Source organism: Mesoplodon bidens (assembly GCF_964165515.1).
Source record: "Mesoplodon bidens genome assembly, chromosome: 5".
Classification (NCBI taxonomy): Eukaryota; Metazoa; Chordata; class Mammalia; order Artiodactyla; family Ziphiidae; genus Mesoplodon; species Mesoplodon bidens.
Genome location: NC_138161.1, coordinates 144,634,458 through 144,778,636, shown reverse-complemented (window position 1 = coordinate 144,778,636; position 144,179 = coordinate 144,634,458). Strand labels below are relative to the sequence as shown.

General features: G+C 41.4%; 2 protein-coding genes across 20 annotated transcripts; one reads left to right on the top strand and one right to left on the bottom strand.

Annotated features, from left to right (window-relative positions):
* Nucleotides 1-54,891: 54,891 nt before the first annotated feature.
* Nucleotides 54,892-61,169, bottom strand: ANAPC13 (anaphase promoting complex subunit 13). Of its 5 annotated transcripts, none has more exons than XM_081234632.1 (3): nucleotides 61,086-61,169; nucleotides 59,645-59,770; nucleotides 54,892-55,917 (listed from the first exon to the last, which is right to left on the bottom strand). In XM_081234632.1, exons 2-3 carry the CDS (start codon nucleotides 59,741-59,743, stop codon nucleotides 55,792-55,794), a joined length of 225 nt encoding a protein of 74 aa, XP_081090758.1. In that variant the 5' UTR covers nucleotides 59,744-59,770; nucleotides 61,086-61,169; the 3' UTR covers nucleotides 54,892-55,791. The 5 variants fall into 5 exon arrangements, with proteins under 5 accessions (XP_081090758.1, XP_081090759.1, XP_081090756.1 ...); XM_081234633.1 differs by lacking the exon at nucleotides 61,086-61,169 and adding an exon at nucleotides 60,822-60,887; XM_081234630.1 differs by lacking the exon at nucleotides 61,086-61,169 and adding an exon at nucleotides 60,679-60,795.
* Nucleotides 61,104-137,200, top strand: CEP63 (centrosomal protein 63). 15 transcript variants are annotated; one of them, XM_081234622.1, is made up of 16 exons: nucleotides 61,737-62,359; nucleotides 64,011-64,048; nucleotides 69,665-69,733; nucleotides 70,687-70,864; nucleotides 87,815-87,910; nucleotides 88,760-88,882; nucleotides 94,507-94,620; nucleotides 122,111-122,344; nucleotides 122,622-122,761; nucleotides 123,563-123,700; nucleotides 126,549-126,663; nucleotides 127,769-127,966; nucleotides 129,651-129,737; nucleotides 133,636-133,841; nucleotides 134,610-134,889; nucleotides 136,683-137,200. In XM_081234622.1, exons 2-16 carry the CDS (start codon nucleotides 64,020-64,022, stop codon nucleotides 136,839-136,841), a joined length of 2,166 nt encoding a protein of 721 aa, XP_081090748.1. In that variant the 5' UTR covers nucleotides 61,737-62,359; nucleotides 64,011-64,019; the 3' UTR covers nucleotides 136,842-137,200. The 15 variants fall into 15 exon arrangements, with proteins under 15 accessions (XP_081090750.1, XP_081090746.1, XP_081090749.1 ...); XM_081234624.1 differs by lacking the exons at nucleotides 61,737-62,359; nucleotides 64,011-64,048 and adding an exon at nucleotides 61,104-61,178; XM_081234620.1 differs by lacking the exons at nucleotides 61,737-62,359; nucleotides 64,011-64,048 and adding an exon at nucleotides 61,110-61,178 and having other exon boundaries at nucleotides 69,647-69,733.
* Nucleotides 137,201-144,179: the final 6,979 nt, after the last annotated feature.

Sequence of the window (144,179 nt, the reverse complement as noted above, 5' to 3'; positions counted from 1 at the left end):
CTGAGAGGTTCCTAGGGGGGAGGGTGGATGATTAGAATCTTTGGGGGACACGGCAGTAGTTGTAACAGTAGAAAAGCTGAGTAGTTTGAAAAGGTGAGTTCACAACGGCCATAGCTTTGTTTCTGTTTGTTTGGTTGGTTTGGTCTGGTTTTGGTCGGGATATGCCGAAGTATTTGAAACTTCTAGTAACTTAAAGGAAGATGTGAGCTATGAAACACATGTGGCTGAAGAGAAGACTGCTGGGGCAACAGGCTGGCAGGTGGGACGGGAACGGGCCGCATTTGCAGTTGCAGAAAAGAGAGACTCTTCTTTCAAGCCTGGGTCCCAAGAGGCCCGGACAATTGGGGTAAACTCGGAGGATCAGACTTGCAGACAAAACCTGCATCTGCATTTGAAACAGGATCGCAGGGGCTCTTCAGGAAGGCTTCCGGCGGGCTCTGCAGCTGACGGGCTCCTGCGGTTCCGATAATATCCCAGAAAGCCCAGTCAGAGGGCTCCGGCTCAGATGGCGGACCCTGGGTGTCCGGGTGCAGGAGGGGCCCCCAAAGAAGCCCTGTGCCCAGAGCTGGAGTGGGAGGGTGCCGGCGAATGTCCCCGGGTTTGGCTATTTGGCTCAAGGTCACCTCCAAACGGGATTGGAATAAACCCTCCTTGTTTGCCTCTCGCCCGGGCTAAGCCCCGGGTCCCCTTGGGTGTCTTCCAGGACGCCAGGCGCGGCGGCTTACAATTGCGCTCAGACGACAGATGGCGCGCGGGGCGGGGCGGGGCGGGGCGGGCGCCGGCAGGTGCGCGGGGCAAGGGGCGGGGGAGGGGGACGCGCCACCGCTGCGCCGGCCGCCCCGCTGAGCTCTCAGCGGACTGCAGCCCGCCGGCTGCAGGCGCCCCCAGCCCAGCCCCGACGACCGTAACCGAATTCTCGGAGCACCCCGACCCCGGGCTCGGCCACGCGCCAGCCGGGCTCGTGCATCCCCGTGCGCCCGGAGCTCCCGGTTGGCCGGCGTAAGGGCCAGCGCCGCGTGTGCGCTGGGGTACACGTGCACGCATGGACACACACACACACACACACACACACACACACACACACACACACACACACACACACACACACACACACACACACACACGCTCACGCGGGGCTCTGGGCCAGTGAGTGCTTGCAGAGGTCCCAGGTGTGGCGATGCCAGTGCCGAGAGCACAATGGCTTTCTTCCCTGGCACGCACGCCGACCTCGGAGAGAAGCGGCGATTGGCTTGAGTGCCGCCGAGCTCAGTATCACAAGCCACGTAGCTGGTAGATCGGACAGGGCAGCGACACAGAGGCCCCGAATCGGAGCTGGGAGGCCCGCAGGCTGGCCCTGGCTCTGCCTCGCGGAGGGGCCAAGCCGTGGGTTCGCAGAGCCCCTCCTCGTGCGTTCGCCTCTCCCCTCTCCGCTACGGCCCGCAGGCCCTGGCAATCTCTGTTACACGCCCCTCCCCTCTCTGTGCTTTGTGCTCCTTCCTGAAAAAAAGGAACCTGAACCCGCCAAGGCAGGTAACCCACAGCAGCCCTTTCTGTCCATCTCCTCAGGCGCGAAGCTTTCCTGAGGTCGGGGAGGCACTTTGTGAGCTAAGCGGAGTGTTAGGTCCTGGGCGGGGGGGGGGGGTCTCCCGAATCCTCAGGAGACACTGAGCAGTTGGGCAAGTCCATCGCAGATGGAGGCAGGACCCAGCGCAGGATGAGCCAGGACCCCTTGTTGTTGAGGAGCTCACAGCAGCCTGGTGATGTGGGTCTGTGAAAGTTTAAGGGGTGCGTGTGTGAGAGAGAGAGACTTTGAGAGGGGTGTGGTGTGTCCCAGCAGGGCCTCTTAAAGGTGCCACCATGACCTCCCTCCCTCACTCCCCTATGCCTGTGGACAAGTATTAATGAACATTACACAACAAAAGAAACAAAAGAAACACCCGAGGCACTTACTTTGGAAGGAATTCCTCCCTGTAGTAGTCATATTGGGCTTTGAGGTCCTCAGTAGCCCAGACCCCTCTATGGAGGGGGTCCCCAGTGAGAGAGGAAGTCCCTTGTGATGGTTACAGCTCCTGTCTGCCTTTTCTCTAATAGCCCCAGGGTTCTGTGTCCTTGCAGCTATTATACCTAAAACATTATAATGTCTGCCTCCTTGCTTTCTTGAACTATCTGTGTCTGTCCTGTCTATGTATATGTTATACATAATGATACATGTGTATTGCACATACACAGTGTGATATATATCTGTGTATGTATGGCTTATCTAACCATGGAGAAGTTATTTTACTAGTTTAGCTCTGATTGTGAGCTTTCATTTTTTTTTTTCCCTTTAAAGCAACACAAAACACCTTGTTAGAAGAACACTCTGGTAATTCTGCTATGTAGAATTCTGCTGTGAAAGGAAAATTCAACATTTTTCTGGTGTAGTATTTCCCAGGCTTTGTTGTTCGCACACCACCTTTGTGATTTCTGTCATAGCATGTATTGCCCATAATATTATATACTTAAGAGGTTTCTGTAAATCCTTTTGCTTTTTAAACTAAATTCATTTTAAAAGGATATTTTAGAGGTGATTCTGGGGACATGGTAACTTGAATGTGATTCCCTTTCCATCCATTTCCAAATGAATTTATCTCTCTCTCTCAAGCTAAACAGTTGTAGGTACCAGTGGAAAGAATGAGGGATAGATGTTCTCCCCAATCAGTTCGTCAAATACTGGGGAGCCTTGAAATGTCCAAGAAAAGGTGGAGCCTGGCGAGAGCTTGCACCCCAGAGATCTGTGCATGTCCAGAGGAAGGCTGACATTGGGTCAGATGAAGACACCTGGACCCCTCATCCTAGCAACTAAGAAGTTGTTGAACCAGTGGGCTTAGTTCCCTTGTTCCTGAGTCTGGAGATGCCAAGGAACCCAGACCAGGAAAGCATCTTCCAGGTACCCCCACAGGAGATGGGCAGTATGCCTGCATCTGTGCTGCCTTGATTAGGACAGAGCTCTTTGCCCTGTTTTCCACCAATAGAATGCCCATCCCTTAGGCTGCTAATTACTGTCTATTCTCATTATTCTAGGATTCTGTATTTGCAAATTCACATACTTGCTAAACTTTCTTTGTAACCCCAAAATCAATTTTGCAAAGTACAATACGTATAGGAAATGCAAAACGTACAGCTACTGTGGAAGATAGTTTGGCAGTTTCTTACAAAACTATACATACTCTTATCATACGATCTAGCAATTGCCCTCCTTGGAATTTACCCAAATGAGTCGAAAGCTTATTTTCACATAAAAACCTGCACATGGGTGTTCATAGCAGCTTTACTCATAATTGCCAAAATTTGGAAGCAACTAAGTAGACGAATTTCCTTGAGTAGACAAATGGATAAAATAAACTGTGGTTCATCCATACAATGGCATATTATTCAGCACTAAAAAGAAATTAACCATCAAGCCATGAAAAGACATGGAAGTACCTTAAAGCATATTACTAACTGAAAGAAGCCAATAGGGAAGGGATCATACTGTATGATTCCAGCTATGTGACATTCTGGAAAAGGCAAACAATGGAGACAGTAAAAAGATCAGTCATTCTGAGGGGATCGTGGGGAGGGAGGGAAGGATAAATAGGTGGAGCACAGAGGAGTTTTAGAGAGGTGAAACTATTCTACACGATACTGTAATGAGGGATATATGTCATTTTACGTTTGTCAAAACCCATAGAATACACACCAAGAGTGAACCCTAATGTAAACTATAGACTTCTGTGACAATGATGTGTCAACGTAGGTGCATCAGTTGTAGCAGTCATAGCAAACGCAGCACTCCGGTACCAGATGTTGACAGTAGGGAGGCTGTGGGTCGGGGCCCTGGGGTGGGGGGTATGGAAGCTCTCTGTACTTTCCACTCAGACTTGCTGTGAACCTAAAATGGCTCTAAAAAATAACTATCCATCTATCTTGGATTAAAAAGATCAAAGTTATATAATAAACTGTCTAAAAAGCAATGGAGAACTGAAAAATAAAGAAACTGAGTATTCATCTTACAAACGAGAAAAGCAAATAAACCAGAAAAAGTCAGATACTAGATTCTAGTTTAAAAAATAAAAGAAAGGAATCAAGAAAAGGGAATCTAAAAAGATAAAAACTGAAATTAATGACATAGAAACAACAACAAATATGTCAAAGGAAAAATAAACCTCAGAATGTGTTTTTTGAAAAGATGCATGAAATAGATAAACTCTTCACGCACTTGATCTTAATCCTTAGTCCAAAGGGAGAGAAAGGGCAAAAACAAACATGATTAAGAATGAGAAAGGAGACATAATTACAGATGAGATTAAAAATAATTATAAAGAATACTACATGCAAGTCTTTTAACAACAAATTTGAAAACTTACAGAAAATGGCTGTTTCTCTGGAAACATAAATTTCCAAAATTGGCCCTATAGAAGAAGTAGAAAATATGAAAAGGCCAATTACCATACATGATGGGAAATGTGATAAAAGACTTACTACTGAAAAACACTCTAGTAGCAGATAGGTTGATGGTTGAGTTTTTTCTTACCTTTAAGGAAAACCAGGCCATAGAAAAAGTTGGAATGTTTCTAATTCATTTAATAAAGTAAGTTGTATTAGTCAGGTTCTGCTGCAATAATGCTGCATAACAATTTAAAAAAAAATCTCAGTGGCTTCGAACACAGGCTAAGGTCTGTGGGTCAGCTATGGGTTGGCTGGGCTTGGTTAGGCTTGGCTTCAGGCTACAGTCTGGGTTTAGTTCTGGTCCATATGTTTTCTGATTCTGGGACGAATGATTCCCAGGGAAACGTTTTTCTCAAGGAGGAGGATAGCATGGGAAGGAGGCAAGTCAAACCAGGGATGAATGTGACATATGCTGTGTTTGCTCACATTTCACTGGTCAAAGCCACTCACATGGCTAACGGCAATGGGGTGACCATGTCTAATCCTTCCTCACTGAAGCCTTGGCAAAGGTGGTGGGGAAGGTGGAAGGGGAGAACTGTGTACAGATAGTACTATTTACTTGCCAGTATAAGTTGAATACCAAACTTTACTATTTTATTTTATTTTATTTTGGCCACGCAGTGTGGCACGTGACATCTTAGTTCCAAGATGAGGGATCCAACCCACGGCCCCTGCAGTGGAAGCGTGGTGTCTTAACCACTGGACCTCCAGGGAAGTCCCCAAACTTTACTTTTTAATATAAATGCAAAAACTCTAAATAAAATATTAGCAAATAATAGAAATATCTCTACCTTGACCTGAGTGGTGGGTATGTAATTATTTGAGCTATTCACTTAGGATTTGTGCTCTTTCTTGTAAGTGTGATATTCTTCAATAAAAAGCCTGAGTGTATACTAGAAAATTAAACACAAGACCAGACAACTGACAGACCTATGAGCAAAGAATAAATGGTTTGTTATTGAAGGTCACTGAATTTTTTAAACAGCTTCCTAAAAGGTAAGCTTCATGAGATCGGAGATTTTGTGTTTTATTTGTTGCCATGGATCTAAACAATGCCCTTGACATGGTAAGCTATCCATAAGTATTTGCTACAGATAACCAAAATATCAAAAGAATAATGTATTTTGACCAAGTAGATTTTTTTTCTAGGAATAAATATCAGGAACTCCATTCAACATAATTTATTATATCAGCAGGTTAAAGGGGAAAAATTGTAGGCTCATATTAATAGATACTGCAAAGGTCTGGTAAAATTCAACAACTGTTCTAAAAAATTTTCATAATAAACTTGAAATAGAAAGAAACTGCTTAAATATTTCAACAGACTATTCACCAAAATCCAATAGGAAATGCTATTCTAAGTAGTGAAACACTGAGATAATTTCAATTAAAGTAAGAAACTTGACAGGGGTACCTACTATCATCATTGCTATCCAACATTGCTTTGGAGGCTCTAACAAATGCAATAATACAAGAATATGAAATAATTGCTATAAACAATTAGAAAAGGAGAACTAAAACTATCTTTTTTTCTTTCTGTTTATGTTATAGTTCACCCAGAAAATCCAAAGACTAGGAAAAAACCTGCTGGAATTAATAGGATAATTTGGAAAGTGTTTTAGTAGGTGATACATATGTCAGAATAGCCTTTCTTTATTTTAGCAATAAACACATAGATATAGAAGTAGAAAAAAAATTTCAGTACAAGGGTGGCAAAAGATATATGGTGACTAGAATAAATTTTGCATGACAAGCACAAGGTCTATTTATAGGAAAATCTGAAATCTTATTTAAAGACATTCTTAGTTGAGAAGGCAATATTATAAACTATCAATCCTTCCAAAATTAATATATAAATTAAAAACTTTAAATTTCCATAGTAATTTTTGAATTGGATAAAATTATTGTAATGATTATGAAGAACAGTATAATGCCTGAGAATTGGCCAAAAGGTTAATATCTATAATATGATAACAGCTCTTACAAATTGATAAGTAAAAGATGACCTAATTTTTTTAAACAAGGGCAAAGTTTATGAAAAGGAAGTTTAGAATGTCCAAGAAGCAAAAGAGAATATACTCAAAATACCAGCCATCAAGGGACTGCAAATTAAACTAAAAATGAAATAATACTTTTCGTTTATTTGACAAGAAAAATTTTAAAGGTACAGCATTGATTGCTGGAGGAGATTCAGGAAAGAGGTACTATCATACAGCCCTGGTGGAAATGTGAGTTTGGGGGAATATAACACGTATTAAAATAAAAATATAGCTCCTCTTTGACCAGCAACCTCACTCCTGAGCGTCTTCCCCTTAGTTATTAAACCATGGATGTATAAAGATACATATACAAGGATGTTTATAGCAGCATTGTTTACGAAGGGCAAGAATCAGAATCAGTGTGAATGTTCATCAGGGGGCTAATGGTTGAAAGAATTGGGACACATCCATGCCATAGAATATACATGGTACATACAGCTTCTAAAAGAATGGATTAGGGCTATAGCAGCGGACTTGGAGGAATTTCCAAGAGGTAGTTTCTTTTTTTTTTTTTTTTTTGCGGTACGCGGGCCTCTCACTGTTGTGGCCTCCCCCATTGCGGAGCACAGGCTCCGGACGCGCAGGCTCAGCGGCCATGGCTCACGGGCCCAGCCGCTCTGTGGCATGTGGGATCCTCCCGGACCGGGGCACGAACCCGTGTGCCCTGCATCGGCAGGCGGACTCTCAACCACTGCGCCACCAGGGAAGCCCCTAAGAAGTAGTTTTAAATAAGTAAAGCGAAATGCAGGACAGCATATACAACATGATTACATTTTTGTGGAGCAAACAGTGCCAAAGTCCTTTTATGAATGAAATTTAAAAAAAAAAAAAGAAAAGAAAACTAGCATGATTTTTCAAATAAAAAAGTAAAACGGGAAAGAAAGATAAACGCTTTTGTCCCTGGTAATAGTCAGACGTGTTTATCTACACCTAGCTTATTTCTGCTGAGTATCTGGATAGATAACAAAGCAGTGTAAGTCAGAGTTGTCATTTGCAGGGTATATGCTTGAATTGATCATCTTTAATTCAATAAGATTTGCTAATGACTTAGATTTTCCTTGGTCCATTCTAATATTTAGAAAGGTTAATCCCAACAGGTTTACTTAAAGCACACTCCCTATCCCAACCCCTGCTTTCCTCCCTACAATGTAAAATGCGAAGCCCTTTTTAATGGAGAAAAAAAAAAACTGAAAAGGAATCTATATTTTCACCATAAGTAGAAAACTAGATACAGTTAAAATAAATAGAAGGTAGCATAAAAAATTAAAATAGTAAAATCAAAATGAAGTTATATAACTCCAGCTGCTACTGCCAGCAGATGGCTTGGACCCAAGGCTCAAGCTCAACCTGTAATAAAGGAAGATTAAAGTCATTAGAGAGGTGTTAAAGGCCCACCAGCACCAAACTGAGACTTTCTATGCTCCGGTATTAAAGAACCGAAAGATAACTGCAAAGAATTCTTTCAGTGCCTGCTTAAGTCTCATCTGATGTCCTGCTCTTGTGCCACCTAAATTCCCTCGTGTCACAGCTCCAGCACTTGGGCAAATGCTGATTTAGTCTAATCTTCATTTCTCCAACTGGAAAATCAACCCCAGGAAAGATGGGTGTTTCATGCAAGGTCAAACACCTGGACGGTAGCATGTCCTTCTGCCTACCAGGCTGGCTCTTCCTTAAGAAGCAAAAAAAGAGATGACATTCAGTTCTATTCTGTGCTGGTTGTGGAAAATAACTCCTTACTCTTTTCCTTTCAGTCACTTAGAAAAATAATCTTATTGCCATGAAAATGAAAACAGACGTTCAAAGGGTAGCATGGACTATGTAAAGGTTCTCAGAAGAGAAAAATGTTCATCAAGAAACCATTTAAAGTGCTTTGTCTTGTTTCTCAGGGCGGAGAAGGAATTTAAGAATAGAACTCACGGAAGCAAGGGTTCCAAACGGAAGACAGCGGGCGGGTAATTACAATGTGATGGATAATTACGGCTTTCCAGGAAGCGCCTAAATTACAGGGCAAGTGTCAGGTCCATGCTGCTTCCTCCTGAGAAGAATAATACAGGCCAGAAAAATCAAGTGTGGCTGGTAGGCATTTGAAACCTGGGCACACCTGGTCCAAGGCAAGACAGTTTTGTGTCAGGGGCTCACTCCTGCCGCCCCTTGTCTGGGGGGTTGAAACAGCGCTGTCACTGACGCCCCCCTCCCTTCCCTGACCAATCTCCATAGTAGGGTGGGGCCCTTCACCAGTCTCCTCCCGGCCTTCTCCTTAGCTCCAAGAGAGATGAACTGGTGAGAAAGTCAACACTGATGAGGTCATGGAGAACAGGCGGCCATGAAATAGCAGATTCTCGTTCCCCTCTCCTCTGTACAATGGCAACCTTTCATCCCCTTGGAAAAGTCCACCACGGGCCCCGGTGAAGAAATGGTCTTCCCCAGGACTTCTGTTTACTCAGCTCTTGCCTGGGAGGCCAAGCCTGGCTGACACAAATGCCATCTTTTTAAGCCATACTGACCTTAAATTGGCAGGGTGGAAAAATAAGAGTTTGTGTGAGGGGATCCCACAGGGAAGGTCCATGGAATTTTCCTGCAGCCATTTTGACTGCAACTGCAGCAGCTGTTAAACACATATTTGTTTTGATGCGGGGCTGTTTTGACTCAGCCTAAAACCCAACCATTAATCTTTAGGCTTAAAAAAAATAGGCCAAGTACAGAGACGTCCCTATCCAGCTCTTGAGCCTCACCCCTTGGGTGGGGTGAGTCAGGAATGGAATAAGAGTTATAAGAGTCTGTTTTACACATTGATTAATGATTTTAAGAAAGTGTTTTACACTTTTACATAACCTATCAAAGTGTCAAGAAAGTAGCATCAGAATGTCCACATCAAAACATCTTGCTTCTCATCCAGCCCCACTCTTGCCCTTCCACAGGGCACCCCCTTTCTCATATAGCCTCCTCTGTTGGTTTTTTGCCCCTGCTCCAGCATAAACTCCTCAGGGGCAGGCACCACTTCTTCTGAATAGCAAACAGTAACAGCTGCTTAGTGCATGCTTATTTGACTAACAGAATAAAATATACTTACACTCATCTGGGACTTTACCCACATCTCCAGAAGAAAAGATAATAAGTGAAGATCTCTAGACCAGTGGTTTGTTCAAACTCTTTGATCACTATCTATAACAAAAAATTTTTAAAGCATTCTATACTACAATCCAGTGTAGTATAACCTCTCTCTCTCTCACACACACTCACACTTGATACAAAAGTTTGGTAAAATAAAACTTACATTTACTATGTGCAGTGCACTTTGCTATTTTCTATTCTATGCTATTTTGTTCTCCTTGATTTCATTTTCAAAAATGCTTGAACATTCTGCATTCAGTTGATTTATCCAATAGATGTTGACCCACAATATGAAAACACCACTCTTGACTTTTGCTGGACCCATTCCTGACAGCTCTCAGCAGGGCATCCGCCTCGTGGATCATTGCTCAGGGCTCACTCACCTCCCTGAAGGTACATAAGCAGGAGCTGCACTGTGTGCTTCTGAGCTTGGGCCCATGATGGCTCCCATCCTCACTGGCCAGGTAGCTGGCACTCAGTTGACTTTATGGGATAGGTGGATAGGCTGAGTGTTTTGTGCCAATGTAGAGCTCAGGCCTGGTATGCCAGTCAGGGTGCAGCTGGGAAAAGGGAAACCACACAGGTATGTCAACAGAGGGGAATTTATATAGGAAATTGCTAACACAGTTGTTGAAAGGCTGGCAAAGCAAAAAGGCATCATGAGGTAACTCAGAGGTAAAGTCAAGCAGTTAAGTGGCTCCTAATCTGGCTGATTTGCTGCACATCCATAGATTTGCCTGGTAAAGGGACAATGAGATTTAGACAAGTGGATTTAAGACAGTTTATTTCTCACAGCACAACAGGTCTCATGAGCTTCCTGTTTGCATCCATTTCTCTTGTCCTGTATTCCACATTCTGTCCAGTGCAGTGGAGTGATAAAGAGAGAGTGATAGAAAAAGAGCAAGGGGAGAGCTCCCTGCAGGGACATAGAGAGGGCCTGAGAGAGGGCAGGAGGCCACGCTCGGCCACCCAGGGCCCCGTCTGTGGCCTCTTCCTTCCTGCTACAATCCCTACCTGCCCTCACCTCAGGGCTCATCCTCGCCCTCTCTGTGCTCCCACTTCTCAGTCCCTGATTTTTTTTTAAACCACTCTATTGAGGTATGATTGACATGGAAAAGGCTGTACATATTTCATGTATACACCTTGATGAGCGGAAAGTGCACACCCATGAAACCATCACCACCATCAGGCAATAGACATACCCATCATCTCCCCAAATTTCCTCCTGACTCCTTTATTATTATTTCTATTGTTATTATTATTGTTATTGTTATGTGTGTGGTAAGAACACTTAGCATATACTGCATTGTATACTTACAAAATACAAAATTCTAAGTATACAATGCAGTATTGTTAGCTATGGGCACTATGCTGTCTAGTAGATCTCCAGAACTTATTGATCTTGCATACTTGAAACTTTATACCCTTTGACCATCACCTCCCCATTACTCCCTCTCCCACAACCCCTGGCAACTACCATTTTACTCTCTGCTTCTATACATTTGACTATTTAGATCCTACCTATAAGTGAGATCATACAGTATTTATCTTTCTGTATTCAGCTTATTTCACTTAACTTGATGACTTCAAGGTCCATTGTATTAGTCAGGGTTCTCCAGAGAAACAGAACCAACAGGAAATATATAGATACATATAAGAGGACATTTATTATGGGAATTGGCTCATGTAGTTATGGAGGCTGAGAAGTCCCACAATCTGCCATATGCAAGGTAGAGAACTAGGAAAGCTGGTGGCATAATTCAGTCCAAGTCTGAAAGGCTGAGAACCCAGGGGCCACTGGTGTAAGTTCTGGAGTCCAAAGGCCCAAGAACCAGGAGCTCTGATGTGCGAGGGCAGGAAAAGCTGAATGATGTCTCAGCTCAAGAAGAGAGAGCATATTAGCCCTTCCTTCACCTTTTTGTTCCAATTGGACCTTCAATGGATTGGATGCTGCCTGCCCACATCGCTGAGAGTGGATCTCTTTACTCAGTCTACTCAATCAAATGCTGATTCCTTCTGGAAACACCCTCACAGATACATCCAGAAATAATGTTTTACTAGATATCTGGACCTCCCTTAGCCTAGTCAAGTTGACACACAAAATTAACCATCACACCCACCTAGGTTGTTGTGAATGGCAGGGTTTCCTTCATTTTTAAGACTAAATAATATTTCACTGTATGGATATCCCACATTTTCTCTATCCATTCATCTGTCAGTTGATATTTAGGTTGTTTCCATATCTTGGCTATTGGGAATCTCAGCCTACCCACCATGATGTTCCCAGGACCTGGACTTTGGCCACTACCTGTGGACAATGGAGGAAGAGAGAATTTGGTACCCAAGACCTCTGGATAAGGTCCAAGAGTCACAAAGGAGACACTGTTTAGCACCTCAGAGCTAGAAGCGATTTTAATCACCACCTAATTGAAGCCTTCATTTCACAGAGAAGAAGGCTGGGCTCAGGGGCTCAGGGACACCCACAGGTCTTCAGGTTCCTCTGGCATGATCTTGCCCACCACAGCAGAGCTCTCCCCCACAATCTGGGCTGGCCAGGCCTCTAGCACCAGGCCCTGTCTAGGGTAATTTTACCACTGGATGTCATCTGTCCTTGTTTCTTTCAGTGTGTCCTTGTACTGTGTTCTCCCCCCTTGAGCAAAAGGATGGGAACAAGTCCTGGGTTCAAATCTGGACTCTGACAGTTACTTGCTGAGCACCCTTGTGCATCATTTCACTTCTCTGAGACCAAACCTCCTCTCTCTGAGAATGAGGATCTATTTTTTTAAAGGTGTGGTACAGACTAGATGAAATAATGTTTACGCATAAGGCAGCTATGGCATCATGGAAAGACATCAGAAGAATTGGCTTCAGTTTCCTGACTTGCTAGTTGTCTGAACTTGGGCAAAGTTGTAGCTTCCCTGACCTCAGCATACTGATCTGTAAAATGGGATAATAATCCCTCTCAAAAACTGTTGTTATGATGATGATTTTATTCATCCATTCATTGAACAAATATTTATTAAACTATAAACTACTATGTGCCAGGCTCCATTCTAGATGTTAGGAAAGCAGCAGTAAATAAGACCTACAGAATCTGTCATCATGGAATTTATATTCTATTGGGAGAGACAGTTAATAAGCAAATGAATCGATGCACATACAATCTAATATTCTGAAGTGAAAAGGACTATGAAAAATGAGAGAGAGAGAGAGGGAAAAGAGAGAAAGAGAGAAGGAGAGAGAGAGAAGAGAGATTGATTGTAGGAAGGCACTTGGTCAATTACGGAGCACCATATAATTGCCTGGCATTTAGTAGGTGCTCAACAAATGCTAATTTCCTTCTTGTCTACATTTCTTATTTCCACCTTCCTCAGGCAATTCCATGCCCACTGTTATTCTCAGGATGCCCATAACGTGACTTGGAGCATCCTCACCATTTCCATCCACCATCCACCCAGTCATGATGTGTTTCTTCCCACACCCCATCTCTTGCAGCCCCTGGGCCTGGCACTGGGCATTCAGCGATAGCAGGGCATCAACGACAGTAGGAAGTTTTGTGCAAGGCAGTGGAAAGGCAAGGAAACAGAGGCACATGATATAGCCGGGAGCATTCGCCTTGGTGCTGCACAGCTGCTTATGCGCTGGGGCCTTGCCCTTTTAGGACTGGGAGCTCAGCCTGGCCAGAACTTTCAATTTAGTAATGAAGAGATTTTCTGAAAATATCACACTGATTATCAAGGATCAAGCCTCTCTCTCCCAAACTTATTCGTATTAATGAAGCTTAACATCATTGATTTATCTTATTCACCAAAGAGTATAAAAAGCAATTCCAAAATATAGAGCAAAAACAAGAAAAAAATTTAAAAAAATTTTTTTAATGAAAAAAGGCAAGGAAAGGAAATTTAAGAAGTCCATCATACTTTTTTTTTCATTTGTAAATACATACTCTGTCCCCTTGTACTCTCTCCCTTAGTTATGAATGACTCCAGGTGTGAGGTGCTTGTCAATTCTGCTGAGAATTCAAGGTCAGGAATGCCCTTGATTAGTTCTGTTTGGGGTGTCAGAGGGACAGCTTACCTCTTTTGGGAGAGGAAAAATCTAAAACAGCCTTCCTTCCATTGCAAAGCCTCCCTTTCGCTCTTTTCTTTCTTCTAGGGCCCCCATCTCAAGCTCCCTCTCTGGAACAGGCACCTACAATTCAGCTCTGAGCAAGCCTGGATACTGATCCTGGAGGGCATGCAGGGGTGAGGACACAGAGGCCCCCTCTCAGGGAGAAGTTACTTTTAGTTCCAGCTCAACCTTTCACCATCCAGGCCTGTTTCCCCACGTGTAAAATGAGCGGGCAGGCATAGATCAGTTATCCACGTACAGCAGTCCCATGAGATGCTCTGGGGAAAACGACACTTTGGACAGTAAGCTGTGAGCCACTCCCTCCTCCAGGAGCACCTGAGAAGGCCTGCAGGTGAAAGGTCAGCTGCTGCACTGCACCCAGCCCAGCCGCCCAACCTGGTGGGAAACAGAGCCCTTTCCTTCCAGGTGCCTGCAGGCAGCTTTCTGGGAAGAGCCCGCTGTGGGTTTCTGGAGGCCTTTCCTAGTCAGGGCACAGGGCTGTGAGGCTCTGGGCACCCTCTATGACGTATGGCCTGTGGTCACATCCCGCCTCCCTGGAGCTGCTCCAGCTGCAGTGGGGCCTGATGCTCTGCAGGCTGGTGGTTAAGGGGGCAGGACCCAGCCAGGTGCACAGCCGCAGCCGTGAGCAAGCGGGGCTTCGCCGCCTGCAGCCCCAGACAGCCTGCCCCATCCTGCCCCTCCTCACACCCTCCCCCACCCCCCTCCAGCTTTTCAGAGATTCCGTGGGGCAAGAGAGACTCATGCTGAAGCTCGGAATATACTGTGGAGGGGCAGGTCGGCCTTGCCTGGCGGGGACTCCTGTCAGAGTCACCAGCAGGGACATTGCTCAGCTTCTAGAAGTGGAAGAGGGGCAGAACCATCAGAGCAGCCGAGTTAGTCTGATTCCAGAAAGAGGAGACAAATGAACCATCCTTGGTGAGGGAAAGGAAGTGCACAAAGCCGCCGGTTACTGAGACCGTGGTGGCAAAGGTCAGTGAGAGGGAGATGGTGACCTCAGCCTCTGTGAGGTCGGCCGGGAGCCCAGCTGGCACAGCTGCAGGAGGTCTGGCTTGAGTGTAGACTGAGTCATCCCGGGACGGCGGAGTGCAGGATAGTCACCCCGTGAGTGATGAGCACCTTGAGGGAGGTCAACGTCACAGACGTGTCTGGAAGGTGAGTCAGGGACCCACAGAACAGAGGTCTCGGCCATCCGGGGAATGGCTTCCTCTACTGCCTTTTTCTCCTGTGTTTTCTCCCCTGAGTGACCTCAAAGGAATGAGAGCTTCACAAATGACATTTCTACAGCAAAATGAGCCAGTGTGCATCAGCGCTCCAAAGGGTGGAAACTGTGGGGATTCAGAGGCTGATAACTCTTCTCTTCTTCCCTCCCTCCCTGCCTCCCTCCTTACTTCCATCATGTCTATATTCATCTTTCACATATTTACTAAACAACTACTGCGTGCAGGCAGTGTGGCTGGGGACAGAGAGATGAGTGAGACACGGATGGTCCCTGCTCCCACACGCTCTGTGGTCTACGGCAGGAGAAGGACACTAAACAACCACAAATAATCAAGTACAATTTGAACCTAGTCCTGGGGGCTCTGAATGCCTCTAAGTGGACTTGGCAGGACCTGGAAGGCCAGGGAGGGCTTCCTCAAGGGCAGTACACTTAGGATGAGACTGACAGGGCGGAAAGTTCACAGGGAAGAGTGTTCCAAGCAGAGGAGACAGAGGAAGTGGAGGCTTTGAGAAACAGTGTGGTCAGTGTGGCCTGAGAGAGGGGAGTGACGGGGAGGGACAGGAGTCAGGCCAGGCAGGGCCTTGGGGGGCTTCGCTGAGGATGCCGGGATTTATCTTAAGAGCAATTCTCAGGCAGGGGAAGGTGGAGGACAGGGTCTCTGGTGGCGCTGCAGTTGTGAATCCTGTTGGTGGAGTGTTCTGATCCCCCGCCATCAGTCACACCTGTGTAAGGGTGCGAGCCCACGGTCAGGGAGAGAGAGGCTCCGGACCAGATGTTCTGCCCCAGGAGGCTGGCTTCCAGGTGTCATCCTGCCCAGACCCACAGTGGGTGACTGGGCAGATGCTTCAGTCCCCCTTGCTGTAAAATGAGTTGAGTAAGACTTGGATCAGCATGTCGAATTTCTAAGGGGAAACGATTGCAGTGGCTGGAGGGGAGCCCTGTGTTCTTCTAATGGACAGTCTAGGCCTAGATAGAGGCTGCTGATTGCCCCACTCCAAGCCAGCAAACCCTGGGGTCACGGGACAGCAGTCTCTTCATCGTGAGGTGGTACCTTACTCTAGGAATTGGAGAAATCCCAAGGAAGAACCAAGTAGTTCACAGATACTTTGATATAGTAGAAGGAGTCCAGGCTTTGGAGCCAGAAAGACTTGGACTTGCATTCTGGATCTGCCACTAGCTGTGTGGCCTTGAGCAGTTCACTTAACCTCTCTGAGCCGCATGTCCTCATCTGTGACTCAGGAACAGTTGCAACAAGCTACCCTTATCCAGTTGTTTCAAGGATTACAGATGGTGTTTGTAAGTAGTGGAGGTAGGGAAATGTTCACGCCATCTGAGAGAGGTGGCTTTTCACCTGTGTTCTGAGAAAGGAGAAACTTCCTCTGCCATCAGGGCCCTGTGACAGTCCTTTATCCATCAACCATCACTGCCAGGAAGTCCTGCCCTACATCTCTCTGCGCGGCAGCTGGAGCCCATCTTCCTTGATCTGTCCCAAGTCAACACTGGCAGCGTCTGGGCACCATCACCAGTGAGAGGTGCCTGGACCCCTGGCCACTTACAGGACTCCTCCCCTAGTTCCCACCTCAGAGCTTACAGATGCAGGGAACACTGGTCCCGCTGAAACAGCAGGAAGGCTGACTGGATTAAACCCTGTCAACGCAGGCACAGACACCCCCTCCCCATCACTGTCTTTGAGCCACACACCAACACCTATCACTGCAGCACTAAACCTTCCCAGGACCAAAGCAGGAGAGGCCCACCCTGAAGTGAGCAGGGGGCCAGGATGAGGATACAGGGTTCTGGGGCTGCAAACACACACATACATACACAAACAAGGCCACACATGGGAACACATAATTATGTAACACACACAAGGAGAGACGTGTCAGGGGACCCAAAACCTAGAGACCCCCAGACACTTCAGTCCATGAAAATGTTATTTAACTTTTCTAGACCTCAGGTCTCCTGTCTGTGACCAGGGAGGATAATAAGAGGGTAACGTGGTTAAGGCTACACAGAAGGTACGTGGAACACTGCAGGGCCCAGAGCGGACACTCGGTTTTCGTTAGCTGTGATTCATTACAGTTGGAAACCTTCATAGGACGCAGACAGACGTGGGAACACCAGTACACCAGGCCCTCAGGATCAGATCACGGGCACACATACCCCAGGTCTGGCCACAGATGCAGGTGCAGGGGCCCATCTGAGAGAAGCCTGCTGGTGGCCAGTGTGGTAGGGCCCACAAGGTTTGGTCTTGGCCCAATTAGGTCTGGTCTGTTTCAGCCAGACTGCAGAAAAAAAAAAAAAAAAAAAAGAACGAAAAAAGAAATTGCCTGGCAAATTCTAATGAGCAGAATTTTGAGGAGTGTGGAAGGAGACCAGGGAGAGAAGGAGGGTGTGAGGGGAGTAGCGGGGCTGGACCTGAGAATCGGAGCTTCTCTCCACAGTTCAGATAGTCTGCTTTGAGCTGTGTAATGGCTGGGCCTGCAGAGTCGCCCCCTCCCCAGCCCCTGCCTCTTCAGTGGAAGGTGTATTTGCTAGCAGCACCTGACAGAACAGGTGTTTGGAGATGACACAAGACAGGGGGCTGTGTCCCCTTCTGAGTTACTGCAGCGCTGGCCACACTTAGAGGCAATGCCTAAGAGGTGATGGATTCAGTGGGAGCAGGAAATTAGAGGCTGCTGACCAGGACAAAGGGAAGGGGCCTGAGGCCACTCGAAGACAGGGATTGGAGCCATTTCTATGGCTGGACGGCCATCTGGGTGGCCAACTTCTGAATTATAAACAGAGCTGAAATATGAGCACATCTGTCCAGCTCTCGCTAAAACGATATCCCCACCTGCTAAGGGAGGCTAGAGGGAGGGTGTGGGAATTGTGTGGGTTTCGTAAGAGGAAGCTCTGTGACAGGTGAGTGTGGAACCGAGGAGACGCTACATTGCGGTTGACCTGCAAACAGTGCACGTTTGATGGTGAGGGGCTCCTCCAGGAACTTTTTCTCCATTCACTAAGAGATTTCTCCTGCTCCCACACTGCGTAGATTTAAGAGGAGTTTGTGAGTGGCCCTTGGATAATTAGTCCCTATCGTCTTTCTTTCAAGGATGAAGCCTTCCCCCACCCCCAAAATCTGTTATTAACACACACCGGCTCTGGATGTCACCGGGGATTAAAGGAGGGGGTGAGGCGCTTTTGAAGAAAGGTGGCCATCTGGAAGGTGCAGGTGCCAGGGCTGAGCTGGAAGGTGGCAGATGGTGTGGTTTTCTGAAGACGAATTAGGGAACACGGAAGATGACGGACAGGCAGGTGTTGTGAAAGGGTTTTGCCCAGGTGAAACAAAGAGTTTTTTCTATTTAAATTTGGGATGAGCACAAAGATTTCATCACTATTTATTAACTGCCTTTCAAACTTTGCCCACAAGCACAGGAGGAATCTCTTTATGGCAAACTAACTTGGGAAATAACTCAAGCAATAAAAAGAAGAGAAAGGAGAAGACAGGCAGTCCCAGCATCCCTTACCCGCAATTCCAACAGGTTAAGACAGCTCTGAAAACTGCAAGTTTTAAAAAAACTCATTTGGCAGCACGACCTGACCTGAACTGACCTGTAGCTCTTCGTCGTCTTCATCCCACATAGTGCAAATGTTTGGTGCAGAAATACTGATGCATTTGACTATTGAGTCCTGCCCCAGGCCCCACCGGGGTTTTACATAATACAAGTAATATGCACTATAGTAACTTTCCAAAATCCCAAAAGTTCTGGATTCTGAAACACATTTGGCCCCTGGGGTTTGTGGACGGGCCCCGCCCACATCCAGGGACAGCTGAGAATGAATGCTGGGTGGGCTGCCTGGTGGTGGGTCTCAGTGTGGGATGCTCAGGTGAAAGAGAGTGAGAGAGGCTCCAAGGAAAGGCTGCAGCTCTTTGTATGGATACATTTGGGGAGGGGGTGGGGTACATTTGGGGAGGGGTGGGGTACACTTGGGAAGGGGATGGAGGTACCCTTGGGGAGAGGGGATCAGGGGTACACTTGGGTTAGGAGGACCAGGGATATGGCACATGCCCAGGCTGGTTCTACTGACTCCAGGTTGTGAAATAAAGAAAAAGAAGAAGCCCTTAGGAAGCCATCCTCCTGGATGAAATGATAATTCACTTTGACATAGTGCTAACGATTAAAATATTTTTGATGGCAGTTTTCTTTTTAACAGACTCATTTGGTTAAGTCCACCTGCCAAGCCATTCCCAGTCCTTTTACAACACATTTCAGAAGTCTGGGGTGTGATTTTGCTGTCCCCGACTTGTCTTTTTGTCTCCATCAGGTGGGTCCCAGTTCTTGGCCCCTCAGTGTCCCTTCCTTGGCAGTGAGGAGGAATGCGGAGGTGGATCGGGGCCAGGGGATCATAAATAGATTTCACCTTCCCCGTTCTTCTCACTGAGGCCTCCTAAGTTTTCCCAAACAGCTGCAGCAGCTGCAGCCGCGGCCACAGAAGTGTTGGTATCACCCAGGACACAGCATCAGGTAAGAGGGGTCCTGCTGGCTGGGAGCTCCAGAGCAGCTGATGAGAAAGGCTCAACAAGTAAACAAATAAACACCCAGAGAGCTCTCATAATAAAGGAGGAAACTTACCAACTTCCTGGACAATTTTTAAAAAATAGAGTGTAATTCAAGAAGAAATATCCTGTGTGGTGTTTCTGCAGAGAACCTTGAGTGACCTGCATCTGTAACAGTGGTTTTGCCATTGACGCAAATGTAAATTTTTAATGATTTTTTTGTTGATGTGACCAACAATGGAAGACCTCAAAAGAGGCTCCAGACCAGTGATTCTTTGGGGGCCACCTCGAGCATTCAGCACAAGCACTCCTGTTACAAAGGATGTGGTGCAGGCTGTGCTAGGTCCCCTGCACAGGGCTCAGGAAGAGATGCTCTCGGGCAGAGCTTATTAGGCAGGAGAGGCTAAGGCCCTTGGTGGGAACCCAGAGTCCTCTTCACAAATTAAAGGACTTTCAAAAGAAGGAGGAATCAGGGAACCAAGACCAAGGGGAGGAGTCTCTATAGTCACCTTCTGTCTGACTCCGTCGAAAGAATGCTTCCCAAATGATGGAATGGGCTGTAGGGGGAGGTAAGGAGCTTCTCATCGCTGGAGGTGTTGAAGCAGAGGCTGGCACCTCATTGACAGATGGGCTGCAGAGGGGATTCATGTATCAGGTGGGGGATTAAAATAGACAAGTTATTCTAGCAGGAAAGACAGTGGAGAGAGGGTTTCTGAATCCATGGGTGGAGGGGGTTAGAGTTTACAGTTGTCTTTGGAGCCACTGACCTGCCGCTCCCCAAATCTCACATCGTGAGTTGCTGAAGCCGGTGGGCAGGTATCGTGTCCTTTAAGCTGTTGGGGAGGAGAGGTTGAGGACCTCTGGACTGATGCTCTCACCTGAGGTGCTTGGAGAAACAAATACCTGGGTAACTAATGGACAATACTGCGTAAGAGCTTCCTAGGAGTATTTCAGCCCAGGAAGGGAAGCTGAGCTCGCGTTTGACCAAAAGCAGACTTCCCAGGGGTTGGCTTCTTCCCCAGGTAAGCAGGACCCCCGAAACCCCACTGCATTCACTGGCCTGGCTAGGGGCTGCTTCTGGTCTGTAGGCGATTGAACATAAAAGACTGTGGTGTCGGCAAGTATTTAAAACCAGGAGAAATGTGGATCTATCTAATTTATGTCTCTCTCCCACTGCCTATCCCCAGGCCAAGCGCTATCCAACAGAATTCTCCGCGATGTGAAAATATCCTCTGATCCAATATGACAGCCACTAGCCACAGGTGGCTCCTGAGCACTCGCAATGTGGCTAGTGACAATGAGGAACTGAAATTTTTAGTTTCATTTAATTTTCATTGACGTAATTGAAATAGCCACATGCTGCTTAAGTCTACTATATCAGATGGCACAGTACTAGACTATTTTGTTCGTGGGTTCTGCGTCCATGGATTCAACTAAGTTCAGATCGAAAATATTCAGAAAAAAAAATTCCAGAAAGTTTCAAAAAGCAAAACTTGAATTTACAACTATTTACATAGCATTTACATTGTATTATGAATTAAGATGATTTAAAGTATATGGGAGGATGCACATAGGTTACAAGCAAATAGTATGCCATTTTATATAAGGGACTTGAGCATCCTTGGATTTTGGTATCCCAGGGGGTCCTGGAAAAAATCCCCCATGGATACTGAGGGACAACTGTATTTATTCTTTGAGAGCAGACATTGTTTTTTAAAAAATCTTTGTGGGACTTTCCTGGTGGTCCAGTGGCTAAGACTCCTGGCTTCTACTGCAGGGGGTGCGGGTTTGATCCCTGGTCGGGGAACTAAGATCCCGCATGCTGCGCAGCAAGGCCAAAAATAAAGAAAAACTTTTTGTCTCCAACTCCTTGGATAATGCCAGTAAGTAGATATGCGATAAACAGATAATAAATGAAAATGAGGACTTTCTGGGAGGTTTCTGGAGAGAACATGGCTGAAATCTGAAGGCTAAAGGATTGCTTTTAGTAGATTAATGTAGAAAGCAAGTCACTGGAGATTGTTGGCTGGTTTGCCTGCAGTTTTGTTCTCAGTGGTTTTGGTAATTTCTGCCATTTGCATTTTGACAAATGTACACAACCATGTCACCACCACCAAAATCAAATATAGAGCATTTCACCCCTACTAAAAGTCCTCTTGTACCCAGTGTCGGTTTCATGGGTGTGCAACCTGTGCCCTCACACAGGGTCGAGGAGTCAGGCTCAGAAGGGCCCCTCGCTTGGTTTGTCTAGCCTTCCTGGTGGAGGGGACTAGTGCCTGTGTTCTGGTGGATGCGGCTGGATCTTGTCTTTCTGGTGGGCAGAACTGCATCCAGTGGTGTGTTTGGGGTGTCTGTGACCTTATTATGATTTTAGGCAGCCTCTCTGTTAATGGATGGGGTTGTGTTCCTGTCTTGCTAGTTGTTTGGCATAGGGTGTCAAGCACTGTAGCTTGCTGGTCATTGAGTGGAGCTGGGTTTTAGCATTGAGATCTCTTGGAGATCTTTTGCCATCTGATATTACATGGAGACAGGAGGTCTCTGATGGACAAATGTCCTGAACTCGTCTCTCCCACCTCAGAGGCACAGGCCTGACACCCAGATGGAGCACCAAGACACTGTCAGCCACACAGTCAGAAGAAAAGGGAGAAAATAAATAAATAAATAAATAAAATAAAGTTATTAAAATAAAAAATGATTATTAAAAATAAAAAAATTAAAAAGTAATAAAAAAAAGAAAGAAGAGAGCAACCAAATCAAAAAACAAATCCACCAATGATAACAAGCACTAAAAACTATACTAAAAAGAAAAACAAAAACAAAATGGACAGACAGAGCCCTAGGACAAATGGTAAAAGCAAAGGTAAACAGACAAAATCACACAAAGAAGCATACACATACACACTCTCAAAAAGAGAAAAGGACACACACATTCTCAAAAAGAGAAAAAGGAAAAAAAATCTATATATTAAAAAAAAAAAAGGAGGAAAAGATCAACCAAATCAATAAACAAACCTACCAATGATAATAAACTCTAAATACTAAACTAAGAGAAACTTAAATCCAGGAGCAAATTTGATGCAGAAAGCAAACCCCAAGTCTACAGTTGCTCCCAAAGTCCACCACTTCAGTTTTGGGATGATTTGTTGTCTATTCAGGTATTCCACAGATGCAGGGTACATCAAGTTGATTGTGGAGATTTAATCCGTTGCTCCTGAGGCTGCTGGGAGGAATTTCCCTTTCTCTTCTTTGTTCGCACAGCTCCTGGGGTTCAGCTTTGGATTTGGCCCCGCCTCTGTGTGTAGGTTGCCTGAGGGCATCTCTTCCCCGCCCAGACAGGATGGGGTTAAAGTAGCAGCTGATTAGGGGGCTCTGGCTCACTCAGGCCAGGAGGAGGGCGGGGTACAGAATGCTGGCAGGCCTGTGGATGCAGAGGCATGATGTTGCAACAGCCTGAGGCTCTCTGTGCGTTCTCCCGGGGAAGTTGTCCCTGGATCACGGGAACCTGGCAGTGGCAGGCTGCACAGGCTCCCGGGAGGGGAGGTGTGGATAGTGACCTGCGCTCGCACACGGGCTTCTTGGTGGCGGCAGCAGCAGCGTTAGCGTTTCACTCCTGTCTCTGGTGTCTGTGCTGACAGCCGCGGCTCGCACCTGTCTCTCGAGCTCATTTAGATGGTGCTCTGAATTCCCTCTCCTCGTGCACCCCAGGTACGTGGGGAGTTTCTTGCCTTTTGGGAAGTCTGAGGTCTTCTGCCAGGCTTCAGTAGGTGTCTTGTAGGAGTTGTTCCACATGTAGACGTATTTTTGATGTATTTGTGGGGAAGAAGGTGATCTCCACGTCTTACTCCTCCACCATCTTGAAGGTCCCCTGCCACACTGTCTTGATAGTTATAGTACTTAGTAAGTCTTGAAATCAGGTAGGTAAGAACTCCAAATTTGTTGTTTATAAAAATATTCTTAACTATTCTAGATCCTTTGTACTACTTTATAAATTTTATTTTATTTATTTATTTATTTATTATTTTTTTTGTGGTACGCGGGCCCCTCACCGCTGTGGCTTCTCCCGCCGCGGAGCACAGGCTCTGGATGCGCAGGCTCAGCGGCCATGGCTCACGGGCCCAGCCGCTCCGCGGCATGTGGGATCTTCCCGGACCGGGGCACGAACCCACGTCCCCTGCACTAGCAGGCGGACTCCCAACCATTGCGCCACCAGGGAAGCCCAGGGAAACCCTCCTTTATAAATTTTAGATTCAACTCATGAACATCACATTGAATCTACAGATCAATTTGGGGGGATTTGATTTCTTAATGATACTGAGTCTTCCAATTCATGTACTCTGTCTCCATTTATTTAGTTCATCTTTAACTTCCTTTAGTGATGTTTTGTAGTTTTGAGTACATGTCTGCACATTTTTTGTTAAATTTATTCTTAAATATATCATGCTTTTTCAATGGTATTATAAATGGAATTATAAAATTTCTGTTCGAATTGTTCATTGCTACTATATAGAAATACTTCTGTTTGATTTTTGTATATTGACTTTGTATTCTGAGATCTAGAACTTATTACTTCTAGTAGCATTTTGTAGGCTCATTAGATTTTCTATGTATCCAATTGTGTTATCTGAAAATACAATTTTACTTTTTAAAGGTTTATTAATTTGTATTGTGGTAAAATATATATAACATAAAATTTATCATTTTAACCATTTTAAAATGTAAAGTTCTGTGACATTAAGTATATTCACAATGTTGTGCAACAATTACCACCATCCATCTCCAGAACTTTTTCATCTTCCTCAGCTGAAACTCTGTACACAGTAAACAGTGTAGTTTTACTTCTTACTTTCCAATCTGAATGCCCTTTATTTCCTGTGCTTGTCTCTTACACTGACTAAGACCTCCTGTACAGTGTTGGATAGAAATGATGATAGCAGACATTCTTTCCTTCTCCCTGATCTCAGGGAGAAAGCATTCCTTCTTTTACTATTAGGTATGAAGTTACCTGTAGGTTTTTCATTGATGCTGTTTATAGGTTGAGGAAATTCCCCTCTGTTTCTGATTGGTTGAGAGTTTTTACCATGAATAGATGTGGAATTATGTCAAATGTCTTTTCTTTTTTTTTCTTGAGACAATCATGTTGTTTTTCTCTTTTATTCTGTCAATATGGTGGATTATGTTGATTGATTTTCAAATGTTGTCAACTTTGCATTCCTAGGATAAACCCTACTTGATCATAATACTTTACCCCTTTTAAATATTGCTAAACTTTCTGTGCTAATATCTTGTTAGATATTTTTGTGTTTGTATTCATGAGGGATATTGGTCTATAGTTTTCTTTTCTTGTAATATCTTTGCTTGATTTTAGTAACAAGGTAATGCTGCCATCATAAGCCAAGTTGGGAAATGTTCCTTCCTCTCTTTTATAAAGAATTTATGTAGTACTAGGATTAGTTCTTTCTGAAATGTTCAAAAGGATCCATCAATGATACCATCTAGGACTGCAGTTTTCCTATGGAAAGAAATTTATTCACAAATTCAATTTCTTTAGTAAGCATATGATTATTCAGACTTTTTATTCCTCCTTTTCCAGTTTTGTTAAATTGTATTTTTCAAATGATTTGTTCATTTAAGTTGTCAAATTTATTGGTATAGAGTTGTTCCTAATATTCCCTTTCATCCTTTTAATGTCTATAGCATCTGTAATGATGTGCCCTCTTTCATTCCTGATATTAGCAATTTGTGTCTTCTCTGTTTTCTTCTTGTCAATCTACCTGTATATCAATTTTACTGATCTTTAAAAAAAAAACTAGAGGTTAAAAATTGATATTCTTATCATTTGTCCATTTTCATTGATTTTCACTCTCTCTACTTTGGGTTTAATTTGATCTTCATTTTTTAGCTTCTTAAAGTGGAAGCTTATATACTTGATTTTAGACCTTTTCAAATATAAACATATAAAGCTATTAATTTTTATCCAAGTACTGCTCTAGCTATATTGTTCTAATTTTGATATGTTGTGTATTCATTTTCATCCACTTCAAAATATTTTCATGATTTCTTCTTTGACCCATAGTCTATTAGGATGCTTGTTTTTTAATTTCCAAATATTTGGGGAATTTTTCCCCTAGATATATTTGTTAACAACTTCTAATTTAATTCTGAGTGGGCAGAGAACATATACTTCAATATTTTTATATTTATTGAGACTTGTTTTATGGCCCAGAATATGATCTATACTGGTGAATGTTCCATGTGTACTTAAAAAGAATGTATGTTCTGCTGTTTTTCGTGGAGTGTTCTATGAATGTTATGAAATCAAGTTGGCTAATTACTCTTCAAATCTCCTATATACTAGCCAGTTTTTCTGTCTACTTGTTCTATAAATTAATAGAGAAATGTTGAAATATCTAACTGTAATTATGGATAAAGTCTATTTCTCTTTTCAGTTCTGTTAGTTTTTGCTTCATGTGGTGTGAAGTTTTACTTTTGGGTACATAAATGTCTAGGATTGTTATGTCCTCTTGGGGAATTGACACTTTTATCATTATGAAATGTCCATCTTTACCTTTGATAATATTCTTTGAACTAAAGCCTACTTAATTAATATTAATATAGCATTGTTAGCTTTCTTATAGTTAGTATTTGCATTTTATATCCTTTTCTACAAAAGATATTTTTACCTTTAACTTTCACGAGTCTTTATGATTAAAGTAGGATTCTGATAGACAGCATATAGTTGGGGCTGTTTTCTTTTTTCTTAATCCAGTTGGTATTTCACTTCATCTCTACTTTTACTTTTTAGCTATATGTCTTGTTTTATTTTTTAATGGTTGCAATAAGATTTACAACGTATATCTTTAACTTACCACAGTCTACATTTAAATAATATTATATCACTTCAGGTATAATATAGAAATTTACAACAATATATTTAAGCCCCTAATCCTTTGTCCTATTGTTATCATACATATTACTTCTGTTATAAATGCTACAATATATTGTTATTATTTTTTTCTTCGAACAGCAAGTTATCTCCTAAATAAATTTTTAAATGGGGAAAAGGTATTTTATATTTACCCACTTATTTACTATTTCTGACACTTTTCATTCCTTTGTGTAGGTACACAAAGATTCCATCAGAGTCATTTTTCTTCAGCCTGAAAAAGTTCTATTTATATTTATAAAAATTTTCTATTTATATTTATAAAAATATTATTTTGTAAAGTAGGTCTGTTGACAATGAATTATCTCAACTTTTGTTTGTCTGAAAATATCTTTATTTCGCTTTTAGTTTTGCAGCATATTTTCACTTCTTATAGAATTCTGGATTGATTTGTTTTTTTCTTTCAGCATTTTAAAAATGCCATTTCATTGTCTTCTGGCTTGCATTTTTTTCTGATGATAAATTTATGGGAATTCTTATTTTGTTTTCTTTATGTTGTATGTCTTTTTTTTTTCTCTGTCTGCCTTTAAGATTTTCTCCTTATCCTTGGTTTTAGCAACATGCCTTCATGTTGTTTTATTTGTGTATGCCCTTCTTGGAGGTTAGTAGAGCTAATTAGATCTGTGATTCAAAAAAAAATTACCAAATTTGGAAATATTTCAGACATCATTTCTATATGAACACATATGTTCAACCATTTGAGTTGTTTTCATGGTTCACAGGTTCTATTAATTTTTTCAGTTTTTTTTTTTCCTCTCCATGTGTCAGTTTGAGAATTTCTATTGTTCCATCTTCAAATTCACTTGCATTTTCTTCTGCAGTATTTTATCTGATGGTAATTCCATTCACTAAACTTTTCATTTCAGATATTGTATTTTTTATCCCCAGAATTTTTATTTGTTCTTTCTTAACCCTTCTATTTCTTTCCTCATTATGCCTATTTATGTTAACATATATATAATAGCTGTTTTAATATAATTGTTTGCTTATTCCAAAATCTCTGTCATTTCTAGGTATGCTTCTGTTGCTCATTCTTTTCCTAGTTATGGGTCACATTTTCCTGCATCTTTGTATGTCTAGTAAATTTTTGTTGGGTGCTAAGCATTGTCACAGTAGCCTTTTTGAGTGGATTTTTTTTTGTTTTTTTGTTTTTCTCTTTAAAGAATATTGAATTTTGTTTCAGCATACACTTGGGGAATTTAGGATCAATTCAATTTTTTGAAGGTTTGCTTTTAAATTTGTTAAGGCAGGTCTAGAGTAGCCTTTACTTTAGGTCTATTTTAGCTCTACTATTAAGATATAACCCTCTAGCATCTCTACTAAGTGCCCTTGGTGTCCAGTGAACTCTCTTCGTTGGCTGGATCTATACTATCTCATATCCCTGAGTAAGCTCTGGGATTGTTCATCACAGACTCCCGGTACTTCTTTGCATAGCCTCTTGGAGTTTCACCCTAAACATTCACAGCTTGGTTTTCAGCAATAGACTCAAGGAGACCACTATGTAGATCCAGGAACTCCTTCTTCCTATAGTTCTTTCCTCTCTAGTACTCAGCCCCATAAATTCCAGCCATTTCTGCCTCTCTGAACTCTGATCTCTGTCTGCTTAACTTGACAAGACTGTAATGCTATTCTGCACCACTGTCTGGAAAAGTGGCTCCTGACAGAAAGCCAGGGCAATTGTAGGGCTCACTGTGTTTCCTAACTCTCCTCGACCAGTGTCCTGCACTGCCTGTTGTCCTGTACTTGGAAACAGCAGTTTCTTACATTTTGTCCAATTTTATCATGTTTTTAATAGTGGGAGGACAAGCCTGGTACCAGTTACTCTACCATGCCTAGAAAGGAAAGATGGATTTTTAAAAAGATCACATTCATAGCAGTGGTGATTCTAAACATTTTTTATAGAGCCACATACCGAGGGACTTTGGGAACTGGAAAGGACTTAGGAGAATCTGAGGTATGGAGATTTGACAATTGTAGCAGGGGCCCAGGATGCCAGGAAAAGGATCTCAGCAGAAAATCTGACAGTTTAATCTAGAACAGTTGTAATTCCTGGTGTGCAGGCTGAGAACAGGATAGGAAAAGGATTTGAGTATTTTCTATCTAAACATTATTTGCTTCTTCTTGAAGCAGAGAACCCAATATAAGATGGACCAGGGACTTTTCTTCTAAGAACTGCGTCTCAACCCTGGGTACATGTTAGAATAATCAAGGGAGTTTTTACAAATCCTGATGCTCAGAAGTACTGAAAAAAAACTGTCAGTCTCTAGGTGGGTCCAGGCATCTGTATTTTTTAAAGCTATTTAGGTAATTCCATTGTGTTGCCAAGGTTGAGGCAACTGACCTAAGAAGCTCCACAGTCAGCATGAGGGCTGTAGTTCTTTCTCCTTGGGGAGCTGTATCAAATGCTCTCTCGGTATCAGATGTGTATCCCACCTACTTAACACTCTCTTCCTTTACTTTCCTGAGCATCTTCTCACCTTGCTGTTGTTCTGCTCAGAAAGAGGCACAGGTGATGGGACAGTGGGGAAGGCCAGGCAGGATGCGTTGCAGTGGGAAGGAGGAGTGTGGATCCGGGAACGGTGAGGGAGGTGGGGGCAGAGAGCAGAGAATGCAGAGACAGAGGGGGTCCCCACTACCCCTTCTCCTTCTCCTGCTCTCACACTTTCTTCTTATGCTCCAGGCCAATATGAGTTTGGAGCTGGGCAGCTTGGTTGGCGACTGCCCAAGGACTTCTGCCCACAGTTCCTGGCCACAATTCTCCTTTCGGGGTGGTGAAAGGGCCCTGGAAGTCCCTTCCTATTTACCGAAGAAGTGTGGGCTTGTTTCTTGGGAACAGAATCCACAGACTTTCTGTGATGAGAAGCACCCGGGGCCAGAGCCCCTGCCCTACAGCTGACTCCAGAGTGATCTGGCCCAGTTGCTTCCCCTCCGTGCCCCTCCATTTCCCCACATGTAAAATTAGGGGACCACGTTGCATGGCTTTCCTGGTCTTCCATCTCTGACAGTTTGGACACGTGAAGGAGGCCTTCTGTTCCATTGGGAAGGCTCCAGAACTAGACTCCAGAACTTCTCCTGAGATGTGTGGTGTCTGGTGGGTGTTGTCTCTGATCTCCCCTCCTGAGTGTGCCTAGCTCTGAGAAATAGGTTGGAAATGGAAATCTTCGGCAGCTGAGAAGCTGTCAGGTGGATCATTTGATGTGTAACAAAGAATGCAGTGGAACTGGATTGTAGCATGACCTTTTCTTTCTTTTTTTTTAAAACTGAGAAAAATGACTACTTTGAAAGGGTCATGCTGGGGACAGACTAAATGTCTATTTTAATTTTTTTATTATTATTTTAAAAAATATTTATTTATTTACTTTATTTATTTGACTGAGCCAGGTCTTAGTTGTGGCAAGATCTTCAGTCTTCGTTGTGGCATGTGGGATTTTTAGTGGCAGCATGCGGAGACTTTAGTTGCAGCATGTGGGATCTAGTTCCCTGACAGGGGATTGAACCTGAGGCCCCTGCATTGGGAGTGTGAAGTTTTAGCCTCTGGGCCACCAGGGAAGTCCCTGAGTGTCTATTTTTAAAGGAACCATGCAGTACTACCACATGGTCTGGGGAGGGAGAGACCTGCTCTCTCAGGGCTGAGCGAGTGCCATGGAGTTGCCTGGGGATTAGGTGGGGTGAGGGGGAGAGCCATATGGCAGGTGCCACAAGCGGTCCTCAGAGGGTGTCTGGGAACTAGGAGAAGCCAGCCAGACAGACAAGGGACTCAGCAGAAGGAGTGGAGGAGGGATTTCCATTCATGGGTGAGGGGCCAGTGGGAGAGTTAGGTCTCTAGGCCAGGCCCCTCAGCAAGGCTCTGGTGGGGCTCAGCCCAGCCACCCACAGAGACATGCCTTCACGTGGCCATTAGGCAGACGGGCAGCAGTGCTGGGGCAGAGGATGGGTGAGGAGGCTGTCTGGAGGCATGTCTCCAGAGCCCACCAGGGAGCAGATTTCAGAGAGCCCGGATTCCCTGACTGGGAGGACGAGGGCTGAGGGAGAACAAGAAGTGGTCCTTCCTTCACAAGCCGGGGTGTGAGGGATGCTCCTTACAGCAGCACGCAGAGATACCACACAGAACAAGGCAGAGAGCTGATCACGAGAGCAGAACGTGTAAGACCCAGTGCCTTTGGGTGTGTTTATAGAACTGCTGCTGTGATGATCACCATTGCTAACGATCCGTCATGGGAATATTTTCATGAACTGTGGCCCAATTTTATGGATCCTTTTGTTGACTTCTTCTGGGTAACAGGGATACCACAGTCCAGGCCTGACCCTCAGATTTGAGGGGCCCAGGCCAAGAGTGCAAAGGGAGGCTTATGTACTGAAACATTACAGATTCAGCTGACAACCAAATTTAATAGCAATGGGAATGATGTACTAAAATTGCAAAAGGTTCCTTAGCCACCATATATACACAACTGCTGTGAATGCAGCACTAATTGAGAACATCTAGAAGCACACAGTGGAAGAGGAAGAGAACAGGAAAGTAGATGCTCAGTACAACTGGGAAATTATATTCTGTTATGTAAGAATCTATTGCATTCATACTTTCTGAGAGGAAGGATCAGGCAGGTTAATCTGTCTTTCTTGATCTGAGCACCCCGTCTCCACCTAGGCACACTGCACCTCTCTGAGGCCGCCCCCTCACAGCAATCAGACAGTCACTTTGTTTTGAGGATTCAGGACAAAAGCTCTGGGGATAGGTTTTCCCGGGTTCTCAGGGGTGCTCATCACAAGGGTGGAAGTTTGGATTTTGTGTTTGTAACATGTGGGGTGCTCAAAAGTACGGGGCCCCTCTCGCTGGGTTAGCATTGTTTTATTTCATTTTATTTTCTCTTTGGACCTTAGCTACAGAGATGTTAGTTCAGTGTAGTCCTCATTTCACGATACAATATAATCCTGGGTGTGTCCAGGGGCCTCTTAACATTGGATGTAATACTCAGGATGAGTTTTTCAAAGAACTATTAAATTAGGCTAAATGTACTGCTAAGATGTTCTATTCTATTTTGAGAACTATGACTTAAAATTAGTTTAAGATAGATTCAGATTAATTCTTGAATTTTTTTTTTTTTTTTTTTTTTTTTTTTTTGCGGTACGCGGGCCTCTCCCCGCTGCGGCCTCTCCCGTTGCGGAGCACAGGCTCCGGATGCGCAGGCTCAGCGGCCATGGCTCACGGGCCCAGCTGCTCCGCGGCATATGGGATCCTCCCGGACCGGGGCACGAACCCGTATCCCCTGCATCGGCAGGCGGACTCTCAACCACTGCGCCACCAGGGAGGCCCCTAATTCTTGAATTTTTGATCAAAACAATTTTCAGGTGTTTTCTTTGTTATCAGTTACTAAGCTCCTGAGGATCAGAAGGAGTGACACCATTGGGTGTAGATGGGCGTTTATAGAGGCGGGTGTCTAGATTTGCCCCAAGGAGAATATAGGGAACCAAGGAAGAGGAACTAAACTTGCGGGCTGGGCTGCCTGCCTGTGAGGATCGTGTCATCACTGGCCTGTCCACGTGGCCCCTCCTGGCGGTCAGCCACTTCCTGTCGCCCTGGTCAGCACTGGCTGGACTTCCCACCACTGAGTCCCCCCAGTTGTCATTCAGCCGTCACAGCTGGCACCTCTTGAGCCTTGGCAAAGTTTCTGGTGTCTCCTCAAACCCCAGGGGCCCGCCTGCACCCTCTGTGCCCACCGCCCGCATCTCATCCCTACTGTCTTCCCCAGAGGCCAAAGGCTCTGCTTATGGAAAGCCTCCCTTGGTGTCCATCACGGCAGTGGAGACTGGAACCGTGAGTGAGGCCACCAGCATGGCTGACCCTGTGGGCAGCCACTGGAGTGAGCCACGCAGCTCTCCCTTCAAGAGGGAACCTGTCCAGAGGAGCTAATAGGCTCCGGCTGCACCGCCCCCAGGATCCGTTGCCGTGTTACAGCCGAGGCCACACTCTTCTGGGCAGCAACAGGCAATGACCACGTACATGACGGTCTCTCTCCAGTGCAGGGCTCCTCTCATGGGCAACCCTTGTTCCGGAGCTCCCAGTGGGGGCTGGCTGAGATTTTCTGGGGCTTGTACTGCTCTGAGGCTCTTGCTGCTTATTTCTCCCTCCTTCCTTCTGTCTTTCATGGGGTCAGAACGGCACTGTGGTCTGAAGGCTCTCCCTGCCTCCCCGTCTTCTTCTCAGTCATCTCCAGGAAATCCCTTGCCCTCCTAACTCCATCTTGGTGTCTGCTTCCTGGAGAACCTGAACTGATTTAACATGTGAGGAAGTCTGTGTGAGAAATACCACATGTGGCTTTTCAGCTGTCAGCAGAGAGGGCAAAAATGGTTTGAGGGCGGGGCGGGTCAGCAGTGGCCTGCCCAGAGCCACTTGCCCCTGAGAGCATGGCTTGAGCAGGAAGTAAAATGGGGAAAGCTTTGCACCTTTGGTTTCTGTGCCTCCCGAGATCTCCCCTTTTCTGGGCAGAGTATAGGGACCCTGGGATCCAGGGCTGCTGCTCACCTTCTGCCTCTGGCTATTGTTGGCCCCCATCCCACCCCCAACTCCTTGCAGGGTTTTTTAACAGGTGGAGTGTGAAAGGGAAGAAACTGGCCTCATGACCCTCTTTTCATTTGGCAAACTTACCTACATATAAAGTCATATCTGTATTAATTCCTGGTGCAAATAGCTCTTAAATGTCCGTCTTCACCTCTACAATGTCATCTCTATGTGCAAAGGGGCCCTGTCTATACTGTTCAGAGCTGATTCCTTGGAACCAAAAATGGTGTCTGAAACATAACAGCAACTCAGTAATGTTGGCTGATGAATAAATGAGTGAGTGAATGCAGGATGGACCATATTCTTATACTTCCAGCAGCTATAAAAGTGAGTGAAGAAATAAAAGCCTTCCCAATAGTTCAGTATTCTAGCCAAAAAATACACCCCTCCCATGGCTACCTTTCTAATGGACATGGTCCCTGTGTTGGGTCTGGTTACCCTCTTGTGCCATCACTGAGCAATCCTTCCCTCCTCAATATCTGTCCCTGCCCTAGAGATGCCATTCCTGTATTTAAGATGTTGTTTTAAAAAAATCCCTTGTAGGAAGCCTCTTCCCCCACCCTCTGTACCCAGACTTCCCTGAGAAGCTAAAGCCAGCTCCACATTGACCAGCGTGTTTAGAGTGCCTGGAGATTACTCCTAACTCAGGAAAGCCTGTGAGATGACATTCCAAAGAGTACTCCTCCCATCTTCTTTCTTTCATTTAAATAATTACAGGTCTCTTCCTCCCCAGGTCCTGAAAGAAGTTTCCCACGGGGCAAAGTCCTTGGAAGGTGATCCAAGCCTGGCTTTGTTGATGTGCATATGCATACTTAAAAAACCATCCTCTGTCAATCATCTCAGGCACTGGGCATGCTAGCGAGCAATTATTTGTATATACCAAGAGGAAAAACGATAGTCACACGTGAGAGTTGAATTGAGTTCGAGGCTCTGGGCTTTCACAGTGGAGGAGGGAGGTCTCTGTCTATGCTTCTCTTCACAGAGGACCAGAGGAGAGCTAATGGGTTGAAAAGGCAGTAAGCATCCCATGGGCTGGGTGTTGCTGAGCCGTGGCTCCCTTAACAAATAAGGTCAGCTTGCTCTTGCGTGTACGTTAGATGTGCTCACAGAGAGAGCTGGACTCTGGGTAAAGTCTTGTGTTCCCTTCCTCCTTGGTCACCTCAGGACACTAAACCAATTAAAGGGCAAGTTGCCATACCAGGGACGAGTCCTTTCAACACAAGAGTCTTTATAGCTGAGTCTCAGTCACTCACTTGCTCTGTTTTCCAGAAAACATTATGTTACATAGGAGGAAATTTCTCCAAGAGCAAGGTGGGAAAGAGTAGCTTCAATCAATCATTTATTCATTCAACAAACGTTTGTGACATGTGTACCATGTGCCAGGAATTGTTCTAAGAGCTGAGGATGTGGTAGTGAACAAAGCAGACAGGGTTCCTGCTCTCACAGAGCTTGTGCTTTCATGGAGAGGAAAGACTAAAACAGGCAGAAAATAAATGAGCAAGACAATTTCCAATAGTAATGAGTTCTTGGGAGACAATAAAATGGATAATGTGACAGAGAGAATGGGCGCTCTTCGGGCACATGTTGAGGACAAAGTTGCTAATTTGGGTTGGTGGTCAGGAAAGAACTCACCAAGGAGGTGCCATTTGAGCTAATACCTGAACAACCCCAAGAAGCCAGCTATACAAAGACTTAGAAGTAGGGCTTTCTGGGTAAATGGAAGAGCGAGGGCCAAGGCTCTAAGATGGGAACGAGCCAGATGTATTTGAGGAATCGAAAGAAAGTCCAAGTGATTCAAGTGCAATGAGCTTGGGGGAGAAGAAAAGGTCAGAGATGTAGATCATGTGGTGAAAATTGCCAACCTCCCACACTAAGGAAAACGTTAACTATTCTATGCCCATCTTGATCTCTAGGCCCCTAACACTAGGTGCCAGTGGGGCAGGGAGCTGACTTTGGTCACTTCCATAGTCACACATATATGCAGGTGTATGTAGAATCCTTTGTTCCCACCAGGCTTCTGGCTGGTCTCTTCCATACTTTACTCTCATCTTGGCCAAGTCAATAGAAGTGACTTTGCAGACAAGCATTCCAAACCAACTACAGAATTCCCATTTAAAGAACTGGTGTTCTACGAGAGGGAAGGGGTTAGCCCTCTATGCTTTCCAGTGAGGCCTCTGACTTCCACGTTAACTCTCTTATTATGCAGCATCAGGCTATAGACCAAAGCTGATTCAAAGAGTTAATGCCAAAGCTTCTCAGTGATCAAGCCAGGACCTTGCAGAGTTTTGTAGTACCTTCATTCATTTTCCCTAGTGATTGTATCTTCTCCTACTTTCTGTTGACTGCTAGGGTCAGAGAGTCATTTGAGATTCATGTTTCCCACCCAGTGAAGGGATCTCAGTGCCCACATCCTTGTCAGGAAGCCATCCATCCTTGACTGGATTGTTCCTCTGATAAGGAGGTCACCTCCATCTGAAGGAGTTGGTCCCTTTGTTGCACAACTTTAATTATTAGAAAACTCATCTATCTGCTGAATGGACACAGTAACATCCATCGACATGGTATTTGAAGACTTATTGTGTAGTATTAGAATCTTCTCTTCTCCGGATTACATCACCAGTTCCTCAGCTGCTCTCCTTGGTGAAATTTCCAGATCCTTCCAAGCACTCAGATACACTTGTATCAGTTAGGATACAAGTTTGTTACCCTTTTGATAACAAATGACTGAAAATCCAAATCAAATAGATTTAAGACCCAAAGAGAAATTATTGGCTCAACTAACGGAAAAGTCCAGGAAATGCTCCAGGACTGTCATGGTCCAGGGGCTGGTTTCTCCCTGTCTAGCTGACTGGCTCAGCCTTCCTTTGTGTTTGGTTCATTCTAGCACCCCATGTGATGGCCTTCGGAGCTCCAGGCTCCAGAGTTTACAAGTGATGCTCTGACTGGCTGGTCCTGATCACAGTCTGGCAGGTAGAGAAGGGGTAGGAGTCCACGGCACTAGGAACAGGTCCACTGACCACGGAGGAGAGGCGGTTCCCCAGAAGGGAAGTGATGTACAGCTACCTGGTAAAAAGAGTGAATAGATGCTTTGGGGGCAAAACAATAGCACCCCGACTAAACCACAGATTTAAAAGTAACCAGGAGGGGATATGGGGGTACATATATGCATATGGCTGATTCACTCTGGCGTACAACAGAAACTAACACAGTATTGTGAAGCAATTATACCCCAATAAAGAGCTATTTAAAAAAAAAGTAACCAATATGTTCCATTTCATCTGCTTGGGGTACAATTGAGGTCATATCTCTCTTTGCAGTATTCCAATTAAACATCTCGTGCCCCCAATCTCAACTCATGTTTTCTCTCTTCCTGGAGTCTACCCTGCCAGGATAAACTGAGAAGTGTCCAAGTTGTTAACTTGTGTTTGTTTCATCCTGCCTCACGGTGGAGAAGAACTCAGACCTATCCCAGAAGCCAGGAATCAGGCATCAACAGCTGATGCCTCTGATGTCCCTGGAGACCTCTGCTGCCGTTGGGGCCCTCACCACAGAAGGATGTCACACCACTGGTCACAGGTGAAAATCAGTGGCCAGTTGGGACTGAGTCTCCTATTCAGGTGCAGCCTCTGGCAGAGGCGGAGGGTCTGCAGGTGGGGATGGAGGCTGACTTCCTTTTCCTTCCCCTTCCCACACCCTCATGCTGAGGCTCATACTTTGGTGTCCTCAACAAAGTATGGCCTGAACTCTAGGCATGTACATAAACAATTCTTTAATGGTTGAGGGCTTTTGAGGATGGAGAAGAATGACTACTCCTGCACTTTGTTTAATGGTTCATTCATCAATCTTCCAAATTTATCAAATGATTAACATTCCATTAATTTTAAATGTTCCATATTTCTCTACATACTCACACAGCACGTACACAATTATAAATCAAAACTCATTGACTTACAAGTTAAATTTTCCCACTGATGGAAAATTATTTAATTTTCTAAACATTTATCATATTCTAAATCATATTCTAAAATTACAAATTCATTATATTAGACTTTCTTAAATACTTTAAGAAATAATAACACTCCAAATATCACAGTCATTATAAAACTGATTATTAGATTTCTATTAAAATCATTTACAAAAGTGCTAGTACCTAGATTTAATTATTATTATTTGTTCTTATCCTAATTCTTACTTTTATTCTAATATCACATTGAAGTTCTCTTCCTAGGGTTTACAAAGGTTTTAAAGGTTTTATTTTAAAATAGAAACCATCTATGTTTCTAGCTTTCTCATTGTAAATAGACTGCTTGTACCAAAGGACGCTTCTAGCAAATTCAGCTTCAAACTTGGTAAAGTCCAATTTACTTCACAATGTTAATATAGCTTATATCTGGGGAGTGGCAGTGGGAGGAAAAAGGAGAAACTTTAAATTTTACTGTATATACTTGTGAGTCATTGGAATTTTTAATCAAGCATTTACAATTTGTAATAATAAATGCAATTCTAAGCGCTCTGAATAATAAAAACTAAACAACCCATGGTAAACACTGTTAATACTTTTTGTGGTTTCTCCTAGTCTTTTATTTCTCTGAGTCATCTATTCCATTTTGCACAATTAGAATCAGAATCCATATTTGTTACTTTTCATCCTACTTTTAATTTTAACTTAACATCATGTCACAAGCACGTTCTCACCTTAAATATTCTTGGGAAACAAAGGGATTGTAACAGCTGCGTGATACTCTATCATGAGGACGCGCCATAATTCACTGAGTCATCCTCCTATTGTTGGCAAAGAATTGCTTCAAATCTGGGACGTACAGGAAAGAGCATCCCATTTTTCTTATTTTCCAGATGAGAACACTGCATTCCCTGAAGCCAGTAACTTGTCCTAGCACGGCCAGCTGGCCAGAGGCTCTGCTGGGACTTGGCACTCCCAGGCCCAGCCCTCTGCCCTGGCTGTCACCACACGCTGCCTCCTGGGCCTCTGCAAGGCACCTTCTGGAACCTAATGGTAGGGCACGGCCTACATTCTTTCTAAATTACATTTTCTCATTTGGGGCCCGTTATTCCTGCCTGTCAAGCTCATTTTTTATCTTCTGTCATATAACCATTAGGTAATGAGGGACACCATAGCCAACATTGGAAATTATGGCTTTTCCCTCTATTGAGATGTGCTTCCTGAATCACCTCTGTGCCAATGAAGGGGCACTATGGTCATCACTTTTATCAGATAATTCCAATAGTCACCAGCAATTATGGGGAAGGGTGCTAATGAGCATACCTCTGTCCATGTTTCTCAGGGATCTCCTGGGTTCTCACCTTCTGTGATCAACACACCAGCAGATGCCTGGGCTCTGCCTAAGGGCTGATGCTCACAAGGTGGAAGAGAAGTAATAATTGGGCAGGAAGAGAGGGGAGGAGGGAACTAACTAATATCCGTGGCCGACTCCTTGTCCAGCTCTGGGCACCAGGATGCGGATGCCACAAGCATCACACGAGGGGGACCGTGGAGGACGGGACTGGTGTGCCTGGGGGGAAGCAGGTGGACCAGGGTAGCTCCCTTTTACTCAGTCTCATCTTGAGGCTGTATCATTCAGTTCTACATGGAGGAGCTCGGCAGGGTACAGGAGATGCTCTAGGAGGGCTGAGCCTTATTCCGCTTCTTCCTTCACATGGTATGAAACACATTTTATCCAAGCTTTACAAACAAGTCTCTGACATCAGCGTCTGTCATCACTAGAACCACTTTTTGAGTCACCTAATGTTGTATTTTTCCAGGATTCCATGTTCCCTCCCACCTAATTTCTTGGAGATACAGCCCCTTTAAAAATCTGTCTTTGGAAATGTTGCGGCTTGGGCTTATCCTGCATTAATATTTTTTGTGTGTATTGCTTTTCAGAAAATGCTTAATTCATATGAATGTGATTGGCAGGCGCCACAGAATGTGATGGTTTCTATTTATGGTTGATGTTAATCCCTTGACCTTATGGTAGTTTAAATTTCTGGTACAAATTCCTTTTCCACGATGTTATAGCTCCTTCCTGGACTGCTGTAATTGTGTCATTTATCAATGTGAAAAATGGACTTTGAAATGTAATAGTCCAGAGCTAATATGGGGAGCAGCAAGGGAATTTGGTATGCTTAGAGAAGAGCTGTTTCCATGGAAACTAATTCCTTTGAGCAAGGTCCCTGGGTCCCCTGGCTGCAGGGTGATTTGTGTGTCCAGGTGATACAACCTGGATTCCAGGCTTAGCTCTGACATGAATCACCAAGTGAGGTAGGCAAGTCCCTTAACCTCTCTGGGACTTCATGTGCTTATTTGTGACTTGAAGAAGGCAGACAAGTTCAGTGTTTACTAGGCTTTGGAGTATTAGTGACTGGTAATATATCTTTTAAAAGTTTTTATTTTGGAATCATTTTAGGTTCATAGAGAATTTGCAATACTAATACAGAGAGTTCCCACACCTTTCACCCAGCTTCCCCTAATGTTAATGCATTACTAACTACGGCATATTTAAGAAATTAACATAGGTACAATATTATGGACTAATCTACAGACTTTATTTGGATTTTCCTAGTTTTTTCACTAATATCTTTTTCTGGTCCAGGATCTGATCCAGGATTCCACTTTGCATTTGGTTTTCATGTCTCCTTAGTCTCCTCTGATCTGAGATCATTTCTCAGTCTTTGTTTATCACACCTCGTCAGTTTTAATGAGTACCGGCCAGCTAGACTGTAGGACGTCCCAACCAGTCATGCTTTTAGAAAGCAAAACAAAATTGGAGGACCAGTTTAGAGCTGGAAAACTTAGACAAGAGAGGTGTATGAGTGAGGTCTCTAGTTGCAAGTGACAGAAAACCAACCTTGAACTGTCCTGTCAAACAAGGGATTTATTGACTCAGGTAGCTAAAAGGCCAAAGGCATATGTGGCTTCAGAATGGCATTCGTATCCAGTTCTGCTCTCTCTGCTTGATTCTTCTCTTCTCTGAACACTCAGATCATTCTCAGATATGCGCCCACCACAGAGTTACAAGACAGCTGCCAGCAGCCCACGTGGCTATATCCATCCAGTGTGTGCATGCGTGATGCTCACCTCTGTTCCACTTTCCCAGCTAGGCTCTCACTGGCTCTGATTCTGCCATCAGCCCATCCTCGAACCAGAGGGAAAAGATAAATGGTTTTCTGCTTCAGGTGTGAGGGTGTGTTGCCCAGAGTTGTGGCCACCATCCTGTGACCAGAGCAGAGCAAGCTGACAGCTGAGGAGGACTCAAGAGCCTTAACAATGGACAGGAACCTGGGTTCTGGATGATGTCATTTAGCTGTGGAATTAACCAACCTTGGATCTGGGTGGGCTATATGAAATAATAAATCCCCTTGATTTAGCTTCTGTTAGTTGAGTCTCATATTACTTCCAGCCAAAAGCATACTAAATAACAGACAGATATTGCAGGTTTCCTTGTTGGATATAGGATATTACCTTGATACAGGCTTGCTTGTTGGCATGCATTTGACAGCACAATACAAACTGGAGTTCAATATATTCTGGTTCATAGTATTTTTTGGGGTTTTGTTCGTTTGTTTGTTTGTTTGTTTTTTGCAGTACACGGTCCTCTCACTGTCGTGGCCTCTCCCGTTGCGGAGCACAGGCCCCGGACGCGCAGGCTCAGCGGCCATGGCTCAGGGGCCCAGCCGCTCCGCAGCATGTGGGATCCTCCTGGACCAGGGCATGAACCCATGTCCCCTGCATCGGCAGGCAGACCCTCAACCACTGTGCCACCAGGGAAGCCCCTTCATAGTTTTTTTTATCAGAGTTATTGTTGAAAAATCCAGCTTCACATAGGCATTTTGGCAAAAACAGAAGTGATGCTCTTCAATTTTACATAACATAGAACATCTAAGTAGTAGCTCTAATGTTTCTGGTGGTTTCTTCCCATGAAGGCTGGAAGTAAGCCACTGGGGACAGGCCAGGGAGGGGACAGGAAAGGGTCCGCAGGGTGTTCCTCACTCAGAACACGCCCAATACTTAGGCTTCTGCTCATCCAATGGGTACAATCTGGAGTCGGTCAGAAAGGGACACCTTGCCTGGAGAACAGTTTCTCATGACAAATAATTGGGCACCCTGGGCTGAGATGACCTCGTCTAAGGCCCTTTCAAATCAGTCAGGCTAGTACTGCGTGCTGTAATGGTGTGGAGGCCACCATACCAACAGCAGTGGAGACCTTTCAGTGTAATTATCAGCGAGATAATGAAAAGCTGAGTGATAAAGTTTTTTTTAAATAAGATTTTTATAAAAGGACAAAAGTTTTTTTATAAAAGGATAAAAACTGATTTTTAAAATCCTATTTAAACCCCCTTCTTAGAATCACTGGGATTAAAACACAACAACAGGAACAGTGTAATTATCACTGAGAAAACAAACACAGCCCATGGTTTCCCATTACGGAGCCATCATTTCAGGAGCTAAAGGGATGACGATTTGGAAATGCACTGACTCCTCCCATCTGTATGTGATATACACTCTTTTTTTTTGCGGTACGCGAGCCTCTCACTGTTGTGGCCTCTCCCGTTGCGGAGCACAGGCTCCGGACGCGCAGGCTCAGTGGCCATGGCTCACGGGCCCAGCCGCTCCGCGGCATGTGGGATCCTCCCGGACCGGGGCACGAACCCGTGTCCCCTGCATCGGCAGGCAGACTCTCAACCACTGTGCCACCAGGGAGGCCCTACACTCACTTTTGTAATGATGTATATAAATAGTTTTTGCTTGTCCTCTAAGCGTTTAAAAATTAAAACAGTTTCTACTCCTTCCCTCCGTCCAACACACACTTTCTCACGAGCAGACACATACTTACGTGAATACACTCAGACCTCTTGTGGATCCACATATTTTGGGCATGTACATGAAACCACTTATGGGGGTTTAATCCATGAATCATAAACAGAAGATTCTCATTAAGAATGGGCAGTGGCTTCTTTAAGCTTGCATAGTACTTACGGTATTATGTACTCTCAACACTTTATGGGAGTCTCAGAGATTCACAGCAGACTCTGCATTGTAATATTAACTCAGATACGGTATGAAGCCCAAGAGGCAATAATCTGATACAGTAGCAACCCTTTATTCAGGGCCTGGCATGGAGTACGTTGTTAAAAATATTTGTTGAGAAAATGAATGACCCCCCCCCCATTTTCACAGCTAAATAAGGGAAATAGGGGTGTCAGGATAAAAAGTTATAAGGCAGAGCTTTAGGGAAAAACCAGTGATTTCAGGATAAATAGCAACTATTCCTGGATTACTCACTGAAACTATTTTTAAATATCTATATAAATTTCAACATGGCTGTGGACAGTTGGGCAGATTCGTCAGTTTCCTGTGAATTTCATCTTTAGTGTAAAACTGGCTCTGTTTCTTGAGCCCATGTTTTGGGGGTAGCTGCTGCTCTCTGCAGCCCACACAAAGGCATCAGGGCTTGGCCCTCAAACTGCTGAGAGGCCAACACTTTGCTTCTTGGTCTCAAATTAGTTTAACTGAAACCCTCTCTTTATGTGGGTCAGGGCTTCCTTTTTCCTTAAAAACTTTTTTCCCCCATTTTGAAAACAAACAAAAAAACACCCTCCTATTTCCAGAAATTCCTTGCAATTCTTTATTTCCTGTTGGCTTCTTCAGGGGCATTTTTTGCTAATGAAGTTTCAAGATGATTTCTTGAAACTGTTATAAAGTTATGTAACTTTGCTGATTTAAAACTATCTTCTTTGCTAGATTCTTAACTGTTGAGTCTCTCTCTCTTTTCAGAATGGAGACTCGTTCTTAACTATTGATGGTCACGATGGTGAAACTAGGGAGGATTTTACGCCATATTGATCTCAGTTGCGAAGAATATGAAGTTAAGCATTTTTTCCCCTTTTCTATAACTGTCCTCTACTCTGTAACAGTTGTATTACCTACTATTTTAACCCTGCTGATTCATACTATTTCACCAAAACCCATTTTTGGACTCCAGGGTCAACCATGGGCTTGTTTCTGGGTTCCTGGGACATGCTGTCCAGAAGACAACCTTGTACCAGGAGCCAGGACATGAGGCCCAGTTCCCGATTCTGCCTTGGTTTCCCTGTCTGCAAAGCACAGAGCCCGCAGTGAGTGTCTTTATGGTTCCTTCAGTCTTAGGCATGCTTCTGTCTAGGTATTCTGCCAGGCATTCTCTTTCTAAAGGCCTCAGAGAAGAAAATTCTAGAGTCCATGGGTTCTTTTTTTTTTTTTTTAATTGAAGTATAGTTGATTTACAGTGTTTCTGGTGTACAGCAAAGTGATTCAGATATATATATATAATACATATATATATAATATATGTATTATATATGTATATATATCATATATATTATGTACATTATATATCTGATATATAATATATATAATATATATGATATATATCTATATATTCTTTTTCAGATTCTTTCCATTGTAGGTTATTACAAGATATTGAATATAGTTCCCTGTGCTATACAGTAGGACCTTGTTGTTTTATCTATTTCATGGGTTCTTTAATTTTTTCTGCCTGTTAGCTCTAAAAATTTCTTCCTTCCATCCTATAGATCTTTTCCCATTCATTCAAGATCCGCATCTTCAGCCACAGGGATAGTTGGCATTTGCGTGCTGATGGATGTAGAACAGTTGACTTTTCTTCATAAATGTTGACTACCGTAATTATTCATTTGTTTCAGAATAACGATTGCAGGAGGGATGGCCTGATGCAAGGAGCATGGGCTGGGTGGGGAAGACCACCCTCCGACCCTGGCTCTCTGAATCTCCTTCCCCCCTGTGTAAAGTGGGGACCTGGCCACCCTGGCCGCAGGGCCATTGTGAGGCTGAATTTAGACAATGCGGAGGGGGCCGTCCTCAGGCTCTGCGATTTGGGGGCCGCCCGTCTCCCGCCGAGGCAAGGATCGGCTGTGCACCGCCACCCCTCAGGAGCGGCTTTAGACCCGGTGCAGTGCTTGGTGGAATGCAGGGGGCTATAAATAATAAAAAGAATAAGGTGAAGACAGAGACTCCGAGAGAATCTGGCTCCCTGTGATTCCGCTGGGGCGCCGGGCAGGGAGCGTTTATTCCGAGCACCGCAGCTCCCTCCTGTGTTTCCCCCCCAACCCCGGGTAAAAAACAAACAGAAAAACTTTCCCGAACTTTCCCATTCCTCCGTGGCCTGGCTGCGAACGCTGAAATTCCAACCCGTGTTTGTTGTCACCCGCGAGCCCGTTTCCATGGTTACCCAGATTCCAGGCGCTGGCCCGGGGCCCACCACAACGCATCCCCCAAGTCTCCTTGACAGAGGAGAGCCGGAGCGACGCAGGGCCCTCGCCTTCTCCCCGCAGCCCTGCCGCACCCCCGCTCGTGTGTGCTGTGCGAGTTATAGGTGGTTCTGCTCCGCATCAGCTTTGGGGGGTGAGCACGATATAACAATTTCCTCCACTTCTCTTTTCCTCTTTGAAGCTGAGGAATTACTTTCTTATACCAAACATTACACCCTTGGCAAACACTCCAGATGGTTCTCCTTAACATTCCAATCCCTTTTCTTGCGATTCCTTCCCCCCCATTCTTCTCACCCTGCTATCTCAAAAATAAACACCAGGTGGGAGACTGCTGAAGGGCCCTGTGGCCGTGAAGGAGCCCCCAGGCCCTCTTCTCACCAATGGCCACCTCTGTCCTTCACGGGGCTGGCTGGCATAAACACACACCGGGGGCGGGGCATGTTTCATGTTAAGGGTGCCCTTGGCTTTGGTCTCTGTAGGAAGAGGGGCAGAGAGACAGCTAGGTCCCTGCTCCCCACTAGGCCCTGGCCCAGACTGGCAGAGGGACTGGGGAGGGGGCTGCTGACCACCCCAGTGAGCGTTCACTGAGGCCTCTGCAGCCTACTCAAGACACAGGAGTGAGACACACTTGCTTTAAGGAGCCAGAGGGAAGGATTGCCAATGCTTTTTGGCCATAATTGCAGCCGAGCAAGCCACAGGCTTTGCTCCCACATCTGGAAAAATTTGCTTGCGCAGGAAAAGTGTGTATGTGTCCAAGGATGTGTATTTGATGTGTTTTTATTTCCAACTTTATGAGAAAAATTTTAAAATAGTTGAAAAAATAATACAAAGAATACCCATATCCCTCCACCTAGATCCAACAAGTATTATTACATTTTGTCATATTTGCTTTCTCTCTCTCTCTCTCTCTCCCTCTCTCTCTCTCGCTGCATCTTTCTAGATAGATGGAGAGATGATAGATAGATCAATCTCTATGTCAAATGTCTACGCATTTGGAAGTTGGAATCTTGCCCCTGTAGTGTTCTATAACATTTTATGTATTATAATTATGTACTATAGGAGTACATTCTTATTGTAAAATATTCATATGTTCAAATAATACAGAAGATTAGAGAGTAGAAGCAAAAGCCCTGCACTGGCCCCTCCTCAGCCTGCCTCCTCACCCTTCAGGGTAGTTTGGTTTGTGTCCTTCTTGACCTTTGTCTGATTTTTTGCAGACATATGCATGTTTAAATAGAAACATATACTTTTGTTATATGTATTTTTAAACATAAATGAGATCATACTATACATGCTCTTCTGCAATGTGTTCTTCACTTGAAAATATGTCTGAGATCTTTCTATGTTAGTACTTGGAGCTTTGCCTCATTCTTGAACTACTGTGGAGTAGTTCCAAAAGATGGTTGTACAGTAATTTTCTTAACTATTCCCTCTTGATGGACATTTCAGTTATTGTTATTTTTTCATTTCTCACAATGATGCAATTAATATCCTTAGAAGATATTTCCTTCAGGACATGTAGTAGTATTTCTCTTTGACAGCCGCTTAGAGGTAGAATCCTGGGTTGGATGGAATGCATATTTTACATTTGGATAAATACTGCCAAACTGCTTTTCAAAGTGGCTCCTCCAACATACACAGCCACTGAGAGAGCCCACTTCCCCTCATCCTCACGAACGTTCAATTTTATCAGTCTTTTTTAAGTGTTCACATTCTGATGAATGAGCAATGATTCCATTGTTGGCTTAATTTGCATTTCTTTGATTATTTGTAAGGTTTATCATTGTATCAGAGTTCAACTACAGATGACAGAAACCACTCTACATAGTTTATATAGAAAGATAGGTAGGTAGAAAGAGGGTAGCGGAACTACTTGGATTAAAATAGGGGATTGGGTGTTTACAATTTTGTCAGATTAGGTGGAACAGCAGGTTCTAGGTTGGGCTCCTAGGACTGGTTCCCAGATCTCTAGCTCAGAACAGACCCAGCAAAGCAGTCTCCCCTTCTGCCATGACCAGGAAAGTGGGGATTGGAAAGCTGTGCCCCACCTACTGACTTGGCAATCTGGGAACCAGGAAGCCTCAGCCACACCTGGTCTCCAGGACCACACTGCTTCAGCTGCATAGTGAATACCTTGCACCCTGTCCATAACACCCATGAAGCTGGAGACTGCATCTAGACACAGATCTCTACTATGTTGATGAAGGAAAAAAACAACAAACCTAACCAAACCAAATATGAGAAATAAGGATCCCCCTTAACTCTGTGTACCAGCAGAGTCAGTAGACCTCCTGAGGGTACAGCTGCCCAGGGGAACCCAGGTCATAGGCAGAAGCTCAGCTCTAAAGGAGCCTGAGAATGCCTAACGCCTGTAGGCATTAGCTTTTCAGCCTCCAGTGTGTGGCAAGGCAAGCTACAAAGTGGTAGGCACAGAGCTGCATGAATCAATTTGAAGAGTCTGTCATGATCATATTTTCATGTTTTGTACCTTCTTATTTTTTTCTGTGAATTGCCTGATTAGACCTATTGCCTATTTTTCTATTTGGGTTACTTTTTCTTTATAATTTATAGAAGCTTTATGGGTTATCTGGAAAATAATCTTTGTTATATATATTAAGACCAACTTCTATTCTTTCAACATTGTATTTTTTGCCATGTAGAAATCTTAAATTTATCTAGTTTTATACTTTCTGGTTCCTAGGTTTTGTAGATTTAAGAAGGCCTCTCCCATCTCAAGGTTCCTAAAGTATTCAACTACATTTTCCCCTAACAACGTCTTTAAAATTTTTTTAGTTTAATTCTTTAAATCATCTTGAGTATGTGGTGTGAGGTAGGGATCTAACTGAGGTTTTATTTTCCCACATGGAAAGCCAGTTGTCCCAGCATAATTTGTTGAATGAATTTACTTTACTTTATTATACTTTAAATTTGCAGAAGTTTAAAAAATATAGAATGACTGCTTAGCCTTTGCTGATGCAGAACCAGGGTAAAGTTTTAAGAAAATTAACTTGTTATCACTTCACATTTTGGTTCTCTTTGAAATAGGGGTTTGGCATTTCTTAAAGCAGAGGTATGACAAGATCATTCCCCTAATCAACGACCTTGATTGAGCCTCCTTTTCTCCAATACCTAGGTTTAATCTCTGTGGACTAGCCCTCTGCCTGCTCAACACCCACCATGGGCCTTTCCAGTTTTATTTCCCTCCTCCTTTGCCTGGAAGAGAGGTCACAACATTTGATGTGGCTGACAAAAGGAGAGAACATGTGCATATATCTATGTCAGCACATTCTTTATGACATTGTAATAATAGTTCATGATGCTTCTCTCACCAACTGGTATTTCTCAATGTGGTCACCATCAATATTTTAGAATCATTCTTTGCTGCAGTATATTTAACAGCTCTACCACTAAATGCAGCAGTAGCCTTTGACACCTCCCTTCCCCACCACCCCGGTCACTGTAACACCCAAATTTCTCACGTTTCCAAACATACCACCTCTGCCTCTTAGTTGGAAGGAAGTGAGAGAGGGAAGGAAAATCTGGGATTGAATCAGGAGTGACAGGATATCATCACTAAGGGACTTTCCCAATTCCCCTTTTCATCTCTAGATGTCCAAACCCAGCCTGTCTTTCAAAGGCTACCTTTTCTACAAAGCTTTTCTAAATTCCCTCAGCTCTAGACCTATTCCTCTTCTGCCTTCCTTCTTTCATGGCATTATCTTTATATCACCATCCATCCATCCATCCATCCATCCATCCATCCCTGTGTCCATCTATCCAGAAAGTATTTACTGAGCACTTATAGTACTCCAAGCACACTGACCACTTTCTTCTTAGATTATGACTCTTTGCCTAAGTGTCTTATCTGATCTGTTGTAATCTCAGGTAAAATTCCACATCTGATCTACTTTTGCATCTCCCAGAGTGCTTCACACAGAGCTGGCGTTCCTGCTGAACGTCAGTAGAATGAGTTACTGAATGCTGACACGAGTTTTAACGTACGTTCCAAATCTTTATTCAAAGGCAGTGGAAATACTTTTTTAAAAAGCAATGCCATTCTGATTTTCACAATATCTACATTATAATTTTCAAAAGTTACCTATAACCCCAAAACTATCTTTTTCCAGAAGAAGATAGAGTAGGATGTGACAATTTCCTTCTTGGCCGGTCTAATCTTGTTCCAAGAGGCAACCACTGCCAATAATTTGCTGTTTTTCCTTCCAGACTTATAAAAACATGTTTATGTACATTCACATACAGATATACCTACATGTACATTTATTATGTTTAAATTAGCACATATGTTAAGAGCTATATGAAACATGAATTTTAGAATAAATTGTGAATTTATGAAGTAAATAAATTAAGATGTCTAATGTAAGTGTATACAGTTCTTAATAACTACAAAAGAGTTTTGAATTTATTGTACTCATTTTATTCCCTAACCCTGTGACGTAGGCTCAGAGAGGTTGACAGGCAGGCTCCTGGTCACACAGCTGGTAAGTAATAGAGGTAGAACTTGAACCCAGATGTTTTGCCTTCTTATTCATTGCTGGTTCTATTATATAAAATAATCCCCGAGGATTTGGGGGGAATAATTATCTACATAATGAAATGAATTATTCTTTGCTTGACTTCTGAGTATTAGTGTAGAATTTTTTTTTGGAAACACTTATTTTATTATATTGAAAACAAAAAAGCTAGTATTTATCAGGTGCTTCCCATGTGCCAGAAACTGTTCTAAGCACTTTACTTGCATTGTCTCATTTAGTCCTCCAGTAAGCCATCATGTAAGCAGTATTGTCAACCCAATTTCCAACATGGAAACTCAGGTTCAGAAAGGTAAATAACTTATTTGAGGATGGGCACCAGATGTGCTACGCTGGCTTTTTTTTTTTTTTTTTCTACACTGGGTTTTCAACCTAGGTCTTCCTGCCTCCAAAGTCTGTACTTTTAGCCACTATAATTTGCAGCAGCTTATATATGCTTTACTTATATATAATTTCATATAAGTAACTACTATGTAAAATAAAACAAGATGCAAATGTGATGTGAGTTCTACTTTAAAGGAATTTGCAACATGAAAGAAGAAAGATAAGTCTAATGTATAGAGGAAGATATTTAGATAAATGCTTGAATAAGAGAAAGGGAGAAAAATAGCAAGAAAGAGAAATAGGAACATACACAGAGAAAGACTGATTCCTTGATTGATTTTAGAGAAAGACTGAAACCTGGTGAAAGAGGCAGGAAGCAGTCAGCGGGAGGAGGGGGGACCAGAGCCACAGCCCTTCCACTCCTGTCTGAGTCCAGTCCATCGGGAACCCTCCAGCCCGGCCTGGGGCTCATTTTTCTTGTACTCCCGAAGCCTCTGCTGCCTGTACTCCCTGGCTCAGAGCTTGCAGTTGTCAGCACTGAATCTCTTAGAGGGCAGCCCTGGCTGAGCAGGAGTATCTCCCAGCGTCTGCATAGCCCTGGGAGTTGAGAGCCTGAGCTGGGAGGAGAGCATCTGGGAAGGCGAAAGCCAGGAAGATGGGCCTGAAGAGAAGGGCCTCACCAGGCAGGCCTGTTCCCATCTGTCTGGGCTGAGCTGGGGTAGGCTGCGGAGGGTCTTACTGGATGACAGATGTAAGGGTGTCCCCGCTGGCAGAGAGGCAGGGATGATGCCACCTCACTCTTCCTCAAGAAGACCTCACAGCTGGACTGCCTGTCAGTTAGAGTGAGTACCAATCTGTGGGCACGGTGGTGGGGGCAGCGGGTAGTGCTTGAGACTGAGCTGCATGGGCAGAGGTGTCAGGAGAATGGAGGCAGGACCACGGCAAGGGCGGAGGGAAACCCCTTTGACCTTGGGTGGTGGCGCGACGATAAAGGGGAGCTGAGTCACTAGGGGAGGCATGGAATCACTGGGATGGGCTTATGCATCAACCTCCCTCACTTCCTCTCCAGTCATTTGGCTGTTTTCACATTCTCCACCCTTTGCCAACTCCTCACCTCCCCCATCAAATCCGGTTTGTGTGCACTGTGTGTGTATGTGTCTTTGGCTGTATTCATGCACTGTGGGCTGTAGGTAAGAACATTAGCTAAAGACAGAGAAAATTGTGACTGACGATTTTGACCGATAAAAGCAGCTTTTTCATATGGCTCAACACAGAAGGGTAAACTAAATAAAAACCTAGGTAGAACCCGTCATGAAGGAATGTGTTGACGGTGGCTCCCAGCTCTGTAGATGTGCTTCTCCTCTTACTTGGTCAGAGGCTATGTTGAGCCAGCTGCATTGCTGTACCCAGGGTGACAGAGTGCACATCCTTATAGTAGTTGGCCAAGCTCCAGATGAAACTTGGGCAAGAACACGCCTCGGATTGGGTGATCATCTCTCTGCAGGTTCTCTTAGCCATCCACAGAAATCTGTCTTGCCGCACTTCTAGCATTTCTATACATACCCCTCACCCCAAGGTCAGCTATCAGGCAGCAAAAATGACAGAGGAGCTCAGGAAACCATTTCAGCAACTGCACGTGTAGGATTTGCTGAGGAGCCAGAATACATCTCAGGACTCCGCAGCAAGCCTGGAGGTCCGCACCAGCTTTTCTCTTGCTTTTCCTGGACCTGCCTGCTTTTCTGTCACCCCAAAGGCCGATACTCATGGTGTCTTGAATTCTCACTACCAAGGTGGAACCCCTACAGATGGCTGCCAAGGACCAGGTATGGAATTTACAGAGCCCAGTACAAAATGAAAATGTGGGCCACTTGTTCACAAATGATGACTGGCTTCAACAGAGCCACAGCAGGGCCTTCTGCGTGCAGGGCCTGTATGTCTGCACAGGTTGTGTGCCCACGAAGCCAGTCCTGGTTGGCTCAGGTGCAGAGGCCAAGGCCAGGAAGGTCACAGACGTGAAGTCCCCTCAAGAGATGGTGCAGCTACTTTTCCCTGCCAGCCCCTAACCTCCCCCAGTACTTCCCAGAGGAGCCCACGGATGATGTGCAGCGTGGCAATGGACTGGGGGATGAATTTAACCGTGGCAGGGCCACATCAAGGAAGGAAGATTTAGGAAACAGTCTTTCTAGAGTCTAATAGATCATTCCAGGATGGTACCTAACATCTCCAAATAACTTAACACAAAGAGCTGGGAAACGGCATAGTAAAGAGTCCCCAGGCCGGACTATGAGTATAAGCTGGGGTCACAGGTGGGCAAAACCCCTGATTCTGGCTACCTTTTTCTGTAACCCAAATTCTGAACTCCCCGCACCTTCCATGTGCCCTCTTGGCCCCCCACAGAGCGGGAGTGAGAAGCCCACTAGGTGAGCTGTCCAGTCCATGTGTGGCCAGCCAGAATTCCGGGGACTCACACAAACCCTTACCCAGCACACTGGGAATCCAGACATGCAGAATCGCTCCCAAGCAAAACACCACATTTATTCAGGACCTTGAGTTAGAGTTTACTTAAAGTTCCACCAGCAATTCTGACTTTCTTAAAGGAATTGAGCGCCTCCTGCTGGGTACAAAGTAGCATTGACATCAAACTGTCAAAGCACCAAAATCTGAAAACACATCTTAGGGATTTGACCTTGTACACAAACCAGTGACAACATGACTCATGGTGGTAAAATTATGAGTTATATGAATTATATATAGGTTTGGTAATAGGTTGAATTTTTAAATGTTTCATGACTCCTAGGTTCCTAGTAAAAATTTTTCATTTTTTAAATCTCAATTGTAAAAGAAGGTAAACATTTGGAAGTTCTAAATGATCCAATAGGATTTTCTTCTCATTTCAGAATGCAGTGGTCACAGAAGGTTTTTCAGGGGACGTCACGTGGTCCAGTAAGAGGACACAGATTTTAGGATCAGACAGCCTAGGTTGGAACCCATTTACCATTTGAGTGACTTTAACTTGGAATGAGTTATTCAATTTTAAGCTGCCATCACTTGATCAATGAGGACAATAATATCCACCTTAAAAAGTGGACATGAGGGGGGCTTCCCTGGTGGCGCAGTGGTTGAGAGTCTGCCTTCCGATGCAGGGGACACGGGTTCGTGCCCCGGTCTGGGAGGATCCCACGTGCCGTGGAGCAGCTGGGCCCGTGAACCATGGCCGCTGAGCCTGCACGTCCAGAGCCTGTGCTCCACAACGGGAGAAGCCACAACAGTGGGAGGCTCACGTACCGCAAAAAAAAAAAAAATTGGACATGAGGGCTGGAGGTCACGTGTCTAAAACACAAAGAAGCGCTCAGTTACCTGTATTACTGTTACTATATTATTAAGAAGTGGGTTTAAGTTGGACTTCAAAGGATGGGCAGCTCCTGGACCAGATTCTCCATTGCTAGAGGACAGAGGCTGCACCCAGAGTCGTGCGTCTGGCTCAGAGAATTTCCCCCTTGGTCACAGGTTAGCACTCACACTGGGCACCCGAGTCTCTTTTGAACCACACAACCACCATCCGGGGTGCTGGCTTCCTGACACACACCTCTCACCTGGCGCTTGTGGGCAATGACCTCTAAGATACTCCAAGTCCCTCTGCTGCCGCCCCCATATTGCTGGTTCAAGCCATCATCATCCCTCCCTTGAGCCAAGGCAAAGCTCTCCTGTCCTTCCACTTCTGTGCTTACCTGCTCAAACCCAGAGTGACTTAGGTTAAAAAAAATAAAGCCTGATCAGGCCACCCCTCTTCCTCCTCCTGCCTCCCCACCCACCTTGCTCGGGATGCCAGCTCCACCTGTGAGCTTTATGCAATTTGCTCTTGGCCATCAATCCTCACCCCCTAGTTCTTCCCCTGGCTACTCCTACCCATCTGTCAGGTGTTGGCCCACAAACTCAAGGAGGGTACGAGAACTATCATGTTTTCTTATTTTCTTCCGAGCAAATCAAACCTTTTCGGCTCCGTTCTGCTGTGCTGCAGCAGAAATTAGATCTGTGGTCCCTGAGGCATCCTTTCCTCCTTCAGGGTCTCACAAGCATTCAGGATGTTCATCAATGAGCCTGCAAATGGGCGAGGACCTCTACTCTCCAGTCCATCTGCGTCCCTGCTGCTATCCTCACCGTCAACTCTGAGCGGCCCTTGCAGGAGGTGGTTCCAGTGCTAGGGTGTCTTTGCCCAAGCTGGGAGACTCAGGTTGACCTCAGGTTTCCTTTGGGGCACCCCCGAACCACAAGCTCCTGAAGTTCACCGTCTCCCCGCGTACCAGCAGCCCCTGGGGCGCAGACGTCCACTGCTCCTAAGAGGTTCCTCCTCTCCCTCCCTCCCCTGCCCGCCAAAAGGGGGTAGGGTTGGTTTTGAGCACATGCTCTCTACTGTGAACAGGAAGCACTGAGGACCTGGCCACTTCCTTGGACAATGGAAAAAATTCAAATACAAAATATTTGAAATTATGTGCTATAAAAGTTACTTATCACAAAGTTTTGCTGTGATTATCTAATCTAAATCAGGTCCCCAGTCATACTCCCTATACCCTGCAATAGTCACTGCTGGGGCCCAGATCCCCTTTGCCCCGTCTGTCTGTGCACCCATTCCCTGTGTTGGCTGCCAGGAGATACACTGTTCCCTGGAGAGCCCTGGCCCCTGGCAATGCCCGGTTATGCCCTCCCTGGGGGGATGGAGGGAGGGCAGAACCAATGGCTGACCACCGCACACTCAACACGAAGGCCTAGGAGATGCTTCCAGGTGGGAAGACGCTTGGTAACGTCGTGCTCGGTAGCTCCTGTGGGATCAGGCAGAGGCCAGACTCCAGCTGAAGCCACATCTCTGCTCAGGTCCTTCCCCTGCCCTACCCCGCTTCCCTCACGGATTTCTCCTGAGAGCACAATCTCAATAAATTCCTTGCACAAGAAACTGCTTCAGATTTTGCTTCTAGGAACCTAAGGGTCATCTTCTATTTTTTCTTCCTAGCATGTGTCACAATTTAAAATCAAAGATTTGTATGCCTATTGGTTTAGTGCTTGTTCCCCTCACTAAATGAAGGCAGAAGCCATACTTATTTTGTTCACTGCCATATTCTCAGCACCAAGTGAGGTGCCTCCCATAGAGGAGAGCAACACACATGCTTTGAACTCAAAAGTTACAGGAACCAAGGCGCAGGAACCAACTGGACATATTTCAGTATTTCACATATTTCCCAATACTCCTGGGAGAGGCTGGGTCCACAAGGATGGATTCATATGAACATCTCCTAATATCCAGATGTCAGTGTTTTAGGGATTATATACCACAAATAAAGTTGTAGTGAAGCCCTCATTTAACTAGAACATGGAAGAACTGTGGAATTTTAGGTACTTTAATTTTTTGAAAAGCTTTGTTCTCTCTCGGTATAAAATGTTTTTTCTGAACATCTTAATTCTCTTTTCCACTGGGTTGTCCGTCTTCAGTTATTGAGGGACTGCTGACTTGGGGTCTTTATTCTGAGATAAATGACTTCTAGGCAAGTCACTGATCCACAGGGAGATCAGCCTGGGTGTGTCTGGATGTCAGGTGAGTTGTTACAACCATGTTTCTGATCGAAACCCTAAAATCAGCTCGTTCGTTTTGTGGTACACTTCCTACTCCTAAAAGGTAGGTAAATAAAATGACCCAGTTAAAAAAACGATGAGAAGAGAGATTTCAATTATTCAGTGTTTCCAGTTTTTCACTGAGGGATACGGATGTAAAAGCCAGGGCCTCTTCCCACAGAGTTTACAATCTGGCGAGAGAACAAAAGAGATACCACATAAAAGAGGCAAAGAATTCTAGGAGATAATGTCCATCAGGGCGTTTTTCAAAATACAAGTTCCTTCACAAACCTGTAACTAAATATTGACTCCATGGTGCTTCAGTTATATCTGAAAGGGCTTTGAGAAAGTAAGAAATCCTGTTACTGGATAAAACTAGTGGTCTATCTCGCCTTCCCAGCGGCACCAAAGGAAGCTGTAGGGAGAGCAGGGGTTAACTGTCAAGATAGCTTTTCATTTGTAAATTTATCCAAAGTTTGAAAATATCAAGGGGAACCTTAGGAATCCCAGTAGTCAGTGAATGGGCCATCTATACGTCCAGTACATCTACAGACTCCACACACACCCACTCAGATGATTCTCAGAATGGGGGTATATGAGAAATTAACTCTCCTGTCTGGCTTCATTGTTCTTCGCCTTTCCCTCTCATACCTTCAATCACCTGCGTCACAGGACATATATAAGTAGTTGGGAAGCGTTAAACTCCGACAGTAAAGCAAAATCAGAGCTAAAGGCAAATGTTTAATGAATCATGCTCAAATACTAGCTAGTCAGTGAAGAACTTTAGGTTCAAAGGGCCAGATATTCTGCAATCCCAAGAAATCGCAATCAGCTTCTCGTTCGGGTTGAGTATTTTCACATTGCATTTTGTGGCCACAAAATTAGTTGTACATTTTTGAGCGCTGATCTAACACTAGAAGATTCAAATTAGGAGGCTGAAAGGAAACATTTTGTATCTGTGTATTTAAAAAAAATCTGTGGATGAACAAGGAGCCAGGAATCAGTTTCCAATGGGGGGAACGTTCTCATGGAGGTACTGTAAGGCCAAGTCACTCCACTTCATTTCTTGTTCTTTAACAGATTCTGTGGTACCGCCATTGTCCTGTTCAGGTTCAGGAAGCTCATTCTGAAAAGGTACAATGGACATTCAGGACGATGTTACACTCTACGTTAACAAACCCCTTAAAACTCAAAAGCACTTGGAATGAAAACCCGTGAGTTCCTAGAAACAGGCAGCATAGAAGCGTATCCTAAGGAAAGAGCTAGAAAATAAAAAATGTGAGGAAACATCACAAGTCTCGCTCCAACGTGCCCCATCCGTCTCCAGCCGGGAGTGATAGCATTATGACTCTGGCACTTGTGCGGCAGGCCGCGTGGCAGGAGGCTCAGGACACAGGCTTCTGGGAGCCACTGGGATCCAAGGCCATGACTCCACCATTTGCTCGGTTACTCAGGCAAGGTATTCAGATGTTTGCAGCCTTTGCTTCCTCTTAGGCAATGAGAGAAGAAAAGTAGTCACCATCTCACAGGACTGCTGTGAGGGCTAAATAAGGAAATGTAGGTCAGGTGCCCAGCACTGCGTGCGGTATCCAGTGCAAGGACTACCTGTCATCCTTACTAGCGGCTAGGAACACTGAAAAAAGCCAGTACTAAATCTTTTTTTGGGGAAGGCTGCTTTACAGAATACCACCTTTGCTGGTATGTTCCTTAAGCACAAGAAAGGTATTCAAAACGATCCTGTCTGTATCCAATGTGCCTATATTATAATGGAGGTAGGAGCACTGAAAATGTAACACAGTAGATGAGGCTTCCCCCTAGTGGTGGAGCAGGGCAACACAGAACAACATAGCCTACCTGCAACTTTCTTAAAATGGTAAGCCATGGGCCACACTTAGTGTAGAATCTGGGGTAGTTTTCTTATATATTTCCAGCTTTACTGAGATTTAATTTACCTATAACATTGTGTAAGTTTAAAATGTACAATGTGATGATTTGATACACATATATATTGTGAAATGATTACTGCGATAAGGCTAGTTAACACATCCATCACCTTGCATAGTTCACCATTTTTTGGCACGTGGTGAGAAGTTTTTGATAGTTTCCTTGTATTTTAAATTTAAATTTATTACTACTGGAACTGTTTCATACTAGAATTCACTGATACCAATATATTTCTTTTCAGTTATCTGAATTTAGACTTTTTTTTAATGGTAGCAAACTGTCATTCAATATCCAGACTTATGATTTCCCACTGGACTCCAATGTGCAGTATATGAATATAATAACTTTTTTCCTTCAAAGTGATGTTCAATATGAATAAAATAGTTTATTTACAATATGTACAAGTATGTTTGAATCACATCTTGCTCTACAAATACTCAGATTCATACATACTTGTACAAATTGAAAGGAACTACCATTTTCTCTAAAGCAATATTGCAAAGAGAAAGTTTTGTTTCAATAACTTATAGCTGACAAAGCATAAACAAGTCCTTGGTTAATCAATTATTTAATTCAGATATTATTTAATTTCATCTTGTTCTAAACACGTTTTTCATTTGGTCACTATTGTCTCTTGCAATGAATGCCAACATATAAAATTGCATATATGCCTGGAAAACAAACACAAAGTATCATAAAGTATCGTGAACATAACAACCATCTATCGTGGGGTACTGCAAAAATGGCCACAATTCTTTGTAGCCACTCCTATGAAAAGGCACTGTCTATTTCCCCAATCTTGCATTGGGACTGATCATGTGACTTCTTGGCCTAGTCTCCATGAAGCCTTGCAGTTTCCTCTCATGCTGCTCTTAGAACCCTAAAATGATTGTGAAGTCTGGGCTAGTCTGCAGGATCATGAGACTGTGGCCTGGTCAGCTCATCATCCCAGCCTCCGGCCTGCCTGCTGGCCGACTGCAAAACACCACCAAGTCCAGCAGAGATCAACCGAGCTGGCAAAGATCACAAGACTCTCTCAGCTGAATGACAAAATCACGACATAAATAACGGTTGTTTTAAGCCACTATGTTTTGGGGTTATTTGTTAGGCAGCAGCAAAAGCTAACGACACAAACATTGCCTTAGAATCATAAGTCCTGGGAAAAAACACAGCTTAGCAACAGGTCCAGGCTACAGCTTGGAAGTCAGCATGGAAATCTCCCTCTCCGTCAACCCCTTCCACACAAATGGTCCCCAAATCCTGCTATTGGCATGTCCAGAATTCAGCAATTCCCCTCCACTTTCTTGCTTTTGTTTAGGTCCTCCTCCCTTGTCTAGACACTGCATTAGCTTCCTAATGGGTCTCTTTGCCCTGTCACTGGCCCCTTTCTCCTTGGCACACATTCTCTAACAATGCTGCGAAACTGCTTTTCTAATATATTTGAGCATGTCAGATCTCTACTTTGAAGACCACTCACTCCTGGATATCCTCAGGATGAGGGCTAAGCATGGCATCAAATGCTCCTCTCAAAATTGGGTCCAAGACCGACTTTTCTCCCTACCTTTTATGAGAAGTATATCCTCCATCCACACTGAATTGCCTCACCATCTCCCAAAGCAGTTTACAACTCTGAGCCTTTCCGCCCTATGACAGGCTTAAATGTGATTTTTCTCTCTGAAGCCCTTCCTGATGCCCACCAGGCAATCAGCCACTTCTTACACTACATAGCTGTTCACAACCCTCACTTAGAACACTTACGATTACAATTATTTATTGATATATGTGGCCTCTCTAGACTCCAAGGGGCAGAAACTGTACTTATGTTTACCAAGTCTTAAGGCACACAGTAGGCTTCAAGAATTGCTTGCGGAATGAAGGAACCACCACCGGACAGGATCTGGAGCCTCACAGACTTCGGTGTGAAGTCCAACTTATTGGCTACCAACCTTTGGGCAAGTTCCCCTCTTTGATCCTGTTTCCTTCCTGTACAGTGGGTAGAACACCACCACCCTTGAAGGGTGTTTTAAGGATACAGGTAATGTCTGTCAGATTTCAAACTTGGTCTATGACACAAAACAGGTGTTCAGTAAGTAGAGCTATAATTCTCATTATGCTCTTTTGACTATTTTTCTAAACTTGAACTAACCTGTTGCTTGTTATTTGTTATGTGTATTATTCACTGAACATGTTACCTCTTATTCTTAGATGAAAATGTAAACGGCAGTGGCACACGGTCTGCCTGCAAGCTCTAGTTTATTAATGGCTCTTTGCAATTGGCAGGCTCTAGAGAAAAACAGTCTCTGTTCTCCTTGCTAGGCCTCTGTGACATAAATAGGATTTTTAATAAATATTTATTCAAGCAAAATGTTGAGATCACTTATTACGTGAGGTTTAACAAACTCACTGCAGGAGAATTTTCCAGAGGTCAGGAAAGAAAAGAGCGTGATGGTCTAAATGCAAAAGAAGAAAAGCCAGGTCTCTTCCAAGTATTTTCCAGGGAACCTAGAATAGGTATGTGTTCCAAAAATGTGTGTTTCTAAAAATGTCAACTGACAAACCACAGGTAGAGAAGAAATAAAGTGCATATGCCACTGCTTCTTGTTCCTCCTCATTGTGTGCATTAAACTTTCACCATCTGGTTGACTAGCTTTGGTGTGGTGGACAGAACATGGCTCAGAAGACCTGGGTTCTAGTTCTGGAATGACCCCCTAACTGAGCTGGTCACGTCAGCCCTCTGAACCACGTTTCTCTTCAAAGTAAAGCTAAATGTTCTCTAGAAGCTTCTAGAGTTAGAGGACTCCACAGCTTTGATTTCTTTGCCTTACTAGTTTGTCTTGATATCCTACCCCTACTAGGGTCTACCAGATCATACCTTTAACCTATCACCCTCAGCACAAATTACAGCCTACCAGTGGTATTGCAACATCCTCATAAGGCAGCTTGTCTTCTCGCCAAGCATCGTCAATCAAATCCAAGATCCTTCCGTCTCTCTGTACCTCACTGTCCATTCTCCTGGAGCTTTGATCTTGCCAGATCTGTAAGCCAAAAAGATTATTTCTTAAACATGAAGACTGAGGAGATGTTGTAATCTAGCAGTAGGGTTCTCCAGGCCTTTTAGCCTGGATGTGAATTGTGGCATATCACCCTGGGAAAGACTCATCTCATCTGAGTCAGGTTGCAGTTTATTTATGAGACCATAGTCCCTCCCAGCTGATTTTCCCAGTCACACACAGATTCCACCTTTCTGTAAAGTTTTCTCAGATCACTCCAGCTTCAGCACACATTCTGCCCTTGACTGGTTCCTTCTTGTCCTTATGATCCACTAAACAAGTTAGGTCGGCTTTGTGACTGATTGCTCAGGCATTACTGTTTCCAATTGCTGTGTGTAAATTTTGTATCAATGACTCAGCATAGCGTTCCCCAATCTGGCCTCGATCTTTTCCCACCTGTCCCTCTTCCAAACACCTCTAACCCTGTCATACTTACAACCTTTGCACTTAAAGGTCTCTTTGCCCCACCACTAACACCTACTCTTCCTTCCAAACTCAAAGTTGGGCGTCAGCTTATCGGGGTCAATATCCCATTTCCAGAATTAGGCGCTAAGGCGCCTTCACTCTTCAGGAGCTGTAAGAGTGGAAAGCATAAGGCGTGCAATGACCAGGACACGGCCACCATCCCAAGCACTTTGCCACACTTGCCAGAATAAGCCATTACCATTTTCCTGAACAATTTTTTTTTTACACATGTGACTATCCCAATGGTTGGAATGCACTATCTTGTTCCTTTTTTCCCCAGCTAACCCTCAGTCGGTCAAAAAACTTAGCTCCCAGGTCGCCTCCTGCACGAGCTTTCTCTAAGCGCCAAGGAGAACGCGGTCCCCGCCCCTCCGCGGGCCCCATAGTTCCCTGGGCGCAGTGAATGGTCCCCATCGGGAGCTTGTTACATTGCCCGCCACAGGGTCTTCCCAGACAGGCGGTGCGTACGTTCCCCGGCGCAGGGCAGTTTTATCCATCTCTGTTTTAGAGCTCTGCAAACGTGTAGTTACAGTAGCAAAACCAAGACGCCTTTTCCCGCGCTAAAACTGACCCTCGCAGGCCACCACCATCCGTACAGGTGTGGGAGGCGGCCCCACAGCCGCGGCTTCCGGCCCGAGGCAGGATATACCAAATGCGGCAGTGGGGGAAGCCCAGGACCGCCGCTTAAGTCCCTTTCCACCCCTCCCGACGTGCAGTGACGGGAGTGGTTATGAGGATGAGGTGAAGAGAACGGCCTCGGCCAAAAGGAGCAGCATAAGTCCGAACGCGCTCCCGCTTCTCCAAGACCTAGGCTAGGGGCGCGGGAAACCCTTACCAGCACCCGGCCCAGCGCGGCGCCCGCCTCCAGCGGACCACACCCTCAGTGTCACGTGACCAGCACGGTCTTCTCTCAGATCTCCAGACATGGGTGAGCCCATTTGCAGGCGCGGAGGGGGAGTCAGGGAGGGTGTTGCTTCAATTAAAAGCGAGGGGGCAGTGGGCGGAACGAACGTGCAGACGACTGTGGCTGGACGTTAGGTTGGCGGTGACGCGCGTGCGCGCCCCCGGCCGGAGGTAACGGCGGGAAGCTTCGGGGGCGCGCTCGCGGCATTCCCGTAACCGCATGTGCGAACGTCGGACGGCAGAGGGGCGGCAGTGTCCACAGGCAGCCCTGGCTGCGGTGGGGCCGCGTTCCGAGCGGTCGTATGGCCCGGGTCCGCCCCGGCGCCCCACCCCTCGGCCTCGCCGCGGACCCGCGAAGCCAGATATGGCCTCCCCCAGCGCACTGTATGGGCCAGCCACGTGGTCAGCCCTTCCCCGGAGGCTGGGCCGGCAGGAGGGCTGCAGGGTGGGCGAGCTGCTCATCTTCCCCGGGCGGAGTCGGCCGTGGGCCAGTCTTCCACTTCAGGGGAGAGACCCCCGGCCCAGCCCTCCCGCCTGGGCTGCCTCATCTGGTTAGCTTCCTAACATTGTTGAGACTTAGGTCTTTGATGGAAGGTGATAGCGGTTCGTTTATGGGTGGGAAGTTTAGCAAGTTGTAAAAAGTGAGTTGATTTAAAAGCCTTAATGTTAGTACATTAGGTACGGAAATGTGGCAGAAATCATGAAGGACTGAAGTTGGGGAACCCTGAACTTATGGATTGCTCCATTCAAATCAGGGGTGGGAAATAGATGATGAAGTAAGGGAATAAAAGGAACGGGTTCTTAGAATACTTTAATCATGAAGGTATTTGAAGGCAGTAAATCTCGGCTCATAATGTGTTTTTTTTGTTTTGTTTTGCTTTTTTAATGTCTCTTACAACGTCAGGGTAAAGATGAGCTTCCTCTCAGCGACTAGTCTTCATTTACAGTTACAGCACTCTTACTTGCAGAGTAGTTTTCCTTGAGCCTTACAGACGATTCCTAAGCCAGTCTTAAAAATTTTTTTCTTCCTTTAATAAAAGCAGTATTGTAAGATTTGTGCCCTGTAGTTATACAGTTCCCCACATGCTTGCATTTAATTTTATTTTCTAGATACGAAGAGGAAATCATAAGGATCGTTAACTACATGTTACTTCAAATATTTATATTTATATTGATCATAGCTGTAGCTTAATGATATAACAAAGGGTATGTATTTTCTTATTTGGAATGCAGTATCATCTTTAGGTTGATTTTTATCCTGAGTTTCTTGCCTTTTGACTATATCATTACCAGTGATCAGTATGGTAAGAATGACTGAAATTAAAGTGGGTTAGATATTTATAAACATTCACTTACACTGCGCTTTAAAATGTATTCAGGTTTTAACAATTATTTGTAGTTATTGTATCTGTTAATTGTACTGATGCCACTTGTCTCCCATTAAAAGGTAGAACACCTTTGCTTGTTCCTTCCCGTTCTCACTTACGTAGTAGTGGTGGCAGATGGTGACAGCGTCAGTGGTCCAGTTTATCAGAGCTTCCTACTTTTTTTTTTTTTTTTTTTTTTTTTTTTTTTTTTTTTTTTTTTTCTTTTTGCGGTATGCGGGCCTCTCACTGTTGTGGCCTCTCCCGTTGCGGAGCACAGGCTCCGGATGCGCAGGCCCATCGGCCATGGCTCACGGGCCCAGCCGCTCCGCGGCACATGGGATCCTCCCAGACCGGGGCACGAACCCGTATCCCCTGCATCGGCAGGCGGACTCTCAACCACTGCGCCACCAGGGAGGCCCAAGCTTCCTACTTTTAAACATATGTCAACTTGATTTGAAATTCAGCTAAAGCCAACACTGACCTGGACTTCAGGAATTGAATTTTCGGTTTTTATGTTACTTTAGGTTTTTTTCTTCAAGAACTAAGTTTGTGTTTTCGGTTTTACAAAACCACAGTGTTGTCCTCACATCTATGAAAATTAATAAAAATTCCACAATGTCAATATTCAGTCTGGGTTCAGGTTTCCCCACCTGTCCCATACATGTATTTTTATAAGTAGCTTGTTTGGATCAAAATCCCGTAGAGATCCACGTGTTGCATTGAGTTGATGACACCTTTTCAGTCTTTTTTAGTATAGCAGTTTCAGTGCCTCTCTTTTTTCCCTTAACATTCTAGATTTAGTTGACTGCATCCACATGGTATCCTTTAACTTGTACATCTATTCCCTTTATTCCCTCTAAACTGGTAGTAAGGTCTAGAAATGCCCTGTCCAGTATAGTAGCTATCAGCCATTGGTGGCTATTTAAATGAATTAAAATGAAATAAAGCTAAAAATTTCAGTTCCCTAGTTGCATTGGCCACATTTCAAGGGCCCAATAGTTGGGTGTATATGTAAAATATTTCCATAATTGCATAAAGTTCTGTTGAACAGCACTGATCTAGAAGCTTGATCAGATTCAACCTTGACTTTTTTTGTGGGGGTGAGGGCAGGGCAAGATTTCATCGGTGGTGCACAACACTCCAGAGAGGCACCTGATGTCTGAGTTTTCTCTCTGTGATGTTAAAATTGAGCATCGTAGTGGGTTCAGGTGTTGTCGGCCCAGTCCATCCATCATGAAATTCTCCATGAGCCTTTCACTTAATGGTGAGATCCTTTCATGGATTTAGGTTGCCTGTATCCACTATTGCATTGGCGGTTGCAATACGGTGATTTTCTGATTCTGTCATTCCTCAGCATTTATTAGCTGGAAATTTTTTATGAAGAAGAACTTTTTATATCACCAGCTATTTGACTACCCCACCAGCTATTTGAAATACAGTTTGTATAGGAAAGGCAAGAAAAATGCTTAATTCTTTCCCTCTATTTTCAGAGCACAGTAATGAGTTGGTGGCCTAGCAACCTCCAAAGGTAACCATGAGGGTTTTGCCTTTTTTTTTTAATCATCATGAAATTATAGACTTGAATATATTTAAACTGTTTCAACCTACTGCAGTCTTTTTTTTTGGGGGGGGTACTCAAGTTGTCCTGTTGTTGACGAGTGGCAGCCTGTTTAAGTTGGCTTCTGTCCACTTTGATATGACCAGTAATCTTTGAGAGTTTCCTTGTTTTCTGGTAAAACATCTTCCTGGCTCATTTAAACATTTCTGACCACCAAGAAGCCCTGGTTCCTTTCAGTGGGAGATGGTGTTTAGAGACCAGTCTGGGTGCTGAGGTACTCTTGCTACTAGATTGGTCACTGGTTTTAGGATTTACAGTGGCCAAAGTTAGGAAATATGTACATTTTTTAAAAAGAGAAATATCCAGAATTCACACTGATATCTCCAATTTAACTTCATAGTTTTTTTTAAACACCTGATTTTATATTTGTATCTTTTTCTCTTTTGCCTATTAACATACTTTTTCTGTATTACATATAATGCTTTCAAATTAATGATACCAATTTTACTATTAATAATATGATTCCTGAGTGATGTTTAGGGTTTCTCTATAGTACGTTTTTGTCCTTAGTATATATCCCAGTTGGAATATGTACAGTAAAATTGTTGCATTTTAAAACGAATGAAACAATTTGTTATATGGTAAGGGTGCCAACTTGATATCTAGTTGATAGTTGATTTATTTCATTTTGTTTCCAATATTTTTCAATACTGCTTTTTTTTTCCAACTGGATTTCTTTCATTATATTATAAAACATTAGCATAGTGCCTATAAAACAAGTAGCTGTTAAGGTATACATCCAGACAAGTTTAGCTTCCTGTTTTCTCTACCCTATTTCCCTTCCTTATAGGTATCATATTTACCACCTTTGAGCTTATCCTTCCAGAAGAACAAATACACTATATATATTATATATTTATATAATATATCCTTAATATATTCTGACATTTATATTATACATAACATATATAATATATAATTTATATTTATGTAATATATATAATATATATCTATAATTTTCTCCCTTTCTTAGGTAAAAAGTAGTGTTTGCATATACTGTTTTGTATCTTGCTTTTTTCATCTAATATTATATGCCCTGTAGAGCCCACCATAGAAGTATGTAGAGATCATTTTCCGTTTTCACAGCTTCATAGTATTATTCCATTGGTGGATGAATATTCAACTAGTTCCCTGTCGATAGGCATTTGTGTTGTTTCCTACTCCTGCAAATAGTCCTGCGGTGTATATCCTTCTGCATGTATGGTTTTGTATTCTTGCCAACATATGTTTGGGATAGATTCCTGGAAGTGACATTGTTGGATCAAAGGGTAAATGCATATATATCAGTTGCTAAGTATTGCCAAAATTTCCTCTATAGTAGTTGTACCGTTTTGCATTCCTACCTACAGTGTATGTGAATGCCTATTCCCATAGCCTTGTCATCAGAGTGCATTTTCAAACTTAATTTTTCATTAATCTAATACAGAAGAAAGGGTAACTCAGTGTAGTTTAAATTTGTTTCTCTTATTGTAAACAAGGTTGAGCATGTTTTCATATGTTTAAGGTCATTTGCATTTCTTTTTATGAGAACTCTTTGTTCATTCCTTCTGCACATTTTTCTATAGATTTTTATTTTTCCTTCAGTTTTTAGAAGCTCTTTATATATTTGGTTAATTAACCCCTTGTGATAAAACTTTCAAGTAATGTCATTTATCTTTCAGCTTTGCTTACAGCATTTTTCCCATGTAAAAGTGTAGTTTTGTCTACTAAGATTTCTTAGTCTTAGCCCCTTATTGTTTCTGGATTTTGAGTCATAGTTTGGACAGTGTTTTAAAATTTCATTTTTATTTTGGGCCTCCCTGGTGGCGCAGTGGTTGAGAGTCCGCCTGCCGATGCAGGGGATACGGGTTCGTGCCCCGGTCTGGGAGGATCCCATATGCCGCGGAGCGGCTGGGCCCGTGAGCCATGGCCTCTGGGCCTGCGCGTCCGGAGCCTGTGCTCCGCAACGGGAGAGGCCACAACACTGAGAGGCCCGCGTACCGCAAAAAGAAAAAAAAAAAAAAAAAAAAAAAAGTAAAATTTCATTTTTATTTTGGAAAATTTCTTTGATACTTTATCTGATAATTTTTTCCTTAAATTTAAATAGAAGCCTTTCTGGGCAGTCATAAATGATACTGATTATTTATTGGAGCAGGCACAGTTTATCAGTCATAGTATATCTGTCATAGCCATAGATCTTTGTAATCACAGTAACACCAAGGCAGGTAAGGGACAAAGCATTGTTATCTTCCTTTAAATGAGACTTGATGAGTAGGCATGTTCCTTCTCTTAGTACACATATCTAACCAGAGTTTTTATTTTCTTCCTGTGTCCCATTTTGTGAGTAATTTGATCTTGGGTGCATACCCAGGATATTTTTCCTGATCTTTAAAATAAAGAGGTTAAATTGGAGCCCTTTGGGTTCTTTCTAGCTCTTAAATTCCAATATGTTAATGAATATCAAAGATTTTCCCATTACTAGATACCCTCTTTGTTTTTTTTTGTTTTTTTGTTTTTGGTTGTGCTGGGTCTTCGCTGTGGCACGCGGGCTTCTCTAGTTGTGGTGTGCAGGCTTTAGTTACCCTGCGGCATGTGGGATCTTAGTTTTCCGACCAGAGATTGAACCCGCATCCCCTGCATTGGAAGGCGGATTCTTAACCACTGGACCACCAGGGAAGTCCCTAGGTAACCTTTTTGGATTCTTTTTTCCCTAAGATTTAAAGTATGTTTCCCCTGCTTCCCAGACTTGGTAAAAAAGCCTGTATTTCCTTTAACCATTTTATTCTAGATTTCACTGATTTAAAGTAGTCTTCATTCGAAACGAGAGTTTTAATTATAACTTCTGTTTGTTGAAATCTTGGTCTAACTGCAGAAATGACTGAGTGTCCTGTACCAATTGTAGAGCTACAGTTTCCATTTAACTACGTTAACATTTCATGTTAGTGGCAAGGAGCAGCAGATTATCAAACAGTAATTGCTTAAATTTGTATTTATTTGGATAAAGGATAAATTTTATATAATTACCACATGGCACAGGCAAAAAAGAAAGCAAGTGATGTAGTGCATGAGCTGAATGAGGGTCAGGTTGGTTAGGAAAGGAGTCAGTGATATAGCTATGAGAAACTCGGATGAGAAAAGTCCACAGCAGATCTGAGTCCTTGCTATTTACCTGATGCTCAGGAATGAGAAATGATGGTTGTCAGCTGCTCGAGGAGATGGTGAACGTTTTGTTAAAAGATCATTATATAGGGCTTCCCTGGTGGCGCAGTGGTTAAGAGTCCGCCTGCCGATGCAGGGGACACGGGTTCGTGCCCCGATCCCGGAAGATCCCACATGCCACGGAGCGGCTGGGCCCGCGAGCCATGGCCGCGGAGCCTGTGTGTCCGGAGCCTGTGCTCCGCAACGGGAGAGGCCACAGCAGTGAGAGGCCCGCGTACAGCAAAAAAAAAAAAAAAAAAAAGATCATTATATATTAGTAAGATTATTTTCCACAGAGAATGTTACTGGTTCCTCCCCACCCCATCCCCACCTTTTTTTTTTTTTTTTTTTTTAAAACAGAGGTCTCCTTAACTAGGTCTTAGGCCATGCTTTTAATTTCTGAAATGGCTATTTTCCCCTCTGTGGACTATTGTCACTGTTGTGCCACTGCCACGTGGTGGCCATGGTGGTGACATCATAGTTAAGTTTGTGTATTTTTTCCTGTGTCCAGACTTTTCAATTTGGTTTGATTTTGTTTATGCCAAGAACACATTATTAAATCAAAAGAAGATATGCTGATGTATTTTAAGATCTGGAATACTGTAAAATATAAAAAGATTGCACATTGGCTGGAACTTAGGAGTCACATTGCCTAGGTTTGAATCCTAGGACTGTGGTTTGTAGTTTACCATAATCAAGTTATTTAATCTTCTGAGCCTCAGTTTCCTCAAAGTAATAGTAGTTATGTTTTAAATTTGTTATGAAGATTGAATCTGACAATACAGGCAGGCAGAACAGTTGAGCATTCAGTGACTTTTAGCTTCTATTATAAATATTCCTAATTACTAAATAATATCATCCAGAAAATATATTAATGTATTATACGTTACTAAATCTGTTTCTAATATATATTACTAAATGTATTTTTTAAGAATAACATGACCTAAAGGAGTATAATTTTACTAATGATAGTTTTGAATAACTGTAGTAGCTCTGTCCTTAGGAAGAACACTTTCCTACGTATTTAATAAATATCCATGTAGAGTTGTCAGGAGCATGATGCAGAATATATGTAATTGGCTATTAGAATCCCATTAAAAAGCTGGAAGAAACCTTGCAGATTATATAGATCATGCTTCTTACTTTATAGAGGCACAAACTGAAGTCCAAGGACGCAAAGCTACTTAGTTGCAGAGCAGGACTCTCTCCTGGGTTTCCATCTACATGGTACTGTGTGAACTGTCCCCTGCCTCTCAGTTCCCTAGAGTGGATCAAAACACAGAATCTGCGTCCTGTTGTAACTGACTGTATCATTGTTTGAAAGAAAGTGGAATAGACCATGAAAACATTTTTCTTTAGGTTTTTATTTTGTCTAATGGTGAAATACAAAGGATAAACCAACTGGAAAGAAATCCTCTCTGCCACATGTGTGCATGAACAGTTATTTAGTACTCCTGTTAGTAACTTTAGAAATAGATGCAAATAACGTGTAGTGGTTGTATTTTCCAGTCTTCTCATGCTCCTGTGTCTCTGTTTTATCTCCCTTCCCTTCTTTCTCTGCTAGACTCTTCTCTGTAGTTCTCCAGCTATGACCAGCTTGCATAGGGGGATAGGTGAAAAGGGAGGGGAATTGAGATACGTTCAGCCAAAAGCATTCAGCACAGGCCAGGTTGAAATGCTACTCTAAGCCCTGGAGCTGCAGGCGTGAAAAAAACTGGTTTTCTACCCTTGACGGTTGAATAGTAGGGGAAAAGGACATTTCCAGGGTGGTGTAACTCCTATGAAAGAACCTGTTAAGGACTGGGAGCAATGAAGTGCAGAGGAGGGAGGGCCCACGTAGCTGCCTCTTAGGTGAGGGAGGGTGTTCTAGGAGCTTCATGGGCCTGTCATCTAGCAGGTGAATAGGATCTCCCACGATGGACCAAGAAGTTGAAGCGTGGGGCATTTAACCTTTCTACAATATCTCTTTATAAGAAGCCACACGTTTCCTCTGACCTCTCAATTTGTTGGTGTCAGTGTTCCTCTGTTGCTAGCAACCCCATCTCCACCCAGGCCCACTCTTCCATGAAGAAGTAGGGACGTGGCAGTGAGGTATTTGATTTCAGTCGTGCAGGGGGAGTGTTCGTGGCAATTCAGATCAGTTTAAATGGTTTTGTTTTAGTCTGAAATGTGTTTGGTTCTAGTATTTCTTGAAGAGATATTCCTTGACTGCTTCTACAGTCATCTTAAGAAGTGCTGCATTTTCTCATTGTTATTTGTATGCTTTCATTCACATTCTTAAGTTTGTAAGTTGGAATGTTAGAACATAAAAAATGAATTTTCTCCTGACAGAGTTCTTTGCTTTCCCAGTTGCCAAAACAAAGGGGATTTGGCGATGGAGGCTTTGTTGGAAGGAATACAAAATCGGGGACATGATAGGTAAGTTTGCTTTGACCTTAAGCTTCTCACTGAGTTTAAAAAGCATGTCTGAGTTATGCCTCTGACCATTTTGTGCTTTGGGTACAGAAGCAGAAGTGTGAGCAAAATCTAAGCTGATCCATGTCATGTTTGTAGACAGTAAGTATCTCTCCTTGGGGTGTTTCCCTCATCTCAGCAGTGTGAAGCTGGATGCTTACTATCATCCCAGTTAAATTTTCTGCTTTTAAAAAGCAAAAGGCTATAGAGGTTTTGTGACACTAAGGCCAAATGCTTTTTTTTTTTGGTAAGTATTTAAGCCTTAGGAGTTATCTCTCTGTGGCCATTCCCGGAAATCTCTGAATCCAATATATCTATGTCCACTTCTGTTTCTACCTTTGTAACATCTGGCATCTCCTGAAACATTGAAGGACATCAGTAAGTTTACAACAATAAGATAGGATGCGGTAAGTTTCTAATAAGTTGGAAAGAAATCGTTGGAATAAATTTGGCTCAAGGATGGAGGTTCTTAAAACAGCTTTTAAAATTGTATTGTCATTTTCCCAATAGCCTACTTGTTTCCAAAGCTTTTTATTTTATTTGACTAGCTGAGAATGTGACATATGCTTGCCTGGATTCTTCCTGAAAGCTTCCCTAAAATGTTACAGAAGAGCTAGTTGTTGGTTGTGGAAGTCTCACTCACAAACCATACTTCAAACATAAACCTCGCGTTTGACCAGTTGACTTAGGCTTTAGGTCGGCTACTGGAGGAAGACAAACTTCCGTGGAATAAGTGATCATCTTATGTGAGCATTAAAAGGAAAAGCTCAGAGATCCTGTTCTCTGCTTCTGATAATTTATTTGTTGACACTGTTCCACTTTAGGTAGCTTTACATCTGCTCTATTTTTACATGTGAAAGATGAAAAGCCACTTGGAGATATGTTCTATGTTCTTAAGGGTCTGTCCTTATTTATAGGGGATTTTTGACATCCTGTGAAGCAGAACTACAGGAGCTCATGAAACAGATTGACATAATGGTAGCTCATAAAAATTCTGAGTGGGAAGGACAGACACATGCTCTAGAAACTTGCCTGGACATCCGTGAACGGGAACTTAAGGCTCTCAGGAGTCAGATGGATGTGAAACACAAAGAGGTAAAGCAGATGATTTGCTACTCTTTTTGATATTTTCACCTTACCTTTTATAATAAATATGTTTCTTAAATATTTGTTGAAGAAAGCATTTAAAAATTTTTGAATTCAATTTATTTAAAACAAAACAATACACAGTTCACCCATTCCTCCCACCCCCCGATCCAAGCCTTGTCTCTTGCAGCCACCAATCTGTTCTCTATATCTATGGGCTTATTTTTTGTTTGTTTCTGTAGATTCTACATGTAAGGGAGATCATAAAATATTTGTCTTTCTTTGTCTGAATTATTTCAGTTAGCGTAATGCCTTCAAGGTCTATCCATGCTGTGGCATATGGCAACTTTTTTTTTTTATGGCTGAATAATATTCTTTATATGTGTGTGTGTGTGTGTGTACCACAGTTTCTTTTTTTTTAAATATAAATTTATTTATTTTATTTTTGACTGTGTTGGGTCTTCGTTTCTGTGCGAGGGCTTTCTCTAGTTGTGGCAAGCGGGGGCCGGCCACTCTTCATCGCGGTGCGCAAGCCTCTCACTGTCGCGGCCTCTCTTGTTGCGGAGCACAGGCTCCAGATGCGCAGGCTCAGTAGTTGTGGCTCACGGGCCCAGTTGCTCCGCGGCATGTGGGATCTTCCCAGACCAGGGCTCGAACCCATGTCCCCTGCACTGGCAGGCAGATTCTCAACCACTACACCACCAGGGAAGCCCCCCACAGTTTCTTTATCCATTCATTCATCAATAGATAGACTTAGGTTGTTTCTACATCTTTGTTATTGTAAATAAAGCTGCAGTGAACAGGGGGATGCATATATCTTTTTGAACTAATGTTTTTTTGTTTTCTTCAGATAAATACCCAGAGTGGAATTACTGGATCATATGGCAGTTCTATTTTTAATTTTTTGAGGCATCTCCATACTATTTTCCATAATGGTTGCACCAACTTAACATTCTCACCCAAGTGTACAAGGGTTCGCTTTTGTCCACACCCCTGCCAACACTTGTTATTTGTTGTCTTTTTGATACCAGCCATTCTGCAAGGTGTGAGTTGATATCTCTGTGGTTTTGATATGCATTTCCCGGATGATTAGTGATGTTGACCATCGTTTTCATGTACCTGTTGGTCATCTGTATGTCTTCTTTGGAAGACTGTCTATTTGGATCTTCTGCCCATTTTTTCAGTGGATAGTTTGTTTTTTTGCTATTGAATTGTAAAAGTTCTTTGTATATTTTGGATATCAGCCCCTTGTCAGACACATGATGTGCAGTTATTTTCTCCCATTCAATAAGTTGCCGTTTCATGTTGTTGATGATTTACTTGGCTGTGTAGAAGCTTTTTAGTTTGATGTAGTCCCACTTGTGTAGTTTTGCTTTTGCTGCTTTTACTTTTCTTGCTTTTGCTTTTGGTGCAGATTCAAAATATCATCACTAAGACCTATATCAAGGAGCTTACTGCCTATGTTTTCTTCTAGGAGTTTTATGGTTTCAGGTCTTATGTTCAAGTCTCTAATCCATTTTGAGTTAATTTTTGTGAATGGTGTAAGATAGTGGTCCAGCTTCATTCTCTTGCATGTGGCTGTCCAGTTTTCCCAACATCGTTTATTGAAGAAATTGTCCTTTCCCCATTGTATATTCTTGGTTTATTTGTCATAAATTAATTGACCATATATGTGTGAGTTTATTTCTGCGATCTCTATTCTCTGTTCTGTTCTATCGATCTAAGTCTCTGTTTTTATGCCAATACAGTACCGTTTGTATGTAGTAATAGCCTTATAATATACTTTGAAGTTAGGGAGTGTGGTGCCTCCAGCTTTGTTCTTCTTTCTCAGGATTGCTTTGGCTATTCAGTTCCATGCAAGTTTTAGGATTTTTTGTTTTATTTGTATAGAAATGCCATTGGAATTTTGATAGGGATTACACTGAATCTGTAAATTGCTTTGGATAGTATGGCAGTTTTAAAATATTGATTCTCTCAATCCATGAGCATAGAATATCTTTCCATTTATTTGTGTCTTTTTCAGTTTCTTTCATTAATGTCTTGTAGTTTTGAGTATACAGATCTTCCACCTCCTTGGTTAAATTTATTCCTAGGTATTTTATTGTTTTTGATGCAGTTGTATATGGGATTGTTTTCTTAATTTCTCTTTTTGATAGTTTGTTATTATTAAAAAAAACAATAGATTTTTGTGTATTGATATTGTGTCCAGTAACTTTATTGACTTCATTTGTTAGTTCTGTTCGTTTGTGATAGAGTCTTTAGGGTTTCCTAGTGTTTTCATGTGATCTGCAGACAGGGAGTTTTACTTCTGCCTTTTCAATTTGGATGCCTTTTATTTCCTTTTCTTGCCTAACTATTCTGGCTAGGATTTCCAATACTATGTTGAATAGAAGTGGTAAGAGTGGACAATCCTTGTCCTGTTCCTGATCTTAGAGGAAAAGCTTTGAGCTTTTCAACATTGAGTATGATTTAGCTGTAGGCTTGTCATATATGACCTTAACTACATTGAGGTATGTTTCCTCTATACCTGCTTTTTTGAGAGATTTGAGATTTTATTATAGATGGATTTAAATTTTGTCAGATGCTTTTTATGCATCTGTTGAGATGATCATATGATTTTTTCTTCATTTTGTTAATGAGGTGTATCACACTGACTGATTTACAGATGTTGGACCATCCCTGTATCCTTGGAATAAATTTCACTTCATCATTGTATATGATCCTTTTAATGTGTTGCTGAATTCAGTTTGCTAGTATTTTGTTGAGAATTTTTGCGTCTATGTTCATCGGGGATATTAGCCTGTAAAAAGAAATTTTTTTTGTTTGGTGGCACTCTTGTCTGGTTTTGGTATCAGGCTAATACTGGCCTCATAAAATGTGTTTTGAAAAGATTCCACCTCTTATATTTTTTGGAAGAATTTGAAAAAGCTTGATATTAATTCTTCTTTGAATGTTTGGTGGAATTCACCAGTGAAGCCATTTGGTCCTGGACTTTTGTTTGTTGAGAGTTTTTGTTTACTGAATTGATCTGCTTGCTGGTAAGTGGTCTGTTCAGATTTTCTATTTCGTCATGAATCAGTCTTAGTAGCTTATATGTTTGTCAGAGCTTCTTCACTTCTTCTAGTTGGTCCAATTTGTTGGCATGTAATTTTTCATAGTAGTCTGTACAATCCTTTGTATTTCTGTGGTGTCGCTTGTAATATCTCCTCTTTCATTTCTGACCTACTTGAGTTTTTTCTCTTTTTTTTCTTGGTGAGTCTAGCTGAGGTTTTGTCAATTTTATTTCTCTTTTCACAGAACTAGCTCTTAGTTTCATTGATCTTTTCTGGTGTCTTTTTAGTCTCTAGTTCATTTATTTCTGCCCTAATTTACTAACTTTGGGCTTTATTTGTTCTTTTTCTAGTTCCTTAAGGTGTAGTTAGGTTGTTTGAGGCTTTTCTTGTTTCTTGAGGTAGGTGTTTATCACTATGAACTTCCCTCATAGAACTGTTTTTGCTGCATTCTGTAAATTTTGGCATGTTACATTTCCATTTTGTTTTTCTCAAGGTATTTTTTTTTTTTTTTTTTTTTTTTTTTCTTTTTGCGGTATGCGGGCCTCTCACTGTTGTGGCCTCTCCCGTTGCGGAGCACAGGCTCCGGATGCGCAGGCCCAGCGGCCATGGCTCACGGGCCCAGCCGCTCCGCGGCATATGGGATCCTCCCAGACCGGGGCACGAACCCGTATCCCCTGTATCGGCAGGCGGACTCTCAACCACTGCGCCACCAGGGAGGCCCCTCAAGGTATTTTTTGATTTCTCTTTTGATTTCTTCTTTGCCCATTGGTTATTCAGTAGCATGTTGTTTAATCTCCACATATTTGTGTATTTCCCATTTTTCTTTGTGTAATTTCTCATTTCATGCCTTTGTGGTTGGAAAAGATGCTTGATATGATTGCAGTCTTCTTAAATTTATTAAGACTTGATCTGTGGCCTAACATATGACCTATCTTGGAAGATGTTCCATATACACTTGAGAAGAATGTGTATTCTGTTGCTTTTGGATAGAATGGTCTATAAATATGTGTTAAGTCCATCTGGTTTAACATGTTGTTTAAGGCTGATGTCTCCTTATTGATTTTCTATCTGGATGATCTTTCCATTGATGTAAGTGGGATATTAAAGTTCCCGACCGTTATTGTATTGCTGTCTATGTCTCCCTTTAGGTCTGTTAATAATTGTGCTACATGTTTAGGTGCTCCTATGTTGGCTGCGTAAAGATTTACAAATGTTATATCCTCTCATTGGATTAACCCCTTTATCATTATGTAATGTCTTCTTTGTCTCTTATTAAAACATTTGTATTAAAGTCTTTTTTTGTATGTGTGTGATATAAGTATAGCTACTCCATCTTTCTTTTCCGTTTCCATTTGCATGGAATCTCTTTTACCATCCCTTCACTTTCAGTCTGTGTCCTTATATTGAAATTGTATCTCTTACAGGCAGCATATATAGGTGTGTCTTGCTTTTTATTCCTTCAGCCACTCTATGTCTTTTTGTTGGAGAATTTAGTCCATTTACATTTAAAGTTATTATTGATGGGTATATGCTTATTGCCATTTTGTTAATTGTTTTCTAGCAGTTTTTGTAGTTTCTCTCTGTTCCTTTTTTCTTCTCTTGCTCTCTTCCTTTGTTGTTTGATGACTTTCTTTAGTGGTATGCTTATGTTCCTTTCTCTTTTGTGTATTTATTCTAGGTTTTTGCTTTGTGGTTGCCATGAGTCTTACACTTAACAACTTATATCTATAACAGTCTATTTTAAGTTGATAACATCTTAAGTTTGATCCCATTCTAAAGCTCAACACTTACTCTCATGTTTTATGTTTTTGATGTCACATTTTATGTGTTTTTACCTTGTGTATCTTTTAGCTAATTATTATAATCATAGTTCTGTCTTTTAACCTTTTTATTAGCTTTATTAGTGATTAATCCACTACCTTCACTATATATTTACTTTTCCAGTGAGATTTATCCTTTCATGTGTGTTCTTGTTACTAATTAGCATCCTTTCTTTCAGCTTAAAGAAGTTCCTTTAAAATTTCTTGTCAGGCCAGTTTAGTTTAGTGGTGGTGAACTCCTTTAACTTTTGCTTCTCTGGAAAACTCATTACCTCTTCTTCAATTCTGAATGAAAACTTTGCTCTGTAGAGTATTCTTGGTTGGAAGTTTTCTTCTTTCAGCACTTTGAATGTATCATGCTTTCTGGCCTGCAAAGTTTGTGCTGAAAAATCTGCTGATAGTTTTATGAGGGTTCCCTTGTATAGAACTAGTTGTTTTTCTTCTGCTTCGTTTAAGATTCTCTCCTTGTCTTTAACTTTCGACATTTTAATTATAACGTGTCTTGGTGTGGGTCTCTTCGGTAGCATCTTTTTTGGGACTCTCAGGGCTTCCTGGATCTGGATGTCTGTTTCCTTCCCCAAGTTAGGGAAGTTTTCAGCCATTATATTTTCAAATAAGTTTTCTGCCCCTTTCTCTCTTCTCCTTCTGGGAGCCCTATAAAGTAAATGTTAGTCTGTTTGATGTTGTTCCATAAATTCCTTTTTTCATTCTTTTTTCTTTCTGCTGCTCTGATTGGGTAAGTTCTACTGCCTTGTCCTTGAGCTGACTGGTATTTTCTTCTGCTTCATCTAGTCTGCTGTTGAACCCCTCTAGCATATTTTTTTCAGTTCAGTTATTACGTTCTTTGGCTCTGTGACTTCTATTTGGTACTTTCTTATATTTTTTAATCTCTTTGTTGAAGTTCTTACTGTGTTCATCCATTCGTCTCCCCATCTTTATGACCATTACTTTGAACTCTTGATCAGGTAAATTACTGATCTCCATTTCATGAAGATTTTTTCTGAGGTTTATCTTGTTCTTTCATTTGGAACATATTCCTCTGCTTCTTCATTTTGCTCGATTCTCTGTTGGTTTCAGTACAGTAGATGACACAACCACTTCTTCTGGTCTTGATCGAGTGGCCTCGTGTAGGAGATGAACCTTGTTATTTAACCCTGCCTCAGCTCCTGGTTGTCTCTCAAACCTCTGTGCTTGTCCAGGCAGCCTATTATATTTTCAGTAGCTCCCAGTAGTTGAAGATGTGCCAAAACCTGTCACTGTCCCAGAGTGGAGGATCTCAGCACCTAGATTCAGGTTGACTGGAATCTGGACCCTTGGGCAGCAGCTTTTAAAGTATGCAAATATATACAGTTCTGAGGGGCTGTGAGGGTAGGCCACATTGGTCCTCAGAGCCAGGTGATCTGGAGGTGTCCACTATGTGGGCTCCAGATGAACTGTTTTCTGGGTGATACTGATGGGTTGGAGCAAGGCAGAGGGAGAGTGCCTAGATGGCGTCCACAGCCTATGTTCCTTGCTAGCAACTCTGTAGGCCACTAAATGTGAGCCAGACCTGAAGCCTGCTCCTCAGGCTGAAGGTCCAAGACGAGTAAAGAGGACTCTTTCACAGAAACCCTAGGGAGTGTGCCTCATTCTGCTTTCTGTGCAGTGCCTTGGGGTTGGTAGCCTGCCAAGAACTATCCCTCTGATTGCCATAGTCTTGTGGGATCCAGGAATGCAAATCCCTCCAGTCACCTAGAGCTAGGTAATCGAGGGGAGTCCCCTGGGCACCAGCCACGTGTATAGCTACCATCCAGGAGACACTGGTGCACTAGAGGCAGCAGAATGTGAGAGCAAAGGTAGCGCCTGCCCTCCAAGGTCTCTGGAAAGGATTACAGTCACCCCCAAGATGCATGCCTAATCAGAAGCTTGGCCCTCACTTAGCAGTCAGGATGATCAGTTAATAGTTTTCCTTCGCAGAAAGATTGAGCTCCTGGGTCTGTTGCCTTTGCTGTGCCCTCGGGGTTGTAGCTGTTTAAGAACTCTTTCTCCTTGGGCTACAGTCCTGTAGGACCCATGAGTATAAACCCCACTGACCACCACAGCCAGTTGATGTAGAGGTGTTCCTTAGCATCAGTCACAAAAATCCAGGCACCAGACAGGGGCATGAGCTCCTTTCTGGGTGACACCAATTATTACAGTTCCTTGGGACCCAGAACACAAGCTCCCCTGGCCTCCAGAGCCAGGTAACCAAGAATCATATCCTGGGTAGCAGCTGTAAAAGTCAGGACACCTGATGTGTGTAAAAGTTCCCTTCTGAGAGATACTGGTGCTCTGGAGCACAGCAAAGGTGTAGTGCCTGCCAGTCTTTGTTCCCAGAGCGTTCCAGCAGGCTCCTAGATGTGTGTGTTGAACTAGATGCCTGCCCCTGTGATGGAGGTTTTAATATAAGCAGGTGAGCCTTATTCACTTTAAGTCTAGGCATGATTGGCTGCCTCTGAGCTGGACTGTGGGGTGGGTGAGTCCAAGCACATGAGCCCTCTAAGAGGTGTTTCTCATCACTATCATTTTGTGGGTCTTGGGACACAAGACCCATTGGTTTTCAAAAATTAGATGTTTTGGGGGATTATCTCTCAAGTGCATGTCTTAAAAGCTGGGGTGCCCGATGTGGGGTTTGAACCCTTTGCTCCTCAGGGAGTTTTGAGTTCCCTTCTGGTTGTTGGTTGCTATATCAGGGGTGAGGTTTATGGTGAGATTGTGTTCCCATCTCCCCTACAGGCTTTTGTATGGTTTTCTTCTCTTTTACCCAATGTGTAGTTGTCACTCAGGCAGCCTTTAGGTTCTTTTTTTCGAGAAGAAATTGTTCCATATTTAGCTGTAGATCCAGTGAGTCTGTCGGAGAAGGTGAGTTCAGGATCTTCCTACACTGCCATCTTGAACTGGTGATACTGTCTTTTTCATAATGCAAAGAAAGCATTTGTGTGTCAAATTCTGATGGTTTCTTTCAGAAGAAGAATTCGTTGGTGAAAATGCATAAGAATATTAATATTTATTTCAAGGATCATGTTACCTTGGTCGCATGTAATACATACAATAACTTCTTTAAGAAAATGTAAAGGGTGTCACATGATCTTTGTAAAAACCTTCATTCTATTACATGCCTATGTTAATAATCACTGAGTTTAGTGAACGTTGTTTTTGGCCTCATTGTATGACTAGTATAAAAAGTTAAGCCCCAAATTCAATAATTGGCTTCTTCTGGTTAGGTTTAAAATAAAATTCAGAAAACTCTTCTTAAAAAATTTATATTTGCACTTGTTGACAATTAGGGAAAAAGAAAGAAAAGAGGAAAATAAATGTTATTTGCAACCTCATCACCCAGTGTTATTGGTGATTTGGGGGAAACGTTTAATATCGTTTGCTAATTGATTTCTCTTAATTTAGCTGGTACAGTGAAAAGAACATTAAATATTGGAAGGGAAGCAGGAAGCATATATAAGTGCGAGAATTGCCCCTAAGTTTCTGGCATCACTGTTGATCTCCGAAGGATTGGGAGGGTTGTAGGGAGGCGCTGGTCCCACGCCCCACTTGGATGGGCTCTCCTGCCAGTAGGATCACCACTCATCGGTGCCGTCATTCAGCTTCCTCAGGGGTGCTTCTGTGAGTGGTAGATTCTGTCGATGATACTCACTTATCAAGAATAGTTTAGAAATGGTTCACGTCACAAGGGGAGAGTGAGGTTTCATAAAGTGTTTTTTTCCTTGGCAAGAGAATCTCTCAATTGGCCACGTGCACTTTGGGTCAAAGCAGTACAGTTGACCCTTGAACAACGTGGAGGTTGGGGGCATCAACCCCTAATGCACTCGAAAATCCACATATAACCTTACAGTCAGTCCTCCTTATCTGAGATTCCATATCCATGAATTCATGTAGTACTGTAGTATTTATTGAAAAAAAATCCATATATAAGTGGACTCATGCAGTTCAACCATGTTGTTCAAGGGTCAACCGTACACAGTAACATTGGCCATGTTAGATTCGGTGTTCTGAGAATGCCACTTGCTAAACTGGAATTTATTTTAAAATTTGGGTAGACTTTTGAGAATGTATTTTAAAATTACACCTCATGGGACTTCCCTGGTGGCACAGTGGTTAAGAATATGCCTGCCAATGCAGGAGACATGGGTTTGAGCCCTGGTCCGGGAAGATCCCACATGCCACGGAGCAACTAAGCCCGTGAGCCACAACTGCTGAGCCCGAATGCCACAACTACTGAAGCCCACGTGCCTAGAGCCCGTGCTCCGCAACAAGAGAAGCCACCGCAATGAGAAGCCCGCACACCACACGAAGATTAGCCCCTGCTCGCTGCAACTAGAGAAAGCCCACGTGCAACAATGAAGACCCAACGCAGCCAAAAATAAATAAATAAATTTTAAAAAATTAAAAGAAATAAAATTAGACCTCATGAAAAGATATAGAAGGTGGGTAAAAAAGTGCATGGAATGATAATCATATTTGATTTTTTAAAAATCGTAATTTAGGTAGGGTCAGTGCTCCATGGTAAGTTACTTTAGTTACTACTTCTTCATTTCTCCTGGGGTAAAACAAAAGTAGTTCTGTTTAGAAAGTTAAGGTGATAGTGCTTTCCTAGTTAAAAAACACTGTACAGTTGACTCTTGAACAACCTGTGGGTTAGGGGCACTGATCCCCGATGCAGTTGAAAATCTACATAAAACTTTACAGTTGGCCCTTGTATCAGTATCTGTTCTGAATCCACAGATTCAGCCGACTTTGGGTGGTGTAGTACAGTAGTACATATTTATCGAAAAAATCCATGTATAAGTGAACCTGCACAGTTCAAACCGTCAACTACATATGTGGATATCTAAGTTGTTTACTTTGTTAGAAACCCATTAAGGAAATTCCTGTGTGTGTGATCATGAGAATATTCATGCTGAGGCTGTTGAAACTTATTCCTGCAGCTTAGTTTTTTTTTTTTTTTTTTTTTTTTGCGGTATGCGTGCCTCACACTGTTGTGGCCTCTCCTGTTGCGGAGCACAGGCTCCGGACGTGCAGGCCCAGCGGCCATGGCTCACAGGCCCAGCCGCTCCGCGGCATGTGGGATCCTCCCGGACTGGGGCACGAATCCATGTCCCCTGCATCGGCAGGCGGACTCTCACCCACTGCGCCACCAGGGAAGCCCTGCAGCTTAGTTTTGATGTCAAGGGCATTACTGCACTACATGCAGTAATAAAACTACTCGTTTTATTGCGCTTCACTCTATAATGCTTTGCCGATATTGTACTTTTTTACAAATTGAACTTTTGTGGCAACCTTGTGTTGAACAAGTCTGTTGGCACCTTTTTTCTAACAGCATTTGCTCACTTCATGTCTCTGAGTCCCATTTTGGTGATTCTTGCAGTATTTCAAAACCTCTACCAACATAAAGATTATGACTCACTGAAGGCTCTGATGATGGTTAGCATTTTTTTTTTTAGCAATAAAGTGTTTTTAAATTAAGATATATACATTGTTTTTTAGACATAATACTCTTGCGCACTTAGTTGACTACAGTACAGTGTAAACATAACATTTATATGCACTGTGAAACCGAAAAAATTCATGTGACTCATTTTATCACAGTATTTGCTTTATTGTGATCTGGAAGGAACCTGCAGTATCTCTGAAGTATGCCTGTACTTAATACCTTAAAGAGGAATTAAAGAGATTGAGTAGATAGGTTCCTTAGTAAAGATTTGAAGATTACAGGTTTGGCCTGGGGACATAAAAGATGTTTAGAAATGTAGCTGTCAATGATTTGCTGCTTCATTGATTAGGTTGCTGGAAGTTGATTAAGTTTCTATAGGTAAAGTGTTTTTACCAAACACTAATTATAGGAATCTGTTCAATAGAGTTTGTCTGTGAAATTGTAATTTCACTGTGTTATTGGTAATATGTTTATAATCTACTTTGAATAGCACATGATAGAAGAACTAGAATATACAGCTTTAAGTTTTTGTCAGTTTTATTTGTTTGAAAGTTTCAGGCCTAGAAGCAGTTAGTCCTATGGTATAAACCAGTGTTACTGAAATGACAGGTCCATGGTGAGATGAAAGGATTGCACCAGAATGTAAAGTAGTACATTGCACCCTTCACTTCACAGAAAGTTTTGCTGTATAAAAATGTCAGTTGCACTAAGCAGTGTGTTTTGTATCAGTTGATTTACATTCTGCTTCAAGGTTCTTATCTCACACTGGATTGCTGTTGTGACCAGCTCCAGCCCATCTGCAGATCATACTTGGAGGAGTACTAGTATAAACAACTTGTTTCATAAGTGAATGATCTGTTTTCTGATTACATTGTTGGGATTGGATTGGTTTTAATGGACGTTTCTGCTGCTGTTACCTTCTAATGCCCTACAGAGCAGTTAGAGCTAATGAAACAAGTAAGGAATTTGGAGTCCTGGCTGTGCCTTTTCTCAGCTGAACGGCCTTGGACAAATAATTTAACCTCTCTGAGCCCATTTCATCATGCGTAAAATTAGGATATAATCCCTATGTTCCCGTGTTGTTGTGAAGATTGAGTTACTCTTTAAGAAACCACTTTGAAAACTCTAAATTGTAGTTAAAACGATATCATCCATACCGACAGTTTTCAAACCTTCGCTTCCATTTCTCTAATGCCATCTCTTGCTCTCAGCTATTAACCTCTTTCTTCCTCCTCTTTTTCTTTAAGAAATTTAGATATTGTCACGTGCCCATTATGAACCAGGCTCTGGTAAATAAATGAAATTAAATAATCTTTTCTTCACATTTTATATTTATGCTTGCCTTACATAGTAAATGAAAAGAAAAATGGTTCTACAAAGCTCGTGAGAAAAAACAGTGATCATCTGCCCTAGTCCTCTGAACCTAGGATTCTTGCTTCTCTGAGGCAGTCATTTCAGTGTCTTTTACTCTTTTTTTTGTTTGTTTGTTATTCTCTTCATATTTCTATATAACATTTTATGGCAATATTCTTAATTTTCAGTTTTAACTTTAATTTATCTAATAACTTGCTGCTAATAATATAATATATATTATATATATTATATATATATAATATATATATAATATGTAATATATATTATAATATACATATAATGTAATATATATATATATAATATAATATAATATATAATAACTTTAATTTATCTAATAACTTTAATTTATCTAATAACTTGCTGCTATGAAAATTAAGGGCTTTGCGCTCATATACAATTTCCATCCCCTCATCCTGCCAGAATTGTATATCTTAATTTTTCGTTAGGTCAGTGTTTAGTGTTTATATCATTAAGATGGTAATTGTTATTTACAACTGAGTCAGATAGCGTAATAATAATCAAACTTATTTCTTGTGCAATGTTTTTGTTTTCTGGGGAATTAGTAACTGTCTTATTTTTATTTGCTTTTTAAAAAAGTACCTTCTCAATGATAAGAAGAATTGATAATGCCAATATCTAGATTTGCCATGGATCTCTTTCTATCTTTTATTGCTTCTGCTTTTTTTCACTTTTGTTGTCTTATCTTCTTGTGTGTGTGGGGTTACTTTCTGAGTGGGTTATCAAGCACTGTATTTGTAAAATTATTTGAAGAAATAGTTTAAGACACAGAATAATGTTTTTCTTCCCTTTGGAGAAAGTTTAGGTTGTTTTTTCCAAGTTCCTGGAGTCCCTAGCACTTTGGAGATGCCTGGGGACAGACATTAGCACTCTCTTAAGATCATCTTAAACTGATTTCAGAGATTCAGATGTCTACAGTTGATTGGCAGTTTCAAGAAGGCCTGTTCTACATCTGGCCCATTCTTACTCCTAGGGTACAGCCTTTCAGGGTCCCAACTCAAAGCAAGGAGGGGTTCAGAGCTGTCTTGGGCACCAAATCTTTTATTCTCTTAGCCCCTTGAAGTTATCAAAACCCCCATTCGGCCTCTTATCCTTTCAGCTGACTTCTCTACTTTCAGTTAATACTTGCCCCAAACTCTGGGCTCACCTCCCTCCACCTCTAGCCTAGCCCAGAGGCTGACCTGGTAATTCTTCCCTATCATGTTAGCGCTTGACTTCAGGCACAGTTTGTAAGAAATCTTACTTATATAGTTGTCCTCAGTGTATATGGACTGGCTCAGAATACCTAGTCTGCCATTACCAAATGTTAAAGTCTGAAAGATTCACATTTAACTAACAACATCCTGAGTGAAATTTACTACTAAGTTCTACAGCCAATCAAACTTTCAACCAGATGTGAAAAGAGAATAAAGGTATATTCAGACATATACAATCTCAAAAGAATGTTCTACCAAAATGAGAAGTAAACTTATGAAGAAGATGACAGAGAATTTTTTAAAAAAGCAAAAAGCAGAAAAGCACAAAAAGCCTCCAGAATAATGGTGAAGGGAGTTCCCAAGATGACAGATATACAGGTAGCCTAGAGTAACTAACCAGTATTTGAGAATGGCAAGCTCCAGGAAGGATGTTTTCACAGGAAGAAATAAAGTAAAAGAAAGGAAAGGAAATTATAATAGCTATGTTTACTGTGTTCAAGGAGATAAAAGATAAGACTGAGCATTTCAGGAAAGAATTGGAAACTATTAAAAGGTGAGTGGAAATCATAACGTTGAAAAATAGAATAAATGAAATTAAGGCCTTAAAGATTAAGAGATAGTTGGTGAACTGGAAGATATGACAGAAGAAAATGTTTGGAATAAAGCACAGACAGAATGATAGAAAATATAGAAGAGAGGAGAAGAGAAAAGATGATACAGTGAGAAGGTCAAATATGAGTGTTTTGGGAATCCCTGAAGGAGAAAACAAAGTGAGAATGGGCTAAAGCAATATTTGAAGATAAATTGACTGAGATTTTGCCAAAAGTGAGGAAGGCCATGTACTTAAGAAATCCAAAAACCTCAACAAGATAAACAAAAAGAAATATTTACCTAGGTTGAAAACTAAAGACAAAGAGGACATCTGAAAAGTTATCAAAGAAAACAAAATAAAACAAAACGAGATATTTACCAAGAAAAAAAGGTGATCTACAAATGGCTTCTAACAGCTGACTTGTCAGCTAAAACAGTGAAAGCCAGAAGACAATAGAATGATGTCCACAAAGAAATGACTTTTTTCCCTGCCAAACCAGAAATAAATTCTATACCCAGAATAAAGGTGAAATCAAGACATTTTCAGATCAACAAAGATTGAGAGAATTTGTCACTAGGAGTCCTGCACCAAGAAAATACTAAAAGAATGTTCTTCAAGCAGAAGGAAAGTGACCCCAGATGGAAGCTCAAGAGGTAAAGGAAGAAACGAAAGGCAACAGTAAATATGTGGGTAAATCTAAATGAATATTTACTGTATATAACAACAAGAGCCTTCAGTTGAACATATATGTGGAATTATGATGGCGTTTCTCAAGTTGGTGGGGGGGTAAATGGAATTAAAGTATTTCTGTAGTCCTTGGGTTGCCTGGGAATTGGTAAAACTAATGTTAATGTTAGCTACTGTTAATCTAATTAACATTAGTTAAGTCTAATGTTAATTAGTTAAGTTTTAATCTTGAGAGAACCATTAAAAGTATATAGTAATATGTTAATAGAGTATATGTCTTCTAAGCTAACAGAAGGAGAAAAGTGAAGTAAGAAGTTATCAGCCCCAAAGAAGGCAAGAAAGGAGAGAAAAAGGAACATAGGAACGTAGAGCTTATTAAGTACAAATAGCACTTAGTAAGACAATAGATATAAACCCAAAGAGGTCCGGTAAATGTAAATGTACTAAATGGCTTAATTAAAAGATAAAACTTGTCCAGCTGGGTAAAGGTAATTGAACTCAATTATTTGATGTTTATCAAGATACAGCAAAGTTGAAAGTAAAATATAACGTTAAACTATATACCATACAAACACTTTGAATAGAGAGATGGTGTAGCTAAACTGTACTTGAAGCAGAAGCAGTGAACGTTACCAAAGGTGAAGAGAAACACTTCATAAGGATGAACTATGAAATCTCCGTCTGTGTAACTGTAGCAGATATTCTCATTGGCCTGTACCACACCCTCCTTGCCCCCTCGTGTCACCTGGAGATTACGTGCAGCTCACTGTGTACTGCCAGTATCTCACTACCCTGTGCTTCTCTTTCTGGAAACTCAAAAGCTGCTCAGGTGAAACCTGGGATTGTGGGGGCAGGTAACACTCCTGGGGCAAGCCTCAAGCAGTGGAGGGACTGGAATCAATGGATAAACTCTCCAACTTCCCATCCCTTAGAGGGACAATTCTGAAACACATTCTGTTTGGTTCCTTGGTGAGTTCCCTGTGGGAGTGGCTCCAGCGCTTACTGCAGAAATCAGCTCAGTAACACACTTTATTGGCTTTCCTTCCTTCTCTGGATCTCTCTCATCATTTCCTTACTGTGTTTCCTGGGATCACCTCCAATTGCCTACCTGCCCTAAAATCTACACTTTTGGGAGAACTCAAACTAAGACCAAAAAAAAATCTGAATTTGTAAGTATCTAATTAATTTTAAATTTCTCTCTGTTTCTCTTATCTGTATGCAAAGAGTGACAGAACTACAGGGAGGAATAGATGAAGCCACAATTGCAGTTGGGGATTTTAACCCAATTTTCATAGTAACTGATGGAACAAGAGACAGATATCAGTAGGGATGTAGATTTGAGCACCATGATCAACAAACTTGACCTAATTTATATATACAGAACATTGCACAAGAGAACTGTGGTGTACGTTTTTTTCTAGCACAAGCAACTCTTTCCAAAACTGACCATATGATAAATCTGGACACAATTCAGAGTCTTGAAATAATGGAGTATGTTCTTTGAACATAGTGGAAACAAGTTACAAAAAGATAGCTAAATACTAAAAACCCTTTGACATACTTTTGTAAATGTTTTTCTCAGTTTATTGATTTTTAATTTTAATGGGATTTTTTCAAATATAGAAGTTTCACATTTTGCAGAGTCAAATCTGTCATTCTCAAATGACTCTTTCATTACTTTTAAGCTCCGTTTCTCCCTATCCAGGAATTCAGTAAATACTCATTTAAATCAAAAAAGATTTTTTAAAGTAGTTTTTTCTATTTTATTGTCTATATTTAATCATTCCTCTGGTTTGAACTTCAGAATCACTTTTTCGTTCCAAAAAAGAATTCTACTAGAATTTTTAATTGCAATTGCATTAACTCCTTGTTCTTATGTAAGAATTTTATTTTTGCATTTTTTTATTCAGGTATAATTGAGATATAACATTATATTAGTTGAGTTATACAATGTAATGATTCGATATGTGTATATATTGTGAAATGATCACCACAATAAGTCTAGTAACATCTGTCACCATACATAGTCACAAAATTTTTTTTTCTTGTGATGAGAACTTTTAAGATCTACAGTTTTTTTATTTTTAAATTACCATTCTGTATTGTGATTGAGATTACTACTTACTGTTCCCAATTCTTCCTTTCCCTTCTACCTATTAGTAGATGAAATGCTAACTGGTTATTGAGAGATGTAGAGAAGTGCTGATGGATATTGATGGAAGTGAGGGCTGGGCATGAGCTAGCTGTGGCTGGCATCAAACCACTGAAAAATGGGTTAGGATAACATGCTTACTCTGGCTGGTGAAACTGGTTTTCTTTGAAGTGGGGTAAATGGTAAAGCAGGTACAAGTCTCCTGCTGTCTTTCTGTCTGATGTTACTATTCTGTACTTTGATTTATAGAATTTATTCTTGAAGTCTTATAGAGTTTTGTTCCATATTTTTAGATTCCAAGGTTCTTGTAACTTTATCTCTCTTAGTTTTTTGTGAGGTTTTTTTTTGATAAAAAGGGTTGGGGAGAATAAATGAGACAGAGGACGTTTCCCTCTAAACCTAAAATTCTAGAACAATTGCTCATTTTCCATTTTTTGGCATTGTTACGGATTATTAAATAATCAGCTATTTGACTTCCCGAGAAACTGTACAGTTGAGAACGTGTATTCACAGATAAGTACACAGGTCATTTCCTATGTTTGTGTTTCATGGTTATCGTTTCAATGCTAGTAGTGAAACACGCTACCACCTCTCTGCTTTTAGGTTGGACTGTTGCGTCAGCAGGTTGAAGAACATGAAAACGTCAAGCAAGAGATGACCATAGAGTATAAGCTGGAGTTAAAGAAACTACATGAAGAAGTAAGAGTTTAATTCTGTTACGTGTTGTATAATTCTGTCGCTTGAGCCCATGAGAATTTTGTTAATGAGCCGGTTGTTTACTTCATAGAGTGGATGTATATATACTAAGGGAGCTGCAGGGGTGGAAACCTCTCTCTCTGTTCTTAAACCCAGGTAAAGAATCTTGCCTATTTATATGTTTGATACTACCTACAACAGCGATTCTAAAATGTGTTTGTTGGTTGAGCACCTGAAAGAAATAGAGCTATGTTTGTGTAATACCATGAAATACTGATACGAAAAGCTTGTATTAAATATTTTAATTTTTAAGTTGAATCAGTTACTAGATTTTAAATAATGGAGGATCCAAAGGTTTCAGAAGCATTTTGGGATAGATGAGAAAAGTAAGAAAATTCTATCAGCTAACTCAATTTTATTCTTCAGATTGGGAAAAAACTGCTTTTATTTTCATTTAATTCCACAGTACTCCTCTCTTGCTTACCTACTCAGTGTTCTGCAGGAGAGTGGTTCAAGAACCACAGGCCTAGAGAAGAGAGACAGGGTTTTTATTTGCTGCTTTTATTGTGGGGGTGGTTTGGGGGCCCCTAAGTGCAAGGCGATTGTACATTGTAAGAAAAATTAAACTTCTGTTTATAAAATATTTTCCCTTTATGTTTTCTTTGACTCAATATATTTCTTTCCTGGTGTTTATTTTTTTATATGTAGTTTTGAGTTGTTATTTTATCTGACATGCTGTCTATTTTCAGGGATACTAGTTAGCTCTATGCGTGCTTTCATAATGCCAATTTGTTGTATCAGCACTGTTTACACATTCTTAAATTTTAAGTCTAGAAATAACTGTGTCTACAGTTAGACAGACTGAAGAGAAGCTATGAAAAGCTACAGAGAAAACATGTAAGAGACTTCAGAGGAAATGCCAAAAATCACAGGGAAGATCGGTCTGAAATTGAGAGGTTAACTGGAAAAATAGAGGTATGTTCATAGTACTGATTTGCTCATAGTGATTGTCAGCCTTCATGTAGGAAAATGCTGTTTCTAATAGTGCTATTTCCTGAAACCAATTTTCTCTCATCTCCAGGACTACTGCTGGGCTATTTCAAAGGTGGGAGGGTGATCCACTGTGCATCCTGTCACCAGGATGGTTACTAGCTATCAGTAGCTCTCAACAGGGCAGTACCATCCTTTGAGGGCATTGGAAATGTATGGAGACATTGTTTCGGTTGTCAGAGTGACTGGGAGTGAAACTGGTGTGTAGGGCACAGGGACCAGGGACACTAAACATGGCTGGGACTTTTCCACACAGGAAGGAGTATTGAACCCAAAATGCCATATTGAGGAACATTGACTACCAGTTACTAGCTGTCCTCCATGGGCAGGGTCCTTGTCTTATTTATCACCTAACAGAGTAGGGGCTTAGTAAGTGTTGAAGCTTTTTTTGTACAGAGTACTCTGCATATCAGATTGTCTATCGTCAGTTCCCATTTAGATATGGTAAGTCACTTACCTCCCCCTTTGCTGACTTTGTTTTTATTAAGACTGAGTAACTCCATTATTACTGTATATATTGATTCCCTAGAGGAGTTAAGGGAGTGGTGGGTTAACACCACCAAGAGTAGATGAAAGAGCAGCACGAGGCTGTCACTTTTTTCCCCTTGGATCCCCTCCTCTGTCTATGCTCTTGGTTCTCAAGTGTACCTAAGAGTTACCCAGGGCCCTCTTTAGGCTCTCAGACATTTTGATCCAGTTGTATGGCATGCGAGCTAGGACTCTGCATTTTATCTAGCTTCCCTAGCCAATGCTAATTTGAGAAACATTGTTCAACATCTTTGTGTGATTACTTACAATTTTTCTACTCAGTGACCTGTCACCCACAAATGCCAGTATATTATTACTACCTAGAATTTTAATTTCTGCATTTAATATTTTCTTACATCTCAACATTTTTATACATTTGTTTTTGTTTTTTTTTGTTTGTTTGTTGTTTTGCATATGCGGGCCTCTCACTGTTGTGGCCTTTCCCACTGTGGAGCACAGGCTCCGGGCGCATAGGCTCAGCGGCCATGGCTCACGGACCCAGCTGCTCCGTGGCATGTGGGATCCTCCGAGACCGGAGCACGAACCCGCGTCCCCTGCATCGGCAGGCGGACTCTCAACCACTGCGCCACCAGGGAAGCCCCTCAATATTTTTATACATTTGAAGAGCTTAGAATCAGATACCGCTTTCCCTCCATCCCTCTTCAGTGAAATCTGGGTTTTTTTTGAAAAACCCCTCATGTTCTTATTCCCCATTACCACTTCCTGACCACTGTCTTTTCTTTGTACCTCAGAAACTCTATTTTTTTTTAACATCTTTATTAGAGTATAATTGCTTTACAATGGTGTGTTAGTTTCTGCTTTGTAACAACGTGAATCAGTTATACATATACATATGTCCCCATATCCCTTCCCTCTTGCGTCTCCCTCCCTCCCACCCTCCCTATCCCACCCCTGTAGGTGGTCACAAAGCACCGAGCTGATCTCCCTGTGCTATGCGGCTGCTTCCCACTAGCTATCTATTTTACGTTTGGTAGTGTATATATGTCCATGCCTCTCTCTCACTTCGCCCCAGCTTACCCTTCCCCCTCCCCATATCCTCAAGTCCATTCTCTAGTAGGTCTGCACCTTTATTCCTGTCTTGCCCCTAGGTTCTTCTGACCATTTTTTTTTTTTAGATTCCATATATATGTGTTCGCATACGGTATTTGTTTTTCTCTTTCTGACTTACTTCACTCTGTATGATGGTCTCTAGGTCCATCCACCTCACTCCAAATAACTCACTTTCGTTTCATTTTATGGCTGAGTAATATTCCACTGTATACACGTGCCACATCTTCTTTATCCATTCATCTGTCGATGGACACTTAGGTGGTTTCCATGTCCTGGCTATTGTAAATAGAGCTGCAATGAACATTGTGGTATGTGACTCTTTTTGAATTATGGTTTTCTCAGGGTATATGCCCAGTAGTGGGATTGCTGGGTTGTATGGTAATTCTATTTTTAGTTTTTTAAGGAACCTCCATACTGTTCTCCATAGTGGCTGTATCAATTTACATTCCCACCAACAAGAAATTCCATCTTTGATTTTCATGTCATCAGCATATACCACCAACCAGTGTACATACGGCCAAAGTTAGTCATCTTCTGATCCCTGGTTACTCCCCTGTTCAAAGACCCCAGCTCCCAGTTCACTGTCATTCTCTCCAACCTTGCTTTTATCGTAATTCTTGAGGATTTCAGTGTCCACAGGGATGATGCTTATAATACTCTGGTCTTTGAGTTCCTTGGTGTTCTTTCCTCCACAGATATTTTGATCTCCTATCTGTCTCTTCTCCTTTTTCCCATTGTCATTCCTTAGGTGTTATCATTACCAATACTTGCAACCCTCCTAGAATCACATTTTTAAGCATCACATTCTCCAACTACCATCCCTGTCTTTTCAGCTCTCTTCCTCTGGCTCCTGATGCTCGATACTCACCTGACCCCCCCGTCCCTTAAAGTGCTTGGATCCTGCCACTTGTCACTGCTCCGTCTCTACTTTGTGTCCTCAGTTACCAGTCCTTACCCAGCTTCCATCCCATGGTTACACTCCTTATATTCCCCTTCAATTCTGTGCTCTCTCTTACTTCATCGCCTTTGCTTGGCAAAACTGTAACTCTCGTTACATCCAGCTTTCTCCCCACTTTCTACCTGTCATGTGTGGCAGACCATGGCTGGAGAAAAATATAATCATGCTGACTGGCCTCATTTTAAATTCATGGTCACTCACCTCAGGCGGGTCCTCATGCTGCCCAGAATCATATTATATTTCCCCTCACTCTCCTACTTTCCATAATGACTGTTTCATACTTTCTCTTTTCTTGAATTTTCAACACTTTTCCCCACATCCTCACTTTTGGATGATGATCTTTCTTTCTATTTCATTGAGGAAATAGAAGATAATTTTCACAAACTTCCAACCTTGTGTCTACCTGCCTATTTGCAACTGCACCCGTATACTCCGCCTTCCTGCTGGAGGGACTGTCCATGCTCCCCCTATTCCCTACCCTCGACATCACTCTAGAAATGCTCCTCCCTTCTGAATCATCAGGTTTTTCCTCCCTACTGGATATTTTCCACCAACATGAAAACTTCCCCCCTCTTAAATATCCTTTCTTGACCTCTCTCTTCATCCTCTGGATACTGCCCCATTTTTCTCCTTCATTTTATAACTAAACTACTTTAAGTACCTATACTTGTCTCCAGTTCCTTTCCTTCCATTTTTCTTACACCCACTCAGTAAGGCTTTTGCCCCCTCTCTCTGCAGAAGCTATTTGCATGGAGGTCACCAGTGACTTCCCCATTACTCAAGCCTGTGGCCAGCCCTCATCTTCCCCATCCTGTCTGCAGCATTGGACCTAGCTGGTCTCCGTCCTCCTTACAGCTCTTTCTGGATTTGGCTTGGAGAACAATTGCACTTTCCTGGGTTTTCTCCTACCCTGTTTGCCACTCTTTCTCAGTCTCTTTTGTTCCCCAACCTTTTAGCGTTGGAACACCTTACGGTTGTGTCATTGTACTCTTCTTTTTTCTGTCTAGGCCTACTCCCTTGGTGATATCATTCAGTCTCATAGTTTTAAGCATTGTGTATATGTTGATAATTCCCACATTTGTATATCTAGTCCTGACCTCTCCTTTTTGCTACAGAATAATTTCCAACCTCCTGTTTCACATCTCCAGTGTCTAAAGCTGTCTCAAACTTGACATGTCCAAAATAAAGGTCCTGATTCTTTTCTCTCCTATCTTCCAGCACCATTTCTGTTTCAGTTAATGGCAGCTCCATTCCTCAGATTGCTCAAGCCTAAAAACCTTGGAGTCACCCTTGATTTCTCTTTTCCCAGCACAATAGCCAGAATGATTCTGTTGTAATGTAAGTCAAATCATGTCCTCTCCTGTACATAAACCTTCCAGTAGCTTCTCTTAAAAGACAAAGTTATCATAGTGACCTACGTAGTCTCACCGCCTGTTAACTCTGACCTTTCCCTTCCTTTTTTCCTTTTACTCACTTATTCCAGCCACACCAACCTCCTTGCTCATCCTTGAACATACCAGGATGCTTCCGCTTCAAGGCCTTGTACTTGCTGTTCCCTCTTCCCAGAATAGTATAACTTCATCCCTGTCTCCCTTGGTGTTTACTTAAATGTTACTCAATGTGGCCACTCCTTTTTAAAATTGCAGCCCCCAACCCTGAGCACTTCATGCTCTATTTTCCCTAAAACAGGTACAGTTGGCCTTCTGTATCTGTGGGTTCCACATCCATGGATTCAACCAACCATGGATCTAAAATATTCTGGGGAAAAATATTCCAGAAAGTTCCAAAAAGCAAACCTTGAATCTGTCATGCACAAGCAACTATTTTCACAGCATTTACATTGTATTTACAACTACTTACATAGCATTTACATTGTATTAGGTATTATAAGTAATCTAGAAATGATTTCAAGTATATGGGAGGATGTGCATTGGTTATATGCGAATAATACACCATTTTATATAAGGGACGTGAGCATCTGTGGATTTTAGAATCTGCAGAGGCCTGGAACTAGTCCCCCACAGATACTGAGGGGTGACTGTATTACTATCTAATGTACTGTACAATGAGTGTGTTGCCTATCTCCCTCCAATTGAGTGGGGCTAGAATTTTTGTTTTGTTAAATAGTGTATCCCCAGCATGTAGAACAGTACCTGGCACGTATATGGTAGAAATAATGAATAAGTGAGTATCAGCTGGTGAACAGTAATTACGCTAAGCTAGCATGAGACTTCTGGAGTTGAGGCTCCTGGAGGACAGTGATGAAAGACTGAGTTTCCTTTCCCTTTAGTTTGCCTCATTTTCATAAATACTGGGCTCATTTTCTCGATCATGCAACCTGAAGTTACTATTGATCCATCATTGATTTTGAACTGTTTGGCTTTGGGTTACAGATATCTGTTAAAATTTAATACAGATATTTCCTGTTATTCATGTCTGTGCAGTTCTGTTGAGATAATAAAAATTTGGATATCAAAGGTTATCGTGTTAACTGAATCTATTTGGTTCCTGAGTTTTAGACACCGATAAGAATTGGGCTACCCAGGGATTTATCTGAACATTTAGTTGAATCTGTTCAGTTCCTGGGTTTGGATATCACGAATTTGGGCAGTGAGGGATATCTGTAATCATATTTTGAAATTTTCAATTATCTTAGCATCAGTTTTCTGAAAATCACTAAAACAATTATTAGCAACCCTTCGGTGGCAGCAGATCTTTGAAAATCGTGAATCCAGTGTTAAGCATCTGTGTTTCATGCTCTTCACCAGGAGGCTGTTAAAGTTAGAAAGACAGATCTCCAGAGGCACAGTATGTAAGGAATTTAGTATTACTCTATAGTTCTATCAGCTAAGTGAGTAATGGGGCTCCTGCTGTGGAGAAAGGTGCATGTGTACCCAGGGACCTGGGGAAAAATTAAAGTAAAAGTGAATCTGGAAAGTAGTGACAGCAAGGGGAAGCACTTAGAAGTTAAGTACCTTAATTGCTTCTTCAGGAATTTCGTCAGAAATCACTGGACTGGGAGAAGCAGCGCTTGATTTATCAGCAACAGGTATCTTCTCTGGAGGCACAAAGGAAGGCTCTGGCTGAACAGTTGGAGATAATTCAGGTAAGTTTAAGACATTTTGAGATAATGAGAGGCAGAGAGGTTTTGATTAAATTTGAGCTAGCTTAATGCAGTACGCCTGTGCTCACCATGTCCACCCACGTCCCCACGCCCTCTTGCTCCCTTGCTTGCTGCCTTCCTCAGCGGTTCCTAACTCCTCACTCGTGCTCTTTCTTGCTCTCTCACTCTGTCACTGTCTTGCATTCTCATGCTCACTCCACACTCACATTTGTTTCACTCTCCCAATCTTGGTCTCTCCCTCTTTCCTTTTCTCTTTCTACCTCTGCTCTCTCTGTCTCCTTTTCCATTTCTTTCTGGCTCTGGCTTACTTATTCTGGCTGTTTCTGGCTCTTGCCTTGGTTCCACTTTTGTCTGTGTCATGAACACAAATCCTCCCCGGGCTTTGTGGTATGTAATCCTGGGACTTCAAGAAAATAACTTTTCCATATAGTGAGATTACTGAGAAGAATATGATACAAAGCAACAGGGTTTTTTATTTTCCAAAGGATCTCAACATGAAGTTATGGCCACTGCAGGCATCAATTTTTACAAAGCTCCCCATCAGAGTCAACTCCAAATGTGTCAGTGCAGGCCACAGCTCTGCAGTATTTCCACTAAGTAGTAGCTTGAAGAGCCAGCCCATTAACGGTACAGCTCCCAGTAAGACCTTCTTATCACTGTTGTGTCTCTGTCACCATAAACTTTTAAACAGTAGGTCTGAGCCAATTCAATTAACTCTGTGATAATTCTACCAAGACAACAGATTAACATTTGAGTTAGGATCATCTTTTCCTCATAAGGAAAATGGTGCTTTTAAAAATATAACATATATTCAAACCTATAAATATACATATATAATTGAACAGAGGATTCAAGCCACGTGACCAAAAAAAAAAAAAGTGGAGTTCAGAATAACTTCTCACTCTTTGAGTCATATATTTGCTTGATTTTTTTCTTTTAGTCAGCTATTAAAATGACATAATACATGTTCATTTTAGAAAAATGAGAAAATGTAGATGAAATGAGAATTAAATAAAATCACTCATAATTCCATCCTTTAGAGATTAACCATGGTTAACGTTTGCGTGTAAATTTCTTCTGACTTTTTCTGTGCTTGTATGCCGTGTACATTGCATTCATGTACATTTGGTAGGAAAAACACTGTATGTGTGTGTATGGGAAGAGATGAATAGTTGCAAACTTAAAAAATTACTGAGAATGGCAAAATGTTGATAATTGTTGAAGCTAGGTGATGAATATATAGGGGTTCATCATCTTACTCTTTCCATATTGTATACGTTTGAAATTTTCCATAAAACATAATGTGAAAATGTAAATTATATGCTTACAATGTGACAGGCAGTATGCTAAGCACTTTATAATGCAATATTTTATTTAATTTTCGCAAGTTAAAAATTTTCCTTTTTAAATACGTCAACAAATGTGAGTCATAATGATTGTATAGAAGTTCAGTCTACCATTAAATGTCTTAATTTATATAACCAATCTTTTTTTGCGGAACATTTAGTTTTTTTTACTTTTTCACTCTTATAAGTAGTGCATGGGTGAACATCCTTATTTAAATATTTAGGACTATATGTCCATTTATTTTCTTAGGAAATGACCCTAGAAGTGAAATTGCTGTATCAGAGTAGTCGTACATTCTTAAAGATTTTAATATATATTGTCAAAGTACTCTTCAAAGGTGCATTGATACACACTTTCACCAGCAGTGTTTGGGAATGTCCATTTCCTCACACTTTCTCAATATTGTCCATTTCTTCCCACTCTAAGTATTGGGCACTATTATTTATTTTATTATTTTTTAAAATTTCTCCTACTTTTAGGCTTGTCTTTGTCAATCTGATAGGTGGAAAAAATGGTATCTGATTATTTGTTTTAATTTATATTTCTTTGATTATGAATGAGATTGAGCATTTTTTTCATTTACTTATGGCTATTTCCATTCTTTTGTAAATTATTTGTGTTCTTTTCTTTGCTCTTTTTTTTCTGGTTATTTTATTTATCAAAATCTGTTGTAATTATAATAAGTAGAGATAATATTTTAAACTTTGTTAATTAAGAGAATATTTGCTTTCTATAAATAATATTTTTTTCTCTCACAACAGTAAAATAAAAATGTCTAAATGTACAAAGCACTTATCACTCTGACATATTGTGTGGAAGAATGTATAGCAGTTCAAGTCACAATACACTGATTTTCAAAAACCAATATATTAACTTCTATTTCAATCAAGCATTAGAGCCTGAGACCCAGAAGAGGTCATAATGAAACCTTATCCAACCAAATCAGAACTAAAAAAAATTTTTTTAAACCAGTAATGCACTTTTGTGGCCTCTTAGCACAGTTACCAAATGCTGCTTACATACATTCAACATCTAGCTTATTGGCATGATTTTTTATAAAAATGAGAAACTTTTGCAGATATATGATTAGAAGGTACACAGATTGCATTACATTAAACACAAAGGCAGTGTGGTCCTTGTAGGAGAAATCAAGTCAGTACCCCCTGGTAGAAATGTTCTATAAAAATGTGTCACAATGAGGCGTCAGTGTTTTCAGCCACTTATCTGTCCCTGATGTATTTCCTTGGAGTATATGATCTGTCAGGACTTCAGGTTTCTTAATCCAAAATATCTCACTAAATTTAGGTACATCTGGAAAGCAGCTGAAAGTTTTCTCCAATAGTCTGACATCACAGAAAGTGGGTTGAGAAATCCCTCTCTTTACCTGAAGACGTACTTGTTCTACTTCAGGCGTCAACAGCTCAAAAAGGAAAAGAAAAAAACAATCAGAACTTCCCCTCCCACACAATCCCACACAAGCTAAACAAAAACTACCCCCTCGCCCCATAAAACTCCAGCACCAAAGTGTCAATCATTCCTGGGAAATAGAACATACCCCTTGGATTCTCTGATTTATTAGCTGTTCAAACTTGAAGGACAGAAATGACCTTAGGTCCTTGTGGAGAGGAAGGAAGACATGTTAATAATGACTGTAGAGCCATTGAGAAAGTGCATTATCTATTACACAATCAACTTAGAGCCCTGTCCTCCAACAGAGGCAGCCACAACTTCATTTAAATTCTTTGCTCTTTTTTTTTTTTTTTTTTGCGGTACATGGGCCTCCCACTGTTGTGGCCTCTCCCGCTGCGGAACACAGGCTCCGGACGCGCAGGCTCAGCGGCCATGGCTTACGGGCCCAGCTGCTCCGCGGCATGTGGGATCTTCCGGACTGAGGCATGAACCTGTGTCCCCTGCATTGGCAGGCGGACTCTCAACCACTGCGCCACCAGGGAAGCCCTTTGCTCATTTTTTTAAGGTTATTTATATTTTACTATTTTGAAAGAGCTCTTCCTACATTAAATATATTAACTTTTTGCTGTTTCGTTGCAATTGTATGTGTTTGCCCAGTTTACCTTAATTCTGCTTAGTAATTTTTATGGAAATACAATTGTTTTATAAACAATTGTTTAGAATGGCTTAATTCTCTTAGTTTTTTCTTTAAGGTTTTTATCTTTGTTGTCATACTATAAATCCTTACTAAGCCAAGATTTCTTCTAATACTTTATAATTTCTTCTTAATATATTTGATCTGAAAATTATTTTGGTATAAGGAATTTGGTAGGAATCTATATTTGTTTTTTTCCAAATGGTTATCCACATAATTTGTTGACTGTTATATTTTGAGAACTTTACAGAATGGTTCTAAAATTCATATGGAAGGATAAATGAATGGTACCAGGCAACATTTTTAAAAAGAAGAGTAAAGGTGATGTTTCTTTTATCAAGTATTAAAATGTATTAAATTTAAAAGTACAGTTGTTAAACAACATGACATTATTAGATGCAAAGACAGAATGATGGTTATATAAGCATAGGAAAAGATCAGTATAGTCACTAAAATATAAGGTCTTTTCTGTTTAGAGATCAAAGAATCACTTGCTCCTTTCCCTCCTGCTCAAATAATATAAGAGTGAAAAGGAAACATTCAGGGAAATCTTAGAGAACATAAGAACATTTGAAAAACAATTAAAAGTATTAAGCCAACACAGAGTGTAAAATATTTAGCTTATTCATAGTATGTGAGAAAAGTAAAGGCTGCATTGTATATGTTTTCCTTTTGAAATATTTAGATGAGCTATGTGATATTGTTCAAGTTAGTTTTAGATCCTCTGTTCAATTATATATGTATATTTATAGGTTTGAATATATGTTATATTTTTAAAAGCACCATTTTCCTTATGAGGAAAAGATGATCCTAACTCAAATGTTAATCTGTTGTCTTGGTAGAATTATCACAGAGTTAATTGAATTGGCTCAGACCTACTGTTTAAAAGTTTATGGTGACAGAGACACAACAGTGATAAGAAGGTCTTACTGGGAGCTGTACCGTTAATGGGCTGGCTCTTCAAGCTACTACTTAGTGGAAATACTGCAGAGCTGTGGCCTGCACTGACACATTTGGAGTTGACTCTGATGGGGAGCTTTGTAAAAATTGATGCCTGCAGTGGCCATAACTTCATGTTGAGATCCTTTGGAAAATAAAAAACCCTGTTGCTTTGTATCATATTCTTCTCAGTAATCTCACTATATGGAAAAGTTATTTTCTTGAAGTCCCAGGATTACATACCACAAAGCTCGGGGAGGATTTGTGTTCAACCCCCAATCCCCAGCCCTTTCCAAACTATTCTCACACTTTACCTGCCCACCCTTGGTTTTTGTTTTTATCTCTGTGACATAAATTGCTTTCTTAATTATTTCTTTACTTTTAACCACCTCTGTTGTGATTTGTGTTGTTGAAATAATTCTACCCACTCCACTAGAATAGTTAGGATGCTATATATTATATTAATAAGAGGAAACTCTGGTTTCTGGTTCAGAAAATTAGTGGCAGTGGTTAGTGGGGAAAAAAAGGCTTAAAAATATATTAGTGGGCTTCCCTGGTGGTGCAGTGGTTGAGAGTCCGCCTGCTGATGCAGGGGACACGGGTTCATGTCCCGGTCTGGGAAGATCCCACATGCCGCGGAGCGGCTAGGTCCATGAGCCATGGCCGCTGAGCCTGCGCGTCCGGAGCCTGTGCTCTGCAATGGGAGAGGCCACAACAGTGAGAGGCACGCGTACTGCAAAAAAAAAAAAAAAAAATATATATATATATATATATGTATATATTAGCCTTAAGATACCTCTAGCACCGGATATTTAAGAGAAATAATCATTATTTTATAACTGGTTTATAGTTTTATTTCTGACTCTCTTCATATTGGAAGAGGTAGTCTCGAGATATTGTAGTGTAGCTCTGTCCAATAGAAATATGAGTCACCTATGTATAAAATTTTCTAGCAGTCACATTAAAAAAGTAAAAAGAAACAAAATTAATATATTCTGTTTATCTCAGTTTGTCAAAAATATTATCATTACATTCACGTTTTTAAAAAATTGAGTCTTTGAAATCCAGTGTGTATTTCATGCTTTGAGTACATCTCAATTTGAACTAGCCACAATTCAGGTGCTCAGTGGCTATGTGTGGCTAGTGACTGCTGTATTGGCCTAGTGTATTCATTCTAGTTAATGAAGATTTAGAATTTGTTCTTGCAATAATTATGTAATTTTCACTATGCTTAAAAATGGTGTATTTGTATGTGATTGAAATATTGAATTAATTAAAGATAAGCTGTGTCTGCCCACAGCAGTCATGGCCAGGCTTTACAGTCAGCTGGCCTGGGGACCAATCCCACCTACCAGTGTGCCTGCAGTAATTGTGGTCCAACCAAAACAGGAGGGCACACCCACACAGGGGATACCCCCAGAGCACTTGGCTGAAGATGTAGCTGATATACCTCATACATAGAAACAAACACAGAGTTAGGCAAACACAAAGGAGACAAAGGAATATCTTCCAAATGAAAGCTAAGACCAAACCTTAGGGAAAGAAAACTATATGAAGCAGAGAAAAGCAATTTACCAGATAAAGAGTTCAAAGTAATAGTCATAAAGAGTCTCCAAACTTGGGACAAGAGTGGATGAACTCAGTAAGAGTTCAAAGTGATAGAAAATATAAAGATCCAGTCAGAACTGAAGAATACAATAACTGAAATGAAAAATGCACTAGAGGGAATCAAAAGCAGATTAGAGAATGTAAAAGAACGGATCAGCAATCTGGAAGACAGGGTAGTAGAAATTATCCAATCAAAACAGCAAAAAGAACAAAGGTTTTTAAAAAATTAGGATGGTTTAAGGAATCCTTGAGATAACATCAAGCATACTATCATTGGCATTATAGGGGTCCTGGAAGGAGGAGACAGAGAAAGGGACAGAAAACCTATTTGAAGAAATAATGACTGAAAACTTCCATAACCTGGTGAAGGAAACAGGCATGCAAGTCCAGGAAGCCCAGAAGGAGTTGCAAACAAGATGAATCCAAAGAGGCCCACATAAAGACACAATATAATTAAATGTTAAAAGTTAAAAATAAAGAGAATCTTAAAAGCATCGACACGTGCATGCACACACATACACACACAGGAGCTAGTTACGTAAAAAGGAATCCCCCATAAGGTTGTCAGCTGATTTTTAAGCAGAAACTTTACAGGCCAGAAGGGACTGGCATGATATATTCAAAGTGCTGAAAGAAAAAAACTTACAACCAAGAGTACTCTAACTGGCAAGGTTAGAGCTTCAAAGGCTCAGAGGAGAGTACAGCAGCTGACTTGTGGCAGGCAGAACAGAGAGAGACCAACACAGACAATCCTGGCCACCTCGCTGTACTCCCCAGCTGGAGACATGTATCTGGTGGTGCACGTGGAGACTGGGTGCTGAAACTTGGGCTTCAGAGGACAGACCTGGGGAGAGGACTGGGGTTGGCTGCATGGAGATAGCCTGAAGGGGCTGGAGCGTTGGCCAGGCCACAACTGGGAGTGTATGTAGGACAGAGCCCAGGTCCACTTTAGAAGCCCCATGGTTAACATGCATGCAAAGGGAGAGGTGGGGCCCCACAATAGGAGCCTCATTCTCAGCGTGCTTGCAGTGGGTATAGCTCTGCCTCTATGAGCTCTGGGAGTGTGCAATTGCGGGAGGGTTGCCCACAGACGGAAGCGGGACTGAAATCTGAGCAGGTCCCCAGGGGCCACATGACTTTGGAAGCAGGGCTGAAATCTGAGCCATGTCTGGCAGCTTTGCAACTTAAGTGGATTTACACTGAGGTGCCTTTGTAAGCTCATTGTTAGCAGGACATCAGAGCAGATTACTGGTGCTCCTGTAGTTGGGGTGGGTCTGGAGTTAGCAGCTGTGGGCTTTGTGGGCAGGCACTCGTGGAGCCAGGGCCAGGGTCTGCACTGATACTGTAGCTCCCATGGTGGGTCCAGGTGCACAACTACTTGTGACTATGGTGGGTCCCAGTGCCTGACATAAGTAGATCTGTTCCAGTGGATCTGTGCTGGTGACTTTGTGAGCACAGTGCCTGAGGACATCTGGTCCTACATTCCCACAGCTGAGGTGGGCCTGAAGGCAGTGTCAGCAACAGTGTACTTTGTGAGCATGCACAATGGGTGATGGACAACACCACAGAGCGTACTTCCTGGTGGACAGCTCCTGTGGAGGAATACTCAGTGACTCCTGTCCCAGTGGAAGTGCTCCAGTCCCACCTACCCCACACTGCAGCTCACAGACAGATCTAGGGGCTTCTACTCCAACAACTGGGGAGAGGCCCTGTTCCTGACAGGGCTTTGGCAACCACAGAGCAAAGAGGAGGCCCCGCTCAACATCCAGTGCAGGCTCTGGTCACTACAACACCGATCACACCCTGTATCAAGGGGATAACAGCCAGCACGCCCTGAGGAAAGACATGGCAGACACCCATACTAAAACAAAGCCCTTGTACCAAAAACATTAGACTCACTCAGGCCACACAGGGATGCTCCCATATAAAACCAGCCCTTCAAGACAACAGTAGGTAACTATTTCTCCTAAATTTATAGAGTAAGAGAAATATAAGGTTAATGAAGAAGCAGAGGAACCACTCCCAATTAAAAGAACAAGAGAAATCCCCTGAAAGAATAAACAATGAGACAGACCTCTCCAATCTACCAGACCCCAAGTTCAAAAAGGAGGTAACAAACATACTGAAGGAATTAAGAAAGGCTATCAATAGAAATGTAGATCACTGTAACAAGGTACTAGAAACTATAAAGAGGAGCCAGTTAAAATTAGAAAACTCATTTGCCAAGATGAAAGCTGAACTAAAGGCAATAAATAGCAAACTAAATAATGCAGAAAAATGAATAAGTGATCTGAAAGATAGAATAATGGAAATCACCCAATCAGAACAGCAGACAGAAAGACATGAAGAAAAATGAAAGCAATGTATGAGACCTATGGGGTAATATAAAGCATCCCGACCTATGCATAATACAGATCCCAGAAGGAGAAGAAAGAGAAAAGGGGATCGAAAGTTTATTTGAAAAAATTATGGCAGAAAACTTCCAAAATAGAAAAGAAGCAAGAATCTATAGGGAAGAGAAAATCACAATTGGAAAGTAAATCACTTAAATAAGCCAGTACATAGATTAAAATTTTTTAGTGTGTGTGAAAGTGATGATAACTACAATGAACAGCAGAAGGATAAACATGAAGATGTAAAAGAGGACATCAGAATCATAAGGTGTTGGGAGGGGAGTAAGAAAATGTAGATTTTTTTTTCAAGAATGTGTTTAAGCCTATATGACTATCAGTCTAAAGCAAGTATATGTAGTAGTGGGTTAACATACTTGAAAAGCAGGAGTAACAACAAATCAAAAGCATACAGTAGATTCATAAAAACCAAACAGAAGAGAACTCAAGTATAATACAAAAGAAAACCATCAAACCACAAAAGGAAAAACAAAAAGAAAACAAGAGGAACAAAGAAGAAATACAAAATCAACTGGAAAATAAGTTTTAAAATGGCAATAAATACATAACAATCAATAATTACTTTAAATGTTAGTGAACTAAATATTCCAGTCAAAAGACAGAGTGTCAGACTGGATAATAAAACAAGAGCCTACAGTATGCTGCCTACAAAAGACCCAGTTTAGGGTGAAGGACGCACATAGATTGAAAGTGAGAGGATGGAAAAAGATATTTCATGCAAACAGAAGGACAAGAAAGGAGAGGTAACGATACTTATATCAGACAAAATTTAAAGGTCATAAAGATACTATATAATGATAAAAAGATAAATACAAGAAGAAGTTATTACACTCGTTAACATATATGCACCCAATATAGGAGCACCTAAATATATAAATACCAACAGACATAAAGGGAGAAATTGACAGGAATATAATAATAGTAGGAGACTTTAACAGCCCATTCATATCAATGGACAAGTCTTCCAGACAGAAAATCAATAAGGCAACAGAGATCCTAATTGACACAATAGAATAGTTAGACTTAATTGACATTTTCAGGACATTTCATCCAAAAAAAAAAAGACTTAAAATACAAACTTTTCAACTGCACATGTAACATTCTCTAAGATAGACCACATACTAGGACGCAAAACAAGCCTCAACAAATTTAAGAGAATAGAAATTATTTCAAGCATCTTTTCTGATCACAATGGCATGAAACTAGAAATCAACCACAGAAAGAGAAATGAGAAAAAAAAAACGATTATGTGGAGACTAAATAACATGCTACTAAAAAAACACTGGGTCAATGATGAAATCAAAGAGGAAATTTAAAAATACCTTGAGACAAATGAAAATGAAAACACAACCATGTGAAATTCTTGGGATGCAGCAAAAGCAGGTCTTAGAGGGAAGTTCATAGTGATACAGGCCTTCCTCAGAAAACAAGAAAAATCTCAAATAAACAACCTAACCTACCCCCTAATAGAATTAGAAAAAGAAGAACAAACAAAACCTAAAGTCAAAAGGAAGGAAATAATAAAGATCAGAGAGGAAATAAATAAAATAGAGATTTAAAAAAATAGAAAAATAATAAAACCAAGAGCTGGTTTTCTGAAAGGGTAAACAAAATCAATAGACCTCTTGCCAGGCTCACCAAGAAGAAAAGAGAGAGGACCCAAATAAATAATATAAGAAATGAAGGAGGAGAAATAACCAATACTGCAGAAATACCAAAAGAAAACCCATCAGGTAATGCTGTGAACAATTATATGCTAACATATTAGGCCACCTAGAAGAAATGGACAGTTTCTAGAAACATACAGCCCACCAAAACTGAATCAAGAAGAAGTAGATAATTTGAAAACCCCGATCACTAGAAGTGAAATAGAATCTGTAATAAGCAAAAAAAAAAAAACCCAAAAAACAAAAACCCTGAAAACAAAAGTCCAGGACTGGATGCCTTCAATGGGGAATCTACCAGACATACAAAGAAGAACTTATATCGATTTTTCTCAAACTATTCCAAAATAGAGGAGGCAACACTCCCAAAGTCATTCTATGAAGCCATTATCACCCCGATACCAAAACCAAAGACAGTACCAAAAAGAAAATTACAGGCCAATATCTTTGATGAATGCAGATATCCTCAATAAAATATTAGCAAGCCGAATCCACCAACACATAAAAAAGGTGATACAACACAACCATGCTGGATTCATCCCAGGGTCACAAGGATGGTTCAGCATATGCAAATCAATCAATGTGATACACCACATCAACAAAAGAGAAGACAAAAACCACAGGATCATCTCAATAGGTGCAGAAAAAGCATTTGATAAAATTCAATATCCATTCATGATAAGAACTCTTACCAAAGTGGGTATAGAAGGAACATATTTCTACATAATAAAAGCTATTTATGACAAACCCACAGCCAACATAATACTCAATGGTGAAAAGCTGAAAGCCTTCCTGCCAAAATCTGGAACAAGATAAGGATGCCCACTGTCACCACTTCTATTCAACACAGTACTGGAAGTCCTAGTCAAAGCAATCAGACAAGAAAAAGAAATAAAAGTTATTCAAATTGGGAGGGAAGAGGTAAAATTGTCATTATATGCAGATGACACAATACTATATATAGAAAACCCTAAAGACTTCACACACAAACTACTAGAACTGATAAACAAATTCAGCAAGGTAGCAAGGTACAAGATTAACATACAGAAACCTGCTACGTTTCTTTACACTAACAATGAAATATCAGAAAGGGAAGGTAAAAAAAAAACCCTTTTAAAATTGTATCCAAAAAAAAAATTGTATCCAAAAAAATAAAATACTTACAGATAAACCTGACCAAGGAAATGAACGACTTATTTTATGAGAACTATAAAATTTTGATAAAGGAAATGGAAGGTGATCCAAAAAATGGGAAGGTATCCCATGCTCTTGGATTGGAAGAATTAATATTGTTAAAATGCCTATAGTACCCAAAGCAGTCTACAGATTTAATGCTATCCCTATCAAATTACCCATGACATTTTTCACAGAACTAGAACAAATAGTCCTAAAATATATGTGGAACCATAAAAGACCCAGAATTGCCAAAGCAATCTTGAGGAAAAAGAACAAAGCTGGAGCCATAACCCTCCCAGACTTCAGGCAATACTACAAAGCTACAGTAATCAAAACAGTGTGGTAATGGCACAAAAAAGGACATGGATCAATGGAACAGAATAGAGAGCCCAGAAATAAACCTCACACACCCACAGTCAGTTAATCTTCGATAAAGGAGGCAAGAATATACAGTGGAGAAAAGACAGTCTCTTCAGCAACTGGTGTTGGGAAAGTTGGACAGCTGCAGGTAAATCAGTGAAGTTAGAATACCCCCTCACACCATACACAAAAGTAAACTCAAAATGGCTTAAAGATTTAAATATAAGAAAATGACGCCATAAAATGCCTAGAAGAGAACATAGGCAAAACATTATCTGACATAAATCATAGCAGTGTTTTCTTAGGTCAGCCTCCCAAGGCAATAGATAAAATAAAAAATAATCAAATGGGACCTAATCAAACTCAGGAGCTTTTGCACAGCTAAGGAAACCATAAACAAAACGAAAAGACAACCTATAGATGGGGAGAAAATATTTGCAAACAATGTAATCAGCAAGGCCTTAATTTTAAAAATATAGAAACAGCTCATAAAACTCAGTAACAAAAAGGCAACAATCAAAAAATGGGCAGATGACATAAATAGACATTTCTCCAGAGACATACAGATGGCCAATAAGCACATGAAAGGTGCTCAACATCGCTAATTATTAGAGAAATGCAAATCAAAACTACAGTGAGGTATTACCTCACACTGGTCAGAGTGGCCATCATTAAAAGGTCTACAAATAATAAATGCTGGAGAGGATGTGGAGGAAAAGGGACCTTCTTACACTGTTGGCGGGAATGTAAATTGGTGCAGCCACTATGGAAAGCAGTATGGAGGTTTCCTTAAATACTAAAAATGGAGTTACCATATGACCCAGCTATCCTACTCCTGGGCATATATCAGGAGATAACTCTAATTCAAAAAGACACATACCGCCCCCCCCCACCGCAATGTTCATAGCAGCACTATTTACAACAGCCAAGACATGGAAGCAACTTAAGTGTCCATTGGCAGATGAACGGATAAAGAAGATGTGTATATATACAAGGAATGAAATAATGCCATTTGCAACAGCATGCCATTTGCAGCAACATGGATGGACCTAGGGATTATCATACTAAGTGAAGTCAGACAGAAGAAGACAAATATCACATGGTATCACTTATATGTGGAATCTAAAATATGATACAAGTGAACTTATTTACAAAACAGAAACAGACTCACAGAGAAAACAAACTTATGGTCACCAAACGGGAAAGCAGGGGTGAGGGGAGGGATAAATTAGGGGTTTGGGATTGGCAGTTGGAAGCTACTGTGTATAAAATAAACAGCAAGGACCTACTGTACATCACAGTGAACTCTATTCAATATTGTGTAATAAATTATAATGGAAAAGAATATGAGAAACTATATACATATATATATATATATATATATATATATATATATATATATACACATATCTTATATATATATGTATAACCGAATCACTTTGCTGTACACCGGAAGCTAAGACAACATTGTAAATTAACTATCTTCAATTAAAAAAATTGAAAAAGTAATAAAATTAGGTAAGTGATTCACAAAATAAATGTAAAATATGCCATCAAAAACAAAATAGGGAGTAAAAATTTAGTGCTTTTAAATGCACTCAAATTTAAGCAACTATTAAGTTAAAATGGGTAAGTTGTTACATATGAACCTCATGGTAACCACAAACCAAAAACCTGTAACAGATACACAAAAAATAAGGATAAAGGAATCCAACCATAACACTAAAGAAAGTCATCAAATTCCAAGGGAAGAGACCATGAGAAGAAGAAAGGAATGGAGAAGAAGTACAAAACAACCAGGAATTAACAAAGTGGCAATTAGTACATACCTATCAATAGTTACTTTAAACGTAAATGGACTAAGTGTTCCGAAAGACAAAGGGTGGCTGAATGGATTAAAAAGGAAGAGATTCACCTACAAGATCTCACTTCAAATCTAAAGTCTTGCACAGACTGAAAGTGAAGGAATGTAAAAATATATTCCATGCAAATGGAAACAAAAAGAAAACTGGAGCAGCAATACTAATATCATACAAAATAGACTTTTTTATAGGTTTATTTATTCATTAATCAAAAATTTAATGTTTATTAAGCATAATAGGAGAAAGTGTTATAGAGGTGGATGTAACTCAATCCCATTTAAAAATTTGCATGTACATTTTATTTTTATTTTTATTTATTTATTTTTTTTATTAGTCATCAGTTTTATGCACATCAGTGTATACATGTCAATCCCAATAGTCCAATTCATCACACCCCCACCGCCACCCTTCCTGTGGCTTTCCACCTTTGGTGTCCATATGTTTGTTCTCTACATCTGTGTCTCAATTTCTGCCCTGCAAACCAGTTCATCTGTACCATTTTTCTAGGTTCCACATATATGCGTTAATGTACAATATTTGTTTTTCTCTTTCTGACTTACTTCACTCTGTATGATAGTATCTAGATCCATCCACGTCTCAACAAGTGACCCAATTTCGTTCCTTTTTATGGCTGAGTAATATTCCATTGTATATATGTACCACATACTCTTTATCGATTCATCTGTCCATGGGCATTTAGGTTGCTTCCATGACCTGGCTATTGTAAATACTGCTGCAGTGAACATTGGGGTGCCTGTGCCTTTTTGAATTATGGTTTTCTCTGGGTATATGCCCAGTAGTGGGATTGCTGGATCATATGGTAATTCTACTTTTAGTTTTTTAAGGAACCTCCATACTGTTCTCCATAGTGGCTGTATCAATTTACATTCCCACCAACAGTGCAAGAGGGTTCTCTTTTCTCCACACCCTCTCCAGCACTTGTTGTTTGTACTTTCTGATGATGCCCATTCTAACTGGTGTGAGGTGATACCTCATTGTAGTTTTGATTTGCATTTCTCTAATAATTAGTGATGTTGGGCAGCTTTTCATGGGCTTCTTGGCCATCTGTATGTCTTCTTCGGAGAAATGTCTATTTAGGTCTTCTGCCCATTTTTGGATTGGGTTGATTGTTTTTTTTTAATATTGAGCTGCATGAGCTGTTTATATATTTTGGAGATTAATCCTTTGTCTGTTGATTCATTTGCAAATATGTTCTCCCATTCTGAGGGTTGTTTTTGCATCTTGTTTATGGTTTCCTTTGCTATGCAAAAGCTTTGAAGTTTCATTAGGTTGCATTTGTTTATTTTTCTTTTTATTTCCATTACTCTAGGAGGTGGATCAAAAAAAAAGATCTTGCTGTGATTTATGTCAAAGAGTGTTCTTCCTGGGCTTCCCTGGTGGCACAGTGGTTGAGAGTCTGCCTGCTGATGCAGGGGACACGGGTTCATGCCTCGGTCCAGGAAGATTCCACAAGCCATGGAGCAGCTGGGCCCGTGAGGCATGGCCTCTGAGCCTGCGCATCCGGAGCCTGTGCTCCGCAACGGGAGAGGCCACAACAGTGAGAGGCCCGCGTACCACACACACACACAAAAAAAGTGTTTTTCCTATGTTTTCCTCTAAGAGCTTTATAGTGTCTGGACGTACATTTAGGTCTCTAATCCATTTTTAGTTTATTTTTGTGTATGGTGTTAGGGAGTGTTCTAATTTCATTCTTTTACATGTAGCTGTCCAGTTTTCCCAGCACCACTTATTGAAGAGACTGTCTTTTCTCCATTGTATATCCTTGCCTCCTTTGTCATAGATTAGTTGACCATAGGTGTGTGGGTTTACCTCTGGGCTTTCTATCCTGTTCCATTGATCTATATTTCTGTTTTTGTGCCAGTACCATATTGTGTTGATTACTGTAGCTTTGTAGTATAGTCTGAAGTCAGGGAGTCTGATTCCTCCAGCTCTGTTTTTTTCCCTCAAGACTGCTTTGGCTATTTGGGGTCTTTTGTGTCTCCATACAAATTTTAAGATATTTTGTTCTAGTTCCGTAAAATATGCCATTGGTAATTTGATAGGGATTGCATTGAATCTGTAGATTGCTTTTGGTAGTATAGTCATTTTCACAATATTGATTCTTCGAATCCAAGAACATGGTATATCTCTCCATCTGTTGGTATCACCTTTAATTTCTTTCATCTGTGTCTTATAGTTTTCTGCATACAGGTCTTTTGTCTCCCTAGGTAGGTTTATTCCTAGGTATTTTATTCTTTTTGTTACAGTGGTAAATTGGATTGTTTCCTTAATTTCTTATTCAGACTTTTCATCATTAGTGTATAGGAATGCAGGAGATTTCTGTGAATTAATTTTGTATCCTGCAACTTTACCATATTCATTGATTAGCTCTAGTAGTTTTCTGGTGGCATCTTTAGGGTTCTCTATATATAGTATCATGTCATCTGCAAACAGTGACAGTTTTACTTCTTCTTTTCCAATTTGTATTCCTTTTATTTCTTTTTCTTCTCTGATTGCTGTGGCTAGGACTTCCAAAACTATGTTGAATAATAGTGGTGAGAGTGGACCTCCTTGTCTCATTCCTCATCTTAGAGGAAATGCTTTCAGTTTTTCTCCATTGAGAATGATGTTTGCTGTGGGTTTGTAGTCTATGGCCTTTATTATGTTAAGGTAGGTTCCCTCTATGCCCACTTTCTGGAGATTTTTTTTTATAAATGGGTGTTGAATTTTGTCAAAAGCTTTTTCTGCATCTATTGAGATGATCATATGGTTTTTATTCTTCAGTTTGTTAATGTGGTGTATCACATTGATTGATTTGCGTTTATTGAAGAATCCTTGCATCCTTGGGATAAGTCCCACTTGATCATGGTGTATGATCCTTTTAATGTGTTGTTGGATTCTGTTTGCTAGTATTTTTTGAGGACTTTTGCATCAATATTCATCAGTGATATTGGTCTGTAATTTTCTTGTTTTGTAGTATCTTTGGTTTTGGTATCAGGGTGATGGAGGCCTCATAGAATGAGTTTGGGAGTGTTCCTTCCTCCACAATTTTTGGAAGAGTTTGAGAAGGACGGGTGTTAGCTCTTCTCTAAATGTTTGATAGAATTGACTTGTGAAGCCATCTGGTCCTGGACTTTTGTTTGCTGGAAGATTTTTAATCACAGTTTCAATTTCAATACTTCTGATTTGTCTGTTCGTATTTTCTATATCTTCCTGGTTCAGTCTTGGAAGGCTATACCTTTCTAAGAATTTGTCCGTTTCTTCCAGGTTGTCCATTTTATTGGCATAGAGTTTCTTATAGTAGTCTCTTAGGATGCTTTGTATTTCTGCAGTGTCTGTTGTAGCTTCTCCTTTTTCATTTCTAATTTCATTGATTTGAGTCCTCTCCCTCTTTTTTTTGGTGAGTCTGGCGAATGATTTATCAATTTCAGAATAGACTTTAAAACAAAGACTGTAGCAAGAGGCAAAGAAGGTCATTACATAATGATAAAGGAACCAATTCATCAAGAGGACGTAATACCTGTAAATATGCACCAAACATAGGAGCACCTAAATACATAAAGCAGACATAAAGGGAGATATTGACAGTAATGCAGTAATAGTAGGGGTCTGTAACACCTCATTTACATGACTAGATATGTCATCCATATAGAAAATCAATCATACAACATTGGCCTTAAATGATACATTAGATCAGATGGACTTAATAAATATATAAAGAATATTTCACCCAAAACAGCAGAATGTAGATTCTTTTTAAGTCCATATGGAACATTCTCCAGAGTAGATCACATGTTAGGTTCACAAAACAAATCTCAATAACTTTAAGAAAATTGAAGTTATATCAAGCATCATTTTAATACCACAATGGTATGAAACTAGAAATCAAGCACAAGAAGAAAAGTGGAAAAAACCACAAACGTGGTGGCTAAAGAACATGCTTTTGGACAACCAGTAGGTCAATGAAGAAATGAAAGAGGTAATTTAAAAAATACCTTTTGAGAAATGAAAATATAAACACAACATTCCAAAATCTGTGGGACACAGGAAAAGCAGTTCTAAAAGGGAAATTCATCACAATACAGGCCTACCTCATGATACAAGGAAAATCTCAAACAATGTAACCTTGCACCTATAGTACTAGAAAAAGAAGAACAAATATAGCCCAAAATTAGTAGAAAGAAGGGAATTATAAAGATCAGAGCAGAAATAAATGAAATAGAGACTAAAAGCACAATAGAAAAGATTAATGATACTAAGAGAAGGTTCTGTGAGAAGATAACCAACTTGATAAACCTTTAGCCAGACTTATCAAGAAAAGAAGAAAGGGCCCAAATAAATAAAATCAGAAACAAAAGAGGTTACAACAGACACCACAGAAATACAAAGGATCATAAGAAACTGCTATGAACAACTTTATGCCAACAGTTTGGAAAACCTAGGAGAAATGGATACATTCCTAGAAGATTTCAATTTTCTAAGGATGAATCAGGAAGAAATAGGAATTCTGAACAGACTAATCACTAGTAATGAAACTGAATCAGTAATCAAAAAACTTCAAAAAAAAAAAAAAGTCCAGGACCACAGCTTCAAGTGGTCTACCACTTGAAGTGAATTCAAGTGAATTCTACCAAACATTTAAAGAAGAGTTAATACCTGTCCTTCTCAAACTGTTCCCAAAAAATTGAAGAGAAAGTCTTCCTACACTTCCAAACTCATTCTGCAAGGCCAGCATTACACTGATACAAAACCAGATGGAGATGCAACAAACAGAAAATTATAGGCCAATATCCCTGATGAACATACATGCAAAAGTCCTCAACAAAATATTATTAATCCGAATTCAATGATACAATAAAAGGATCATATACTATGATTACGTGGAACTTATTTCAGGGATAAAAGGATGGGTCAATATCTGCAAATCAATTAGTATTATACACCACATTTAAAAATGATAAAGAATCATATGTTCATCTCAATAGATGCAGGGAAATCATTTGACAAAATTCAACATTCATTTATGATAAGAACTCTCAAGAAAGTAGGTGTAGAAGGAACATACCTCAATATAATAAAGGTCATATATTACAAACCCACAGCTAGCATAATACTCAACTGTGAAAAGCTGAAAGCTTTTCTTCTAAGATCAGGAACAAGACAAGGATGCCCATTCTCACCACTTTTATTCAACATGATATTAGAAGTCCTAGGCATTGCAGTCAGACAAGGAAAAGAGATGAAAGGCATCCAAATTGGAAAGGAAGAAGTAACTGTCACTAGTTGCAGATGGTATGTTACTATATATAGAAAACAAAGCCTCCACCAAAAAACACTATTAAAACTAATTAATTCAGTAAAGTTGGAGGCTACAAAATCAATATACAGAAATCTGTTGCTTTTTTGTATACTAATGATGAGCTATCAGAAGGATAAATTAAGACTTCAGTCCCATTTACAACTGCATCAAAAAGTATAAAATACCTAGGAGTAAGTTTAACCAAAAAGGTGAAACACGTATACTTTGAAAACTATTAAGATGTTTATGAAAGAAATTGAAGATGAAGATGACACAAATAAATGGAAAGATGTACCATGCTCATGGATTAGAAGAATAAATATTGTTAGAATGGCCCTACTACCTAAAGCAATCTACACATTCAGTGCAGTCCCTATCAAAATTCCAATGACATTTTTTACAGAACTGGAAGAGATAAATCTAAAGTTTGTATAGAACCACACACACATAAAACCAAACCCCAAATAGCTAAAGCAATCTTAAAAAAGAAGAAGAAAGCTGGAGGTATCATATTCCCTGATTTCAAACTATACTATAAGTCTATAGTAATCAAAACTATATGGTACTGACACAAAAACAGACACATAGATCAATGCACCAGAATAGAGAGTCCAGAAATGAACCCATGCTTATATGGTCAATTAATTTATGAGAAGGGAGCCAAGAATGTACAATGGGGAAAAGACAGTCTCTTCAGTAAATGGTGTTGGGAGAACTATACGTCTATAGGCAAAAGAATGAAACTGGATCACTTTCTTATACCCTGTACAAAAATAAACTCAAAATGGACTAAAGACTTAAATGTGAGACCTGAAAGCATAAAACTCCTAGAAGAAAACATAGGCAATATGTTCTGTGGCATCGTTCTTCACAATATTCTTTTGGATCTGTGTGCTCAGGCAAGGAAAACAACAGCAAAGATAAACAAGTGGGACTATATCAAACTAAAAAGTCTTTGAAGAGCAAAGGAAACTATCAACAAAATGAAAAGGTAGACTACTGAATGGGAGAACATATTTGAAAATGATTTATTTGATAGGAAGTTAATATCCAAAATACACAAAGAACTTACACAGCTCAACATCAAAAAACAACCTGAGTAAAAAATTGGCAGAGTACCTGAATAGACATTTTTCCAGAGAAGACATACAGATGGCCAACAGACGTGAGAAAAGATGCTCAGCATCACTAATCAAATTAAAACCACACTGAGATACCACCTCACACCTGTCAGACTGGCTATTCTCAAAAAGGTAACAAATAACAAGTGTTTATGAGGATGTGGAGAAAAGGGAACCCTCAAGCACTGTTGGTGGGAATGTAAATTGGTGCAGCCACTACAGAGAACAGCATGGAGATTCCTCAAAAATTAAAAATAGAACTACCATGTGATCTATCAATTACACTTCTGGGCATTCCCCCCCCAAAAAAAATCAAAAAGATATATGAACCCCTCTATTCATTGCAGCATTATTCACAGTAGCCAAGATATGGAAGCAACCTAAGTGCCCACTGATAGATGAATGGATAAACAAGATGTGGTATATGTATACAGTGGAATGTTAGTCATGAAAAGAATGAAATTTTTACCATTTGCAACAACATGGATGAACCTAGAGAGTACTATTCTAAGTGAAATAAGACAAAGGCAAATTCCATATGACCTCACTTACATGTGGAATCTAAAAGATGAAACAAACAACAAAACAGAGACAGACTCATAGATACAGAGAAGAACTGTAGTTGCCACGGGGTTGGGGGGGGTAGTTGGGCAAAATAGCCTAAGGGAATTAAGAGGTACAGACTTCCAGTTATAAAATAATTAAGTCATGGGGATGAAATGTGCAGCATATGGAATATAGTCTATAATATTTTAATAACTTTGTATAGTGATAGATGGCTACTAGACTTATCATGGAGATCAATATGTAATGTATATGTGTAGAATCACTATGTTGTACGCCTGAAACTAACATAATATTGTAGGTCAACTATACTTCAGTTAAAAAACATAAAGAAAAAAGTAAAGCTATGTTCTTCTAGAACAAAAAATTTCACAATTTGCATGGAAACACTAAAGACCCCAAATAGCCAAAGCAATCTTGAGAAAGAAAAACGGAGCTGGAGGAATCAGGCTCCCAGACTTCGGACTATACTACAAAGCTGCAGTAATCAAGACAGTATGGTACTGGCACAAAAACAGAAATATAGATCAATGGAACAGGAGAGAAAGCCCAGAGATAAACCCACTCACTTGTGGTCACCTTATCTTTGATAAAGGAAGCAAGAATATACAATGGAGAAAAGACAGCCTCTTCAATAAGTGGTGCTGGGAAAACTGGACAGCTACATGTAAAAGAATGAAATTAGAACATTCCCTAACACCATACACAAAAATAAACTCAAAACGGTTTAGAGACCTAAATGTAAGACTGGACACTATAAAACTCTTAGAGGAAAACATAGGCAGAACACTCTATGACATAAATCACAGCAAGATCCTTTTTGACCCACCTCCTAGAGAAAGGGAAATCAAAAATAAACAAATGGGACCTAATGAAACTTAAAAGCTTTTGCACAGCAAAGGAAACCATAAAGACCAAAAGACAACCCTCAGAATGGGAGAAAATATTTGCAAATGAAGCAACTGACAAAGGATTAATCTCCAAAATATACAAGGAGCTCGTGTAGCTCAATATGAAAAAAACAACCCAATCCAAAAATGGGCAGAAGACCTAAATAGACATTTCTCCAAAGAAGATATACAGGTTGCCCACAAACACATGAAAGGATACTCAACATCACTAATCATTAGAGAAATGCAAATCCAAACCATGAGGTATCACGTCACACCGGTCCTAATGGCCATCATCAAAAAGTCTACAAACAATAAATGCTGGAGAGGGTGTGGAGAAAAGGGAACCCTCTTGCACTGTTGGTGGGAATGTAAATTGATACAGCCACTATGGAGAACAGTATGGAGGTTCCTTTAAAAACTAAAAATAGAGCTATTGTATGACCCAGCAATCCCACTACTGGGCATATACCCTGAAAAAACCATAATTCAAAAAGAGTCATGTACCACAGTGTTCATTGCAGCACTATTTACAGTAGCCAGGACATGGAAGCATCCTCAGTGTCCATCGACAGATGCATGGATAAAGAAGATGTGGCACATAGATACAATGGAATATTACTCAGCCATAAAAAGAAACAAAATTGAGTTATTTGTAGTGAGGTGGTTGGACCTAGAGTCTGTCACACAGACTGACGTAAGTCAGAAAGAGAAATGCTAACACATATATATGGAATCTAAAAAAAAAAAGGTTCTGAAGAACATAGGGGCAGGTCAGGATTAAAGACACAGACATAGAGAATGGACCTGACACTTGGAGGGGGAAGGGTAAGCTGGGACGCAGTGAGAGAGTGGCATTGACATATATACACTACCAAATGTAAAATAGATAGCTAGTGGGAAGCAGCCTCATAGCACAGGGAGGTCAGCTCTGTGCTTTGAGACTACTTAGAGGGTGGGATAGGGAGGGTGGTAGGGAGATGCAAGAGGGAGGGGATATGTGGATATATGTATACGTGTAGCAGATTCACTTTATTACACAGCAGAAACTAACATACCATTGTAAAGCAATTATACTCCAATAAAGATGTTAAAAAAAAAAGAAAGCTATGTTCTTGATGCCACAAAACTAGTTGTTTTGTTTTTAAGTATCAAATCTTGGCCAGCTGGTTAAACTATAGCTTAGTTAAACTATAACTTCAATACCAGTTTACTTTAAGGTCACAGATCTGAACTGAATAATGTTAAATATCTGTTAACAGTGTCAAAAAGAGAATGCTAGTGTTTTGCAGTTATGTATTGCTTTTCATCCGGAGCGTCCAGTTGAGCAGTGGTTTTCTAGCTATGTTCTGTCAAGCCCCAGGGCTGCTGTGCACTTTAAAGTAGGGTTGGGAGGTTCGGCATGCTGGGCTCTTTCTTATCATCCTCATCCAATGTCTTCAGTTATTTATTCTGTACAGAATTCTATGTAAGATTTCCCCTTGTTGGGGGTGGGTAGTTTATATTGTATTTTAAAAGTTTGGAGACAGTTGTATCCTGGCAGTTATTCTTCTGCATTTAAACCTGTTTGATGTTCTTTTTTCACACTGTTGCAGGAATCTGGTAAAATGTTTTGAATCTTTGTGCTGGAATCTTGGATCTGTAATTTATATAAACACTATTTATCTGCCTCTTTGCCTTTCTCCTCCCACCCTCTTTCTGGCTTATGGGCATTGTTGAACGTCTACTTTATGCGCCACAATATAGGATTTTGGCCCTGTACTATTCACAATAAAATCCTTAAATCCACAACAGATAGATTTCCCAGAGACATTTCCACTTAAATTTCTAAAATAAAATTGTGTGCTTTACCTTTTAAAAATATTTAGAATAAGGGAAGTTTTACTTACACAAATGATTTATGTCTATCTTCAGTGTGAAGATGAAGTACCTTTCAGGATGTTGGATTAAAATGTGTGAAAACTAGAAAGTTGGGAGCTAAAAACCAGTATAGCTGGGATAGATAGCCTAAAAAATCATCCAAGTTCTAGGAACTGTTACTGCAGGTCCATGAGACAGTTGCCAAACTGGTCTTATTGGTATGTAACTCAGTAGATAAAGCATAGAAGGAAACTTTGAGATGCACTGTATTTAGTTGAGTCTTTTAGCTCAGGGAGTGTCCAAAAGTTGATGAGAGAACAAACCCATCCTCCCCTCCACGCACCTTTTTCCTGAAGGAACGAAATTCTACAGTTCTCTTCTCCCCACTCCTTTCCTCCCACAGGTAAACATTTTTGTGGTCAATTTGAATCATTGGAATGTGTGTGATTTTCATAAAAAGAATGTTAAAACAGAATAATTAACTACATGCAACATGTTTTGGGGTGGGGAGAGAGGAAAATTTGACCTGGAAATTTAAGTGGTTTAGTGACTTCTAAACAATTTTAATTTCTGCACTTCTGTAAGAAATAAAATAATGCACTATAGTTCCTTTTTCCTATGTTTTAAATAAGAGATAAATCCAGTTTTCCTATATGATGAGTCATGGATATAGTTAAGCTTCTGCACAAGTAGGCAGAATAATGCAGCTGTCTTTTCAGTAGGTAGGCAGCGTCTCTTGTCCATCCATCCATAAACATATCCGTTATTATAATATCATACAGATTATTTTCACTGCCGTAAATTTCCTCTGTGCTCTGCCTGTTCATCACTCCCCTGCCTACCCTCCCCATAATCACTGATCTTTTTATTTTCTCTATTGTTTTCCCTTTTCCAGAATGTTGTATAGTTGGAATCATACAGTATGTAGCCTTTTCAGACTGGTTTCTTTCACTTAGTAATATGAGTTTAAGACTACTTCATGTGTTTTCATGGCTTGATATCTTATTTCTTTTTAGCATTGAATAATATTCCATTGTCTGGATATACCACAGTTTATTTATCCCCACACGTACTTGGTTGCTTCCAAGTTTTGGCAATTATGAATAAAACTGCTTTAAACATCCATATTCAGGTTTTTGTGTGGACATACATTTTCAAACTTCTTTGGGTAAATGCCAAGAAACACAGTTGCTGGAATATATGGTAAGAATATGTTTTATAAGAAAACATCAGACTGTCTTCCAAAATGGCTGTAACATTTTGCATTCTCACCAGCAATGAATGAGAGTTCCTGTTGCTCCTTATCCTTGCCAGAATTTACTATTGTCAGTGTTCCAGATTTTGGCCATTCTAATAGATATATAATTGTTTCAATTTGCATTTCCTTGATGACATATGATATAGATCATCTTTTCATATATAATACTTTTTTGCCATCAGTATTCAAGTCTTTGGCCTATTTTTTAATGGAGTTGTTTGTTTTCTTGTTGAATTTTAAGAGTTCTTTTTATATGTTATATAACAGTCCTTTTATCAGGTGTGTCTTTTGCAAATATTTTCTCCCAGACCTGGCTTGTCTTCTCATTCTCTTGACATTGTCTTTCACAGAGTAAAAGTTTTCAATTTTAATGAATTTCAGCTTGTCAGTTATTTCTTTCAGGGATTGTGTCTTTGGTGTTGTGTCTACAAAGATATTGATCTCGGAGAGATAGCGGTGAGCGGTCCTGAATAGAGATCTTAGTTTCCTAGCCAGGAATTGAACCTGGGTAGTCTGGATGAAAACCAGGAATCCTAGCTGCTAGACCACCAGGGACTAGAGGCTAGAAGCACTGTGGCCCTGGCTGTTACCCCCATTGAAAGCAAGAATGTTTCAAGGAGGCAAAAACTGTAAAAACAGGTACAAAGTTTATTATTAGAGACACAGCATATCATGTGGGAGAGCACACAGAAGCAGTTTATTTAAGACAGAAGCAAGGCAGAAATACACACCAGGGGCTTCCCTGGTGGTGCAGTGGTTGAGAGTCTGCCTGCTGATACAGGGGACACGGGTTCGTGCTCTGGTCCGGGAAGATCCCACATGCCGTGGAGCGGCTGGGCCTGTGAGCCATGGCTGCTAAGCCTGTGCAACCGGAGCCTGTGCTCTGCAACGGGAGAGGCCACAACAGTGAGAGGCCCACGTACCACAAAAAAAAAAAAAAAAAAGAAAAAAAAGAAATACACACCAGGAGAGGAATGCGGTCATCCTGAATGAGCAGTGCAGTAAGTCAGAATCTAGGCATAAATACACACCCAGAGAGAGAGTATGTGCATCCTGTCTAATGAGGAGTGTGGTAAAGAGTTGATTTAAATCCCTTATGTAGGACAGTTCTTCCAGGTCTTTGTTTACCTTTGGCCAGTTACCTTGTTTCTTTTTTCTCACCTGACTGGTCCTAGGACCCTCGCCAAGATGCATGTGCAACTTTTTGGTAAGATGGATCCCACTGCAGCGGCCTGTAGGGATATGTCCACACTTATTATGGGGTGGTGCCCCCTCTCTTTTGGACCCCCAAGGAGCCTTCCTGCACATATGCAGACAGGGAAGTTTTCCTTGACCTCAGCACTAGTCATCTTTTTACTTCAGCAGAGCTCAGCTTCTGCCTCTTGCTTTGTCCTTGGAGTGGCTGGGTGAGAACAAAGCTTCAATTTTACTTCACTTGCAGACACCAGCTGTCCAGCCCAGGGGTCCATCTATCTCCTACCTCAGTAGGTCCTCTATCTCCTACTGTACCCAAAGTCATCTATGTTGTCTCCTATGCTATCTTCTAAGAGTTTTATAGTTTTCATTTTACATTTAGGTCTGTGACCCATTTTAGTTAATTTTTGTGGAGAGTGTAAGGCCTTTGTCTGGATTCATTTTTTTGCATGTGGATGTCTAGTTATTCCAGCACCATTTGTTGAAGAGACTATCTTTGCTCCATTGTATCACCTTTGCTCTTTTATCAAAGATCAGTTGACTATATTTATAAAGGTCTATTTCTGGGCTCTGTATTCTGTTCCATTAATCTATTTGTATGTTCTTTTGCCAGTACTACACTGTCTCGATTACTGTAGCTTTATAGTAAATCTTGAAGTTAGGTAACATCAGTCATCCAACTTTGTTCTTCTCTTTTGATATTGTATTGGCTATTCTTAGCCTTTGCCTCTGCATATAAACTTTAGTTTGTTGATATCCATAAAATAACTTGCTGATGTTTTGATTGGGATTGTGTTGAATTCATAGATAATATTGGGAAGAACTGACATCTTGACAGGATTGATTCTTTGTTTCCATGAACATGGAATATCTCTTCATTTATTTAGTTTTTTAATTTCATTCATCAGAGCTTTGTAGTTTTTCTCATATAGATCTTGTACATATTTTGTTAGATTTATACTTAAGTAATTCCTTTAGGTGTTACTATAAATAGTATTGTGGGTTTTTTTGTTTTTTTGGGTTTTTTTTTTGCGGTACACGGGCCTCTCACTGTTGTGACCTCTCCATTGTGGAGCACAGGCTCCAGACGCGCAGGCTCAGCGGCCATGACTCATGGGCCCAGCCGCTCCACGGCATGTGGGATCTTCCCGGACCGGGGCACAAACCTGTGTCGCCTGCATCGGCAGGCAGACTCTCAATCCCTGCGCCACCAGGGAAGCCCATAGTATTGTGTTTTTAATTTAAATTTCACATGTTCATTGTTGACATATAGGAAAGTGATTGACTTTTATATATTAACCTTATATCCTGCAACCTTGCTATAATTGCTTACTAACTCCAGGAGATTTTTTTTTTTTTTGGTCGATTCTTTCAGATTTTCTACATAGATGATCATGTTATCTGTGGACAAAGGCAGTTTTATGACTTCTTTCCTCATCTGTATACCTTTTATTTCCTTTTCTTGCCTTATTGCATTAACAAGGATATCCAGTGTGACATTGAAAAGGAGTGGTGTGATGAGACATCCTTACCTTGTACCTGATCTTAGTGGGAAAGTATCAAGTTTCCCCCCTTTAAGTATAATGTTAGCTGTAAGGTTTCTATAGATAGTCTTTACCAAATTGAGAAAGTTCCCCTCTATTCCTAGTTTTTATCATGGAAATTATTTTTATCATGAATGGATTATATACTTTTAATGAGCTAATGCTATATGTATTTATGGAAGTAAAACTCAGTTTCATTTTAGTTTTCCTTATTCATTGATTATTCTTTTACCTTTTCACTTTTACCAGTTGGTAATTTGTGTGTTTCTAGGCTCAGCTTGCCAATCAGAAACAAAAATTAGAGTCTGTGGAGCTGTCCAGCCAGTCGGAAATTCAGCACCTGAGCAGTAAGCTGGAGCGGGCCAATGACACCATCTGTGCCAATGAGTTGGAAATAGAGCACCTCACCATGAGGGTCAATGACTTGGTTGGAACCAATATGACTATTATGCAAGAGCAGCAGCAAAAAGAAGAAAAATTGAGGGAATCTGAAAAACTGTTAGAGGTATGTTTTTAAATTGTAATATACTGTAACTGAGGAAATGTGTGTATGTGTGTTTTAAGAGAGACTAATGAACCTGTAACTAGGTTCTAAAACCTATGGTTTCTTCCCTACTCTGTAGTCAATAGATATTGATATTAATAACAGGATCAGGTATTAATAACAGGCCTTATTAATATGGTGCCTGTTGTATAACTTACAGTTTGTCTCCCTGGATACCTTTTCTTATGAAATAGAAAAATTTAATAACATCTGACTTTTTTTCTGAGTATTTTTGCAGGTTCTGCAAGAAGAAAAGAGAGAATTGAAGGCAGCTCTTCAGACTCAAGAAAATTTCATGTGTGAGACAAGAATACAAAAGGAGAAGCTACAAGCAAAATTAAAGGCAACTGACACTCAGCACACAGTAGAGACCATAAGGTATATTTAATCTTAAATATTATTAATCTTAGCCATGTGGTGGTTTAGCATTAAGTACCATTTTTAATATTGCATATTCATATTTTTGTGTTTGATCATATTATGGGTTTTCTTATTCAGTTTTAACTTCTGAGTTAAATTTTTATATCTTTAGAAAATATTGTATGATTAGTTTTTTCTGCCTGCAGTTTGGGTCCCCTAACCAAGAGACTCTGATGTTTAGAAAGTTAGGAACCCTTTTGTCAATCCATACCCTTGCCAAAACTGCAAACGTGAAAGGAATTATAGTCTACGTCTCCTGGGAGGCCTCCCTTCCTTGGTAGAACAGGTCATGTTTAGTAGCTGCTTATCATCAATACCATCAATAAGCCAGCTATTGAGATAGCCCTTTAAAAATCCTAAAGTTAATTTTGTTTCTGTGTATGAATTGTTGCTCTGAAGTTTGTAATTTAAGTCTGGTGCACATTTCTGTTTTTGTCTATAACTTTTCAGTTTCTTTGACTCAAGGTATCAAGTGACAACAAGGTGATTTTTGTCATTTTGTCTTTTTCCCTTGAAAAACAGGCCAAATCCCAGTTGAGAAAGGAGTAAACTGTTGCCGACTTTTTTAGAAGCATCATCTCTGCCTCTTTACTCTCCCAGTTTTTTGTTTTGTTTTGTTTTTTCGTAAATCAGGAAACAAACTGAAGAGTTCTGAAGAGTTTCATTACCAAAAAGAGTTGGGAAATATGAACTGGCTGTGTGTTGTTTTTGTTTGCAAAGATACAAGGCCTTTAACAGTCCTCCTGTGTCTTCCCATAGGTCACTGGAGGAGTCTCAGGCAGAAAGGAGGTATGCCTCTCAAGGGCAGGGAGACTTAGAGAATGTGCTCTCCCGACTGGATTTTACCCACACTAGTGAAGAACTTCTGCAGGCAGAAGTGACTCGTCTGGAAGGCAGGTAGGTAATTACATACATTTCAGAAACACTCAAATTGTTAGAAACTGTTTTCAATCATCGTATTGATAAAGTAAGCTAATATAACAAGTGAAAATATGTTTTTCTCTCTATCACTCACAAATGGCCTAACTTCTTATTTCATTGAGATTAAAGGAGAACTGTAAAGCTCAGTTAAAGCAGAACTTCCTAATATTCTTACCACCAAACCTCCCAGTCAGCCTGCAATCCGTCTGTGTCCTTAATCTGTTAGAGTGAATGAATCAATGGATGACGTCTGTGCTCCTAAGACTCCACTTACATACTGATTCTGCAGCTTCTCCTTTTCTCTTTTACATCATCAAGTTTTTAATCTCTGCTAAATCATTTCCACTAGTATAAAATATGTTTTAATATTCCTCATCTTGGGAAAAAAATGAAAATCCTCCTTTAATTCTGTACCCCTGTCAAGTTACTTCTGTATTTCTCTGCTGTCCTTTAAAACCAAATTCTTCAAAAGAGGTGTCTCTGTTGACTGACTGTACGTCTTCACACTTCTCCTGTGCAGAAGACCTTCAGTTAGGCAGCCTTTCCTTCTACCAGCCACATCACTGGAGCTGTTCTTGGGGCGATCTCCCTGGACACATGGTGCTCCTTCCTTCTGTGCTGAAATGCTGTTGATGTTTCCTAGTGTGTTGATTGAACCCTGACTTATGCTATACCATGCCCAGCTCATTTGTATCACCATACTGTGAACTTTCTTTATCATCCCGCTGAACCTTCTGATTGGGAAGAGTTTGATATTTTGTTTTAAACGTAAATCATGGTCATTTGTACAGTAGTATTTTCAGCTGTGTAGAAGATAAAAATAAAATAAATAAACTGTTAGCCTTTAGGCAAACAGATAACCAAAAAATTGCCATTTTACCCTTTTAAGTACAGTAATAAATTTTTTGTCCTATCTTTAAGTAATATATCTTTTATTTGTTTTTGCAAACCACTAAATATTTTCCTTACATATTAAATATACATGCATACACACACAGAGTTTTTGCTTTATTTCTTTCTCACCTTGGAATACCTAAGATATTCTTAGTTGTCATTACTGAGGTATATTTGCATACTTTAGATTGAATAAAATAAAAGCTTAGTATTCTTTTTTTTTTTTTTTTTTTTTTTTGCGGTACGCGGTCCTCTCACTGTTGTGGCCTCTCCCGTTGCGGAGCACAGGCTCCGGACGCGCAGGCTCAGCGGCCATGGCTCACGGGCCCAGCCGTTCCGCAGCATGTGGGATCTTTCCGGACCGGGGCACGAACCCGTGTCCCCTGCATCGGCAGGCGGACTCTCAACCACTGCGCCACCAGGGAAGCCCAAAGCTTAGTATTCTTATTGACATTAGAACTAATATTTACATTTTTTTATCCTGATTTTCCATTGATTGACTTTTTAGTGATCTTTTACATGTTTTGCTATGCTCTCAGCAGGCTCTGAAGACTTGCCTCTTGTTTCTGACACACTGCCTCTTGCATTGTGACCTGGGACACTTTAGTCTCTTTAGGCCTCGATTTTCCCATCTGTAGGTAGGACAAGATTATCCGATTCTCTTCTCTCTCTACCTCAGTGTTTGACACACTATAGTCACATTCTAAGTACCAAATAAATAAGCATTCTAGGATTTTTAGAAATAGGTAAAGTTGGAATAAATGGATACAAATACCAGTGTTCAGTAATAAAACAAAGACTTTCAAAATTATTTTTCTGTATCAAAAGGCAAGTAGAAAAATGAACCCTTTTAGACAGCTTATTTGTGTTGTTCAGTTTGAACAGAATATTCCGTGAAACAGGAACTGGAGGAATTTAAGTGATTGTTTTTGTGTTGTTGTATTGTAGAGATGGTATTTTTGAACGATAGCTTGTCTGGTAAGTTGGCTGTGTGGGTGAAACAACCTAGATAGTTATTAAGCCTGTACTGAACGGTCTGGAACCAAATGATACAGGGCATAAGGGTATGGTGGGCAAGGTTAGAGGGAGGTAAGAAGTAAAAGACATTATTTTAATCATAGAATTTGTAGTTCGAGAAACATAATGTGCACATTAAAGGACCTAAGAGCAATTTAAAGTGAAAATTCTAGAAAATGTCTACATTCAAGCTCTAACAATTGAAAATAGACTGTTTTTAAGGTAATTAAGGAATGAGGGTCAGTGTGGCTCTATCCAGGTAAATGTTGATCTGATTCTTGAAAGGGTGTTGACTATCCATTGCCTGGTAGGAGGGGAAGGTGCTGTGTGGTCAAGGGGATGGTGTGTGAAGAGACAAGAAGTCAGGCTTAGCAAATGGCACATGGCAGACAGTAAAGCCTAGCAATTTAGCGGCAAAAAAGACTTTATTAGTAGATACGAGCTGTGAGATAAGAGAGGTATGGTGCCCCTGAGGTTCTTGTATCTGATGAGTGGTTGATTCTTAAGTAAGGGTGACAAGTTGGAAACTCTTTGAAGAAGATTCTTTTGGCAGCTGTGTGTAGGATGGGATTGTAATTAGGTTGGTGAAGACTGAGATTATGATGCAGCTCCTGTACAACTAGAGAGAAAACAACTACCTAAGTTGCTATAATCTTTAGAATTTTGTAACCAGTAATATTCTAAGCATAGAAAAAGAATATAGGTAAACACAGAACTCAAAAGTATCTCCAGAAGTGTGAATTGGATTTAGCTGCCTCCAGTGATAAGGAAATCGGAAATTAGTTTTATTTTGGGGTGGGAGGTAATGTTTAAGTGTATTTCTTGGACATCAAGAAAATAGGTTAGGTAACTCAATTTGTGGGTTTCAGGGTTTGTTTTATTTTAAATATGTGACCTTAATTTTGTCATACAGCTTGGAATCTGTGAGTACAACATGTAAACAGCTGAGCCAAGAGCTAATGGAAAAATATGAAGAACTGAAGAAGATGGAAGTGCATAACAATGAGTACAGGGCTGAGATTAAGAAGGTAAAGGTCCGCATGCCTGGGATCGCAAAGCCCTTTGTGTTTATGGACTGAGCTGTGGGTTGAGAGGTTACAGGAATTATTTTTAATGAGAGAAAAGTATAACCCAGAGGCCATTTGATGCTCACGAGTAGAGAGTACCTGGAAGGTTCTTAGGAGAGTGTCTTTCTGTGTCATCCCCAGGGTTGCAGTGTAAGTATTTTCAAGATAGTTGAAGCCCGCCCCTTTGAACTCTACAACGTTATTTATTTATTTATTTATTTATTTTTTGCGGTACGTGGGCCTCTCACTGTTGCGGCCTCTCCCATGGCGTCGCACAGGTTCCGGACGCGCAGGCTCAGCGGCCATGGCTCACGGGCCCAGCCGCTCCGCGGCATGTGGGATCTTCCCGGACCAGGGCATGAACCCCTGTCCCCTGCATCGGCAGGCGGACTCTCAACCACTGCGCCACCAGGGAAGCCCTGCAACATTATTTTAAATGTGCCTTGATGAAAAGTTTTCTAGAAGCTACGCACCTTCTTGCTTGCACAAGCACATGAACATATTATATGAGCTGGCATTTAATATTTTCTTACTGACCACAGGTGGTGATGGATGTGTATTCTCTTCTGTGCTGTGGGTAGTTATATCCTCATTGGCATTTGAAGTGTGCAGAGTTTGTCTCTATGTTAGTGGGCCCTGGCTGTCCTGTTTGTTGACTCATATTTTTTATTACTTCTTTGAGATTACTTCTAGCCCCTTTCTTCCTCTTGCCTTTTTGTTGTCTTCTGTGGACCAGGAAAGTATATAAGCAAAATTTTTAGATTTGCAACTAGAAAAAGAATGAAGGTCACAGGTGCTGTCCTCTAAACAATGTGGCTTCGACTTTGATACTGGTTCTCAGCATTTGAGTAAGGCATCTCTCCCTGTTTTGAGATCTAATAGGTAATTGTGGGTACAACCACCTGACCATCAGTACAGATATGCAGCTTTGGTAAATTGCTAATTTTCTGCAGATTTAATCAGGGAAAAATTCATGTCTTGAGGTAAGGTAAAAATTACTTTATTATTATATTTTTCTATCTAACCTGTCTTCTCTTAATTTTTAATGCCTTCTATTTCTTTGTAGTTGAAAGAACAGATTTTGCAGGCTGAACAGAGTTACAGTTCTGTACTAGAGGGAATGAAGATGGAGATCTCCCAGCTAACTCGAGAGTTACATCAGCGAGATATCACTATTGCTTCCACCAGAAGTTCTTCCTCTGACATGGAGAAGCAACTCAAAGCAGAGATGCAGAAGGCAGAAGAGAAGGAAGTAGAGCACAAGGTGAAACTAGAACAAAATTCTCTTTATTTGAAGTTTGTTTTTTAAATTTATTTATTTTGGGCCGCATTGGGTCTCTGTGGCTGTGTGCAGGCTTTCTCTAATTGTGGTGAGCGGGGGCTACTCTTCATTGCGGTGTGCGGGCTCATTGCAGTGGCTTCTCTTGTTGTGGAGCACAGGCTCTAGGCGTGTGGGCTTCAGTAGTTGTGGCACGTGGGCTCAGTCGTTGTGGCACGCAGGCTCTAGAGCTCAGGCTCATTAGTTGTGGCGCACGAGCTTAGTTGCTCTGTGGCATGTGGGATCTTCCCGGACCAGGGCTCGAACCCATGTCCCCTGCATTGGCAGGCGGATTCCCAACCACTGTGCCACCAGGGAAGCCCTTGAAGTTTGTTTTTGAAGATTCAATTGATGAAAGGAAGAGTTTCCATAGTAGTTAACTCAGTAAATTTTTGTTAGCCCTCTTCTTCAGGCTAAGGGTAGGCTGGTTAACAAGCAGTCTAGTGGAGATTGGTGAGAGTAGGTGAGACAAGTGAAGAGACCCTCTCTGTGGTGTGTAGGGTGTGTATCGAGGCTGTGCCACGTTCATTGTGACAGACCAGAGTTCAGACAGGGCGAGTGGTCAGGGATTAGACTGGGAAGCAGTGACCTGCTCCTGAAGGGCCTGCCCACCCTGTGCAGGAGTAAAAGGTCTCTGTGGTTGTCGTGTGGAGAGTAAGTGAGGAGGCAAAGAGACCACTCGGATGCTGCCACGGCAGCGAGACTGTGGCCCGAGCGCTGCGCCAGGGAGGCAGAGGGAAATGGATGCATTCTGGAGAAAATCGACTGGGCTTTGTATTTGATTGGACCAGGAGAATGAGTTAGACAGAGTTAGGAAAAGATGTCACTCAGGATTCTGGCTTGGGCAACTGAATAGAAAGTGATGCTCTTTAGTGAAATAAAGAAAAGGTACGGAGCAGGTTTGAGGAGGATAATGAGTTTGTATAAAGGGTACATAAAATAGGCGAGCTGGCAGATGGGACACTGGTTTGAGATAAAGGCTGGACTTCCATATGGAAATATCTAGTAGTCAACTCCACAGAAGGCCTGGAGTTCAAGATTAAAATCAAGGTAAGACATTTAGCTGCGGAAATCTTTGCATGAAGTTGGCATTTGAAACCCTGAGAGACTTTGATATTATAGCGAGAAGGCATAGAGTATGAAGAGGAGAGACTTGCACCAAACCTAGGAATCTACTCATTTAGGGTAAAAAGGTGTTGGAATGGAGCTAAAAAGAAAGGTAGCAATAAGGAAGGAAATCAGGTAGTTTTCACAAAGGAAGCAGGAAGGCAGGGAAGGAAGGAATCTTTTCAAGTAGGAATGACTAAGCAGAAAAGCTAAGGAGAATGAGGACTGAAAATAAGTCTTACTACCTTATGAAAGGAGTGCAGTCCACATGATGCTGGAGGTGGAGGCCAGTAAGAGGAGTGCTGGGGGTTACCAGTGCCTGATTCATCTTCTTAGAATAGTATTCTAATTGCATGCATATGAATTAATGTTGAAACACCTTTTCAACAACCTTTCAGAAAGTATTTGTATATATGAATGAAGAGTGTGACCTCGCCTAATGAAAATTACATGTGGAAAAATTTTATAAGATGCGTTTGATTTATTTGTTACATTTATTTGTTTTTTGCTTTTCCCTTCTCAGGAGATTTTGGCTCAGTTGGAGTCACTCAAGTTAGAAAATCATCGTCTTTCTGAAATGGTGATGAAATTGGAATTGGGTTTACATGAGGTACATAAATAGAAACTTAAGTTTTTCTACTATCCAAGCCTTTAAAGAAATCACTTTGTAAATACTGATATTGTAAAGAGAAAGTTAAGATCAAACTATGAAACGATCCTTCTGCAAAAACTTTCTCAAATGAAAAGACGTCAAGACAGTGGTGGGAGTGAGCAAAATATGACTCTCCACTCCAGCGATTGGAAGATTTAAAAATATATTATGTATGTGATAAAATACATAATGTGTTCTTAATAGGGAGAATGTATGTAAAGGGCTTAGCATAGTGTCTGGCATTTAGTAAATACACAATAAATGTTTGATGCTGTTATTATTATTACTGAAATTATTGTGTTCACAATATCTTTTCATTATAAAGTATATGATTTTTTAAATAATTTGGTTTTAATTATATTTCTACAAGATATAGTTCATTTCATCAAATATTCTAGAACCTTTTATGTTCAAAGTATTTTAGTAGACAGTGTAATGGACACAAAGATGAATTAAGGTAAGATTCTTGCCTTTACAAGATTGAGGGTAATCTAGTAGGGAGGATAAGAAATGTAAACAAACTGCTGTGAAACCAGAGAACATGATCAGCTAACAGTGAGTTATAAACTGTGTGGATGCTCTTTGAACTATTTTGTTATAAAATCTTTATAATTTTCAAAATGACCCATCTGTTCTGACCCATCTTTTCTTGATGTAGGTCAAATGCCCAGAGACTGTAGAAATTCTTTTTTTCTGTATTTCCAGAGAGTGTGTGCCTCCAAAGATTCATGGTCACATAATGCCCCTATTTGCTCCTAAGTAGTTTTAGTTCCACACTCATGGATTATGGAGGCTGGCATGGGAGAACATGCAAAAAACTACATGAATATGTTATTTCAGCTAAAAGAAAATACGGGGGACCATTTTTATAATATTTTGAGAGGGTGAGACTCTCTTAGCATCACAAAACCGTAAAGAATTTTACAACATAAGGAATTTTACAACATATAAATATAAAATTTCTGGATGACAAAAGACCCCATTAAAAAAGACTAATAGACTAGAGGAAAACAATCTATTAACAGATAAAAGGTTAATATAAAATATTAATATATAAGGATTTCCTGTAAAGATAATAAAAAGATTGGAATCCAGTAGAAAAATGGGTAAAGGACATAAATAGATAATTCATAGAAGTAATGCAAAAATCCAGTAATGAAGAAAAGCAGTTACACCCCTCTAATAATCAAAACAAAAGAAATAAACCTTCTTTTGTTTATTGGCTTGACAATGATTTTTAAAATCCAATATAGCCAGTGTTGGCAGGGATATAGAGGAACAGGCTCTTCAGTGCTCTGTTAATGAGAAAGTGAATTGACATAGCTATTCTAGAGGGCAATTTAGCAATATCCATTAAACTGTATGTAAATACATGTAGCCTATAAAGTCCTGAGTCATGTACTTTTCTGATTTTGATAATCATTGTTTTCCAGAAAGATCATATCAGTTTGCATTCCCAAAGAACCCATCCTATAGGAGCAAAGGCATAAAAACGGTCATTTCAGTGTTGTTTGCAATATCCAAAATTTTGAAAAAAACTAAATGTTAATCTATAGAGGGATGGTTAATCATGACTCTCTATACTAGGAAATATTATGCCGTCATTTAAGGTGGCAGATGAATGTGCACATCTAATCTTGCTCCCTCCCCAAATCCCTCTAAATCTATAATGAAAGGAATTTTTTTTTTTTTTAAAGCACAAACCTACAAGGATGGAAAAAGTGGGAGAGGAGACAACAACTAAACATTTTGTAAGGGGGAAGATGGAAGGAAGGGAGGGAGGGAGGGAGGGAGGAAAATGACTTTATATGCCCTGATTTAACCCAATACTAAGCTAGTGGTGGAGAAAACCAAGAACCAATCTGATTTGCACCACAGGATCTTCAGAAGGCTCAGGATTTGGCAATAGCTGATTGACAGAATCTTATCTTATACAGTGATTACCTATTCATATTTAAGAGTTGGGAACTCTCAGGGGTGCGTAAGCCAGACAAAGACCAGAGAATCTGTTCAGCCTAATTTCTCCTGAAACCTCTATCTAACAGTAGTGATAATGTCCTTTCTTTACACAGCAAGGTGTGTGCTTGCTATGCACTTTTTATATTACCTTCCACACTCATTTTCTGTAATTGTTGATAATAAAATAATAAATTTGAGAAAAATTTAAAAGATGCCTGCCTGGCAAAAGCAAACATTATCTTCTTTTAAAAAATATATTTAATGACATCAGACATCAAACTCTGGCTGGTGAGAATCCTGTTAGCAGCATATACTTCCTCCAGTTTTGAAGTTACACACAGTGTAAACGTGGTGTACGTATTAAGAACAATTATTAGAAAGTGCCATTTTGCATTTTACCATGGAGGAAGGTGATATTACTTTTACAAATGAATATTTTAGCTAAATAACTTTTAATAAAAGTATCTAATTATCTTAATAGTAAGAGCAATAGCTCTGATAAAGTATTTACCACAGTAAAAAAAATTGACAGTAGTTTATAGTTTAACTCCTATATCCTGCAAATTTTTTTTTGAGATTTTAGCATTTTGTAACTTACTGTCACTGCTAGAACAGATAGTTAAGTGGTTGTATTTTAAGATTTATTTTTTTGTTAGGTAAATTCTGTTTGTCAAACCACTGTTTACCAGCTTATTTTCGGAAAGTTCTTTATAGAAAAGACCAAGCTAAACATCAAATTAAATTCCAAAGAAGATAACCATAATTTTTCAGAATGCTAATAAAAATATTTTGTCATTAGAAGAAAATGCTCCAGACCTCTATTTTTTTAGGTACTATATTACCAGGAAACACCTAGAATTGAAGAACAATAAATAATCACAGAATTCAGACCAGATCAGAGTAGTCATACCTACCTTATCCTTGAATACTGCCTTATCATGTCCAAATTTATTTCACATACCAGAATAGGTGCCAACATTATGTAAAAGTCTTTAAGACCAGGGAGTTGTTTACTTAAAAGTTGTCCCTGCCAGCCACAATTCCTTTTCAGAACCTTATGTCCAAATGTCTTTCTTTGAAATAGGTCTCTTGATTTTCTTCCACAGGTATTCTGGGGTTATTCAACCTTCTCTTTCCTTTTTTTTTTTTTAATCAGTAGCTTTTTTTTTTTTTAAGTTAAAGCGTAGTTGTATAATTGTATAGTATAGTTACAATATTATATTAAAGTGTACAACATGATTCAGTATTTTTATAGATTATAGCCCATTTAGAGTTATTGTAAAATAATGGCTTTATTCCCTGTGCTGTACAATATATCCTTGTGGCTTATTTATTTATACATATACATGCATTTGTACCTCTTAAACCCCTACCCCTATCTGGTCCCTCCCCTCTCCCCTCTCCCCATTGGTAAACCACTAGTTTGTTCTATATCTGTGAGTCTGTTTCTGTTTTGTAATATTTGTTTGTTTTATTTTTTAAATTCCACATCTAAGTGATAACATACAGTATCTGGATTTCTCTGTCTGCCTTATTTCACTGAGCTCAATGTTCTCTTTCTTGAGGAAGAATCCGTGGCTGCTATTTTCTTTCTTTTTCCCTGTTTTTGATTCTCATCTGTAGCTTTCTTCCATCCTAGATCCAGCCTTCCTCCAGTTCCTTGGATATTCCTTGGCACATCAGGGAAGCCCATTGTGCTCCTCGTTTTCTGCCCTTATTTACTGTAAGAAACAGAACGTTGTTTCTCTTTTAGGGGACCAAAACCAAATCTTCACTTTTTCCTGAGTAAAGCCATAGATTAACTAGTCACAGCTGAAAGTAATTTTCCAACAGCAGTATCACAGATTACAAGTTATTCTTGTACAAATTAAGTGACTCTAGTATTCTTTTTTATTAGGCAAAAGAGGTTTCACTAGCAGACCTCCAGGAGAATTGTATTGAGGCATTAAATAAATTAGTGTCTGAAAATCAACAACTACAGGAAGATTTGATGGATACCAAAGCTCAGCTGGAGATTTCTACTCAGATTTGCAAAAAAAACCATGACAGGATCTTTAAACCAACACACAGCAGAGTACCTGAGTTCAAGAACACGGAGTTCAAGTAAAATTTCTTCATAGTTTATTTAAAATATATATCTTTATAATATAATTCTCATTTCTTTGAGAATAATTTACAGAAATTAAACCTTTGTCAAAGGACTCTGTTTAATCCTGAAGTACACCGTGCACAAGTAAAGCTGTTAGGTTAAGAGGTGCAGGGGTTCTAAGCACTTTCATCGAGGCTTCTGGATGTAGGTGTAAACGGCAGCCTGTTCCACTGAGCCTGCTCATGCCGCCTCCTGCCTCTCGGGCCCCACTTGCCCCATAAGAAGTAGAAGTTGGCTTTTTGTAAAAAGCTTCTTTTGTAGTTTTGGTCAACTAATGATAGACGGTTACCTAAGAAGTCAGCATTCAGTGAAAAACCACCTGGCTTCAGCTCCTACGGTACGGCTTACACGTTTTCCTACCAGGAGCCTTTGCTGACACCCTCACCCCCACTCCCACCTCTTCCCCAAATGAAGATAAGGGCCTTCTCTCTGCACAGTGCTTCCCTCTATCCTAAGCACCAACCACACGGGGTCACCCTGGCAGCTTGCTTATCTTCCTTGCTGTATTGTAAGTGTGTGGGGGGCGGGGGCCTGGCAGTGGGGATCGGGGATTGGGGCAGGAGTGAGGGAAAGACCATCTGGTCGGAGCGGGCTGCTCATTTGGTAAAATTACAGCCTTCTTAGCCTGGTCCTGTGAGTTTAAGTGAACTTCAACAAGTATGTTTTAAAAGAGGAAAGTTGCTACAATGTTTATCTGTTTTATTTTCTAATCTGCTATCCAGGCCAACCAGTGGCCAGCGCAAGCATGATGGGATGAAGGCTGAGCACTACGAAGCAGGTCTTCATTCTACTCAAGGACAAGCGTTGGATAGCATAGAGCCTGTGTCCAGGGGCCTCAGCCCCCCGAGTCATCAAATCAGCCCTTGCTGCTCCACCATCTCTCTGCCTTCTAACTTTCTGTGCAAAACTCACTCTCTGCCTTCAGTGCTCGATACAAATGAAACCAATTCTTCTGACATTGTCTCTGAAAGTATAAATGACCAAGAAGACTTTATATATTTGGTATGGAGACTTGCTGAGCTTACTAGTTTATTAAGTTTATTTAGTTTGATTTTATTTTTTATTTTAAGGCGGAGCAGTATTCCCCCCCACCCCCCTTACTGGTTCTCTCTCTTAAGCAGCCTTTGTTATCCTCAATTATTTCTGTCTTAAAGGTTTTGCTTGTGAAGACACTGTTGGCCACGACTACTTTTCAAAATGCATCTTATGAAATATAACATAAGTTATAGGTATTCATTTCTTTTTAACCTGAATGGGAAACTCCACTCCTGCCTTTTTCAGAGAGGGTCAATTTTGTGTTGGGATGATTGGTTCAAGGAATATCTCTGCCTGCCAGAATAGTCCTGGGGCATAGACAGTGGGGAAGGAGAAAAGGAACGGTTGGAAAGGGAAAGAGGTGGGTAGAGGCGGGCGAAGGAGTCGCATCTGACGTGTCTAGAGCATGGACTGGGGGCCACACAGTGGTGGCCCTGGTGACAGAGGCTGCCTTTCCACATGGACTGGCCCCTTGTTCTTGCAGCTGCTGGGAGGACTCCACTCCACCATCTTTTCTTTACCTTCTGTGCTGAAGCACTCGCCTCTGGCCATGCATTCCCATCAACCTCCCGAGGTCCTATACCTGTGGAAAGTTCAGTATTTTTGACTTTTTAATGTGCCAACAAGTCCATGGGAAGGTTTTCTTTTAGTTGTCAAAATATATGTAACATATGTAATTCTGAAATCCAAAAAAGTCCTGACAACTAACTTTCTTCCTACGTTTGTCAGCAAAACTTACTTGGCACTGAAACCTCACCTGGCCTGAACTGGACTGATAGTATATATAGACTTTATTGATCCCCCTTAGCACTTTACTTCAGAAATAGCAACGTGTTTGATGATGGGAGCTACCTCTGACCCCTCATGAGTCTGTATTTGCGAATTCGTCTACTCTCTACACTGTTTGTAACCCCTGAGCAGTGCTCACGAGCACATCCACAGTCATGCGTGAACGTGTGCAGAGGTGCACAAAATTTGAGTCACTGGACTTGCATGTCTCCAGCTGAGGTCAGTCAAGGTGGCACTTTGCCCTCTTGTCTCAGCTCTTGTGCTGAGTTGAGACACCCAGAGGACGGAGCCCCTGGGGGACAGCACAGTGCAGTGCAAGAAGCTTGGATGCTGGCGTTGAACAGGGTTGGAACCCCAACTCTGGCACCCTTCAGTGGGGTGGCCTCGGGCAGGTCACTAAACACTCTCAACCATGGTTTCTCTTTTGTAAAATAAAGAAAATAGAATCTACTGGATGAGTTGTTTTTAGGAGTTAGGATTATAGTCTATGTGAAGTGTGTGTGTGTGTGTGTGTGTGTGTGTGTCTCCCATAAGAGCAGTGTTTCAATATTCATTAATTCAGTGTTTGAGATGACTTTCATAGAAAATAGCTACTGCACGTGAGGATTGACTGAATTTGGTACATGTGACCTTTCTAAAATCTAAATTCTGAAACCAGTGGTTTCAGATAAGGCACTGTGGACTCAAAATTTGGGAGAAGGAAAGTATTGATTTTAACTGATATCTAATTTATTATAGGTAGATTTTCTATGCTTTAAAACAAAAGTAACATTCAGATTTTAAAAGTGTGTTTGAAATAATCGGCATTAAGTATTTCTCTTCTGGGGTATAGAAGGATATACAAATGCTTTCAGAGGAAAGCATTTTTTAAAAAGTCACCTTTTAATGTTGCTCGTTAGAAAATATCATGCATAATGTGTCTTAGAAATATCTCTTCAACTTATATGTGTCAAACTGTGTTTCTCTTCTAGTGTCCCTTGCCCCTGTCTCCTCTTGGTTCAATAGTCACAAGATTTTTGGAGGAGGAGGAACAGAGGTCTCATCACATTCTAGAGCGCCTGGACGCCCATATTGAAGAACTAAAAAGAGAGAGTGAAAAGACAGTGAAACAATTCACAGCCCTAAAGTAGCCTCTTAAAAAATCACGAACTTGGAAATAAAAATAAACACCGAAGAGTTACTGTCATCATGAAGTAGCGGCTCTTTGAAAGGCTGAACATATAGAAACCATAAAAATGAGATGTACTAATAAAGCTGCCATGAGGAGTCTGAGAAACTGATACTAGCTCTAAGGTGTTTTCACTGCACTGGTTTGTTTGATGGACTTTTTCCAGCAATAACTTGTAAATAAACCACTTTGCTAGACTTTTTCTCATGTTAATATTTATTATCGTAAAGGGATACTTTCTCCTGCTGACTTAAATGTGAATAGCTGTAGACTAATTAAAGATTTTTATGGTTCGTGTTGAAAATAAACTAACTATAGGAACTTCCTTTGAGAGCAGTAGCATTGTATGTAGTGGAAGCATGGATTTCAGACTCAGAGTGATCCAGGTTGGTGTACTGGCTTTGCTTCTCATTAGCCAGCTGGGCTGGTAATGTGTGAGGTTGGGCCGAAGTGTGTAAAGGTGCTGAAGGACTTTGACAGGAAGCCTTCTCTTGCTCAAAACACAGGGGGAGGAGGGAGGTGGGGGTGGAGCCTGGGGCTGGGTTAGTGTGGGTGCCTGGGGACACACGGTGGAAATCTTGGTATCTGCATTTCTGAGGAGAGGTTTAAAGGGGAGATGGAGCTCTCAAGGTGCAGGGGCATTTGAAGCCATGGAGAGCTGAGGAGGAGGAGGGCAAGGAGAGAGACGAGCAGAACTTAGAACTTGGCTGCCCTGGAGGACACCGGCACAAGAGCATCACGCGATTAGATCCAGCAGAGGAGCTGGAATGTGCAGGTAGAGACCAGAAGGTGAGGTGTAGGGCTCTTGCCGCCCAAGGACGGGGCTCCTGTGATCCGACCCTCTCGGTGGATCTTTCCCATCAGCATGGAAACGTCCTGTTATTTCTCCTTTCTTTAAAGCAAAACAGAACCTCGGTTCCACACCCTCCCTGTCTCCTGCTCCACACATTCGCTCCCCTTCACGCAGACATCTCTGGTGACAATTGTCCGCAGTGACTGTTCCCATTGTCTTCTTCTTCTTTTTTTTTTTTTTTTTTTGCGGTACGCGGACCTCTCACTGTTGTGGCCTCTCCCGTTGCGGAGCACAGGCTCCGGACGTGCAGGCTCAGCGGCCATGGCTCACGGGCCCAGCCGCTCCACGGCATGTGGGATCCTCCCGGACCGGGGCATGAACCCGTGTGCCCTGCATCGGCAGGCGGACTCTCAACCACTGCGCCACCAGGAAGCCCCTCCCATTGTCCTCTTAACCCTCTCCATCCCCACTTCCCTCCCTGCCGTGAAACTGCTCTCCTGCTCTAGAGGTTACCTCGTTAGTCCTGAGCATCATGTCACACACTCGGCCTCTCCCTCTTCCTCTCCTGGCTTCTCTGACCTGACACTCCTGCCCAATGGCCACTCCGTCTCATTCTACTCTTGTGGCTTTTCCTCTTCTAAAGGACCCCCACCCCCACCCCAGGACTTCGATGTGGGTTTTCTCACTCAATATGCTCTTCCCTAGGCCGTTCCATTCAACTTCAAGCTTTTAGTCCCATCTGTAGGCCAGTGACCCCCGCATTCAGAACTGATCTTGACCTCTCCCCAGAGCTGCTGCCTTACATATTGAACTGCTTATGGAATATCTTCACTTGAATGTCTGATAAGCATCTTAGGTTGAACATTTCCAAGAGAGAGCTCTTGATTCTCCCTCTTGCTTAGATTCCGTGTCAGGACAGCATCATGGGTGCCAATTGCTAGGAGTTATACTTGATTCCTTCCTACCCACACGTCTGTATCCAGGCCATCCGGAGGTCCTGTCCATGCTGCCGCCTATCTCAGGTCCAACCATTTCCCTCCTCACGGCTGCCAGCCCGTCACTCACCTAGGTTCTGGCAGTAGCCTCCTAATGGGTACGAGGACTCCTACCCTTGACCCCACGAATTCATTCTCTACAGCGCCTCCGGATATACCCTTTAGAAATGTAAATTCAACACCGTCCAGCCCTCAAAGGCTCCTCACTGCTCTCAGTTGAAATCGGAATTGCTTGTCATCGCCTACAAGGCCCTCAGTACCCCGTGCCCGCCTCCGTCACCCAGGGCATCATCGTCCCTCCCTCGTGCTCCAGCCACGCTGGCCTGCTTTCTGCCTCTCGAGTGCTGCAGCTGTAACCTGGGAGGGTTGCTGCGCTCGCCGTTTCCCTGGGGTCCCTTTCCCTCACCGCGCCTGCCATAGGCGCTTTCTCCAAAGCCTCCCTGACTGCCGTCTCCAAAACCCGCTTCTCCCAGCTTCTCCCGCTCCCCGCCCTGAGTTATTTCCTTCATAGTACTCGGCACTCTGCAGTCATTTTGTACTTGATTTACGTTTTTATTGTCTATTCTGCCTTTAGAATTAAGCTCCTTGAGGGGAAGGACTTGGCAGTCTGGTGGAGCCCTCATCTCTCCACACAAGCCCAGCACTTGGTGCTCAGTTCAAGGAGCAGTGAACAAATGTCCTTCCTCAGAGGCAGCACATTTTCCCTGTGAGCCTTTGTGCACACCGTCCCTTCAGCCAGCCCCTCTTCCCACACGCTCCCCCACCCACCCACCCCAGCCCCCCGTGCCCTTAGGACCTCGACTGGCGAGGCTTTCGTACATCCAGGGGGAGTTCCTCCTCGTTTCTCACAGCGCCCTGTGTGTGCGTCTCTCAGAGCGCTGGGCACCCTGTGTGTGCTTCCTCTTCAATTTCTGTCTCTCCCACTGAACCGAAAACTGCTCAAAGGCAGGGGCCATCCTCAGTCAGCAGGCTGCCTAACACATAATAGATACTAAGCAAATACGAGGTGGATGCAAATCACCACCATTCTAGCTTTCACTGTACTGACCTCTAAAACGGGGATAATACTTCATGGGGTTGAGGGGATTTACTGAAAAGATATTTCTGAGAGGGCTTTGCAGACTCTGAAAATACTGTACCAGTGTGGACTGGTGTGAGGAGATTCTGAGTTTCAGACGGTCCCAAGCTTCCACTTAGAGTATGTAGGGTACAACCCCTGCTTCTGGAATGTTCATAGTACTTGTTGACTAGGAGGAACAGTGGCAGACGCTGTAGTCACTGGAAGCGCTTAAGGAACCATGAGGTGCTGTGTATGTCCTTAAATTTATACTGTGTTGTTGAAAGTTGAAGTAGTTAATGATTGTCTGAATTTGTCAGAACATTTGATTGTGATTTCATCTCTCAACTTCATTCTTCAAAAAGATATGACAGGGGCTTCCCTGGTGGCACAGTGGTTGGGAGTCCGCCTGCCGATGCAGGGGACACGGGTTCGTGCCCCGGTCCGGGAAGATCCCACATGCCGCGGAGCGGCTGGGCCCGTAAGCCATGGCCGCTGAGCCTGCGCATCCGGAGCCTGTGCTCCGCAACGGGAGAGGCCACAACAGTGAGAGGCCCGCGTACCGCAGGAAAAAAAAAAAGGATATGCCAAATATTAAAATGTGTCAGAATTAAATTTGAGTTAGTTTCCTCATATACAATACATTTTACAAAACCTCTCGGTGATCAGGGTGCCCAAATTAGCTGAAAAGATAAGGGTGCTGTTGTCTACTTTGGGGTTTTCGGATGATGTTTTGTTGGGTGAGTTATTCTTCTTGGCTTGGATTCTAGTGAAGTTGTGTTTGGATTTCTACACAGGTTTTAGCTGAAGAAGACAAAGATGAGTCCCCACTATGGGATGGACATGACCTTTCCATGGAGCCTTATTTGATTTCAACAAGTCTAGGAGGCAGTGAGTGTCATTGTCCCACGTGATAGGGAGGATTTAAGTGGCTGGCCCAGGGTCCCAAAGCCCCAGCTCTTTCTAGCAGCGCCTGGGGATAGAGAGTGTGGACTCTGCAGGCGCACAACCCTGTTCCTAACCCTAGCTGTGCCACTTAGTAGCCCTGTGACCTTGAGCAAAATAATTCACTTCTCCATGACTTCATTTTCTCATCTGTGATGTGGGGGAAATAAAAATTGTACTTACCTCATAGGATTTGTGAAGTAAGTATTTGTAAAGCACTTAGAACAGTGCCTGGCCTAGTAAACATGAAAGTATCTTGTTGAATAGAAACAATACAATGCTATGTATTTCTATTATGTCTGCTTAGCTGCAAAAAATTCTACCTTCCTTTTCATACACAGACATGTAACACCTGGTAAACTATAGGTGATGCTTGTCTGTTTGCAAAATATCCTTGAGTCCAGAACCTAAACGTTACACGTGACAATAATAACTACAAGATAAGCTCTACCTGTCATTGAGAACGTACATTAAGCAAACAGCTGTCATGCATGGCGTTTCATGAAGTGCACAACATGAGGTGCAGCATGGCAAGGTTAGAAAAAGAAATGTGTTGACTTGTTCTAGAAACAGCTTGAAATAGTATACAAAGATGCTTTAAAAAGGAACTAACAGTGGGGTTGGGCCAAAGGACAGGTGAGGGCTATAAACGCTGGTCACAAACAAACAGCTAGTCCAGTCCAGTTGCCAGAGGCAGGCAACAATGCTGCTCTGAGCTTCTTAAGGGCCAGAGAAGAGAAGAAAACATTATTACTTACTTAAGTACATAATTAAATTATTGTTTATTAATTAATTATTACAAAATCAAAACACCATGGGTTCAAGAGAAGCACTCTCTTTCTCAGTGTGTGTATGAGCCGTGGGAGCGGGACATAGCATTTTTTTTTTCTTTGCGGCATGTGGGCCTCTCACTGTTGTGGCCTCTCCCGTTGCGGAGCACAGCCTCCGGACACGGAGGCTCAGTGGCCATGGCTCACGGGCCCAGCCGCTCCGCGGCATGTGGGAGCTTCCCGGACCGGGGCACGAACCCGTGTCCCCTGCATCGACAGGCGGACTCTTAACCACTGCGCCACCAGGGAAGCCCGACATAGCATTTTTTTTTTTTTTTGTAACTGACTAATAAGAGAATCGGTACAGCTTCCTTACAGGGGGCTTCAGTGTGCACTGCTGGCATAAGGCTGAAGTGCAATTCAGAGGAACCGGTTCTCAGAAGTCCCCAGCATGATGGTGTGAAGCTCTCATGGCCTGGGTTGATCAAAGGGGAACATTTAGAGGAATGATGGACTGTGATCATCTATAAAAGCAATCTTCTATAAAAGCTATTTCTCCACAGTGCGATTTTAGTAACTTTAACAACACGGTTCACCCTTTCTCTCTGTGGGAACTTAGAATTTGGGAAACTTACGTTGCCCATTAAGGCCACGTTCAACTGATTTGACAATCCAATCAGAAGTAGGTTTATACTCCTCTTATGAAAAGAAGGAACCTAGTCAAGGCAAAGCTTGAATGGTGGGAAGTCCAGGAATTCCCTGATATTAAATGCAGGGAGAAGATCCATAGTTCCCACCAGACTCTCAAAGATAACTGTGAGCCAAAAATAGATTAAGAACCACAACTTTAGGGGCTGGAATTCTCCCAGAATGGTGTTCCGTTTCCTGGGGAGAGATACAAAATTGGAGGAGCCCAACAAATTCCTACTGGGGCTGAGTTTTAAAGTGCAGTTGAATAGTCATGAAACATTCAAGCTTTTCAATAATAAAAAGACAAATAACCCAATTTAAAAGAGGAGAAAAGATCTGAATGAACATTTCTCTAAAGAAGTTATACAAATGGCTAATAAGCACATGAAAAGATGCTCTCAGGGAAATGCAACTCAAAACCCTTCACACCCACGTGTAATAAAAAAAGATGGAAAATAACAAATGTTGACAAGGATGTGGAGAAATTGGAACACTCATCCACTGCCGATGGGAATGTAAAATGGTTGTTACTTGGGAAAACAATTTGGCAGTTCCTCAAAAAGTTAAATTTAGATTTACCATATTACCCAGCAATACCAAGCCTAGGTATATACCCAAGATCAGTGAAAACATATGTCCAAAGGGTTGCACACGAATGTTCACAGCAACATTATTCATAATAGCCTCCAAATGGAAAAAACATAAATGTCCACCCACTGGTGAATGGATAAACAAAACATGGTATATCTGTATGATGGACTATTGTTTGGGAATAAAAGGGAATGAAGTACTGAGGCTACAACGTGGATGAAACCTGAAAGCATGACGCTAAGGGAAAGAAGCCAGTCACAAAAGAACACATACGTGTGATTCCATTTATTTGTAAAGTCCATGCTATGCAAATCTGTAGAGACAGAAACTAGTTGCTGGTTGCCTTGGGCTGGGGGGTATGGCAGGATTGGGAGTGAAGACTAAAGGGTAAGGGTTACTTTGGGGGTTATGAAAATGTTCAAAAATGTGACTGTGGTGATGGCGGCACAACTCTGAATATAGCACAACTCTGAATATAGCACCACTGAAAACCATTGAACTGTACACTTTAAATGGATGACTTATATGGTATGTGAATTATATCTTAATGAAGCCCTTTCCGAAAAAAGCCTCTGATGCACAGCAACACCTAAAAAAAGTCAAGTTTATATTCAGAAAACATTACAGCCCATACAGCTCATGCTATTCTAAAATTTCATATTTTCCACTTTCACACTCGGGAGTAACAGTGGCACCCCTGTTTAGAGGGTGGTGATCAAGCTCTGTCTGAACAACTGCTTGTGCGGGGGCAAGATTACACACTGAGACACTGTGGGTAAGGGCTTTGCCGGGATCCGGATCACCGAGGTCTCCTGCTCTCCCCGCAGTGGAGCGCAGGCTCGTGCTGCCGCTAGTGGGGCAGCTCCCAGGATGACTGAGGGCCCTGGCAGCAACGTCCGTGGTAATCAACCAGGCAGAGTTTCTTGGCCAAGTATATTGTCTGGAGGGGCTACGGGAATGCTCGGCCCTCTCTCAGTGGTTAGAGGAGGGCTGTTTACAGAAGGTTTTAGATGGAGTTCCAGACCACTGCTGGGAAGTGTGGGAATACGAGACTGTGCCCTAAGTCTGCTTGACCAGTCTCCAGTGTCTTTACAAGCGTGACAGTGAAACAGAGGAAGAAAAGCCAGGTACACGCCATACACCCGCTCATTTCTTCAGCTAGGGGAAGAAGATCAGCTAAGACACCGGTCGACACCCCTTTGCCCCGTGCTGTTATGGACCCGCCACGCTCTGGGAGGCATCCGGTGTAGATAAGCTGGCTGCTAGCTCTGGAAGCTGTCCTGAGGCCCGAAGCACTGGCTTGGGGAAGCGGCATGGGCCTCTCGCTGGGCCATCTCTTGGATGTGTCTTGCCCCTGATGTGTAATATGGACTAAAACAACTCACCAGTCTGAATCTTTCTGCAATCTAGGACATGCATTTCAGATCCTCAGCCTAAAATTAAATGCCACAAACAAGGC

What these genes read in the sequence shown, in the direction of transcription:
- CEP63 (XM_081234615.1), top strand. Translation starts at nt 61,374, where the DNA reads ATGTGCGAACGTCGGACGGCAGAGGGGCGGCAGTGTCCACAGGCAGCC. An exon ending in TAAAGAAACTACATGAAGAA is followed by an intron (nt 87,911 to 88,759) that starts GTAAGAGTTTAA and finishes CTGTGTCTACAG; the next exon opens with TTAGACAGACTGAAGAGAAG. An exon ending in TTCAAGAACACGGAGTTCAA is followed by an intron (nt 133,842 to 134,609) that starts GTAAAATTTCTT and finishes TCTGCTATCCAG; the next exon opens with GCCAACCAGTGGCCAGCGCA.
- ANAPC13 (XM_081234630.1), bottom strand. Translation starts at nt 60,747, where the DNA reads ATGGATAAAACTGCCCTGCGCCGGGGAACGTACGCACCGCCTGTCTGG. An exon ending in AAGACCCTGTGGCGGGCAAT is followed by an intron (nt 59,771 to 60,678) that starts GTAACAAGCTCC and finishes TTTGGCTTACAG; the next exon opens with ATCTGGCAAGATCAAAGCTC. An exon ending in AGGATGTTGCAATACCACTG is followed by an intron (nt 55,918 to 59,644) that starts GTAGGCTGTAAT and finishes GTACCTTTTCAG; the next exon opens with AATGAGCTTCCTGAACCTGA.